Source organism: Alosa pseudoharengus, unplaced genomic scaffold (assembly GCF_046254945.1).
Source record: "Alosa pseudoharengus isolate Yale_2024_CS ecotype anadromous, Long Island Sound unplaced genomic scaffold, YU_APseudo_1.1 YU_APseudo_1.1_scf_5, whole genome shotgun sequence".
Lineage (NCBI taxonomy): Eukaryota > Metazoa > Chordata > Actinopteri > Clupeiformes > Clupeidae > Alosa > Alosa pseudoharengus.
The window spans coordinates 15,353,728-15,497,906 of NW_027468837.1; the positions used below are offsets into that span (position 1 = coordinate 15,353,728).

Genomic DNA, 144,179 nt, shown 5'->3' on the forward strand with positions numbered 1-144,179 from the left:
TGTACCATTCAGTAACTCCTGCCGTTTATATTTGGTAATTAAATGACTGGACAGGCTTTTACTTGGCATGCCCTCTAAATAAGCTATTAGCAATGAGGTAACTTTTGAAGATTTTTGGGGGGACTTTTTTTGACCCCCAAGATGGTACCTTTGTCTGTAACTCTCCAACAGTGGTTCTTATGGAATTTTTTGCCTATCTTACCATCCTCCATACTGTACGTGTGGACAAGATAACCATGGGTCTTTGTCCATTTTAAACAAAGTACCTAGTTTTCATAGACATTCTCTGACTTACAAATGTCAACACACTTTCATTTTATTTAAGTTTAGTGTATTATCTTGTCTTTCCGATGTTGAGAAATGACTAGAGGATTTAGCCTCAGTGTGACTTTTTTTTCATACCATAGTGAAAAAGAAAGTCATGAACTGCTTCAGAAAGTTCACAGACACTCTGATTAACTTAAATAAATTAAAATTAGATAGGAAAATGCAAATTTTTTTAGGGATGCCAATAATTGTGAGCAACGTGTTTTTGTTAAAAATATGTATTTCTTGATGAGATTTTCCTTTTTCTCAAAATAAATTTGTTTACCTTCAAGGTTGGATTTTTCCTATTTGTTTTCAATGTGAGATTACAATAAATCACCAACAGATAGATTAGCAGAGATGCCAATAATTCTGGAGGGTAGGCTACTGTAGATGCAAAAAAAAAAAACAATTCCAGAATGCAATTAACAAACAATACATTTGGAGAAATCAATCAAATTCTTACTTGTAACTTAAGTAGCCTAAATCTTTCAATCTTGGTTACAAAGTTGTAAATCTTGAATTTCCCCTTGGGGATCAATAAAGTATCTATCTATCTATCTATCTATCTATCTATCTATATCTAAACACAATGCATATAACTCACATTGCATAAGATAAAAACATGATTGTGTCACCAAGTGAAATTGTAAGTAAATGCTTAATTATTAACCACACTGATAAACTGTATGTATGTACATTTCCCAATTTTTATGAGCGAGACTAAGGTGAAGTAAGAAAAGAAAAATAAATTACATATCAAACTCAAATCTGGTGTTTCTGTCATTTACATTACCCGTTTTTGTGTTAAGTTTTCTGAATTGTGTTGTTAAAATATGTAAAATATGTAGTGGGCTCAAAATAGCACGGTTTTGCATAGGCTATTATTCAATGCAGAAATGTAAACAGTATTGTTATTTTTTTCACATAATAGGCCAAGGTAAATTGAAATGTCCTTGTATGTATCCATTGTCCATTCATTGTAAAATTGTAAATTGGTTTACTTCTGGTTTGCCAGACCAGTTGAGACCAGTTACTGAACCAATTGCGACCCATAACCATTGAAATTGCAGACACCAGTTACATTCAACTGGATTGAACTGGTGAGCATGCCCAGTCCAAAAGTTCGATTGGTTCTATTGGTATTTAAATGGTTTCAACTGGTGTTACTAACTGGGTAAACCAGTAGAAAATCAAAAACCCAGTTGGAACCAGTTGCAACCAGTACAGACCATTTCAGACCAGTTCAGACCAATAGGCTTCCTATTGGATTTTCTACTGGAATTTCCACTAGGGTTGCAACGCTTTTTGGACACTCATCGGGCATCCTATTCGGCAGAAATGCGCGTGCGCAAGGCTTCACGACACCAACCTTGCTCCAGCGGCGAGTTCACAACACATGATTGGCACGATGTCTTCACAACACACCATATGATTGGCTCAATATATTCACATCACACCACATTGGCTCAATGTATTCACATGTCGACGTTTTGCCAAGGAAGGGGTGGGATATGTGTAGACAACGGCCACTAACCCCATGCATTTCTATGGAGGATTTTTTGAAGGGGTCATCCCTATGTTCCCCAGGTCCTAGGGTCATCCCTATGTTCCCCGCAGTGTTGCCAACTTAGCGACTTTGTCGCCATATTTAGCGAGATTTCAGACCCCCCAAGCAAACTTTTTTGTAAAAAGCGATTAGCGATAAATCTAGCTACTTTTATTGGCGTTCTTGGAGACTTTTTGAGACTCTGATGTGATGGCATGTAACGTCCCTTTTTACTCTTCTGAGTGAGCAGTGAGTTCTGCTGTGCTGTGTAAGAGTCTCATGCCTGTTTCGTTTGTGAATTAGCCTACATCGAGTTTGCCCAAAGCGTTGCCCCATGATTATAAAAGTAATGACTAGCCCAGAGGTGGGCAAACTGCGGCCCGCGGGCTGGATACGCCACGTACTTCAATCCGGCCCGCCAGGCAGTCGCAGCGGCTCGCATTTTTCCCCTGCCCGACGTTGTGTTAGTACCACTAGATGGCGCAATGCACGTACAGCCCTCTAACGACAGTCAATCGTTTCTCTCGTCGCCACTGTTTTGTCTCCAGCATGAGAAATATAGGCCTACTGACAAAATGAGCAGTCGGAAAAAACGTAAAGTCGACACCGAGTGCCGGACTTTCAACAAAGACTGGACAACAAAATATTTCTTTACTGAAGTTCGGTCAAAGGCCGTGTGTTTGATTTGTAAAGAAAGTATTGCAGTTTTCAAAGAGTACAATATCAGCCGCCACTTTTCCACCAGGCATGTTAACTATGCTAGCAACTTGTCAGTTCAAGACAGGGCCACTACTGCCTCAAGGTTAGCTGCGAGTTTACAGGCTCAGCAGAGCATTTTCACACGACAGTCGACTATTCAGGAGTCATGCACAAAGGCAAGTTATGTGCTGGCATACAAGTTAGCCAAAGCAAGTAAGCCCCTCTCTGAAGGCGAGTTTCTGAAAGAATGGATGGTAGAGACTGCTGGTATTCTATGTCCGGAGATTACAAGCAAATTCGAAAATCTCAGTCTGTCACGCAGAACAGTGACTCGCCGTGTAGAGCTAATTGACGGTGACCTGGCCAGTGGGTTGAACAAGAAAGCGGAGTCTTTTAATTTCTATTCGTTAGCTCTGGATGAGAGTAATGATGTAAAAGACACTGCTCAGCTCTTAATCTTTATCAGAGGTATTAATAGCAATTTTGCAAAATCACGGAAGAATTTCTGGCCATGGAGTCCATCAAGGGCACAACGCGAGGAGTGGACTTATATGACCGGGTGTCTGGGGTCATCGAGAGGCTGAAGCTACCTTGGAGTAAACTGGTGAATGTCACCACTGATGGATCACCCAATTTAACGGGAAAAAATGTCGGACTTCTGAAAAGAATTCAGGACAAAGTGATAGAAGAAAGGCCTGAGTTGGGGTTAATTTTCCTGCACTGTATCATCCACCAGGAATCCCTGTGCAAGACTGTTTTGCGCTTTGATCATGTAGTGAAGGTAGTGGTGAAACTTGTGAACACCATACGAGCGAGGGGGCTTACTCATCGTCAATTCATTAAATTCATAGAAGAAACCGATGCTGACCACCAGGACTTACTTTACCACTCCAATGTCCGTTGGCTAAGTTTGGGGAAAGTGTGCTGGCGAGTGGGAGCTCAGAGATGAGATTGGGTCATTTTTGGAGTTGATTGGGAAAGCCGATGATTTCCCTGAGCTGCGCAACGCAATCTGGCTATGTGACTTTGCGTTCGCTGTGGATGTGTTGGCTCACATGAATGAGCTGAACGTAAAGCTACAAGGAAAGGATCAATTGGTGCATGACATGTACTCCAACGTGAAAGCTTTTAAAGCCAGATTGACTTTATTTTCAAGACAAATCACACAGAAAGTATTCGCTCATTTCCCCACATCGGCGACGCTCAAAGAGGCCCCACTGCATGCAAGTAAATACTGCAAATCACTGGATGGCCTGCACACAGAATTTTGCCGTCGATTCTCTGATTTTGAGAAAATTGAGAAGCTAATTCAGCTGGTGTCATGTCTCCTGTCACTGGACTATGAAACAGCACCGGAGGAGTTGCAATTGGAGCTGATCGACCTGCAGTGCGACTCTGTCATAAAGGAGAAGTTCAACGCCGTTAAACTGGGTGAGTTTTATGCATCGCTGAACGAGACAAAGTTTCCAAACATCCTGCAGGTGGCCCAGAGGACACTGGTGTTATTTGGCTCGACCTATGTGTGTGAGCAAACTTTCAGTGTGATGAACCTCAACAAATCACGGCACAGAGCGCAGCTCACTGATCAACACTTGGGGGCTATACTGCGAATCGCCACAAGTAAAATGACCCCAGACTTTGATGCTCTCACAAAAAATGGTGACCAACAGCACTGTTCCCATTGAAATTGAATGAATGAATGAACAACTAGGTGGAGTTGTTTTTTTACTTTTTAGGAAATATGTTGTTGCAGGTCTGAGTTTATCAATGTTATGGGCAGGTTAATGTGTGCAGCCTACTGTTCTGTGATAAGCTGTGTTACCTAGGCCAATATTGGGGTGCCACCCCTTTTTCATGCCTGTTGTGTTGGAGGTTGTGAGGCGTGGTTGTGGCCAACAACCGCAATAAAAATATAATAATAATAATAAACAGATAATTACAGAGTAGTTTCTTTGCACGTGTTTCAATAGCAGTGAATGGTACAGTATGTATTACACGTTATTGATGTCATTACATGTAATTTTTCCTCATTTATTGGTGGTCCGGCCCGCGGCCAATTTTCAAAACCCAATGTGGCCCTTGAGCCAAAAAGTTTGCCCACCCCTGGACTAGCCTATGTAGTATCAGCCCATGTTATCCACGGAAGTCGATGTTCTATAGATCTAACAACTCAGACAACGTTATTGGAAGGTGCAGCAACTTGAGGGTGAGATTACAACCAGAGTCAACGAGACAAGAGCAATGACATGATGACAGGGAAACAGGGACGCTTTCGAGCACCGTTCAACAAAGGAAATAGGCTACAACTTCATTCACAAGCAGATAGTTCAAAATTGAGCATACAAGTTAGAAAAACCTAAAGCATTCGTTTAGGCTATGTAGCCTCAATGTTGTCAATGCAGGACAGACTGTCGGCTGAGGGGGAAAAAATTCTGTCGGTCTGTCCGAGTGACATTAACTAAATAAATCCAAAATATAGCCATTGTTGTAAGGTTAAATTGTGTGTAGCCTATGGTGAAGTTATAATCAGACTTCAAGCTGTGCAAAGCAAATGCAGCAGTTGGGAATAGGTTGGAAATTACTGATTTTCAGCCACTTAATGCTCATTCTGGTGTATACTATGACAAGATGTACTGTACAGAAGTGTAAAGTGTATCAATTACCCTAATATACAAGTATATTAAATTAAATATATTTAAAGTAGGCTCTTAAAGTTGCCCATATTTTAGTAGGCCTAGGAGAAAAGCAAACAGGTGTAAAGGGGAATTAAAGGGCCATCTCTGGGGGGGGGGGGGGTCACGACCTGGTGACGTAATTGATATGCAAATTAGTATGCAACGTCATCTAGCGACATTTAGCGACTTTTGGAGCTGGCTTTAGCTACTTTCCATTTTAAATAGTTGGCAACACTGGTTCCCCGCTCGGGGTTAGGAAATTAGAATTAAAATTTATTTTGGTGGGTAGTTGTTTTGAGTATCATGCACTGGCCAGTTGTTCTCGCCCCACTATTCCCATCTAAAAGTCAAAAAAGATAAATAAAAGTTAAAAAGAGATTAAAGAGAGGAGCTATAAAAAAGACAGAGAGTGGTTTAAAACTTTAGTTTAATTTTTCATTTAAGTGGAGGTGAAACTTCTTTTTGATCAGGGTTTTCAACCTAGACAAAAGGAAGAAAATAATACTTTGGTCCCTTTCATTTCCAAATTTAGTTTCCCTAGCATTAAATCGAAAAGTAAAAAAGAAAATAGGCACAGGACCAGGTGGAATCTCTTTCTCAATTTAAAAATCTTGCAGCATTTCGTAGAAATAAAAATTTGAGGGATATTCTGGTACATGCTTCTTTGAGTAGGGGTTCTAATAAGAAAAAAAACATTTTGAATGAATTTTTTTTAAACGATTAAATTTATCGAGAATCGATTTTCTTTGGGTGCTCCGGTTTGGGAGGTGACGAGTCCAAACTCCAAGAATCTGGTATACTGTATTAAGTGCAAGATCTGTGGAAGACTTTACATCGGACAAACAAAAAACAGTTTAAAGGAATTATCCAGAGTAAAATGCACTTTAAATCAATTTACGGATGATTAGTAGTACATACATTGAGTTCAAAATCATGTCATTCGGATGTGTTTTGAGAAAGTTTGATTTTACTGTTTTTAGTCAAAACTCGTTAGCCTGGAAGTGATCAGGGCATGTCATTTCGCCGCTACAAAACGCTATTTTTATACCTCTTCTACAGTTCCAAACAACATTACACTTACGTGGTAGTGAGTAGAGGGTCCCTAAAGCCACACTGAAGTATCCCGAGGTCTTTTTGTGGTCGGATAGAGAGTCCAGAATGAATTTCATCAAGCCAGTACCTTCCCGGAAATGTTGCTGCTGCAGCTAGCATCTTTAGGGTAAAGTTCCGGAAAGGTACTGGCTTGATGAAATTCATTCTGGACTTCAAACACTACATCCAAAAGGTTTTAATCCAGTGGTTCTCAACCTTATTTGAACAAACGCCCCCTGACTTCATCATGAATCTCCTGATGCCCCCCACCCAACACACGCACTTGCACTCACACACACACAAAGATATAGACCACTGATATGCTCATAATTGCCTAATGATGGTGATAATTATTATTATTATTATTATTTTTATTAGCCTACTACTACTACTAATAATAATAATAATAATAATAACAAATGGTTGTATAAGTGTTGGAATCAAAGTGGTCTATGAGTAGTCAAATTAAGGTTTTGTTTGAGATAAGACCTCGAGTGAGTAGCCAAGGCTTTGTGCTTGAATGCTGTTTGGCCAGATCTGTGGAACATGATCAAATTCTTGATAATACTTCATTTATGTTTTGTGTGTGGTCTACTTGTTTCATTTCATTAGTAATAAGGGAAAAACATTGCACAAGAATTGGGGAAGTTTGAAAGTATGTATTTGCGCATTCAAAACGCAACACCAGAGATTGATGCAGGTCTCTGGTAACAGACATTTTAACATCAATCAATCACGTGAACAGCATGCCTCTTTTGACCAATGACAATAGCGTTCGGTCACGCACTCAATAAGCTGATTAGCAGCCCTATAAAATAAAATTTGAAATTGCCGTTATTTAACTGAAGGTGGGGGAAGACGACGGCAACAGCCTGTCGCCAATTTTAAACAAGAAAAATAGAAATTTGAGGCAAAGGACACACAGACGTCAGCTTCAGCCTGAGTGCACCGGAGTCTACCAAATTCAGACGGTTGCGGTACTTTGTCCGCAAGTGGAGAGCTTGGCTGAATCCCTGCTCGACGAGGTAGGACGTGGGGAAAGCAAGAAGAAGAACACAAATCTTCTCCCACAGCAGCGGAAAACGCAGACCATGTGTGGCCCACATCGCACGCCAGCCAGCCAGAGGTGCGGAACGTGGCCTTGGCCTCTTCATCATTTTGGAGGTCAATGAGGCTTTCCTGAAATGCGGCATCAATGCTGGACGCATCCACTTGGAATGGCTCCGTCACCCATTCAGGGATGTCTAATTCATTGAGATCCCTGAAACGGAACTCCAGGTCCGCTTTCACCGTTTTCAAGTGGTCGGTGTAACGGAGTAGAGCAGATGGTTGTCTGTGAGATCATCCAGCACCTGAATGTAAGTATAAAAGTTATCTTATTCCCAAAGAAAGTTCAGCCTTCATTGCTTGTCTATTATTATTATTATTATTAGCCTAATAACGTACCTTGGTCAGTTGATTAAAATTATTTCGGTACAGGTCCAGCTTGGCAAGGAAACTGCGTACTGTGGCCTTTGAATGGACAAGCGTCACGGCCTCTCCTTGGAGCTTCAGGGAGACCTCATTCATTTTCCCAAAGAAGTCCGTGAGGTAATGGATGTCAGCGCGACAAGACAGCAGCTTCTCCGTTAGATCGGCATCGACACCTTGTAGGAACTCCAGGACTGTCTGAAACAGCTCGCACAGCCTCGCCAGGCAGTTGCCTTTGGAGAGCCAGCGCACCTCGGTGTGGAGCAACAGACGCTCGAAGGCCTCATCATTCTCGCCACACAGCTGCCTGAAGAGCCTATCATTAAGAGCATGGGCTTTGATTTTATTTATTGCTTTTACTGCTGTGTTGAGTGACTGGTGGAGAGATGGGCTGATGGCTTTGGACACGAGGTTGTGACAGTGCACTGTGTCCTCCACCGTCAACACCTGCGGCACACGCTCCTTAAGGAAAGTGGCGAATCCGCGGTACCTCCCAACCATAGCGGGAGCTCCATCTGTGGCACAGGCAAGGATGTTCCCCAGTGGAATGGACTTCTCCTGGAGTTACTCCTTTAGCGCGTTGAATATAGTTTCTCCTTTTGTGTCCGCAGATAGATATTTAATAAACAGCATGTCCTCGGCCACATCCCTCCCAGACACAAAACGCGCATAGGCCATTAGGAGAACATTGTTGTCTGCTGTTGTTGTTTCATCCAGCTGGATACTGAAACAATTTTCTCGCAGTGTGGCACACAGCTGCTCCTCAGTGTCCAGCGCCATCTCTCTAACCCTCCGTGCCACACTGTCATTGCTGAGCGGGATGGCCCTTAACACTGGCGCTGGGTCTCGCTCCATCACAGTGGAGATGACCTCTTTAATCGCTGGGAGAACCAGCTTTTCTCCTACAGTAAATGGTGTGTCAGACTTAGCTGTCAGTAAAGAAATATTGTAGGACGCCACTAACCCGTTCTCTGTCTGGTTTGTCTTCCGAGCGAACAGATTCGAAATGGTCCGTTTTGAATGTTTCTCTTTGAGGGCATTGAAATAAGCCGCATCATGAGATGCCTTGTCAGGATGCATTTTGTTCAGGTGATCCTTTAAACGTGAGGGTTTCATCGCCTCATTAGAAAAAACCTGCTTGCAAAGCAGGCACATCGGGAGCTGAACATTTGTAGGTGAGGGAATAAAGCCAAAGTTTATGTAATCGACACTGTACTGTCTGCATTTCTTCTTGTTTGCCGCCATGTTTTTTAAGTTTTGATATTAAAAAAATATGTATACGTAATTGTGCTTGTGTACATTTTGATTGGATATGTAATTTTAACCCGGGAAGCAGGGTTCGACTGTTGCAGCCGTCAGGAGCCATCAACCCGCTCTGCGGCGGTCAGTCTGCTGAATTTGTTTATAGATGTTGCCATGGAAATGACATGCCAGTAGCCTAGAGCGCTCCGCTGTAGAATCTTCGGCCGGCAAAGACGGTAGGTTAGTAACAAAGATTCTAGAGCGGAGCGCTCTAAGGAGGAAACTAGACGGAGCCACCAGGCACAAATCATTCCATTTCGTGTCAAAACAAACAAATGTAATGCTTAAACATTATAATAAATATCAGTGATCAACGCCCCCCATTTGTGCCTGATCGCCCCCCTCTCAGCTATCTCATTCACAACGCCCCCCGACGGTGTTCAAACGCCCCCAGGGGGGCGGTACCGCCCCTGTTGAGAAACGCTATTTTAATCCCTCGCAGGAAGCTTCGGCTATAACCCCGATTTCTGAGGGCTTTGAAAAGAGTTCTCGTGGCTGTCTCCACATCTTCTGCTTCCGAACAAATTCTATAATACCGGATCAATTGGGATTTTACAATGCCCCTGAAGGTGTGTCTAGGATGGAAACTAGACTTATATAGGAGTGCATGTGTGTCTGTAGCTTTACAAAAAACTCTCATCCTCAGGTTCCCCCATCCATTCGTCTCCCTAACAATAAAAACTTCAGTGTCTAAGAATTCAATCTTTTCAGATTGAAGATTCTGTTTCACTTTGATCGAGGCATGATGACCATTTAAAATCTCAATAAACTCCAAAAAGTGACCCCAAATGCCAAAAATATCATCAAGAAATCTCACATATAAACTAGGGATTTTTTTACATTTGGGGAAGACAGTTCGCTCCCACTCCGCCATATAAATATTGGCGTAAGCCGGAGCGAACTTCTTCCCCATTGCGGTACCATGGATCTGCAACTAGTACTCATTATTAAATTCAAAATCATTCCTCGTAAGGCCTAGCTTTAAGAGCCTCAAGAGAGCATCATCCGGTCTTACCGGATCCGGATATTTCCGAAAGATCTCTTTTACTGCTCCCAAGCCCAATTGAGTCTGGATATTTGTATACAGGGATTCTATGTCAATAGTGAATAGCTTTCCACCTGGTGGGGTTGGGGTTAGGGTTAGGAAAAGGGTTGGGGTTAGAGTCAGGGTTAAGGTTAGGAAAAGGGTTGGGATTAGGATCTGGGTTGGGGTCCGGGTTGGGGTTAAGAGGAAGGTCTGGTGTGGGAGTGGGTGATGGGCAAGTGTTTGGGGTGTATGAGTGAGTGGGAGCAAGGCCGGCCAGAGTCAAGTGTTTGATGTGGCGGAGGAAGCGTTTAGAGTAGTGCCTCTTACGGAGGGCTTGAAAGAGTTGTTGTATGGCATGGTGAAGGTCTGTGGGGAAGGAGCAGATGTGATGAAAGCAGATGATTTGTGATTTAACTATGGATCTAAACGTGTGTTTGGGATGATTACTGTGCTTGTGCAAAAGTGAGTGAGTGAGTGTCTGTGGGTTTAAAATAAACTTTGGAACTGAAAGTTTTATGTGTAGGTGAAATGGGGGTGAAAAAGATGGTGGTGTCTAGAATTGGGTGGTTAGGATTAGGGTTAGGGTTTTAAAAAAGGGTCCTATGTTCCCCGGTCCCATACAAAGCGGGGAACATAGGTACGTTCCCTTTTTGAGTGCTGTGTCCCCTCATTAGAAAGTCTCTGGCATCGGCTAATTAGCGCCAGATTTCGGAGTGCATGGGACAAGCCGAGATGAACTATGAGACATACGTTCCCACTCGGTATCATGTTTCAACACACTTTAGGTCAATATCACACCGGAGTTCTTTAAGATCCAATGGATGCAGGTCCTCCTGGTTTTGAACCCCACTCCTGGTAAACATCTTGACAGTAGATTCTGAGAGTGATTTTGATAAGAGTCTGATAATAGGAAAAAGCTACTGTGAGGTCCTCTACTGAATAGAAATTAGGAGTAAAGGCACTTATGCACTGATGGTTTATCACTGACTCAAAACCTGTTTTTTAAGGTGGCTATAACATTTACATAACAATGGTCTCATCACTTGCTTTTTGTCATGTAAGTATCAGGATGGCCAAGTGGTTAAGATCCAATGGACACATGTCCTCGTGGGTTTGAACCCCACTCCTGGTAATCATCTTAATGGAAAAGAGTAGCTCAGCTGACAGAATCATAACTTATTATCCTTCGTTATCAACAGCACATCCCCTGTAAGTGGATATCATATATGTATGCATTGTGGTAATGTCAATGGAAAAACACCATACAAAAACAAAATGGGAATCATATAGATTAATGGTGCTTTCGAGATGTCATGGAAATCCGCCGCCCGAGTTGCTCTGACGCGCAAACGTGACGTAATTGCCTGGCTCGTACCACTTATAGTGTTCCAAATGCGTCTTTGGGCATTTGCTACAGGACGAGTTGGAAAGAACATGGACGCCACCAGTGCAGCAGCTGCCATGCTATTGTATTGCATGCCATTGTATTTTGGGACATACTATAGAAGTACTATAAAACTACTATAGTGGCTTTGGGATATTATAGAGGTATTACAGAACATAACAAACGTCTGAGCTGTACTGTAATCACAGAAGTAGTCATATAGTACTTCTATAGTATGCCTGTCCATTGTCTACTAAACCACTAGCAGCAACACACATTATAATGTTTTTCTACAGAAACACTAACATTTCAAGTAATTCCATTGTTGCAAGTCTTACATTTCAGTACTATTTTGCCATTTTCGCCTATTTCATTTTTCAACAAGTGCAGTCGCGTTTTTCTCGAGCCACCAGGGGCAGTGGCAGGCTAGTTGTTGTTATTGTTAGCAACGTAGCCTTTTAGCAAACCAGTTCGAAAACAAAACGTTACATTGTATTGCACGCACAGCAAAACCGTGTAATGCATACATTGGTGACCGGACTGAAGCAGCAATGTAAATAGGTGTGTACGAGCATTTAAAATCGACATTAAAACGACCAACGTAGTACAAATACAAAGACAATACATATCAACTTACCATGAAATGTGGGCGCAGCCATCTTTGTTTATCTTTGTTGTGCGAGTCGTACGTTCTTCCTGGTTCAGCTCGGAGTACTCTGAGGAGCCCGAGTCGGACGGCTGATATTACGACCTAAAGGGGGCGTGTCTTCCCAAAATGCCCCAAGAAAGCTGGGTAATTTACACTTTCCAACTCGGGCGACGGATTTACAAGTCTAATGGAAAGGGCCATAACTTTCCCCCCAAAATATAAGATGTGAGGTCAAGGAATGGTCATTCACAAATCTATTAGTAGCTAAGGGTGAGGCAATAACAGCTGTGTGTGTGTGTGTGTGTGAATGAGTGTGTGTGTATGTGTGTGTTACTAACCCTGAAGTTCTCAAATTTGCTTTTGGGGTAATTTTTGGCACACCCTGCTAGTTATGTGCTATTAGTGCTGTGGTTTTTGCTTTGTTCTTTGAATCTACCTTACCCAGGTGCCTGGCCAATCAGCCCGTGATAAGGTACACCTGACCTGCTTCTAAAAGACCCATGCCTTTGCTATTCTGAGACGAGCACATGCAGGTGAGCATTCTCAGTCTGAGAACCACAACACTTTTTGACTGATGCTTTTTAACTTTTTTGATTATCTAATAAACCCCTATTTCGAGCCTTCCCTCTGGTGTGTCGCTACATTAACGTTATGATTTTATTTCAAGATCTGTAACAGTGTGTGGTTGTTAATATCTGTTTGTGATATTTGTCCCAGCCTACAGAGCAGAGGCAGCTCCTACTGCCATCTCATGTTTAATTCAAGAGAGTTGTCGTTGGTATTGATATGCTCGTTTGTTGCTCGAGCCCCCTCTGATTGATTGCGGTGACATTTGGCGTCCTCCAACAAATGCCATCACCCGTGCTGAGAGTTGTTCTAAAGGATGCTATCCACACCTGCCTGCCCCTCAAAGCAACCAAATTTCCCCAGTGGCAAAGGTGACCCTCTCCTACTCAAGAGGAACCACCTGAGACAAATCAGCTTGATCCCTGTTAATCTGGGACAAAAGGTGAGACCTAAAAGGCTTTCTTATTGAAGTGCAGTATTAATCTGCATGGTGTTGAAAAGATTTTGTGTTCTCCCATGCCCCCTGTTATTTGGCCCTTCTGAGCACGGGTTGGTCATTTTGTATGTGAAGATTTTGCCACCCCCCTCCAAACATACTATACTGTACAGGTAGCAGGCACATTGTAGTCAGAATCACTATAATTATGACCGCCGCGCAGCGAAGCGGCGGTCATATAGGTTTAGTCAGGTTTTTTTTTTTTTTTTTTTTCTTTTTTTTTTTTTTTCGCATGTCCAAATTTCTGTCAATGATTCCCGGGACACTGAAAGACCGGGGTAGACGAAACTTGGTGGGCATGTAACCCCATATGGATAGCATGGAACCATCGTTTTTCGTTTTGATCTGTAGCCCCCCCGCTGGACTGCACCCCCCGAAAGGAGGGTAGGGCAGACACAGTTTTCTGTGAATATCTCGAGAACCGTAAGGTTTAGGAGGACCATTTTTTTTTTTGTATGTTGATCTCAAGGGGCCATGTCAACCCATTCCATAACCACTCATTTCATGTATAGCGCCACCTAGTTAAACACAAAAAAGTAAAAATGAGGTGTTGTAATCGCAGGTATCTGTGACCTAACATAGTCAAAACTGCACGAAATTGGAAGTGTAGGATCATTATGACACCCTCTGAATGCACGCCAAGTTTCGTGGAATTCCGTTCATGGGGGGCCACACAATAAATTCATTTATGTTACTATACACCAACTGGCCTGTAGGTGGCCGGAGACAGTTTTCTGTGAATATCTCGAGAACCGTAGGGCCTAGGAGGTCCACCTTTTTTTTGTATGTTGATCTCAAGGGGCCATGTCAACCCATCCCATTACCACTTATTTCATGTATAGCGCCACCTAGTTAAAAATTAAAAAGCAAAAAATTAGGTGTTTTCATCACAATATCTCTGGCTGACATGGTCAAAACTGCACGAAATTGAAAGTGTAGGATCATTATGACACCCTCCGAATGCATGCCAAGTTTTGTGTACTTTCGTTCATGGGGGGCCTTACAATAAAACAATTTATGTGTACATTTAGTGACGTACACCAACAAGGATTCCCGGGACACTGAAAGACCGGGGTACACAAAACTTGGTGGGCATGTACCCCCACATGGATAGCATGGAACTGTCATTTTTCGTTTTGATCTGTAGCCCCCCCGCTGGACTGGACCCCCCGAAAGGAGGGTAGGCCAGACACAGTTCTCTGTGAATATCTTGAGAACTGTAGGGCCTAGGATGACCATTTTTTCCGTATATTTGCCTCCAGGGGTCATGTTAGCCCAGTTCATGTGCACACATGTGCACAAACAGATACACACACACACACACATTCACAGTAATCATGACACATACTCACACAGTAGACATATGTACGCTTCCATGCACAGGCACATACGCAGGCACGCACACACACACACACACACACACACACACACACACACTCACACACACACACACACCCACACACATAACATAAACATAACACAAACAATCAAGAATTTCTCATAATTATGAACAGGCAAGATGGAGGTGGGGTTGTATAAAATGAATTTTACATGTGAAATCTATGAACTAATCATGTTTTGGTACTTGTTGTCTAGCAGATACCAGTGAGAATTGAGTGTGGATAATGCAATTTAGTGAGACAGTTAGAATCATATAGGCCTTTCAGCGTGATTTCTTTTTGTGGAAAAAATGTGCTGGACTGGGCGGCGGTCATATTTTGTACCGCTCTGCGGTACATCTAGTTTAAATAATATTTTGTTTCTGTTTCCCATGCATCTGACTTTCCCATTTCCCGGAGTCCTTCGGCTGGCTTTGGGCAGAAGTTGGTGTAGCATACTGTAGCTAGTCATCCGTGAGTCCTCTGACTGGTTGTGGATCGTGCGCCCAGACCATCCATTTCTAATCACGTCGGTCTGACTCAACTCAGACAATTAAGGGCCGCGGGGATTGCCAGGCATTTTTAATGGGACTGTCTCCGGCATGACATTTTCATCACGCGGAGAAAACATGCCAGCTGTCTTCCGCTCGATTCCCTCTGACCTCTGGAGAGTTTGCCGCTCCGCTCCCCATGCAGTGAGCAATATCCAAACACTAGAGAGAGGGGAAAGGGTAACATATTACATGTGCTGGCACACCACAATGCACATCCTCTACAGCTGAAGTGATTTGCCTAAGTGATGAGATTAGTTTCCTCGAGACATTTACACATACTGTTGGTTAAAGATGCAACATACATAGACCTTCAAGAAGTAAAGAGGCCCTTGTGTGAATAACATTGATCACAAGAAATCACAATGAATAATAATACGCTTTACTTCTATTGCACATTTTATACTGGGAGTGGACCTTGAAGTGCTTTGGTATCAAATTACACGTTTAATAAGATAAAGAAAGACATTTTAGTTTATACCTATTGACTACTCTTCAGATTAACAAGAACCTTAGTGAAAGGCGAGTGAAATGACAGATCCAGACCTTGTGCCTGAGACCTGGAATTTTAGGACTTGTCTATTGTCTATTCCATTTTATGTACTACTCACAACTACCAAATACATTTTGTAGCATTCAATATGGTGATGGACTTATGCACTTTTATTATAGCATTTATTACAGGAAGCCCATTGTGGACCAGTATGACTTAATTCTTACATTCCATTTGCATGAACCCTTCAACTCTTCAATTAAATCACAACATATTCCAGTTTGGTGTGCGAAATTACATCGGCTGCTTTGATGTCCCAGTCAAAATGGCATTAAACGCCAGCGCATTACATTATGCAAATGATTCCAAAAGCGTACAGGATGAGCAAGGAGAATGTCATCTGCCTCCTCACCGTCATATTCTACCATTCCTCCCAGCTCGGGGAGGAACTGGGAATGGTAACAGCAATCTATTTGGTTGATATCTTTCAGCAGTCAAGCGGGACACTTAATTAAGAAGAGAGATGTCACCTCCTGGTCTGAACAGGTTCGTTCCTTAATAGCTTTCTGTGCCAAAGCTGCCATCAGCTCTTTCTGCCCTCAGCTTTTCTGCTGGAGTTGCAGGTCTTTCCGTTTCACAGAAACGTTGTGCCAAGCGATGAATTTATGCAATTCATTATTTACTGCTGGCAGACATTGCAACATTCATTTAGTTATTCATTTTGAGTTTATTTATTTATTTTTGAATTGATTTTCACCTTGGTGTAGGACATATTTCTTATTTCAGTGACATTATGTTACCCCATGTACCCAAAACGCCTTTCCCTCAATGGAAAAAAGGGTTTCTGTGCAACTGCTGTTATGAATCCTTGAGCAATTCATTTTGAAATAAATAAATGCACAAAATGAATGCATATTGCATTCAAAGACCTTAGAAATAGGATAGTGAACTCTTGATTAGTTTTCATTGCTACCATTGTCGCATTTCATCGGAACACAGAGGTGAAGGTCTGGCAGTAACATTGATGAAATATTTTGGTCAGGTAATGAGAATGACTAGACTTCCATTTTATCCTTTTGACAGCATTAATACGCGTTAGTGGGGCAGCCATGGCCTACTGGGTAGGGCTTCGGGCTTGTAACTAAAGGGTTGCCGGTTCGATCCCCAGTAGGAAAAATGTGGGCGGGGGAAGTGGTTGAGCACTGCTTTCCTATGCCCACATCCACGGCTGAAGTGCCCTTGAGCAGGGCACCTAACCCCTCACTGCTCCCCAAGTGCCACTGTAGCAGGTAGCTCACTACTCCGGGTTAGTGTGTGCTTCACCTCACTGTGTGCTGTGTGTGTTTCACTAATTCACGGATTGGGGTAAATGCAGAGACCAAATTTCCCTCACGGGATCAAAAGAGTATATATACTTATACTTAATTTGTACCAATGGAGAAAAAAAAAACCCTGCATGACCTGACTGAAATGGACGGCTGCCTGCTGCCATCCAACTAGAAAGGCCAGTGGTGCCAGTAAACACAAACAGCACCCCTCCATTGTCTGACCGCCTATCATTTCTGAGTTTGGAAGAAAAAACTCAAATTGTCTCCCATCTGACTTCCTCAGTTCTCTTTCAAAAAGACGTCTCTTTCCACCGCTCTCTCACATACTCTTCCTCTCTCTCTTTCTCTCTGTCTCTATACATGCTCTCACCCTCTTTCTTACTCTCTCTGATTCGCTGTCTCTCAATCCCTATCTGATACTCTCTCTCTCTCTCTCTCTATCCATCTCCTTTATTCTCTCTCGCTCACACATAAGGTAAAAAGCTGGTTAGGGTGCGGAGGAAGAGCCCTGCTCCGACTCCGAGGGTCGCCTGCGGTCCCGCTTGCGTGCGGGGGCCCCGGCCCCTGTCTGTGTGCTCCAGCGGGTCTGGAAGGAGAAGAGAGGTCCGCTGGCGGCGGGGGACAAACAAACTCATTCATTATTGAAGGTGGCAAACAGGGCTGGCTGCTCATCTACATAGCCTTTAAAAGGCGCCGTGATTTATTATTCAGCTCTTTTCTCCCCGGTGCCTGTGGGAGCACTGCTCGCCTGATTGTCCACGGCGGCCATTGTCTGTGGGCCCGCGAGGGCCCGGCCACTTAAAAACCTTTCACCAGGAGACTTTTAAACTCTGGCTATTGCTCTCTCCGCATGGGGTGGGGTGGGGCTGGGGATAGGGTTGGGAAAGTGTTTTTTGTTTGTATGTTTGTTGTGTTGTGGGGCGTGTATGTGAATGAGTGGCTCTAGGCTGTGAGTGTATGTTTGTGTGTGTGAGTGTGTACACGTTTGAAAGAGTGATGGGAGAGAGAGAGCAAGAGAAAGACAGAGGGAGAGGAAGGAGGGTGGAGGATTAAGAGAGGGATAGGGAGAGGCAAGAATGGAGAGACAGAAAATAGTGAGGGAGAGAAAGAAAGAGAGAGAGACAGAGAGGGTTAGGAAGAGAGAGGGAGAGTGGTGGAAGGTGCTTAAGTACCCCTAATGGAACGTATCTTTCACCAGGATGCGGGATTAGCTGTGAATGGCTATAAATGGTAACTCCTCTCAGAAGGCGATGTCACAGTCGCTTTCTCTAGATGCCAACTTTGCCGCTTGTTGTTGAACTATGTGTCCTGAAAGACAAGTTGGAGTGGGGTTGTATGGGGCCAGGGGCGTTGCCAGACAATTTTGCCGGGGCTTCAGCCCCGAATGTTTTGAGTGTAGCCCCGAATGTATTTTGCCAAGTTGACTAACGAATATGAAACCATTATTGGTTTGTGCATTGAAACTGTGAGATGAGATGGACCTATTTATCAAATATAGACCAGTTCGTGTTTGCTCTCGTTCTCTCATCCGACTCGCCTTGACTAGTCGCAACGTCCTTTCTTCCCAGATCCAAAGCTCGCAACTCCTCTTCAGTGAACTCAGGTTCGAAAAGGTAGGGTCTTGGATCTTGGTAGTCGAAGTCATGATCTTCGTCTATCGTGTAATCTTCCATATTCATCGCCATTAGAACTCTTAGAGAAAGCCCACCTGTCAGTGTCAGCCTAGTAGCAGAGAACTTGGTAGTCACGCTGGTGTATTGCCAGAAGTTGAGGGTTTACAGATGCTGCGTGATGTCTTTGCGCCTGGCAGCGATGCTTTGCCGGTGCTATGCCCGAAAATAGTTCCAAATCTAAATTGGTCTAGTAAATCCCTTCGTGTTAATTTGCATTGCTATTTGTACTCGATGTGAATGTACAGGTTACGAGAAATAATTATAAAAAAATCTTGAGTTATTTGATTCACTTTTGCAACGACATGCTAGCTGATATCGCCGGATTACAGCGACTACGCTAAGCTAAAGATAACCGGGCCGTTTCTAGATTAGGACAATGGCTGGGTCGGCTATAAAACGCTTCGGCTCACTCATCCAACTCTAGGGACTGCGGGGAGTGACCCAATTTCACCTAGGGGTGGCGTATTCCTTTAAGATAAGCATAACATGAACCTGATGCATCTTGCTATTTAAAACGCCACTTTGCTAGGTGACTATGGGGTATATATTCTGTTTTTTTTATAGCAAACAGAAATGTCAAGATAGCAACAAGTCATTATATCCTTTAATTGTCAAAATATTAGTGTCCATAACATGCAATCAAGGTGGCACAAATGAGGCAACAGTCGGTGGATTCATATAGTAAAAGTGAGCAGGAAGGGCAGGCAAAATGGGAGTTATGAGAACCGTTTAGACTCTATGGGCTAAGCCCCGAATGTTTTCAACTTCTGGAGACGCCCCTGTATGGGGCCCTGGGCCCTAAAAGAGGTTACTAGGTGGAACCTTCTTAACTAAACAATTTAGCCTATATACTAGATTACTTGGCTGGAAAGACACAGTTTCAATAATTCTTTTAACAATTGTCACTATATCTCTGTGTCCTTCTGTGCAAAGTCAGAAACTGAGCCAGTCAATGCTACAGTGTTTATGTCAGGCGTTCATTTAGATCCAAACATTTGCACCCAACACCATCAAGTACACAGGATACATTCACATGCATGACTTAACCCAAATGGACCCAAGATAACTGGGACCTGAGATGAATTGATCGATCTAAACACCTGCAGTTTATAACTGAAACAGTTTGAGTTTAAAGCTAATTTTGCCGGTACTCTCACATACCATCATTCACATTGCTGCGAGATCTAATTACCCAGCATGCTTCTCTCCCAATGTAAATGTTACCACTTCTTTTTCAGAGAGCTAATCAGTCTGATGGATAGCCTTGAGAGCTGATTTTACACTGACACTAATTGAGTGCCCTTTGGGGTGATGTAGTAAAGGAAGGAGAGGGGTGTGTGTGAAGTTTGCTTCAGCGTTGGTAATTTATGACTGAGGTCCAGAGACCTGAAGTCTGCTGTAAATCTCATGAACTACAAACATTGTAAGGCTTCCGATTAGCTGTAAAACAAACACACGGCCAATTACCACTGACTTTATTTCCTGTAATTTTGATTGACAGTGCTAACAACTTATCCTAATCCAAATCCTGCCTTTGTCTCTGCTTCAGTGCTGGAATCTTAACATCATAATGATACAAACAGATAGAAATTAGCTTGAAGAAATTGTGTTTCACAAAAAGTGAAGAGCATTTGCTATGCTGCAAGTTTTACACCAAATTAAATGAAGGCTAAGTCCTGTAAACATGATTAAGATGTAGCTAATGCTATTATTACAATGTGACTAGCCAACTGGAATGGGGTACTGAACAGAGGTACTGAATATGTTATGTCTATACTAACCAACAAATAACTTGTTACTGCATCTGGCCATAATCTATTAAATGTGTCAAGCACAGTTTGGCTTTCATGTTTAGAAATAGACAGGCCCAGGGTGTTTCTTATGGATATGCCCTTCAATGGCAATGTTGCCTATCAAGTTTGTATGTTGTACTTAGTGTATCCCTACAAGAAGTTCATTTAAAATGTCCAATTACAAAGTGTCACTAAGGGTACAGCAGACATTTAGTCCAAGTGACACAGACATGATTATTCTCTCTGTTTGATCTGAACAGAAATGCTCTGTTGGGTACCTTCTCTTCAGCAAACAGCTGGAATCATGAATGAACTCTAACAGCTCACCAACCTACAGTGCCAGAACCTGCCCTGTCCAAATGTGAGGCTCATCATGTCACGCTCCCTTGTTCTTTTTACATTTCTCTCTCTCTCTCACTCTCTCTCCTTCTCTTTCTCTCTGTCCCCCTCTCTTTCTTTCTCTCTCCCTCTCTCTAACTTTCAACCAATCTTTCTGTCCTTCTGTCCACATCCCTCTGCCTATCCCCCCGTTTACAACTCAAATTAAGGCTCGTTTGCCGTGAGGTTTGTAGATTTGTGTGTTCATAAATGAATCATGGTGACATCTCCTGGGGTGGGTGGGACCAATTGCTTGAAATAAACGGCTTGTTCATGAATGCGCGATTAAGAATTCATAAGCATAATCAGAGATGCCAGAGCGAGTGGTTACGAGGGGAACAAATAAATATGGCGGAGTACATTAGAGGAGACAGCATGATGTATCACCCACATCATTACCCTGGGCCATAATGACTGCTGGATGTTTGGAAGAAACACCAACCTGCATTTCAAACAGTCAGATAGGTATCTCTCTCTTTCTCTCTCTCTCTCACACACACACACACACAAAGAGAGTCTCTCTCTCACATACACACACACACACAAAGAGAGAGAGAGAAAGAAACATAGTTTTAAATGTTTATTTACCTCTTACAGGATATTTTATATCAGTCACTCAAACGTACTATTCAGTGAAGGCAGTGTATTGGTATGTGCTTGTTTGTGTGACTGTGGATGTGTTATGGTCTGAGTATTCTGTATATTGCTGTCATATGATCTGACGAGTACCTGTACTATTTCATCTATATGCCCCTCATCACTTCTATAAGTTGTTTACCAAGGCCAAGTAGAGAGATTCTTAACTGTGTTACAGCGAAGCTACACCAGACGCGTACCTGAAGCGTTCCGTTCGCGACGTGTAAAATCCATTTTAGATGAATGGTCTATTTTTTTCGAACGTACGCGCCGCTATCACGTCTGGTGTAGCTACTTCCATTATAGTGCAAGCTAATTGTTGCAGCAGACACAACGCGAACGGAACGCTTCAGTTACGCGCCTGGTGTAGCTCAGCCCTTATACTCAATGAGCCATTGAGTATAATGCAGCCCCTGCAATTCAACTGCACTCCCTGATATATGGCAACTTCAATTAACATTACTGCTGCACATACCCCTGTGTGTGTGTGACGTGACTATATTCATATGCAAACCCCAGTGTCAACTGTGTCAGGGCCAAACGGATACCAAAACCTGCAATCCTGGGGATTTAAAAACTCTTTTATTTCTCGACACACAGTTTCTTTTTTTTGCCATTTCTATCAAGGAAAGTATTTCTTTACATTCAACATGGCGCCTGTGGACTAACCATACGGTCCCAGCAGGCATTGTGGTCGTCCTCTTGCCACTCAAGGTCCTTTCTCACTGGCTCCGTAGACAGAATACTTCCTTTCAGATGCCTTTTGTGATGGGCAGCTACTTTTCCCCCGCTGTAGCCATGGTGACCTGAGGGGGGGGGGGGCGTGCCTGTGCCAAGGCCGAGTGATGGGCTGAGCCGCCCCTCTTTCAGAGACTCCGAAAAAAGAGAGGGATTTTTTTTTTAAGAGAGAAGGAGGAGTGCTAGAGCAAGGATTCAGCTCCACGAAAACGAAAGGAACTTCCAGGGAAGAAAAGGCGGCACTTTCACAAGAGTGAGAGGGTCAGGCTAATTTGCACAAAGTCCTCTTTCTATCACTCTCTCTCTCTTCTTTCATTCTTTCTCTCTTTCTGTCTCTCTTGTCTCTGGCCAGCAAGGCTGACAGTGGATGTTTCTATCAGCGGGTCATCATCCTAAAAAAGGAAAGCATTCATTTAAAACTTAGGGTGCAAGACAGGGACAGCACCATAGCAAAATGCAACACTGATGTCAGTAAGGAATGTCAAAGTAAACTGTCTTTGTGTGTGTGTGTTTTGGATGAAAACAGCAATACTCATAGGACCACAACACAGCTTTGCATACACAATGTCCACTGATGCTCAAAAGACAAGCAAAACAAAAAATAACCTTCATCCCCCTCTCTCTCTTTCTCTTTTTCTCTCTATTTCTCTCTTCAAGGCATCTTGGGCTTTCCACAATTTCTCATTCCATTTGTTTCTGAAGTATTGTTCAATAAACTTAGCAATAATTTGTTATTTTTTCATTATTTATTTGAGGCAAACACATATATCTTAATGATTTGGTACAGCTGACAGCAGGCACTAATTTATTTTCATCAAGTGATAATATCAACTGCATCAAGCATCTATCCTTGAATTTTCGCTTTCGGGGTGGACAATGATAAATATTTAATTGATCTTGATATGTACCATTAAATGACTCAAAATAATAATATTCCATAGAAACACTGCATTGCTATATTGTTAGTTTGTTCTGATGTCTACTATAGGAAGTTGAACCACAGGGAAATGGTTGTATTATATAGATATAACATTCATCCAGGTGTAACCACATGCTCACAATGATCTTTAATTTCATTCAAGTTACTGTAAATGTAATGAAATCTTACCTGATCAAATCTTTGTTATCAACAGGAAATTGTGTGTGAAAAATGCATCAAATCCCTCAATTTATAATGACATGGTATGAAATAATGCTGCATTTATATAACAATTCCAATACAAAATGTTAATACACTCTGAATTATGATTCTGAATCATGTAATTGGTAAAACTTTAGTTTAGGGAACACATGTTAAAGGGACACCAGGCAACGTTTTCATGTTAATTAATCATCTTCGTAAGTCGGTATATGGTTAAATGACTCATTACGGGATGAATGAAGGCTCTCTCGCCCGCCCCTACTGCCTGTAGGAAGAATATCCCACTTGCAAGTTCGGTGTATCCTACCCACCGACCGAAGCAGGATCAGTTTACAGCACAGAGGCAGGCTAACGAAACGCTAGAGATTGTTGCAAACGTGTGTATAATTACAGAGCCGGCGAAGAAGCAGCGAAAACCCTTGACGGAAGACGCAAAGAAAAGGAAAAGAGCTTCAGACCGATCGAGGGGGAGTTTCGTAGGAAAAAGCATCAGGCTTGCCTGGTGTCCCTTTAAAGTGTAACTCCAGCGAAAATTGACCCCAGGGTCTTTTTCTGCATTTCTGCACATACCAACTGTCCCCCTACCAGCTCCTCCAACCCAATATCGCAAGGATTCGTTGTACTGCCACGTTTGGTTAATCTATTCTCTGAGCTAGGGTTGGAGGAGCCTGGGCTTTTAGCTCAATTGTCAGCACGCTCAACTCCCAATCCGAGGTACTGCTGTTTTGCATGGTTCAAGTCCGGGCATGTGCAGGGCTGAACCGTGCAGGTTCAACACAACGCAGGAGTGGAGTGAGGTTTAGGGGGGTGAGTGTAACCAGAGACTTTCTAATGAGGAGACACAGCACTCAAAAAATCATCCATTGAAATGCATGGGGTTAGTTTGTCTACACATATCCCACCCCTTCCTTGCCAAAACGTCAACATGTGTATACATTGAGCCAATTATGTGCTGTGTTGTGCAGTCATCGTGCCAATCATGTGTTGTGAACTCGCCGCTGAAGCACGGTTGGTGTTGTGAAGCCTTGCGCACGTGCATTTCTGCCAAATAGGATGCCCAATGAGTATCCAAAAAGCGTTGCAATATGGCCGCTGAGTGGAGGGACTTGCCTAAAAGGACTTTGGTGTAATGGATACCAGCTAACTTAGCTGTGCGTGTGGAACGTTGGTAAACCTCACTCCCCGACGCCTCAAGAGTGCTGCTGGCATGCGAGCTAGTAGCCTGGGCTTTTAGCTCAATTGTCAGCACACTTGACTCCCGATCCGAGGTGCTGCTGTTTCGCGGGTTCATGTCCGGGCGTGTGCAGGGCTGAACTGCGAAGATCTGTATAAAGCATCATTGCACACCGTTTTCTTATTTGATGGTTGACTCACCCTTGATGGTAATTTTGATACCATAGATTTAATAGAGACCCAGTCAGACCAATAGTATGAAAAATCAGGAACAGAGTTTATTTACAATGATGCGCATCAATAGCCTGGCGGGCCATCCTGTATCATTGACATGTATAGTCTGGCATCGAATCATTCACCTCGCTTAATCCAAGGGGCGGGCAGAGAATTGTCTTTCAAACTGCCTAGGCATGCAATAGGCCAGCGCTACGACCATATCCGTATCCGGTCGGCAAAACGGCAAATACATCCTTCTTCGAAAGGAATGACTTAAGTGCATTGTGTTGATCTACTTTCAAAGAAAAGCACAAGTCCAACTCCTCCAAAGTTGACGCCAACGCCGATTCAAACAACCGCTCTTCGTTTGCCATAGCCACCTTCCTTGTTGTTCACCGTCGCAGGATGTCGTTATCCTGTTAAGCCCGCCTTAAGACTCTCTAACGAAATAGAGCGCTGTGATTGGCCGTCATCCACGGTGTTAAGCCAATAGAAATTCCTATGGTTCGATACTAGACGTACAAGCTGAGCAAATTAATTTGCCGCCGCTAGGGTGCGTCTAGATTTCTAGGCTAGCGCATCAAGGGAGAGACAGCATGACTTCACCTAAAGATCCATCAGCTGCTTTAACTAGACAAGGAAATAGTTAGAGTTTAAGTATCCTTCCAGGCTGACGGGAGATAGCGTTGGTCATCCCATCTCACGTGGACTACACTGAATCAGACCCTGATTAGTGGCAGCCTGGCAATCCGGAGCAGATAGCTACTGACGCAGCCATGCAGAACAGTGAAACACTGCAAAGTCATAATATTCCTGCTTATCTCTAAACACAGTCACACACAGATATACACAGGGACAGTACAGATATCATACAGTCATTACATAGAATCATACTTTTAGTATAAAAGTGACCCACTAATGAGAAATGCAGAACATTAAACCACATATTGGAATATTGGACATAATGTTCTATTCCACTTTCTCTCACCCTTCATCAGCTGTCTCTTGATTGTTGAATGGTGCTCAATCAAGACTTTTGTCCCATTTCATCCCATCATTAAGTCTCATGTTAGGCTGTTTACCAGTAATGGTCCCCTGACTGCAATTAGACAGGGAACTGTCACTTCAGTCGCTTTTGATCTGGGTGATGATGCAGCTGTGTAAAAAACACTTATCTGTCACATTATTATTAAGATGTGCATTTCTGCAGTTAGACAGCAATGTGCTGGCACACCGCCACTCTATGTCATCTCTCTGGAGAGAGAGAGGAAGAGAGAGAGAGAGGAAGAGAGAGAGAGAGGAAGAGAGAGAGAGAGGAAGAGAGAGAGAGAGGAGAGAAAAAAAGAGATAACGGAGTGGAGGAACAGATATAAATAAATCATATATCTCCTGGTGCTACGATGAGCTCATGTTCACACTCCAGTTCTCAGTAAAACATGCCTTTACTTCTGGATAGGAGCTTAATCTGGGGCAGGTATGGGACAGATCTGGGCCTCTTCTGGTGCAGATCCGACAGAAGAGGTCCAGCATCAGCTGTGATCAGGGAGTTAATTTTACTCCGTTACAGCAATGGTGCTGTCCTTAGCTTTGGCACCAATGCACTAAATCTACTTAGTTATGCCCACAGACAAAGCTGTTTACGCCCACGGGGACCTGGGTTCGAGTCCAACCTCAATCATTTCCCGATCCCACCCCATCTCTCTCTTCCACTTGCTTCCTGTCACTCTTCACTATATGTCAAGAAAAAGCACAAAAAATATACTTACAAATCTTTATTTACATAACACTGTCCAGTACAGGTTATTGTTTACTGCTTAATCTCCATGGTCAGTAAATGTGGAGCCAGACACACCAGCAGCATCATTGATAATACATCATCAGTTATTGAAGGTACTTGTTAACCTCCATGTTAACATTTGACACGTAGTGTCCTATACAGCACACACATCCTTCCCTGTCTCCATCACCTTCAGAAGGGCACATTTAAAAGCACTTAATCCTCCTCTCTCCTCACCTCTCCTCTCCTCTCTCTTCGTCTCTCCTTTCCTCACCTCTCCTCTCTTCACTTCCCCTACCTATGCTCTCCTCTCCTGTGGGAAAGCTCTCCTTCCTGTCAGCCGCACACAGGCTTTTGCGCCATGCCACACTTAACTAATCCTGTTATGTGAAGGAGGAAGGCGTGGGAGACAGAGAGAGAGAGAGAGAGCTCTATGCCAGCCAGCCAGGGGAGACCCAGATACGAGCAGGGGGCGTCTGAGGAGACGGCAGACGTGTCTGAAACTCGGGGGACCAAGCAGCCCCAGATAGTCTGATAAGGGGCGACGCAGAGGCAGCCACCGAGGAGCAGGATTGTTTACGAGTCCTCCTTGTGACAAGTGATAAATGACCTCAGAGTTGACAAAAACACAACTTTGTTTAAGCTCCCATGTCTAGAATACGCAATCTGTTCACAGAGAAGGTTATCAGTCAAGTTGGACCTGTGAGTCTTATAACATGTTAATAACATATTTGTCCTGGTAGTTTTTGCGTCAATAAACTTTTCAAGAAACTTAACTACTGAGACATGGCTCTAGGGCTTGGAAAGGTCACCATGGGTATCACTGTCAGGAAGCGCCAATGGAAACGTTGCCTTCAAATTACTTCAAGGACCTGCTCTGCTAAAATAACCTTAAAACAATGGCAACACTTTATAGTAAGTGCTGTTTAAGTGGTCTTTGTGGACAGTTGAAATAGTGACTAGAAACCATGGAGAGCAGAAGAGAGAGAGAGAGGAAAAAGGAATTATTCCGAGAGAGAGAGAAAGAGAGAGAGGATGCGAGCAAGGGTGGTCTCAGTTCTCAGTCCCTCAGGCTTTTGCTGCAAATGAATAACCTGCAAAAGAGAATAAACAACAGCATCAATCACGGGCAAGTTGCAGTGACGTTGATTGATGCCCTCTCTCTCTGTACCTCCAGCAGGGGAGAGGTGGCAGCAGCACGCCGGTAATGAGAAATGCCTGCTGGCACCAGGCAAATACATGAGTCGCCTACATGGTAATTGCAATATTAAGGAATGTTGAGGTGGAAGAGCTTTTTTTAATGTGACATTTGCACGTGCGCGTGTGTGTGTGTGTGCATATGTGTGTTTGGGTGTGAGTATGTGTGTAAGTGTGAGAGTGATAGAGAGAGAGAGAGGTTGCATATGAAGTTTCATTTTGCAATGTTATTTCCGTTCCCATTATGTTTTCTCCATCTTTTAAAATTCAATATTTTTCCTTCATACGTTGTTGAGAGCAGTACTCTGGGAGACTTAAAATGTTATTGATTGAGCACATCCATCTGCCTTATGCCCTCAGCAAAAGGAGGTATGGACTTTAATACAAACAGATTCAATAAATATAGTTTTAAATTGCATTATCGTTTAGATAAGTTAGAAAACAACTCCTGCAATCTGTGGACAAAAAGTTTTTGAAATTGGGCCCACTGACTAAACTGGGTGCGTGTCTCTGAGTATTTACTGTAAGAATATATTTGTATCTGCTTCATGTTATTAACCACTTTTGTTCCTAATATTATGTATGTGCCTTGGCAAGGTGTTTATATATGTGTGTGCTTGTGTGTGTTTGTGTGTGTGTATCCGTGTGTGTGTGTGTGTGTGTATGTCTGTGTGTTTGTGTGTGTGTATCCGTGTGTGTGTGTGTGCGTCTGTGTGTGTGTGTGTATGTCTGTGTGTTTGTGCATGTGTGTTGTGTGTTATCTCTCCGTGCACTCCCCTCTGTGAGGCTAGTCTGTGGCCTCTGTGAACAGGCTTGTGGCAGTCCAAAGAGGGAGAGAGCTGTCCGTGCCGACCCGATAAATGCCCTCTGTGTGCCAGCCTCTCTTCCTCTGCAGCGCTCTGCCCCAAGACCGATCCCTCGTTCCCACCCCTTCCCTTATCATTCTCTATCATTCTCATCCCTCTCTCTTTCTGTTCTCTTTTCTCAATTTCTCTCTTTCTATTGCTTTCTGTCTGTCTCACAGTGAAAAGGGAATGTTCACAGGCTCCAGCAGATGGCTGCCATTGGCCCGATTCACTCCCACTGCAGCTGGATGAATGAGTGCTCAAAGAGCAGTGAAAGAGAGGGAAAGAGGGAGAAAGAAAGAGAGAAGAGAGAGAGAAAGGGAAAGTGGAGGAGAGAAAGTGAGGGAAGGAGATAGTAGAAAGAGAGAGGGTGAGGGACGGTGTGAGAGAGAGGGAGAGAGGAAGGAAAGAGAGAAAGCAACAGAGAGAGTGTATGAGTATTGCATAAGCATGACAGATACTGACTGCAATTGAAAAAATCTCTCTGTCTACAAGTGTGGCTGAAGAGGAAAGTGGAGAATGAGAAATAGTCAGTACGAGAGAGAGAGAGAGTTTGGGTGGGGTGGGTGTGGTGTGGTGGGGTTGGACAGTGTGGTGGCCGCTGAGAGTAAAACTGAGTCGGTGCACCAGAGCGCAAAGGGAGAAGGAAGAAATTGAATTGTATATAGAGGGACCACTCCTCCTCCTCCTTTCTCTCTCTCTCTCCCTCCCTCCTTTCTTTATGGCCGGTGGAACCACGCCTCCCTCCTTTCACGCTCCCGTGTGTCTATATCAGCCGGCTGTCTGTCTCCTCTCCCACTCGCACTCTCGCACAGAAACAGGACAGAAGGGGGGGACGTGCAGACGGACAGGGCAGCAAGCCGGGACAGACAGCTGGACTGGAACCGAGAGGACGACCGTGCGCGCGCGTGTGTGTGTGTGGAGGGGTGTGTGTGTGTGTAGGAGGCGGGGTGTGTGTGGGGGGGGGGACAGGTGTTGCTGTCCTCACTACGTGGACATTCATCCTGCAGGGAGCAGCGAGGGACCCACCACAGCTGAAGTGAGGAGAGGAGGTAAGCTGCCTGGAGCCTCTATGTGCTGCTGCTTCTGCTTCTGCCCTACTTTACGCCCGAGCACTTTGTTTTTATTACTGCCGCGCTCTTCCCATCCATCGGTCTGCTTCTGTGTGTGTGTGTGTGTGAGAGAGAGAGAGAGAGAAAGAGAGAGAGAGAGAGAGAGAGAGAGTAAGTCTATGAGTCCACATGTGCTCACCACGCTTGTGATAAAGTCTGCTTTGTGGACGCGTAAAAGAGTTTTAATAACTGACTTACTGTTCAGAGTTCATGTACAGTGCTACTGTGTCTGTGTCTTTTGGCTGTTGTGTGGGTTCAGGTCGGTTAGAATGGACAGTGAAGTTTTTGCCTTGTTTCTGAGGAAAATGTGGTCGTTTTATGGTGTGGCCATAACACTGCGCTGCTTGGGTTGGTAAAATGGTGGAGCAGTGGTGGAGAACGTCTGGCTTCCCAGACAAGTCCGGGGTCCTCAGCCACGAGGTTCGCCTCATAATCCCTTTCGCTTTTTCGCTCAGTTGGTTTTAGGTTCTCATGCCATGGACCATACTGGATGTTACATGAATAAAGGCTTACATATCTGATTTTTGGCTTTTGAGTGAAAGAACATTGAGCCTCGGTTTTTCGACATTTTGAATCTTCCTGACATGGAGTGCGGTTTTGCCATTGTCTCGGCGCAATGACTCTAGTCCACTGAGGGCACTTTCCTGACATCTGACTTGTAGGTGGCTTATGTAATCTGGAGAAAACGGAGGTCTGGGAGTTAAAAACATCGAAATTAATTTTCTGAAGTGAGCAGTGAATTTCTGTTCTCTTTCCTTGGTCTCTGTGCATATCATCCGCCATTTTTAATATTGATATTAAATTCAACACATTCGGCTTAGCACACATAGCACAACATTCCAAACTTCATCAATGAAAGTCAATTTAAATCAGGACATATTTGGTTTTCAATTTATGCATCGGCCGTCACTGGGCAGTTTGGTGTAGGTTTGGTGGTGAATATGTGAAGTACGCTGAGAGTAATTGAGTTCACTTCTGGCTCTCAGCCCCCTAAAAGGTTCTCCTAGCTGGGGCCTCTGTCAGGTCAAGTAGGTCATGGGGGTGGTGTGATCTCTGATTGTGGATGACTTATGCAGACGCTGCCTAGTCAAAGGGTAAAATATTGATGCTGTTGCTGGGTGTTCAAGAATGGTCAAGAAATGATTGCAGTGTTTTGGGTGTATAACAGAGAGTTGTGTGTGAAATATTGTGTGGACATTCTGTGGTACCCATGCATAGATAACGTTATGGTGTAACTGGAGCATCTACACAGTGTGTGCTTTTGTGTTTATTACTTAGCATGACAGAATTAGGTTTAAGTCTAGATAAATGTGGTGTGAGGTGCATGTGTATGAGTAGAGGGTGTGTGTGTGTGTGTGTGTGTGTGTGTTAGCATGGGTGACGTAGCGTTTCTGTGGCAGAGGTGGTTGAGCTAAAGAGATCCCTGGTTCACTCATCCATTATTTAGCGGGCTCTCGCTAGCGCTGAGCTAACCCCCACATCAACTGGCCTCCTTTCTGCCTAGGAGGAAGATCTATACACACACACACACACCCTTAGGTCCTGCTGCTGTCAGAGGCCACCTCACCTGCTCACCCTGAGGGATAGCCAGCCAACAGCTACAAACACACACACACACACACACACTCTCTCTCTCTTTCTCTCTCATACTTTGTGGGAATTAATACTTTTATTTACATCCACACACATCCTCAGACTAACTCGAAGCAAACTTCAAATACTCCTAAGCAAAGCTGAGTTCACTCATCCTCCTATGTTGTATGATGTGTATGATTTCCGATTTCTGATTGAATTTAAGTGGTTCACTGGGGATGGGGAATACGAGGGGAGAAAAGGCTTTCTGTGGCGGTGGTGGTGGCGGCCTCAGATATTATGCTCCTTTATAAATATTCATGCTTTTGCTCAGGTGTCTGCTGCATATGGGTTCATCTCCTCCTTAAAATAACACCATGGCTACATAGCTACAGTATCTCAGATTACACAACCATTCAAAAACGCATACATGAAGTGCATGAACTATCAGCAGCAAAATACACAGTGAATGACGTATGCAGGGTCACATCACCTGCTTTCCCCTGAATAATTATGAATTCACTTTTCTTGTTTATATTATAACAATGCCTGTTATATACAAAAGGTCTAACATCACTTAAATAAGCCATTAAAAACAGTAAACTCTTTGTTGACATGTTTTTTTAAATTGAGGAATACAAGTAGCCTATTCTGATGTTTGGGTTGAGGTCAGTGTATAGTCAGGGTAAGCAGACAGACATGCTAATAATTGATGGTTAATAACAAGCCATAACTGGATAGTTGATAGATAGGGCTAGAATTACATTAAATGTTGTTAAATAGTGACTTTGTTGATTTGTTTATTAGTGACTGATACTAATTAATCAGCACAACAGACAACCATTATTCCGTATGGGATTTTGTGGGCTTTCTGTACCAGACCTTGTAGATGGTACAAACTAATTCAAACTAAAGGTATTGACATTTGTGTATAATTATTTTAATTATATTTTGATGCAACAAACTGGATTTGAAATACATGCTGACATTCTGGTATTCTTTGGACATCTGCATTAGTCTGACAGCATATGATTAAATATGATTATATATGTCAAATCCCATCCCATTTCTATTTGACAAACTGGCCAAATCAGCAACAGAAGGTGTTTGATCTTTCAAAACTATGACAGCTTTCATACATTGGTCTAGTTTCTTACACTCTTTTAAGTTTCTAGTTTTTGCTTTTCAACATGCCTCAGGAGGGTGAATGTGTTGTTTAGGTTGCACAACAATGAAAGAGCATATGGAACACTCTCTGCCTTCAGGATAACCGGATCTGCTGAGGGAATGGAAAAGTTTTTTCTTTTTCACAAAAAAGGAACTGCTCTGCAAGTTATATGCTTGCCTTCATTAAAACACCTTCAATGCTGCAATTACTTTTTTGTTTTACTTATTTTTTCATCACCATGTCACAGACATGCTTTGCCTAATGCTTTGTTGAATACATGTCTCTCAATATATGTCTGTTGAGAAGTCGAAACAGAGAGAGCTTTCATGTCGGCTGTCAGTGTGTGTGGGAGAAGAATCTGGTCCAATGTATGTGAGAATTTAAAATTAGGACAATTCTGACAGTGTTCCTTTCCTTTCATAAAAAAATAAGTTTAGCTGAAGCGCTGAATAAATCATTCTGTCCTCTTATCAATATTTGATCAGACAGCATGCAGAGAATAGCGCTGAACTGTGTGCTGTGCTTGACTCTGTTGTTTTGTATGCATTACGTGGCATTATACCACAAGTTCTGCCTTTCAAAGTGCCTCAGTGTTAGTTAGCAGTCTGATCTTTCTTTCACCTTTTCCATCTGTCTCTGACTTGCTGCCAGATTGCATTTCAAGAACATAGTTCACGAGCCTCAGAGGGGCTAGTTTGATTGTTTTACTTGGAACCTCACCGTTAGTGACCACTTAAGATTGCAGAGCAATAAAGGAATTGTGTCCACTCTATACGCTAGTGAATAGAGGCCTCTACAGCCCTGTAAACCTGCGCCCCACCACTCTGCCATGGAACGCACAGATCATTCCTAATTTTATTCCATATCGTATAATATTGCACATGGCAATTGCCACAAGATATAACAAAGAAGATACTGCTTGTGGAAGTAACAGGAAGTGGATTCACTGTTTTAATGTACGCCAAATGCACCAAGTCATGAGCTTATGCCCACTTTGATTACAGATGGTTTGGCGTTGAGGTTTTCTCTATAGCCATTAGAGGCAACCCCATTCCTCCATTCCTCATGCTGTCGTGTTAATAGGGTAGGCTTGCCGAGTGAGTGAGTGCTGAAGGTCAGCATCTCCACTGGCACGAGGATGCCAATCATCACTGAGGGAACTAACGACGCCACAGCCGCTATCCGCTGCATCCGCGTCCCCCTTCCTCCCATTGAACCAGAGTGCAAACAAGCCATCCCCACATGATGGGGAGGCATCGATCGCCAGCGCGCCAAATAGCATTAGTGGCCCTCCGCTGGGTGAGAAGTGGCCATGGGTGGAATGGAATGGGTGATTAAAAGCTAGCAGGATGTAGCCGTAAAATGGAGGTTTGCTCTAAAGGCGCCCAAGTGACTACGGGTGGAGACGTGGATCCAAGAGGGCCATAAAGAGACACTGTCATTAGTGTAATTACTCGCCCAGGGCTCGGGCCCTTTAAACTAGGCAGGACGTGAGCATGCTAATGGACATGGTGGGTCAAATCATGGTGGATCAGGTTGATCTGCAACAAAAGTAGTATTAATTTGTGTAGATGCAGTCATCCAGACAAGCTACCACCAATCATCTATTCCTCATTAATAATCATGTGCTGTTTTTGGAAACTCACAACACATTTGCTCTGAAATTCCTAAGACCTCGAAATTGGAACTTTATAAGAAACAAAGCATTCCGTCTGTCCCTCTTAAACTTTTTACCTGTGAGATCTTTCTTTTTTTCGTTCTCCTTTATCTATCCCTCTCTCTATCTGATTTCCTCTCTACACTTCACCTCACAGTTCACTCCAGTGGCGTGCCTTTCTGATAATGCTTATGGAGTGATAGATCTCTGAAACTGGATTTGCTCTCAACTACAAAGCGGGAGGATTAGAGGTTAGGACTGCTGTGCACGCTGTCTTAACAAACTTGATACTCTTGATTCCCGAGCTTTCTGTGTTAAAGCACTTAAGTTCACTTAAGTTACTGCATATTCTAGAAAGGATAGAATGATTGACATGTCCTATCTCCTTTTTGTCAGAAGTCTGTTAACTTAAAAAAAAAAAAAAAATGTCCTGTAAACTTCCTAAAAAGTAAGTGAAAGTAAGTAATGTACGTCTCTTCCTTAGCATGATGAGTTCAGGATGCTCTGGGCCTTTTGTGCGAGAGACGGGGATCAACACAGAGAGAGAGAGGAATCCCAGCATGCCTTGAGACCCACACACAGCAGGGGTACGCGTGAGACCCTAATTGGTTGTGAGAAAGGGTTCTAAGATCGATGGGAGGAGATCTGAACACGCCCAACAAAAGCAGCGTAGCCCGAGGGCTGCTGGATTAGCTGATGCAGGAGTCACTTCCTAGACAGACAGACAGACAGAAATTGTTTGGCGAAATTTTGTCCAGAAGACGTCCACTCAAATGTCTGAGGCCTGAAGTAATACATATTTGTTGTGTCCTCGAAACAACCTTTAAATATCAACACCGGTATGATATCTCAGATGATTACCTGCTCTTGCTGCAGGGTGTACCAGAGCTGTCAGTGTGGATGGTCTATAGCTGAAATTCAAACCCTAACACGCAGCGCTAGGTACAGCTGCAATTGTTTATGCTGTATCTGTTTCTTGCTGACATTTCTCCTTAAACACCCTTCTGTGTGTTGCATAATTCTCTCGTGTCTGAAAAGTGCCAATTGTAGCTTCACTTCCAATCTAATTTTTATTCTTGTCATTCCTGAAGAAAAAAAAACATAATTCTCTCACCTCTCTCTCCCTTTCACTCCCTCTCTCTTGGAGAGAGTTCTCCTGTATTCAGCTGGGTTATTGGGAACAACACATCCTCTCTATTCCCCTGACGTGAATCACTTTCGAGCATTACTGGCTGGATCCGACAGTGCTTCTGGGCTCTCGTCCTGCCAGTTGGTGAGCTGGCATGACTCACCAGGGCCTCCAAAGCTGAGTGATGCTGTCACAGCTGACAGAAATATGAGCCTTCACAAGTCAGCTGCGTTTCAACTCTGATTTGCCTGACAAAGAGTCGCATGGAAAATTGGATTTGAAACACGTCACATAAACTCATTAAACTTTCCTGAGCTGTTTCCAGGTTGACACATTTCTATTGAATTGTTTTTCTTTTAATTCAGTGTCAGAACACAGGTAATATATTCTCCAATTAAAGCAGTAAAGGCAAGTTTTTGTAACAATTGCATTAGAGATAGATTGCAGAGAAATCACCTTATTCTGACATTTGTAATATCCCTTTGGATGTGGTGAATCTATTAAACAAATATTGTTGTCATGAAAGAGTGACAGGAATGATATAAGGATACTGCACAAGTCCATTATAGTGTGTGTGTGTGTTGCCTTTAGCTGGCTAGATGATCTCTCAGCAGGCTTAAGAAGGCAGTGTGAATGACTTAAGAACAGGAAGGAGTTTTTTTGTCCATAGCTGAATTGGTGATTCTATTTTCCAGCTGATATGACTCACCTCAGGGCTCGGAGAAAGGCCTGGCCGCATAGTGCTCAGTGATTAGCCCCCGCTCCTACTTTATTCATTTGATGGGTATAATTACTTTATGCTAATGACAGTAACATTTAATGGCTCTTTGGGCTGGCATCCTCCATGAATATCAGGCCAGGCCGAGGACCAAGCAAGGATTTGAATTTGAATGGAATCTCCGGAAAACAGCTCCCGTGCGACAACCATAGAGGTGACAACATGGTAAAAAGACGAGGATTAAACTTGTGAATAAAGCTATTACGCATGCCAGCGAATGACTGTAACTAGGTAACCGTTCTGTCCTATGTCTCATGAATTCAGTGGCAATGAGAGTTTTAAGAGTTGACATGGACATCGGCTTTACCAGGACAGACGCTTCAGCTGTCGCCATGGCGGCATCTGTGTGGGAGGAGTCTAGGCGATGAGACACAGGGTGGACCCACCAAACCGTTTAGCATCTGTCAGTGGGAGGCAGACAATCAAACATGGCATCTGCTGGGGAAGAGCCGAAATGGAGAATGGCGTAAGAGCACAAAACAGAGCCACAATGGAGGATGGACTGATTTTTATCTGGGACACACATCCCACGTCCTCATTCAGGGGCAGCTGCAGACCTGATACTATCTTCCTGATTTACTGTAATGTCTCGCTGGCAACACGTTTTCCAATTCTCCCTGACAACAGGTACATATAAAGATTCAATAGATTTGGTTGTATGACAGACAATGAACATGTTTTGTGTAACTTGCTTTTTTATATCACAGTGGCTGTATGATAACAGAATAGAAAATGCATTTGAATTCTAGTAAAGGCAATAATTGGCCATATGTTATCAGACCAGATAACAATGTGTTTGTGTGTGTGTGTGTGTCAGGATGAACAATGAATGAGGACAGCCTCTTTTCTCATCTCTCTGATGTGAGTGAAGTGTTGGTGGGTGGTGGCTGAGTAGAATCTGACGCTGCCCTGGACTGAAGCCTATAGCAGCACACAGGCAGAAATAGTAACAACTCTCATGTGACCACACAAAGTGAACAGAACATTCAGCAGTAACTAACTAATGCAATAGTCAAACCACATTAATAGCTGGTAGAGTTTGTAGCTGCTTTGGTCATGGTGGTTATGTTTACAGACTTTGTAGTTTGTAGTTTATATCTTTAACAAACCTAAATCCTTCCCACTCTCATATGTAGTTTGGCACAAACTAGTCCTTAAAATTCCCCATTTTGAAGAGAGTCCCTATTTACAGAGTTTCAGTGTGCACTGATCGATATTTCACTACTGACAGATACATCAAAGACAAGGGGACACACTCTAAGTTTAATGCTCAATGTCTTCCGTCTTTAAGCAAAGTGGAAGGATGTCCTCTGATAGCAGATTTTTACTACCATATTTCTCTTAAGACTCAGTCAGGACGATGGAATATCAGGATCCAGGCTTTTATTATTTTCAATGAGGGGCAGTCCATTAAGGGAGAGATGCATGTTTGTGTCACCCCATCGTGGGTTTCACCAGTATTCTCTAACTATACAGAGGTTGATACTAACTTATGTTACAAACAAAAGAAGGAGTGACCTCTAGGTCCAACCCAGTTGGAATATGCAATAGAAAGGGAAGATGAGGATGTGGCCTTCATCAGGTCAGATCACCCTTTGTTATGGGATGTATCTCAGAGGCCTGGTCCCATACCGTTATACAAACATTAATGTTTTCACACCTGGAGATAGGCTCCTATTGAATTCAAGGATACTCTGACTACAAACCACAGACACAAGGCATACACAACAAAATTACAAATGACCATAAGAAACACAGTATGTACATTTACAGAAAATATTCTGATTCACAACACTTTCAAGACAAGTCTAAATCGTATGCAAGTTACAGCATCAAAAGGGGGCGCGATTACTATAACTCAGAGAGTTCTTATTCAGAGAGCCCTTCCTCCAAAGATGGTCGTTAATTAGGAGCACCCCAATCTACACCTAGCCAAATGGTAACGGCCATGGGCGGTGTGCTCCCCCAGTAGAAAGGTCCCTACACAGACCCTATTGAACTAAAAATCATTCAAGGATAAAGGATGCTTGCATAGGACAAAGACACATACGAGATCCACCTGGGTAAATGACCATAGCTGATTTACAATACTTTCACCTCTCTCTCACTGCCTAGGAGTGGTTGGAGAAGGAAGTAAAATCCTGCCTTCAAACAAAAGATGAATAATTACCCATGTTTTTGCACCTGAGATGTAAATGCTGCACATGCACGAGGTCTTCATTTAAGCCTTTGTGTGCACGGAGGCTGGAGGGGCTCGGCAGGTGAGTGACAGCTCTGTGTTCTCGGATTCTGTTTGAGTCACAATCTGCACTTCAAAGTGGCGTGAGCATCACCCCTCACCTGGCTCCCTTTTCATCCACTGCTCTGCGGTGGCTGCCTCTGGCGAAAAAAAAACCCAGAATGATTTTCTGTCTCTCTCTCTCTCTCTCTCTCTCTGTCTGTCTGTCTCTCTCTCTCTCTCCCTATCTTTCGTTGTTTTTCTTCAAAGTAGAAATTGTTGAACTGCAGTTGTTTCAGAACTCTGTGGGGAAAAAAACAGTCTTTTCCCCCATGTGGGTAACTGCACCGCACGGAACATTACTGTTGGACGAACAAGAAACCGAACAAGTCTTGCAAGTTATTGCATGAGGTGCTTTGATATTTCTTCATAAATGTTTTCTTTTTTTGCTCCGTACATGGCCAACACTTTCTCCGGCAGTTTCAGTGAGAAAGAGATTGCCCTCTGAGTGGAGCCGGCTCAAACACACAGCATCTCTCATTCACAGGAGTCTCATGTTTCAACGTTTGTCCACTTCCCATTTTCCAGATCACAAACATGCAAAATCGCAGCTCTGCCCTGCATCCCTCCCTCCCCTCCCTTACCGTGCATCTGCAGGGTACCCGGAAAAAAATAATTAGGAGTCAAATATTAAAATGGTCTGTTGTACGCCGGCATAATTGATTCTTTCCACTGAGTGCACACAAAATGGCCAGACAGCAGGAGATAGCAGGCTTTGTCAACAGTGGGCTTCGTGCCCGCTTTTCAACCAGGCACCCCAGCAGGGTCTGGGTGCCACTGGCAACACGCGGGGCCACACACAGACAGGCACGCTGGGTGCCAGAACGGCATTCTGGGAAGGCGGTGTGTGTAACGCTACTTATTCTCCAGTATGCTTTTGTCCTGCTGGGGACAATCTAATAACGGGTCATAGGAAGTGAAAAAGGACAGCATGAGGTCGCACGAAGTGACACAAGTGCCAATGGGCCAATAAGAATTTAGCTGCAAAAAAATTCCCAAAGACCTTGCCCATAAACCATTAATCATCCATCCATGTTGGAAGGATGATTAATGTTATGACAGATAGATTATCTTTTTAATATGTTAAGCATGATCCCAATATATATTTAGACATTTAAAAGGTCATAGGTAATTTTAAAAACAAAATCAACACAAGAGACAGGAGAGAAAAACAGTCAGATGAAGAGAGAGAGAAGGAGGAGAAAGGGAGATTACAGGGGACAGACCTTCCAAAGTGATAGTCAAGGAGTGACTCATCCCAACACACACACACAAAATGGAAATGACCTCCAGCCACCACCAGCCAAATGCTGTTAAAACATGAAAGTGGCTGGTGGATTTTGGAGAATATGAGTGGCTGGAGAACTGGACCATTTATTTTGAAAAAAAGATAATTTCCATCCCTGACACACACACACACACAAAGTCAAAGGTGTGTAGTATGAGTACCTATACTTAGGTATTTTTGACCTCGATAATTGAAAAATCCTGGCTACATCCCTAGAGACACCTAATCACAGACAGACAGACATCTTACTTATTCATCAATCCTTAAGAGCTGATAGGAGCATAATTTCAAACATAAGACTAGGAAAAATATATACTTTTGAAAGTAATTAAGTAGATACAGATGTAGACATGTGTATGAAGGCCATCAGGATGGTTTATAAAAGGGCTAATGGGTACATTAACCCATTCGTGCTGGATGCTGCATGACGCAACATTGACCCTCCCGCTGGATGCTGCGTAGCGCAACATTGACCCTCCCGCTGGATGCTGCGTAGCGCAGCATGCTTTTTATTTTATGTTTCTAGGTGCTACAGAGGCTTAGATATTACATTTTGGTAGACGTTGACAATTTTTAGTATGTTTTCAGAAAACTCTCAGGAAATAAGGTTATTTAGTCTAGAATGCCATAGGATTCTATAGGCGTTTTTAGCAGGCATTTTAGGAGTAAATGGGTTAAACAGCAAGCCTGTGATGGGTTGAGGGTCCATCTGTCAGCAGCTGCATGCTCAGGCTAGCGGTGGCTTCCGACTCCCCAAAGGACCTGTCGGCTGGTGACAGCAAAGGGTTATTTATGGGGGGAGGGCAAGGACCTGCTGCTCACAGAGATGTATTACTTTAGCAGCACCCCAATACACACAGACACACACACACACACACACACATGGACACACGCACACATACACAATACGTCTACCTGCATTCATTAATGCATTCATCCATTTAGACACATTATCAAACACACCAATTTCCAGCACACAAAAGAATTCAATTTGTTGTATCCCATTTGCGTCTCACTGTGACTTATCGTCTCTCTGAATCGATAAGACCAGATCGCTGGGTCTCTGATGTAAATGAATTCAGCATGAGGTGTGCAGGTCACCGCAGGTTTAATCACCAACACAGGAGACATTACCCTGAACCCTGTTTAGACAGAGAGGGTCAGGCACACGCCGTTCGCTCTGTCTCAGTCTGCGACGCACACACATACACACACACAGGCACACACACGCATGCACAAAATGCATGCAAGCACACACACACACACACACACTTATGGTGAACTGATGAGAATGAAGAATGCCTGCGGGAGCCTCTTCCTCTCTCTTCTCTGTGTGCGCTGTGCTGACGACCCAGGGCTTGTTTGTGGAGCGGCTCCTCCATCACGGCTCATTTATCTCCCCAAGTGAACCCATCACGCCGGCCCGGCCCGCTCTCTGCAATCACAGGTGCACAGGGCTCCCGAGCCTGCCTCTCCCCTCTCTACTCATTTGGAAATGAAATTAGGAGCGCCCGGCGCTCAGTAAGCATGACCCTGAACTGAGCCTCTGCCAACAGGAGAGGCCCCATCGCTCAATCAGCTTAAGCCAATTTGGCTTGTATACCTGAAAAGGGGCTTGTGTGATTTTAGAACTGTACGTCATGTGACCTTGTCGGTCTTAAGTGTTTTTGTACAGGATATTGTCCCACCATGTGCATAAATCCACCTGTCTCACATTCTCCGACTACCCTGAATCACTTCCACATCCCAATCTGTTTCTCTTTTACATTCCTTCCATTCTCTTTCTTTCATTCTTTTTCCCCTTCTCTCCATGGTCAGCGCCAGAGAGAAACGGGTGGGGGGGGGGGGCATGAGCACTGACAGGGGGGGCACCTCACCTCACTTTTATTAGTTATTTTTTTTTAAATTGAGGAGTGGTGGTAAATGTATCGGTGGCACTCGGTGCAACGGTGTCCGAGTGTGGAGAATCCCTCTTCATCGCGCAGTTTGCGCACACAATCAACAGTAGCATAGTTGACACGTGTCAGTCCGTGTCATGTTTCATTTTGAGTAGGCTAAGTATTCAACATCAGAGATCAATATGGATTTAATTTCAATTATAGCCATAAATTTAGATGTTTTTTTTATGTCAGGGAGAGGACTCAGCTGGGGGGGGGGGGGCACACTGGCCTGTTTGGGGGGGCACACTGGCCTGTTTGGGGGCACACTGGCCTGTTTGGGGGGGCACACTGGCCTGTTTGGGGGGGGGGCACACTGGCCTGTTTGGGGGGGGCACACTGGCCTGAGCACACTGGCCTGTTTGGGGGCACACTGGCCTGTTTGGGGGGGGGGGCACACTGGCCTGTTTGGGGGGGGGGGCACACTGGCCTGTTTGGGGGGGCCTGGCCCCCTAAGGCTCGCCTTTGTCACTGCTTCTCTCTCTTCCTGCCTCATTGTTCTTCTATCTCTCTCGCTTGTTTCTCTCTCTCTTTCTATCTTCCTCTGCATTTCTCTTCTATGCCTTCTCTCCTGTTATCTCTTCCCTTTGCTCTCTCTCTCTCCCTCTCTCTGATTTGTGATCCTCCTCCATTAATGAGGTAGAGCTCAGAGGACTGTGTGGGGTTAGGTAGGATCAAAGTCCCCGCGCTCCGCTCCACAGCTCTCGGCCCGGCTGGAGTTTTGACAGGGCCTAACGTGAGCTTTATTGTCTCTGATCACAGCTGACCCAGCCATCGATTGCGGGATTGTGGCCGTCCTTGCGGCCGGGGAGGAGAGCCGAGAGGAGACGGCGACTGATGAGGCTCATTAATGATTCTCACACGTTTAGATGCGCCAGTCGCCCCCAGTCACGAGTTCTCGTCTGGCAGCCCCATGATGCTCCTATCTGCTTCATGAACTAGAGGTCACACAAACTCATGGTATTTGAAGTACAGGTCTCATTTCGAATTTATTTGAGGACACATTTTAAAGTCTGAACACCATAAATAACTAATTACTAACAGTAGTAACAGTACTAACATGGCATGGTTAGTAACAGTACTAACATGGCTGCAGATTTGAAATGATAATGGCTTTTCTAATCAGCGGTCTGTCTTGTCATCTGGCATCGGATGTTCAGAATTTATCCTCCAGTTCAGATTGACTTGGCACTCATGAGTGTTGAAACACGTAATAACATGTAATCATGCAAATATTATGCATCTCCATCTGTTGGATATGAACCAAAAGGAAATTGTTTTCTGCAATAACCCTTTTTCCAAATGCAAGCAACACTTGTCAGCTGAATGGTGGAATATGTGTGTAATGATCTTCTCAGTTGACAGTAACATGGTTCCATGTGCAAAATTACCGGAATAGCACAAATGATTATATTGAAGACATTTATCCAGTTGTAGATTACTACACCTGGAGTAGTCACTGTGTGTGTGTGTGTGTGTACCTATGCATTAGGGTAGTGTTGAAAAAAACTGTTTAATCTTACAATAGAAACATCAGCACTTTTACCAATATGAGTGTGGCGTTGGCTGGGTGCATAGGGCCTTGACTTTACCCTTGAACTTAACTTTGATCTGCAGTGTCATGAAAAACTAAAATTTACTAGTGGTGTGTGTGTGTGTGTGTGTATTTGTGTGTGTATGTGTGTGGGAGTGTGTATATTTGTGCATGCATGTGTGTCTACATGGTGGGAGTGTGCATGTGGGAGTGTGTATATGTGGGTGTGTGTGTCTGCACACGCCTGCATGTGTCTGCACATGAGTGTGTGTGAGCAAATGTGTGCTTGCATGTAATCACACACGTGTGCACCCTGTGTGTGTGTGTGTGTGTGTGTGTGTGTGTATGCCTTGACACATCTGCCAGCATGTGTGAACTCACCGGTATAGATTACACATTAGGCTCGGGCCTATGGGAAGGAGCACATGGCCGCCGTGATCCAGAGTAGCCTCTCGCTGCTGCATTATTAATCCAATGCTTCATTAAAAGCCTGCTGGGCCATCAGCAACACTATACAATATCAATAGGGCAGCGCCAGCACCAGGAGGGGAAGGGCAGATCGGTGTGTGTGTGTGTGTGTGTGCTCACGCTCCGTGTGTGTCTGAGCATGCTTGGTGTGTCTGTGTGTGTGTGTGTGTGTGTGTATGAGCATGCTTGGTGTGTGTGTGTGTGTGTGTGCAACGCTTGGGGTGTGTGTGTGTACAGTATGTGTGTGCTCACGCACTCTGTGTGTGTGTGTGTGTGTGAGTGAGAGAGGCAGCACTGGCAGCCAGGCTGCTACTAACAGGACAGGCAATTAGCCAGCGGTCTCTAAAGCTGAACCCTGCCACTGATAGGGGTTAAGGGGAGTTCAGGGCTTTGTACTTCAGAGAGAGAGAAAAGCTGTTGTAAACTGACAGTTAGTGAAGGCTGGGCTGTGTGAATGGAATCTTTGAACAAGGTGAAAGTTATGGATTCACTTTCGAGGAAGACAGAATTGTAAATGTACAGTAGTAGTTTTGAAAGCTTGCGAGACCATGGGTTGATATCTGTAATGTGAATCGACTTGCAATTGCACTACCTGGAAACACCTGTCATGACAAATCATTTGGAGTTCTGTTTGTGCCCGTGTTGCAGGTGTTCAGTTGCTTGAGGAACATGAAAGACTATGTTTCAAAATGTCAGCCAAAATGATTATACAACATGTTCAGAATCATGTGGTGTTCATATTTCGACCCCTAAAAGCATTGCAACAGTAAAGAACATTACATAATAGAGCCTGTCTTTTGAATATGAGAGGGGAAATAAAATAGAAATGAGGACATCACTCCCTGCTTGCCTGCATGCAGTGTGTAACTACGCAGTGGGTGGATGTCCAAATTCTCCCTGCTCTTCTCTGGCATATTATACTCATGTCTCATATTGTGGTTCTACTGCTTTGTGGTTCTGACATGGAGGGGTGTTAAATATCTCTCCCTAGTGATCTATTGACAGTGGTTGTTTGAATGTCTTCACAGAACGAGAGTACAAGAAAGTTGGACAGGAAATTATCGGTATCTGAATGTGAGATCTGAATGAAGCATAATTACTCCCGTGTGTGTCTGAAATGAGATAAGAGACATTTTGGAACACAAACACACACACACATGCGCGCGCGCGCCCTGAGATGCCCTGTGTGATACCCCTGCTGGTTCCTCCTCTGTATGGCTCTGTGTGTAGCCCACAGCTCAATACCTATAATCCCACCAGCAGCCCTGTAGTACAAGCGCTCCCCTGAGGCCCAACATGCTGCACGTCCTCAGGGCACGGCACTCTCAGCTGCTGGGCCGCCCAATCCCCATCCAGACCACCGTTTCAACACTACAGGCCTGGCTGATGGTCTCTTGTGAATGTATGGTGTGTATGTGTGTGTGTGTGTGTGTATGTGCGAGTGTATGTGTGTCTGAGTGTGTGTGTATGTGTGAGTGTGTGTGTGTGTGTATGTCTGAGTGTGTGTGTATGTCTGAGTGTGTGTGTGTATGTGCGTTGTGTATTCTCTGTGTTGTTTGTGCTGTAATTTGCTGCATTAGCACATTGATTTATTTCGGCGGCTCCTGCCATAATGCGCCCACTGCAGTTGCTGTTTACCGAAACGAGAAACCAATATTGTTTGTAATCATCATTAAGTCAGGACCATTAGCGGTCTGCACCCCCACCAGTTGTTTAGCCCCGGCAAGAGCCAAGGCCATTGCCTGTAATTAAAAACAGATAAATGACTGTATGAATGGAGTTACCCGCAGTGGCGACCACTGGCCTGAGGTGTGGAGAGGAATCCAACAGGGCTGGGTTCCAGACACAAGAAGGATGATTTTAATAAACAACGGTACTTAAGGACAGGTCGGGAGGGACACCAGAACCATCATTCTGGCAGTAAGTTATGAGATGTGTTGTCTCTTTATGATCAGATGCTGCCGTTAAGATACCATAATCCACTTATTGCACTTAATTTCATCACAAAACCATGCCTGGCCTTTATGGAACGCCTTGAGTTTGTGTCAGAGAGTAGTTCAAAAGCAGGCTCTTCCACGAGGCCAAGAGCTGGCTGTTCTTTTTCAGAGGCGGCATTTGACAGCTCTTTTATGCAGAGGCCAGGCCTGCATCGCTGTCAATCATTCTGACAACATCCATACCTCATTTCCTGTTTTGATGGTCATGGCCTTTAGTCTGGGAGAAAGGAATCTCATCTCTGCCTCAGGGGAACTTAAGACACAACCTTAGTAGTTACTAAAGTATCATCCTTTACAGGGGAACCGAGTGGAAGAGTAGGTGTCCTTCCTCAGAAAGCATTGAAAGAAGAGGATAGAGAGAGATGAGAGAGGACAGGAGAGAGAGACTAAGAGAGAGAGAGAGAGAGAGTGGAAAGAGAAATCAGGGACAGAAAGGACTAGAGGAGGATTAACTTGGATTTCACTCTCCAGCAGAAGGAAGCCATTCAGATCCACACAGATAACCATTAAGCAGGCACAATTAGTGTTTTCTCTTCCCCTCCATGCTTTCCTGAAGAGCCTGGGCCACTTTGAAGCCCTGTGAGGGGGACAATCACAGCTTTGTTTGTCTGGCTCTGCTCTGCGCACGTCTCCCTCTCTCGGTTCGGAAGAACCCCCAGCCCAGAATGGGTGATGGGCTGGCTGGTTGGGTGCTGCCGCGGCTGGTGGTGTTGGGGGTGGGTTTGGTGGTGGTGGTGGTGGATGAGCGGTTGTAGGCTCTAGACCACCGCGCTTGCCATGCATGCCAGCCAGTTGCCGAGGACACCCAGGCGAGAACAGAGCCAGAGCCCAGGGGGCTTCAATGAGATTCCTGGAGACCCTGTGGAGGTTGGCGTGTGTGTGACATGGGCTCTGTTGAGATTTTGTTCTGTTTGTGTGTGTGTGTGTGTGTGTGTGTGTGTGTGTGTGTGTGTGTTGGTTTCCTTTGAAAGACTTAATTCAAAGAACAGTTTGGAAGTGTTAATTAAAAAAAAGAGAAAGGGCAATGAAAATGTGGCGTATGAAAGAGAGTTTGTTTTGTCAGTCATGAGAAGTTGATGCACGGCGATAATCAAGCAGGGTCACAGGGTTTCACAGTTGGTGGGAAAACAAGCTCGTGGATAGCCTGAGGTTGTCAACAACTTCACACTGCAAAATCCATTTGTGTTTAACAAACTATTAATTTCAAGCGGAAAACTAATTAATCCAACTCAATTCAACAGAACCTGCTCACTCAAAAAAACAAATTACACATTACTATGATGTGAAGCTTGACCTATCTGACATCAACTGCCAGCTGGATGTTTGAATCTGATACATCACGCCTTCTCTGACTTCATCATCCCATTACTAAATCATATCATCTTTTCACCTCGCACTTTAAGGTCTTGGTGTTGTTCACGGAGGAGATTAAAAGCTTTCTGGTGTTCCCACATCCATCAGTTTCTGTAGTTTGTGCTACTTTGATGTGTTCAGCCATTGGAAAGGCTTTTTTTATGATGTATTCATCAGCAACTTGCCCTTAAGAATCTGAGCCCTTTTGATCATCTCTGCAATTACAGAGACAATAATTTGAAGATAAAATTATGGATTTGCTATCTCTTTTTTAAAATCTCTCTCTCTCCTTCGGTGGTGGCATGTGCATAAATATCCTGGGCTGAAGCTCATTATAAAGATGCATCACAACTTAGTTCACCAGCTATGAACTTCATGACAGTTTTATCTCCTCCTGAAGTCTCTATTGCCCTCATAATGCTGATTGCAAAAATGTCCTTGACAACAGCTCTCCGGATGAGAGAAAATATTCTCAAAAACAACAAAAGAGCAACATGAAAAATGAAATGTTAGTTGCAAAAAACCCAGCATCTTGTTTTTTTTATCTCTTTGACTAGGGCTGGGGTTGAATTTGGCTTTTATCCCTGCAGACACATTACACCTTATTAGTTCCAATCCAGTACAGCCAAAGAGTTTCAAGTGATTTTCTGGTGCTGTTGTCACATTATCTTCTTAGAAGATAGTTTGTATTCTGCACAGAATCCCAAGCAAAGGAATCTATTTTTTCTTGCATGCATCGATGTAATACACAGATCTAATATGTTGTGACAGCAAAGTAATCTGTCATAATAACAAAATATAATAATGAGATCTGTGGAGTATACACAGTGCACGCAAGGATGCTTATTAAAGAATGCACTCACTTGTTAGAGAGTGTTGGAAAGTGAGCTCTGAGTGTGAGTTTCAGCACTTTTTGTTCCAGCTTCAGTAAGCTCTACTAGTAATCTCTGCTGCTGGCTGCAGAAGGAAGCTAGCTCCTGTTTGTTAGCTAGAATTATAAATTCGATATTTCACCCCCCACCGGCCCCCTGAGAATAATGTGTTTCTGTCTCGGTCCGACACCGCTATTATGAGCAGGCTTGATTCAATTGTTGTAAGTGCCAGGGCACATACGTTCCAGCTCGTAATGTCAGAGCCGGCGAGGACGAGAGGTTGACCGAACTGGACGCCACTCTTTGGGGGCCACAAAAGAGGCAAATGTACAGTGTTCGACACACACAGGGTATCTACATCGCCCCACCAATACCCCGCCCCCCACCACCCCGACCCACCCCTTCTTCACATCAAACTGGCTTCCCAAATGAAAGGCTCCGCACGTTGAAAGCAGCTTGTCATGGCACCATTTACATCTGAATGGCCCGACTTTTGTTGGTAAATTCAAGGGCCCTTTAGTGAGTTTGCATACTCTGTCCGAGCCACAATGCCACAGGGGGGGTGGGGTTGGGCACTTTCCCCCCGTAGCCTTGCCAAGCGCCGTTAGGAGTGAAGGAACAGGGCCGTGGCTGCCGACGGGAACAATGAGGGGGAATGAAGTCGACAAATCGCCGGCCTGTGTGAATCTGAAGTAGCTCACTCTCTCTTGCCTCTCTGTTTTTATTCTCTCTCTGGAATGGCAAAACATGCCACATACTGAACCGTCCTGGCGCTCGCTATGTGTGCCACATTCTCTCAATCCTTTTCTGCGGCTCTCTGTCTCTTGGCCTCCCCTTCCCTTTCTCTCTCTCTCTCATGCATTCTTTCATAAACTACTCTTCCTGCCCCTCTCTCTCTCTCTCTCTCTCTCTCTCTTTTCTCCTTTACCCCGGTGGACCTATCTCTTGCCCATGGGTGACTGTAGCTCGGAGAGTGCACACCCGGACATGTTGTTTCATCACATCATCAGGGTTGGCTGTGCTTTCGCTCGCAGGCTCATCCATATTTCATACGCGTTATGACTCGGCAGCCTGATTAAACAGTAAGGACGGCGCTGGACCAGGTCCCTCTCTTCAATATGTAATAAGAGGCTCCATTCAGCCAGACAGATCCTCCTATTCATATTCTCAATTCCATCTCCCCAGTGGTGTTATCCGAATAGAAGCTCAGAACTTCAAGGAGTCCATTGATACTTAGCCCTTGTATGCTGTTTTTTTTTTTTAAATCCAGAAACAAGATCTGAATGCTCAATACTTCGTAGATAATTCTGAGAGTGCTATCTGACCATGTGTCGTATCAATTGGTCATTAATGGTCCAGGTAAATGAGAAGATAATGGTGGCCTATTTCTTTGCACCCTGTCTTACGAGATGTTTCAGCGGGTAGAGCTCCATCATCTCCGCTTCAGGCTCTTACTGCTTCTTGTGTCTAGTCGAGACGTGTGCTTTCGCGTGACACGTCTCTTTCCATGCGGCATCCATAATTCATTCTTATTCATAAAATATAGGCAGCCATAAAGATTTCATTCTGTCATTTGTTCTGCTGTGCCCTTGTATCCCCCCTTGCAAAGGGGAGTTCACTTGTTATGTATTGGGTCTAAGATATACATCTCACACACACGGTCAGTCTGGTGACCCGGACGCATGGCACGCCGGCATAAAACACGTACCCGTGCTCACACGGCAGCACACTCCGCCTGGCCTTCAACACGCACCGGCAGTGGAGTATAAAACTGACAAAAAAAGCAGCCATCTCAGGATTATTTCTCCTCACTTGAGAGGGAACGTCATAAATCCTCATCAGTCTAGTGTGAGGTGCTGAGTTGAGGATTCAGCCTTGAGTGATTGAAAAACAGCTCACTCTTGGCTATTGATGTATGGATGTACTTGAAGTCTCTGTCACCTCATCCTGAGATGCTGTCATGCAGGTGACTTTTCCTTTCATACTTGATTCACCTGTGACTTATCCTTTGATACTCTGATGTACAGGTGTATGTTTCTGTGATGGCTGATTGGTCATTAGGGATGGGTGTATATTGGTGTCTCTTTCTTAAGTACTGTATACCTCTCTTGACCATTGATGATCACAATACAAAACTGGTCAAGGCTGTATGTGTTCATGTTCATATTGTATAGTCCTGATAGGTTCTTATTCTCCCCAGTTGATTTTGATCATCAGCAGTGCACAATCACATTAATGGACATTAAGGAAATGCTGAATGGATTTAGACATACAATGTCATGTCATGGCTCTGTTAAAAAAAGAGAAAAAAAATAGTTTTAAGTACAAGCCAATTACTTTGCAGCACAGATGTAGCCTACATAGAAGTGCATAACAAACAGCAGAAGTGTTCGAGACATACTATGATGTCCTTGTGTAAGCCTCAGTAAAGCAAACGTACGTTCTCAGCACCAGCAAAAACAAAAAACAAGCAAATAAAAAACAAGCAGCAGCACGGATAGATGTAGCTAGTGTTATTGCCTGAATACACTCTCAGATATACTGCATGGCACAACAGGGGAGGCACATTTCTTGTAAAAACACCTCATGAAAATGGTCTGAATTCCAGGTTGCATCGTTTTTTGGGAACATCAGGGATTATTTTCAGTATGACCGGAACTTCGGAAGAAGTGAATTATATTTAGCGCAGAAGTCTCTTTGCACAGAAATATAATGGGCATGTTGCAATAAGAAGCTTTCATTCATGAAAGAATCCTATAGCAAGGATTAAGTTTCTTCTCCAACCATGCTGGCAAGTCTTCCGTTCTTCTGTGGTCTTTTATCTCACGTAAGGCCCATCCCTTGCTCTTGATGCAAAACTGCATGTGTGTGCATATGAGAGAGAGCGAGAGAAAGAGAGAGAGAGAGAGAGAGAGAGAGAAAGAGAGACTGTTTGACATTGAGCGAAATGATTCTGGTAAAATCTACAGATGATCAATAGGCTTGTCCCTCAATCCATTAATGCGCAGCTCAGCTTTACATATAGGGGGATTAGAGGGTTAAGGAAAATGTCTTCGCTCCACAGGTCACTGCCTCCTATTCTGCAGACTATTTCCCCTGGCCCTCCTATATTCAATGAAATGGCTTTGTGAAGGAAGGGCTTAGGATGAGTGGAGTGAATGTGTAGAACTGTTTAAGTTCTCCCTCAGGCTTGTTTGGTGGAGTCGTTTTCATCCTGTGCCAGCGCTATGGGACAGGGTGGGGTGGGGGGGCTGGAGAGGGCTTTGGTTTGGGTGGTGGCAGGGGGGTGGGGTAGAGGGCTTCAAGCAGCCGGGAGAATTTAAAACAGCACAACACAACCCCAAGGTCAGATCTCATCCATTCCACAGGGGGGGGAAACAATGCCCGTGGAGAAGGGAGAGAGCCACAGGAATAAAAATGTGAGCGACTGCAGCTGCCTATATGCCTGTGTGTGTGTATGTGTGCGAGCATGTGTGTGTGTGTGTGTGTGTGTGTGTTTGTGCGTGCATCTGTGTGAAAGTTTTTGTGTGTGTGTGTGTTTGTGCGTGCATCTGTGTGAGAGTTTTTGTGTGTGTGTGTGTGTGTTTGTGTATGTGTGTGTTTGTGTGTGTGTGTATTTGTGCATGTGTGTGAGAGTGTTTGTGTGTGTGAGTGAGTGTTTGTGTGTCTGTGTGTGTGTTTGTGTACGTGCTGTGTGAGTGTGTGAGACTGGGAAAGGGAGCGAGAGATGAAAAATAGGGACAGGGTGTCGCGGAAGCAGGTGCTTGAGTGAGCGAGGGAAGGGAAGAGCAAAAGAGGGAAAAGAAGATGAGGGTGAGAGAGAGCAAGACTGAAGGAGAAAGAGTGAGGCGGGGAGGGGAGGAGGAGGAGAGAAAAATAAGAGACAGACAGAAGCAAGAGGCTGCTAGCGACAGAAACAGAGAGAGAGAAAGAAAGAGACTTGCTGTGAGAGAAAGACAGACAAGCAAAACAGTTGTTGTGGGAGAGACAGAGAGAGGGAACTAGGTCTATGTGTGTGAGAGGGACAGAGAGAGAGAGGGAGAGGTAGAGAGAGCATGAGAGAGAGAGGAGACAGAGAGAGAGCGTGAGACAGAGAAAAGTAGGGGAACAGAGAGAGAGAGAGGGACAGACAAGAGCCCCTGGCAGTGAGTGTCGTCTCCCACATGGCCAGTGGCTGTGATTATTTGTGAGGTGAGCTCACTGACCCGTCTCCCTTCCTGTGGGATGCTAAGAACCGGCCACAGCTGAAGACAACCACAACACCACTGCTATGAGGTAGGATCCTACAGAGACCGACAACACATATGCTCAATTACTCGTGAGAATAGACGAGTCTAGTTGGTTAAGATATGAGCCTTATGTGAGTGTAAATAGTTTTATTCAGATAAGTCTTCTGAAACCCTCTAGTCTTCCAATACTACTATGTTAGAACTATCAAGCCTCGTGGTTTGTAATAAAGAAACAAGAGATAGGATAGCAACTATTTACAATGGGTGAATCTTTATCCTAATTTATTTTTGTTTTCTCGCACAGATAATTAAAACAGATGTCAGCCTTTTACTTTTCTGTGTAATGTTCCTCTTCAGCTTGAGGCGTCAGATTTGGGGTAGATGGTACTGTTGCAGAGGGGTGAGAGAGGTGAAGGCGCATTTAGCGGACACAAAAGCTCCCCACGGCTGTGTGTGTGTGTGTGTGTGTGTGTGTGTGTGTGTGTTGGTCTCTGCTGCTGAGAGAGGCTGTTGTTGCTCGGCGGCCGAGGTGAGCCTGCTGAGGAGTGAGCGAAGCTCCCTGCGGCTGAACACTCCACACACAGCTTGCGTGTGCTCCGCCAAGCACCCCGACCGCCGGGGCTCCTTTGTGCTAATTGTTGATTTTGCGCTTAAAAGCGTTTTGTGTGGCCGTTGGTACTGTGATCGTAACAAAAATGTCAGGACATTGTGTTGTTTGCCTTTTGTTTCTAACCCCGTGGCCAGCCGAGTCTCTTTATATGTGTCACTAATCACGGTTTGATTTGCATGTGTGACACATGGAGCCCTAATGCGCTTAGCGCTTAGAGAAAGTCTGTTCCTTAACGTCAGCTTTGACAGTGTAATTACATTGATAAATGAGACTTTATTGCCACTCATTAAAACAGGGATATAAACCTAAATCTTATCATAGTGGATCGTACTGACATAACAAGCTTCATTTTCAGGATTTTATTGCTGTTGTTACTCAGTTTTGGAATGACACATAGATATGGCCAATCTCATTATGAAGTCAACTGTATGAGCTTATAACTTCAGCTAAAGTGAAATGCCAACATCATCACATCTAAGGTTTGCATTTTGCAGTGAAATTATCCAAATTATATCATGACTACAAAGGTGAAGAAATCACTTTGCTAGATGAGGTCATTATAGAAGGTTGTAGTTCATTAGATGGAGGTAATGTCTGAACCATGATGGAGGATAAATAGTTTTTCATTCAGAGTTCATGTCTGACCATCATAATCATGCTCTCTGAATGGCATGTTCCCTAGGAACATATTTGTGTTTGTTTACATTGCACACGTATGATATAATAATGATGTAATGTTAATTACTGTGGGCAGCCTCAAATGGCCAACAGTTTCCAATGAAATGTGTGGAGGGCATGATAATAAATCATGTTGGACGATTTTCTCTCCAACCATCAAGGACCTGCTAAGAAGCTCATCATTCCTGTCAAGACTAGAGTGACTTGCTGAAATTAACTGGGAAATTAGACATCATGTGGGCAGCTAATGTTTTACTGTCACCACAGCCCTCAGTTAGTAGACAGTCAGGGACAGAAGGTGCAAACAGACTCCAGTTTGCATGTACAAGAGCATTAATGATTTGACTCATTTTAGATCTTGGCCTTTTCATACAGGGTTTACAATCTGTCAGACTCTTAGTTTTGAGTCTGTTAGTGCTGTTATCGCTGTTATCCTTAGGCCCCTACCTGACCAAATAAAGCAGAGTGTGTGTGTGTCTCTGTGTATGTGCACTCTAGAGCACTCTCACTTAGCCTTCAATTAGTGGCTGATTGAGAGGTTCTCCTATAAACTGCACATGCAGCTCTTGTCCACACATTCTCATTCCACTTCCTCTTTGTCAGTGGATGCTGTGAGCTCTCACCACTCCTCCCCAATCCTCTTCTCTCATCCTTCATTTCTCCCTCTCCTCTTCATCTTCATTAAATCCATTTCACCCCGGTGTCATCCCTCTCTCTCTTCCTCTACCCTTCCTTCTTCTCTTCCCCACCCCACCACTCCATCTCTTCTCTGTTTTTCTCTCACCCCTCTCTTCTCTCCTCCTCTGCCCTCTCATCCTCTTCTCATCCTCCGCTTTTGCCCTCCATCCATCAGCATCTGTGGCTGATACCCCCATCCATCCCTCCCCTCCTCTGGCCCCTGGCCGCCTTGCCTTGCCCCCTCCCCTCGACCCCTCTTGCCCTGGCGCTGAGGGGGCTGCCTTGGCCCGGCTCCCAGCCCCATTAGCCACCAGACTGGCTGCCATGTGTCCATCTGCAGCCGCCCGGGCACGAGGGGAATGACAACGCACTCACGCATCATTAATGATTCATTAACGAGTGCAGCCTAAGCGAGACCATTAATGCTCAGGGATCTCATTTAGTCTGCTGCTGTCTCTCAGTGTGTGTGTGTGTGTGTGTGTGTGTGTGAGTGATGAGACCCAAAGAGCAGTCTGACAGAACCTCTGCTTGTGTGTATGGGGCGTAATCATTTGTATGTGTGTGAGAGAGAGAAGGGGAGAGAGAGGATGAGAGTGCGTGAGCCTTTGTGGGAATCCATATCTGTGTGTGTGTGTGTGTGTGTGTGTGCAAAGGGGGGTCACAGTGTGTGAGTCTTTGTGTGAATCCATTTGTGTGTGTGTGTGTGTGTGTGTGTGTGTGTATATTGGGGGATGAGAGTGTTGTGAGCCTTTGTGGGAATCCATATGTGTGTGTGTGGTGGGGGGGGGGGAGTTTTTGTGGGAATCCATATATATATATATATATATATATATATATATGTGTGTGTGTGTGTGTGTGTGTGTGTGACAGCAGGTGTACAAAACAGTATCATAAAATATGACTCATAAAACAGATGCTGACATCACTCTGCATTCTCCTTTCCCCCAGAGACTGCAGTGTAAGCCACTGTAGGTCTGTGTTCTGTCAAATCTCTTGGTTCTAATGCTCAGTCTGCTGGATCATTTGTGGATTTGTGGCATCTGTTCAATTTCAATTTATTGTCAATAATGACAAAGCATCTCTTGGATGATTCTAAATCTCAGAATGTTCTGGTAACTAAAATATATAGTAGAACGGACTAGATCCAACAAACTGTTGATTATGATGTGTACTTGTATTTTAGTACTATAACAGAGGATGTTGATATGGGTCTCCATTATGATAAACCATACAGTTGTGCTCCTGTGATGTCCCAGCATATTGGGTTGGGATTGCTGAAGATGGACTGTCCAGGGGTTGCATCTTTGCCTCAGATACTTGAGCAAGCAGTTAAGTGTAGCCTCTGATCACGTGTGTACTGTTGTGTGTTGACCCAGGTGCAGTGACATCAAGTCAGTCAGCAGACCAGACCACAGCTGATTGGAGGAGGGACCACACTGCACCGCAGGCCTGAGCCATGGCAGGGTGTCGCCTGTCCACCAGCCCCCTCTTCCTCCTCATTGGCCTCCTCTTTATTGCCGAGGGGTCGTCGTACCTCAGCACGCAGAGGTGGAAGTCACGACCACAGCGGGATCGGCGAAATGTCCGACCCAACATCATCCTCATTCTCACTGATGATCAGGACATTGAGCTGGGTAAGCCAACAGTGTCTAATAACGTCTGGTTGGTCGATAGGCATCCATAGCTCCAATCACGGCAGTGTGCGCAGCAGGCTACAGTGCCCGTACCATGTACGGGTCCGAGTGCCCACGGGGACCAAGGTTCGAATCCGACCTGCGGTCATTTCCCGATTCTCACCCCATCTCTCTCTCCCACTTACTTCCTGTCACTTTTTACTGTCCTGTCCAAATAAAGGCAAAAAAGCCCACAAAATATACTTAAAAAAACAAACAAACACTGATGGACCTCCGTCGACTAGTTTAGGGCCGCATCAACACTTTGAACAGATTGAACCGGCCATCGGGAAAAGGGTTGCACTAATTAGCTGTTTAGCCAGCTTATTATTGCTAAGAAGCACAGTGTAATTATAAGATATTCCCATCACAAGGAGATACAATCCTGGTATTTAGCGATTTCCCTCTGGATGCCTGGATTTTATAACAGTTTCATCTTTTTTCTCCTCAACCCCTCCTCAACCAAAACACCCAGGACTGACAATGCCAATGTCATTTGTAATATTGTTGATTAGAAGTAGATATATTATGCACTGTCAAAGAGTAAGGGCAGTGTGGAAATTGGTGGTAAGTGGTGGTAAGTGGTAAGTCAGCACTGCTTTGTTTACATTTTGTTTATCTGCACCCTGATAGGCCTATTGCACTAGTAGCGGAATATAGAAGATGTGCTGGTTGACGGTGGGCAGTTGTTGCTGTATGCATAGTAAACTTTTTCCTGCTCACACAGGCAACACAAAGTGACCCAACAAGATTTAACAGTCTGCACTGCATGCTTTTCCTTTACCTACAGCTAGGTGTGCATTCACCTTTAGATAAAAAGATGACTTTAAAACAATCCCATTTGGCTACATTTGAGCTCTATTACGTTGAACAACACTGACTGCGTACTGAACAATTTTTTGTGTCTTTTCTGTTTTTAAACATTTAAAAACGGGAAACAGCCACTTGGGATTCACTGCTTGAACTAGAAAAAGGGGAATGTCAGTGTCATGTTTCAATTCAAACTTTAGTTAATTCTTTAGAAAAAAGGTCAATGAAAGCTCAACAATAAATAAAACTTTGAATCACACATTTCAAAGCTCACATCATAGCATGTGTCTGCATGTGTAAATGTGCACTCTACATTAAGGACCATTGCCCGCCCCATTATTTGACGGACCATTTGATTTCAAGCCCTTGAGACCTTATTGCCCTGAAGTGGCCCCACAAAAGCCCCACAGATGGTCTTTATGCTGGTCTGACCAGCAGAGAGGAGTGCCTCTTCTTCACCCTCGTGAATTTATGGTCAAGCATTTGTTACAGCGAACAATCGGTAGCTGAATAGGCCAGTGGACAGGGGCTGAATGGGACCACACTGGAGAGAGAGGTCTCGCTTCCTCTCTCTTTCTCTCTCTCTCTACTCCTTCCTTTTTCCAAGGCTTTTTCTTCCAATCCTCCCTCATTCTCTTTTTCAGTGTAGAATGCAAAATGCATCAAAAATTCAGAACACACAGAATACAAAATGCATACATAAAATTGGAAAAGGACTGTGAATTGAATAACTAATCAAATTTCTCACTGCTGAACACTAAGGGCCAGATGTATGTACATTTGTGAACATAGCGTTATCAGCGTCATGGACAAACCTCAGATTTCAAAAGTTGTCAGACCCAAGTTTCCGTCGTATTTATCAATCGTTCAATCCTTAGTGTAAACTGCGCCTTTCTCTGCCTTTCGCCGCCCATAAACGCAATTTACGAACATCCACAACTGAATGCCAGCGCCTACATACAAGCGCAATTGAATGAAGTTAACTGATAAAAACATTAAAAAGAATCAAACGTTTACCGATCATGAAATAATACCATACATGATAAGATGTCAACAAACAGGGAGATAATGAAGATCAGTAGTTCTACTCAAACTACTTGTGCACGTAGGCTATGGAAGATTGGTCAAATCTAGCAAGTAGGAAAGTTTAAGTGTATGACGTGAAAGTGAAAGTAAGACATTCGAAAGGCCAACGAAAGTTAATGTTGCTTTTGATAGTACAAAGACTTACAAAACTGGTGCTCTAAATAGCGATTCTGTTGTCTTTGAAAGGTTCTCTTATTGACGCATTGAACTGCAATTTGGATTAACACCTGCTTTTACAAGGCGGAAGTATTTAGGCATAGAATAGACGTGCGCTTTCAGGAGCAGTCTTTGTACATACCGCGGAATACATAATTAGGCACTATTTACTCTTCCCCTCCCATCTTTTTACACTAAACTCCCACTTTCCCCTGGATCCTCCCATGAATGCATATGTATGACATGAAAAACGCAATCTGCCACTTTCAGCTCCCGCGTCAGGCAGTTTGCGCTTTTACATCATTGCGGCCTGTTTGTACATACCGCGCAATGATTTTACACGCACGTTGCGAAACAAATACGCCTGAAGTGGGTGCAAAATCGTTAGTACATCTGGCCCTAAGTATTCTTTCCGCTCTTTCTCTCTCTCTCTCTCTTTCTCTCTGTCCCAGGCTCCATGCAGGCCATGAATAAGACTCGTAAGATCATGGTGCAGGGCGGGACCCACTTCTCCAACGCGTTTTCCACCACACCCATGTGCTGCCCATCGCGGTCGTCCATCCTTACGGGAAAGTACGTGCACAACCACCACACCTACACCAACAACGAGAACTGTTCCTCCCCCTCCTGGCAGGCTCACCATGAACCACACACCTTTGCTGTGCACCTGAACAACTCCGGCTACAGGACAGGTACACTTGACTGAGATACACGAATGACCGGGAATGCCATTCATTTAAGTGATTACATTTCAATGTAGTTGTTAGAAAAGTTATTTGAGTGAACCACGGAGCAGTAGCATAATTATAGAATTCAATATTAAAGTGAGTAGGTAAGCTCTACCATCAAACTGCCATCGCCTAGTCAAGACGTATTACTTAAAAAAAATGACAATGCCCAGAATCTTACTTTTACACTTTTGATCCATCAGCCTTCTTTGGGAAATATCTGAATGAGTATAATGGCTCCTATGTGCCCCCCGGATGGAGAGAGTGGTTGGCACTGGTGAAGAACTCCCGTTTCTACAACTACACTCTCTGCAGAAATGGCATTCGTGAAAAGCACGGCACAGAGTACCCCAAGGTACAATACTAAACCCCTTCTCTTTACTGGTTCTTTCTAAGTTATTTCATTTAAGACATTACCTTTTTAGACATATGACTACAGTCCACAAGTTTAAATATATTTTTTCTCTAAAATTGTTTGCTGGGTGCGATAGTGGTTCCTCTACCTCCTTTAAACATCAATATTTTGGCCGTAACATTTTTGCAATGCATTCATATCACAAATACTCGTTGACTCTCCTCTGATGCAGTTTTTTAAAGGAGAGTTGGGCTGAGGTATCCCTACCAACCTAAACCTGCATTTCATCCTGTTCCGCCTGTCAGACTCCTGTCCACTGAGAGGGAGTTAGAACACAGCTTTCAAAACACAGAGCTATTTTAACACCAGCTATATCGACAAATTCTCCATTTCCCTGCCTTCGCTTGACTCATCATGCTTTCTTGCACTTTTTGGAAAGGCACTGTTTACTCATCTGTGCAAAGACAAAAACAGCATGAGCTGAGGAAAATGCTGAAGACCCAGTTACAAAAGAGGTGCAACTGAAATCAGTTAAAAAGAGGGCCACTGGCATACACAGGGGAACACATTTTACTTTTAAGCATAACTGCTTTTTGGTATGTGGAAGGACTTAATAAAGTGTTTGGCAAGTGGTTGTTGCATAGACTATTTTCTTAACCATCTTATTAAGACTGTAAAGATTATTTGTGCAATCAAGGCCAGGGTTTTCTATCTATCTATGTCCGGACAGCAATCAGCTCACACAACACAACACAGCTATGTCAATTTCTGTACAGGTACAATCAACTGAGATGTAACACTTAGTTTATGATGTTTGCTGTAGGATTATCTCACAGACATCATCACCAATGAGAGCGTCAACTACTTCCGCACGTCCAAGAGGATTTTCCCCAACCGGCCCGTCATGATGGTGCTAAGCCACGTAGCTCCACACGGTCCAGAGGACGCGGCCCCGCAGTACAGCAGCGCATTCCCCAACGCCTCCCAGCACATGTGAGACACACACACACACACACACACACACACACACACACACACACACACACACACACACACAGTATATAAACACATGCACTGCACACATAGCCACAAAAACATATTTTTCTCTCTCTAACACACACACACACACAAACACACACACAGCTGGCACCAGTCGTGTTTGTCATCAATACAATGGCATAACAGTGAGACTCGCTCTGAGACACTCAATAAAAGCGTCAGTCTTTTATGTCTCGTAGCAGTTGGGAACGAGGATTGAACTAGTTTGCTTGCCAGTATATTATGGCAAATATGCACTTTGGCCCCCAGAGAGATTCAACAGGGCTTTCACAATTAACTCTTACTCCCTTCATCTCTCTCTGCCTATCTCCCCCACAAAACAATCCAGCACAATCACAATCACAAAAGCTTATTAGCAACACATGTTGCCAGTGCATTGTCTCCCATAATTGCATTTTGTTTCCTTTTGCCTTATTAACTTTAATGATTTAGCATTGTGGCGCAAATTTGCCAATCTTACAATGAGGCGCAGTAAGCTTAGCTTATCCACCAGCTGCCTGTGCAGATTGTGGCGTTAGCATCTTAGCCGTCCCTACAGGCACAGCCATGGGCTAATTACTGCAAGGTCCTCGTTAACATCTGCCAGAAACCCAGAAGCCCAAGCTTGCTAATGCAGCAGCTTCCATCATTATTGATTCAAGCTTTCCTGCACACGCAATCGATGACTTTCAAATGTTTAATATGGTTTGTCCTTCGAGATGTCGGGCGATATTAAGCGATGGTGATATGAAATGACTAAGTTCTTATTGGGCAATTTTTAATTATTGATTAAACTGTCCCATAGTGCACGCCGGGAATTAATCAAGGCTGTTGGTACGGCAGGATAATATGAATAGGCCTTTGAATCTAAATGTATTACATGAAACAATCTAGCTGAACCAGTAATTGGAAAAGAGGGTGGCCAATTATAATGTAAAATGATATGTAATTACAGACAACAGTAATCTCTTCTTACAGTGGATTGTTCCTTATTTCATTTCATTATATTTATCAGGGGCCAATGCAATACAATAAAGTACAATGCAAAGCAATCTGTATTCACCAAAAATAGCTTACTTTTTTAAATTTGTGGGTAATTATGCAGTGAACACCATCTTCAAAAGCTGAAACCTTAACACCGCTCTTTGTGTTGGGGCGTGTATAATTAATGGTGAGAACATCATGCTAATTTTCACAGGGTGATGGAGGTTGCACCTTTCCTAAGGCTGGATAATGTGCATGGTAATGTAATGGAAGAGCACATTCTCTAGCAGCATTTTGGTCAGAAATAATTCAAAGAGACATACTTTTTAAATACTAAAATATTCTAAAATATGGAGGTCGGCACAGGGGTTAGCCTTCTTTGCATCCTTATTCTCGATGTGGGAGCCAGTCAGCATCTACAATGTGGATATTATTACACGGACAGATTCTGTGTTCTTGCAAACATTTTTCACTCTGTTGAAAACCAATATGCTGAGCCACTTCAGCCAACATATGGTTCTGCCCAAAAGACAAGCATTGACCTTTTGGGGTGAGACATTTTGTCAGTACTGTATCTTTGGGATCTGCTCTCTTCAATTTTTGTTGTTGTTGTAAAAGTGTGCCCCTTCCTCCTCAGAACCCCCAGCTATAACTATGCGCCTAACCCAGATAAGCACTGGATCCTGCGCTACACCGGCCCCATGAAGCCGGTGCACATGCAGTTCACCAACATGCTGCAGAGGAGGCGTCTGCAAACCCTGCTGTCTGTGGATGACTGTGTGGAAAAAGTGAGGATGCATGCTCCAACACAAACAACACAAACAACACACACACACACACACACGCACACACGCCAATGCTTATCTTTTACAAAAGCAGAGGAAAGCAAAGTAATTGAGCCTACAGTACATTCATAATGTGCTGTGAAGAGAGACAAAATCCCTGCTTGTGTTTCCAAGGTGTACAACATGCTGGTGGAGACCGGAGAGCTGGACAACACCTACCTGATCTACATGTCGGACCATGGCTATCACATTGGCCAGTTTGGGCTGGTCAAGGGGAAGTCCATGCCCTATGAGTTTGACATCCGTGTGCCCTTCTACATCAGAGGTCCTCACGTGGAGGCAGGTGCCATGTAAGTTACTCAACCAAGCTAAGGACGGTCACTTGCCATTGTCGCCTATAATACCATATAACGATGAGTGCATTATAAAATACACACTGGAAGAGTCGTCTGTCATCTGTTATGTGTCTGTCTCTATATCATTACCTATTGGGGTGTTTTTTACCTCTTGCATTCACAGAAACCCACACATTGTTCTGAACATTGACTTGGCGCCAACTCTGCTGGACATGGCTGGGGTAGATATTCCAGCTGACATGGACGGCAAGTCCATCCTGAAGCTTCTTGATACGGAGAGACCTGTTAACAGGTAAGAGGCATGCATACAAACACATAAGGACACATACGTGCAAAAAAACCTTTACACAGCCACATACACACACAAAATACACACACGTTCTTTTCTGGCACAACATAAATACTACGAACTGCATCATTTTGGGAACACACTGAATCCTCCCTTATCTGTCCAGGTTCCAGTTCAACAAGAACAGAAAAATATGGAGAGACTCCTTCTTGCTGGAGAGAGGGTAATCATATTGCATCTGCCTTAGGTGTAGCCCGCATCATGCCTTTTCAGTGCAATTGCCAAAATGCTGAAATGGATATAATCATTGTCTAGTCTTGTAATAAATTGGCAGTGGGTTAATTCTGTCCAGTAATTTTGTCATGATTGATTGTGTGTGAGAGTAGGGTTTTGGAAGGTGGCAGCAGCGTTTCACGGCTTTCACATCTGTTCAAGCAGCATGTATTCTCCTTGCCTTTTATAATTAACGGCATGTTTATCCTCGGCTTACCTCTGATGGCTGACAGGAAGCCACTGCACAAGCTGGCTGATGGGAAGGAGGTGGCCCAGGAGGAGAACTTCCTGCCCAAGTACCAGCGCGTGAGAGACCTGTGCCAGCGAGCAGAGTACCAAACGGCATGTGAACAACCAGGGCAGGTGGGTACAACTGCAAAGTATACACTTAAGGGGTACACGGGCACACACGCGCGCGCGCGCACACACACACACACACACACACAGAGTTGTACAATACTGTATACCATCCTGTACACAAGTATAAGCTATAGTCAACATGGACATGAATAGCCTACATGGCTGCTACATGCTTATGGTAGGCCTACACCAAGGCCGTAGTCATGATGTCAACATTGGGGGGGACCAAATCTGTGGTGTGGTCTGAGGGACCCCCAAACAGAATTTCAATACATTTCCTACCATGCAAAAATGTTATTAAAAATCACAAGCAAGTGTCTTTAGTTAGGTCAGTCAATTAGGTTATTCCAAACTTTTGACGGACACAGATGCCCGCGTGAGTTTTGTGAAAAGAGAAGGGTGGAGAAGAAGCAACTTCACTGGTCCACCGTGACTCTATATTACACAGAATGTGGTTCTTTGACGTATTACTTACACCTGAAGATTTTTTTAAACTAAGGCTTAGACTCATAGGTTTGGAGGCTAATAAGATTTTGTCTTTTAATTTAGATTTTATTATGCTGGCGGCTAATCACACAATTTTAACATAGTTTGAAAGGGACAGGATTCAGGAATAGGCTACTAAGACAGGCCCCTCTTCTGTCTGACTCATCTCATGTTACCCCTGTATGCATTATAGACTGGCTTCTGACAGAAATGACGTTTTGTGCCAACATGTAGAAACACTAGGCCTACTACAGGCTTTAATTGGTGAATGGAGGTGCAAATTCCTTTCTTTGGTTATTGTCCGCGATTCACATTAACTGTAGGCTATCACGTATTGTAAACGTCGCCACATTTGATCACGTTTTGCCTGCATGGATGCACGATTGAGTGTGCATCTAAATAATATGCAAGATGCAACAATCATTTCTAAGAGGCCTATACACGGTAATTTCTGGCATTACTACTAGCATATGAATGCATTATTTATGTTGAAACACGTGAAAGAAATGACACAGGCTTGCACAACTTCATCATTTAAAATAAAACGTTTCACTTTCGCTATCATTGCGAGAATAGGCTACAATATGGAAAATGTTCCCTTTCAGTCTGATCGGCTCCAAACATGTATGGGATTTCTTTAGCCTGTGCTACACCTTTCCAAGAAGTTTTGTGAAAATTGTACCGGTAGCTTTTGCGATATTGTTGACAGCCCTACCTCACCGCAGTAGGGTGCAGTAGGCTAAATTGAAGATTTTTATAGCGCACGCCACTAACGAAAAACGGAAAATCACCAGGACAAACCACTCAGGGTGTAGGCTACTCTGGAACCATAGGTCACTAATTTGTGCGTTATTTACGTTTGATTACATTTCAGATATGTGTTGGTTTCCTGTAGGCCTAGTATAGCGCTTTATTCTTTCTTTATTTTTCTATGTCCGAATATTGGGGGGGACATTTTGGTCATATTTGAATATTGGGGGGGACACGTCCCCCTCAATGTCTATGGTGACTACGGCCCTGGCCTACACAGAATGTAAAAATGCCAACTCTGTTGGATGTTCAGTATACCTTATTACAGGCTGCAGCAAGATGACTCTCATATGCAACGATGGTTTCTCCTCTACATTCTTCTCTTTTATTTTCATTCTCTCTCTCACCCTTTCTCCGTCTTTCTGTTCACCCCCACAGAAGTGGCAGTGTTTAGAGGACAGCGCCGGCATGATGAGACTGTTTAAGTGTAAGGGGATTGTTGGTATGTACTCGCCCCGTGCTCAGGGTCTGCTGGCTAGCCGCACCGCTAATATCTACAGTCCCTCCATCCCTTCTGATGGCTGCGACTGTGACCCCTCACCAACAGTCAAGAAGAAGAAGCTGCTCACCAAACGAAGTGAGTGCTGGTCCTGAGTTTAAAATGCCATGAGAGCAATGTTGATTAGTTTATCTTAGCAGCAGAGTGTTCCTCTCTAGGATGCTAACTTCGAAGCAAATAAGAATTTATTGTTTACCAAAGAGCTAAGTAACGAGCACGCACGCACCTGCTGTCAAAATAATTGTAAAGTGCTGCCACCAAGTGGGAATGAGTAGACGCTACATTTTGTTATAAGTTCTAAGTCATTTTCTGAGACTTACTCAGAAGAACTAAGGAGGAACAAAACACAAAACTGGCTGTTAATAGCAGCAATAATGCCTTAAACAAATTTGCTTGGAATGTACTAAACACTGTGAATTCATTCAAAACTGAAGTCAGGTTTGCATGGAAATCAGCAGATGTGTCTGTAATCACACTGACGAAAAGTGATTTACTGGCATCTAGTGGTGTATTATGCTTAAAGCATGCTTTGTATGTTCAAATCAAGTCTTTTATTTTAAATATTTGCTTTGCTTTGTTTTTGCTTTGTTGTGATGCTCTTGACTACATGTACAAATGGCAAATCCAAGGGGATCATAAAATATCCACTGATTCAAATTGCTTAGGCCGGTGGGAGACTAAGCCGAGTAAGTGGAGTGGGAGAAATGACACAGCAAACTTAACCTCATTGCTTCTCAGGAAAAACATAGTGTAGGCATATATGGAGAAGTTACTTTTTTAAGGATCAGATCAAACAATTTTAGAATTGCTCAAATAGAACATTGTGTTTCCTGTTTAGAAATGGGTGCAGTTCATGCTAACATACCACATAGTCTACTGCTTTGACTTCACCTTAGTTTTTTCTCTGAGACAGAGATCAAGGCCCGGAAGAGTCTGGCTCGGAACCGCTGGGCCCGCTCGGTTCCGCTCCAGTGGGACACCAACCAGTACACTCTGGACCTGGAGGAGGGCTACCGGCCCGTGGGCCTGAAGAACACCAGCAGGAGGGCCGTGTTAGCCCAGCAGGAGGAGGAAGAGGGCTTCAGTGGGATGGGTGACAGCACTGCCTCACCCTCGACTGGGAACAGCCTCTCCCCAGCTGCAGCCCTCAAAGTCACCTACAGGTACTGTAGCAGCAGCAGCAGGCTACAGTTGTACTTTGGATGTACAAATATGTAGAGCTAATTGGAACGCTTTCCCACCAGGCGTTGTACAGAAATAGGCTAATGATTTACTAGCACTAGCTAAAAATGGGACAATAATGTGTATTCTGGAATGCTCATTTGAGGCATCAAAATATGACTGAAATATGGAGCTTGGAACAAAGTCTTAACACAAAATAATTAGGTTGAATATGGGGTTGTGTTTTGATTTTCCTGTCTCAGTCCACCAAAATGTGAATGTGAATATTCATCAAGTATGGCTACTTGGACTACATTTGTTGGTTTTTAGGGTCATCACAGCTAACAGCCAGTAGTCATAATGATCTACAATACAAAGATGCATGCTTAAGTAGGGGTTGTATTTTTTTTTTTATCCAGGTGCTCCATATTAATGAATGACACAGTGAGTTGTGATGGCGGCTTGTACAAATCACTGCAGGCCTGGAAAGACCATAAACTCCACATTGAACACGAGGTACGGATGACTACAGTTACCACTGAAAGATCATCAAAAACTAGGTCAACTAGGTTAGCTGGGTGAATATTTGTCCTCCTAATGACTGCACACTATGTGTACATGTTTAGATTGAGACTCTGCAGACTAAGATAAAGAACCTGCGGGAGGTGAAAGGCCACCTGAAGAAAGCCCGGCCGAAGGAGTGCAACTGCGACAAGGACATGTAAGTGTGCTGGAGGATGAGAGGAGTGTGATGGTAGTCTGGTTTATAGTTATGTCACTGCCTGTGTGTGTGTCTGTTTGTGTGTGTGTTAGGTATCAGGCTCAATACAAGGGAATGTTCCGCCTAAAATCAGGACGTCTGCAGTCTCTGAGGTAAGTGTGTGTGTCTGTGTATTTGTGTGTGTGTCTATTATTATTATTATTTCCAGAAAAAATACCAAATCATAACACTAGCAAGCAACCCATTCAAAGCCACCCAAGTTCCTGGATGATTTCATTTCCTCCTCCTCTTCCTCTTCTTCCTCCCATCCCAGAGCGGCCTCTAAGGATAAGAAGCAGTGGATCCTGAAGGACCAGAAGCGCCGGAAGAAATTGCGGAAGCTGCTGAAGCGCCTGCGTAACCATGACACCTGCAGCATGCCCGGCCTCACCTGCTTTACCCACGACAACCAACACTGGCAGACAGCCCCCTTCTGGACAAGTGAGATACTGCATCTACATGTCAGCCTCTGTTAATCCAATTACTACTGTATTACTGCTACCCAGGGACCTCTCTGGCAGTACTGTGTGGATATAACTTTTTTTCATGTGTGCTCAAGAGTTCAGGCTAAGTCCTTACTGAGTTATATAACACCATGAAAAAGACATGACAATGAATATGTTTATGACTTGAAATGTTTAAAACCCAACTCTGCATTGCTTTGGAAAGTTTTCAAATTGTATGTGAATATGAGTACAGGAATGGATAATTTCCCATGAGGCATTAACATAGTATTAAAGTGTGAACATTCTTCCTCTCTCTCCTAAATCTGCAGTGGGTCCATTTTGTGCCTGCACCAGTGCCAACAACAACACATACTCCTGTCTGAGGACCATAAATGACACTCATAACTTCATTTTCTGTGAATATGCCACGGGATTCCTGGAGTACTTTGATCTTAACACAGACCCATATCAGGTACCCATATGTAGAATGTATTTATATATGGAATATATATTAACAGTCCTGCCACTCCAAGGAGGGTGAAAAACACATTTACTTATTTCCTAAAAATAGACAATGGCCAATGTATCTAACCTGAATGAGTGTATCTGTGTGCTTGTCTGTGCAGTTGATTAATGCAGTGAGCATGCTGGATAGGCAGGCACTCAACCAAATGCATCTCCAGCTCGCCAAGCTACGCGGCTGCAGAGGCCACAAACAGTGCAACCAGGAGACAGGTACTGCATCCCCGTCTCTCGTATCCATGCACACATCAGCCAAATCAAGTATATCACACCCTTCTGCGTGTATGCTCACCCCAGACACACTACTTCAGCCACATTCAACTACTGACATGCACCCCATGACCACCCAACCTCAAACACACACACACACACACACACACACACACACAAGCATTTTACTTTACAACAAGGTTTTCATATTACCTCTCTTACAGGTGTGAAAGAACGCAGCTATGTCAAAGAATACAGGTACAGTACCGTTGTTTTCATCTTACACTACAGATCAAATAGCTTTCTCAGCTCAAGTCTATGAAAGATTGATTTGATCATTTTTGTAACTGTAGGTGTTAATACAATTTTGTCTTGTCTGTAAAATGTACTTGCCTAATTTAGTAATACATTTATTTGCATGGGCAGTATTGTTTCTGCAAATGAAAATGAAATAAAGCTATCTTTTGTGAGAAGCTCTTATTTCCAATGCTTTAAAGAGGGATTGGCCTTAACTGCTTGTTACTGCTGTGTGTGTATTTGTGTGTGTGTGTGTGTATGTTTATCTGTATGTGTTTGTTTGTTTGTCTATTTGTATATCTCTGTGTGTTTGTGTGTGTGCATGTGGTCGTGGGTGTGCCCCTTGCATGCTTCAGGCCGCTTCACCGTCGAAAGAGGCCAAAATTGAAGAAACAGACGTCCAAATCCATGTGAGTTTGTGGCGTGTCCATCTGCTGTCCTCGCATTCCCTCCAGATCCCCGCCAATCACCCTGTGTGTCCATCATCCCATCCCTCCATCAGATGGCTTCCCTGCATGCTGCTCCCAAAGCCTCCATACCCCCTGCCTCTCTCCCTGGGAAGGGGCTGATTTGAGAAGGGCACTTCCATGACACGTTCAAGCAGGAACATCATGTAGAAAGGCTCACTGAATGCAGCTCACTGAGAACCTCTCTTGAAGGATTACCAACAATGGGCCAGTTTCCTATACATGACTTAAGCTTAGTCCAAGACTAAAATAAATCTCCACTGAAAAAAGCTTTTAGTCTAGGACTAGACATGATCCATGTTCAGGAAACTAGAAGAATATATGTTTATAGATACCTCTAATTTTGATTAGCAAAACTTATTTCAACAAAAGTTAGTGCCCAAGTTAGACACAAACACAATATAATTTTGTCTGTGAGGTGTCTTGCCCTATTTCAGCCTGTAGCGTTGCAGTCATATGATTTAGCCACATTTAGGAGTTTTGTGCAAAAGTGTGAAAGGAAGCTGTTGAGTTTCCCATGGCCTGGCAGGGTGGGGCTGTGTGTATCTGATCTCTTCTCTGGGAAAGATTAAACTCCGAGGCTTCGGGGCTCCAAGAATAGAAAATGTGGTGAGAGAATACAATGGGGACTGTGTGTGTCGTTCCTCTCCTCCTCTCCCTCATTCAATGGTCACTTCTTCCTTCCGCTCCTCTTGTCTCTCTCTGTAGCTTCTCGTTTCCTTTCCATCATCTGCCACATCTAATTAGAATCATCTTTCACTATCGTTCATAAATTTACTGTTTGTGATCGTTTATCATGTCAACAAATGTAGGCTTTCTTTCACATAGTCCAGCAAAATACGCCAACCGTGGAGCAGAAATTAAACCCTCTGTTGTATAAACAGAAAGAGAGTGAGAAAAGATGTACTGCTTGTTCACACCAAAACTCTGCGGCCTGGGCTACACTGGGTCCACAACTGAAGCCCTCTGGTCACAGAATGTAAAAATAGTTTTAGAAGACTGCTTCGTGCCCACTGTAGCTTCCCTGTAAGGATAATTTCTGAAACAAGTATGCACACTGAATCTTAGAGATGATGGTGGCATTTCTCATCATGGCTTATCACTGTCGCCACTGACTGAATGAAACATGTCTCTATCCTGTGTGCACAATCCCAATTTACTTGTTGTCCCTTTTCTTCTCCTTAATCCAGGGGTCAAATTTGGGAAGGATGGGTGGGTTAACCACACCCCCGTCTCTTCGCTCATAACAAGTCAGTGGTGAAGAATAAGGACGGATGGGTGAACAGATGAGGACCCCGCCCAAACACATACATAACCCCCCCTCCCACCCCCCCACCACCACCACCACCGCCACCACTACGCCATACCGCATCGGAGCTGATTGCCAGGAGCCTCATAGTTTGGGCGAAGCTGTTGCTCTTCCAACTGCACTGCCACTAGACAGCACTGGGGCCCCACACAACATGGACAGGAACAGCTTCTCTATTCTCTGATGTTTTTTTCATACAACGACAAAAACACATGCAGACACACATGCAAGCGCATATGCACACAAACACACACACATACACGCACACACACACAGAGACAGACAGACAGAAAGACAGACACACACACACAGTCTTCTTTTAATTGTATTATTCTGTCATCAGTCATAAACATTTCAGGATATACTTTTATTCTCTCTGTGAAGCAACAATTATTTTGCTTTCCTAAATGACTGTCTCTTTATTATCTCCACTCTATGACCTCCTCAGCAAGCCATTTCCATCTGAAGAGCACTTTTGTGGTTACGGTTCAGAACACTGGCTATTTTCATTGACATTAAGACACCGATGAGGTGCCAAAATTCCACTCTGAAGTTGACCATGTGTCATTTTGTGTATTTTTTACTGTAGATACTCTAGCATGGACTTAAAACTGAACTACTGTGAATGGTATGGAGAGAGACTCTTTATTCACCTCTGTACAGGAATGTAAAAACAGGTCTCATTTCGGTCTTTAACACTGTGTTGGTGTTTTTAGCTTCTCCACTATAAATGATCAGACATCAGTGTATCATTTACAACCTTTTTGTCCTCTGTGGTTTGGCTAGAATCTCCCCACTATCAAAATATCTTTGAGCATACCACTGTGAAGAATACAACGTGTTCCCCTCTTTGAGTGCATCAACACATCTGGAAACTTATTCAGAAGACTGTTTGGAGGCCCACGGAAGGAAGAGCTGCCTCTAAGCAGCCATCCAACATCTCCCCATGAGCAGGGCTTGCGCAAGGACTTTTGTCGGACATTCAGTCTCACTGCGTTGCAGATGATGAATGGATGGAGGAGCGTGACGCTGTTTCGAAGCATCCGGGGAAGATGGTCTCACACTGGTAGCTCTGCATCCGTTCACAGGTTGCATGGCCAATTCTTAACCTTGTGCCCATGCTGTGGGGCCTGTTTTGTGTTTTCATCTGAGACATCCAGCCATCTTTCCTTGAAAGACCTGTGTACAGTGGCCACGTCGATTTAACCTTTCTGTCAATGCTGACATGATTTCACATGTTAGATGATAGCATCAACGTCACCAAACATGGGTGGTGCTATAGGGTGGTAAAGGCCTAGACTGCTGCTGACTTTGGGACAGATCTGCATCTGATTCCACGTCAGATTAGGGCCAGCACTGGGGCAGATCTCTTCCAAGGTAAGCTGCTCTCTGGGAAGATCTTTTCAAAACAAATAAATGAACAACATGATGTACAGTATATGTCTTTGAATTGATGTTGAATTGTGCAATCCATGTAAATGTTTTGGTATTTTTTACACAATATAAATGTAGGTCTTGACCTCTCAAGGTCAATAATGTATGTATATCTAACGTGAATCAGTGAGTGTGTTCATTTAGATTACCCAAAATAATTGATGCTCTGTCTGAATGTCTTTTTTTTCAAGAGCATTTGAATAACATACTAGATTTGTCTTTGAACAATACATGAAAAAATAGCATGACAATGTGTGATGAGTGAGTCATACAAAACTATGTTGCCATGTGTGTACAGTATTAGATGCTCCATTTGTTGTAACAGGGAATGCTGATAGTAAATAAAGTAAGTAATTCCATTATGCCTATTTTCTAATCTGAGTCTCCCATGTGTTTATTGCTATTTTCCTTTAATATTATTACCATAATGTTCACCGATGGAGTAGGTAATATATTTGCTTCATGATGCACCTAAATTTAACACATCCACAGTATTTAGTGTTGTAAACGTACAAGAGTGTGGCTACCAGCAGGTGTCTCTGTTTTTCAAAATTCCGCAATATTGCGGTAAAGCACGCACATTCGCACTAGGCATCAAACGCTCTGATACACTGCACAGTATGCGGGGGGATGCCGTTCATCATTGAGTTAGATATAATGGAAAATTGTGTTGTCGCATAGATAGTGTTAATGAATGAAAATGTACGACCAAGGACACTGGCTTGTTATACAGACAGATTCCAGTGAGAAGGTAGCCTAAGTACTCAGAGGGGGCGGGGGATGCGGGCGATGGACACCCGACAGTCCCTAGTCTCACGTGCTAAGGCGGAGACTGGATCCCCAACACACATCGCTGCCGACTCGCGTGCTCACACAGGACGTCCGACACGGAGAAAAACTTTCCTTACTTCAAATTTTCTACTGGAGTTTTTTGCGTACGATGTAAGGGAGATGGCCGGGACAAGGTAATTATTTTTTATTGAAATGTTTCAGATACATGATGTGGGAACTTTACGTAGGCTACATGCCCACTCTACAGGTCTCATGTTTGGCGGTTTAGATTCATATGGTTATCAACGGCGAGCCCCTGCAACCATAGCATTCCTGGTCAGGAGTTAGCGTATGCAACGTTACCCACTAACGTTAATTTCGGAATTGGGGAAAACAACACTGTAAAACAAAGTACAGCGAATGCGATTTTTTAAAAGTGTTTTGAATTTGTCCACGACTAGGTAAACGTTAGCTACCTTTCCAGTTTTCCTTCATTTTAGCGCGCTCCTCCGTCATTCATTCATTGAAATGAGAGGTTAAGTTGGATGCCAGTGCATGTCAGTTAAAGAAACATGGTTAACTTAACCTCAACTGAATTACGTTAAGACGTTTTACGGTACCAACTTTGAGGTCTAACATTACGTTGGCTGGGAATTAGCATATTCTATTTGAAACCTTCTTGATACAGTCTATTTTTTGGAACCTTGTCAAAAAAGTTGTTAGCAAAGAATCTTTGGAGTTAGTAAACAGTTCGAATGTTGAACCTTGGCTTGGGTTAACTGTAACGTAGGCCTACTATTAGCTGCTACTAGATCTAACTAGTATTTCTTGGTAGAGTTAATAACCTGATTTTGGTTTGATTGTTTGAATGCTTTACTTTAACTTACAGTCCCCTGCGACATCAAATTGCCAGTTGTCCAGGAGTTAAGGTTTGGTTGAATTCTGTGCGGTATAGGGATGATAAACTTAGCTTAACGTTACAGTATCACCAGCGCCTTTGCAGTGGGCCATAGACTACTGCGTATTTCGAACGAACCACCAGAGCTTCCGAGCTTCAAACACAACAGAGGCCATTATTTGCATCCTGGGAAATATTAGTTAGGTTGTGGGGTTGCGTTTAATTACTAGCTTCCTCTCAGGCTCCCTTGAACTGATTCGCGAATTGTCTTTGTTGTGGTTCACAGAGTTGTAACATGAGTGAGAAACAAATGTTCCATTTGTTGAGCCCACTATACGAAGAGCCTTGACCAGAGCCCTATTAAGTCAACTTATTGGGTTCCTCTGGAAATTCTACAGTCAAATGTCATCAAGGTTTAGAGCAAAGTTTTGTCCTATCTTGCTGTAGTGGTATCTGGTATCTGTCGGCACAGTACAGTCCAAATCCTTAGTCTGCATATTAATATGTGGTCACTTTAACAAATCCTTCTCTCCAGTGTGGTTCTGTTTGACCTCAGATTGAATACCTGTACTAATGCTGTGATATCTATGACCAGTGGGTGCTATGAAGTGACAGGATTTGACAGCGTAGTGGACTCTGAGTGGAACTGAGATGAAATTTGAAGGAGCTCCATTCAGAGGCTCATTAAATTAGAGGAGCTAAATAAACCACAGATACAATGATGGGTGGGAAGTGAATTAGTGCTTTTTACCCAAAGTGTACCCTGCTGGCTAAGAATAGTTGTGAACAACAAGTTCCTTTTAGTAAAGTGTGTTCACATGAGGCACTCTAAGTTAGGGGACTTAATAAGCTCACTTGCACTTTGTTTTATCAGACATTGCACATTGCAGCATGGTTGGGACAGGAGCCTTTGCTCAGAACTTGACATAGGATGTTTTCCCCCTTGTTTACATGGTTGCTTGTTGTACAATAGCTCGCTCACAAAAGGGCTACTCTGTTGATTTTGCTACCTTGGTTCTAGTGTGTGTGTGTTTGTGTGTGTGTGTGTGTGTGTGTGTGAACAACTGAGTGAGAGAGAGAGGGCCCTTTGAGGGCAAATGTGACAAAGGCTAGAAGTCAGACAAATGCTTTGAGGATGGCTGTGTTTGATGGGCCTTTAGTGATGTCCTTTCATGTCTCGTTGGGTTTGTGGTGCAAAAAGTTCTCTGTTGTGTCGAGGGCAGGAGGGGGAGCGGGTGGCCTCCAGTGAATGGTGCATCTGAGCGAGCAGAGCAGTACCAGTGGTCTTTTCACACGACTTAAAGACTTGGATTCCGGATTCACACATTTATTGCTTGCCGCTCGGCGCTTCCTTTCTGTGTCTCATATTTGTTCTGTCTTTGTCTCTACCATTTCCTCTGCGTTGTACCAGATGTGCGGAGTTAGGCTGAGCTCTTACGCCTTCAGGTGGTGTGTGTGTGTGTGTGTGTCTGTGTCCAACCTGCTTTGATGATTTTGTTTTGCATGCAACTGAGTCACTCTGACTCTCTCTGGCGTCCGTTTCTCTTTCTGCCACCTCCCTTCACTACCCTCCCCAACAACCCCACAAAGTTACCACTCTTATCACAACCCCCCACTCAGGTCTGTGTGTTTCAGTAACACGCTAAAGGATCATATCAACTTGAAATGCAAGGAGGATATAGATTATTCGTATCCATGCTTAGCGCGTAGCGAGCTTAGTTGTCGTTCCACCTCCCCCAACTCAACCCGGCCTTCCCATCCTCCAGTGCAGGACGTTGGGGTTAATGCCTAAATCTGCCCCCACACCCTTGGCCCCCCTGATAGAAGCCATTATCTCTATGCCGTCTCGCGCTTAGACCTCCCCTAAGCTTCTTGTGAACACCAACAACATCCGTCACTCCGCGGGCAGTTTGCCCCCGTCGCCATGGCGAACGCTCAGACATCCTGGGTCTCCGAGGGTCGTGTGGGTGACCTCTGACCTCCCAGGTCTTCACCCTGAAATGCAAACCAGCGATCTGTAGCCTCGGGGTGATTTTAGTCACACCACTACTGCCACACAGGATATCTGCCAGGTAGATGAAGTGAGAATCCTGTCTGCCTGGGCTGGGAGAAGCTGTGAAGCAGGCAAGGGCCAGAGCTTGGTACTTAGGTACTGCTTTAACCTTTTTGCAACTTGCCTTGGAACAGATGGTGGGGGATCACATTCTTTCCATGTCCTTGACCCACATGATGATGATGAATAACGTATTGCAAATCTAGCCTAAACGTTTGGTTAATCTGCACTTGTTTGATCCAGTCAGTCAAATTGCACAAGGCCAGGAGTGTCAGCGGTAATCACTTTATGATGGTTGTGTTTGTATTATTGACGTTCATCCATGAAAGAGGCTCATTGTTGCAAACACTGACAGCTGGTGTACCGGATGAAGGCTCTTGAGCTCTGTATGGATGAAATGTGAGGAGGATCCCGCGTTCACTCTTCCCGCCCTTCTGTCCCCTCAATCTTCCCTCCAACTCCCTCTCTATCTCTCCATACTGTCTGTCATTCTTTCTGTCTTGCACACATGTTCCCTCATGTCCACTAACCCTGACCCTACAACGTGCCGTTTGTCCCAGTTTTGGGGGTGGCAGTAGGGAGGGGTGTGTTTTATGTGCCGCGAGCGGGGACGGCGGTGTGGCTGTTGCTCAACAGAAAGGACGATTTATTGTTGTTTTTTAGAACAGTTGTTGTCCTGAGTTTTCAGCTGCACACGCACGCACACAAACACACACACACACACACAAACACACACGCATGCACTTTGCACTCTGCAACCACAGTGGGGGCTGTGTGTGGAAGTTTCCAGAAAGGCCGATTAGCCGCCACTGCAGTCGGGACGGACAGAGGAAGAGCACCCGCGTTGGGGCAGCAGAGACAATGGCCTCCATACAGTAGCTGAGACAGCAATCCCCAATGAGGTCAACTGGTTTTATATAGAGAGAGTTGGTGGCTCACAGAGGGAAATGGGGTGGGGTCGAGGGTGTGTGTGTGTGGAGGGAGGGAGGGGGGGTTCGCAGCATGGGGGTTGGGGGGTAGTCTGAGTCCTGTTTTCTCTTTATGTCTCACTCGCTCATCTCTCTCTCATTTTCTCTGTCCCTTGTACAGCCACTCCTGAAACACACTCACGCTCCCCAACCCTAGTGGACGCCATGCCACTGTCCTACCACAGACACCCCTCATCTGGTCGCAGGTCCTGTGGGGTGCTGTGATTGGTTGGCTGGGCCCTGAGAGAGTGAGAACTGTGTTGAGGGGGTTTGTTCCGGATGAATGGAGTCTGATGGTAGAGCTGACAATGGGCCCTATTGTTCAGATCCACCACCCATTAGCACAGGGGGCTATGAGCACACATTGTAATGCATATGATCACAAAGTTCTCATAGTTCTTCTTTTTTTGTGTGTTGGCGGGGGCGGGGGGGTCGGTCTTCATCAGAGCAGAACTCAATGAAGTTATGTAAGATGATTCCCCAAGGAAGGAACTGAAGGATCATATAGTGTCATCTCTGTTGTGTGATGCATTATTCACACAGTTGTGGTGGACTTTTAGCGAGGGGTATTTTATGGATTTGTGTTCCGGACCAAATAATTTTTTGGCATTGGAGGATAGCATCCTCTGGGAAACCATCAATCAAGTTATTAGGTTTCCGTCTGGATATTTGCAGGCACTATCCAGACATTATGCACCTTCATCCATCTATACAATCAGGTTCTCGTTAAAACTGGATTACAGCAGGCTACAGGCTGCTGCTGCTGTAGCCTACTGCTTGGCAGCACTTCACTGTTGGATGCTCTTCAGGGCTTTGCTGCCATATACAGTAGTCGGAGTGTTTCTGTTTCACTCTAGTCTGGGATGTCACCTGTCTGTGTCTGTTGGGGAGCTGAAGCAGGGTGGAGGATTCTGAGCCTTTTCGAACACGGATGGGGGCCTTGGTGTTGCTGTCAATCACTTCTCCCTGGTGCCCTGGTGCTCTTTCGTACGGCCTCTTTCCTCTCCCTGCTCTCTCTTATTCTCTTTCAACTCCTCCGCCCCTCATGCCCTTTGCTCGCTTTCGTCTCTCTTGAACGCATTTCCGCTCTTTCAGGGCTGCCTTGTACACAACAGCACTCTCTCGTCTTGCATTGTTTCTCTCTTTCTCCTCTCCTCTCTCTCTCTCTCTCTCTCTCTCTCTCTCTCTCTCTCTCTCTCTCTCTCGGTTCCTCTCTGTAGTCCCTCATGTTGGTGCGTTTCCTTTTTCCTGGCGCTCGGCCACTTCCCAGCGTCGTCCCCGTGCCTGATCTGTGAAGACAAGGCCAGCACCATCATTCCTGGCATGTTCTCCCCTCCTGAAAAAAGGAGAACAGAATACAGTGTTGGCTCGCACTTCTGCTGGAGAAAGCGGGACATGTCCAACAGGCACCAGCAGCTGCAAGTGTCTCCAATAAACCCCCCCCCCCCCCCCCATTTTACACACACACACACACACACACACACATACATACACACTCACACCACCCTGGCCCACCCCCACACACCACCACTCTGCCTTCCCTCGCTGACCCAAAGGAAGGTGGGAATCCCTTGTGAATGTCCGAGCACTTCTGTGCCAGTTCCTGTGACTTACAAAGCATGTGCCCTCCTCCCCAATGAGGCTAACCTTGCTTACATCCACTAACCTTTCCCTAATGCCCAAATGCCTCTGTCAGAGACACCAACGTTCCATGGGTATTTAGAACAGCCCCTAGGGTCAGGGACGGTGTTTATCTGGGCTTGCGTGTTCCCTACCAGCCCGAACACTGCAGCGTTCCCAAGGTTACAATCTATTTGGGAAAGCAGGTGAGCAGCTGCCCATTCAAACGGAACAATTGAGACTTCCAGCAGCTCCTGGCTGGGCCGTGAGTTAGATTGGATTAGGCCTCGCTGTTGTCCAGTTGTTGTCTTGTCCTTGTTGTAGTTTGGCCATGTGTTTTTGGCATTTGGCTTAGTCATATCCTGCTGTAGAAAAAAACATGGCTCTTGTATTCATATTGCAAATATGGCTCATATTTTTTGCATGCATATTGATATTGTATCTTGCATGAACACATGAAAAAGACAAAGTTGCATGTTGCATGCGGCAACTGCCATTAGTATTGAAAGAGTTGAAAGCAATGACCTCAGCTTTACTTATATCTTATTACACTGGTTTAGGCACTGGAGGCACAGCCTTTCACATTGGCCTTGCCTTCCTGTTGTCACCACCTAAGCCCAGGATCTCAGGCAGGCTGATTGTTGGACATACTTTAGCTAATTGGCCATCTATCTCTGTACCCGCTGACGTGCGACAGGTGTTGCCTGATTTGCTCAAGCCGGTGCTGGACTGAACACAAAGAATCCCAAACCGAGGTTCACCCATCCTGATAGCCACCCCAGCCCAGGGTGAGTGTGTCGAGCTAAATTAAACCGGCTGTATTTACAGACCCCTCCTCCAGCTTCTCCTTGCCTCGCGTGGGCTAGCTGGACAGATAATTGAACCCTACAAACAAACAGGGGAACCTGTGTGGTATTATCTTGATGGTCTGTTTGGCAAAGAACGGTAGATCCTATTCTGCTGGTGGACAGTCTGGATAAGCAGGCTCATGCAGGGTCTCAGGTGTTTATGCAAAGCCTCTCACACACACAAGTACAAAGTATGCACACATACACACACACACAAGCACACACACAAACAAATGCAGTATAAGTTACCGTATGTCACAGATGGCTGTGTGTGTGTGAGTGTGTGTGTGTGTGTGTGTGTGTGTGTGTGTGTGTGTGTGTGTGTGTGTGTGTGTGTGTGTGTGTGTGTGTGTGTGTGTAACCTCCTCTCCCTGGTATTGTAAGAATGACAGGAGAGGCTGTGCACAATAGAGCTATAGAATTCCTGTGACAGGTGCAGCCGGCAGTTTGTTTTCTGTCCAAACGAGCTGCCACTGTGCTCTCCTCTGGCCCCCAACCCCAATTTCATTTGGTCACAATGTGTGTTTGTGTGTGTGTGTGTGTGTGTGTGTGTGTGTGTGTGTGTGTTTGTGTGTGCGCGCGCATGCACGTATGCACACTTGTTTGTGTTTCTGTGTTAGATGGCATTTTCTTATTTTGACTTGATTTGTTTGGTTGGTTGATGTGTCGGGACCTGTTGCTACTGCCAGAGTGCTTTTCCTTTTTTAGAAAGCCCATTCACACTAGCAGTAGCTCGAGAGGCACAGCGGTTGCTTGTGAGGGGGTAGAGTTGCAGGGGCTGGACGTGTTAAAGTCAACAGACGCAGCTATTTTCAGGTAGGCATTTCCTGGGGCCCACACCTATGGACGGTTGCTCGGTCGCACGCCTCTAACCCTCCTCTGGCTAGGTGCTCACAGGAAGGATATCACTCCTTTGAATTACATTTTTATTTTTGACGTCTAATTCCAGAATTTCGTGGAGAATGGGTTTTTTGTCTCTCAGGGCCCGGGCAGGAAATAGCAGGTCTGTAAATATGGTAGCTGTGTTTGGCAGCGTGTAGCCGCAGCGTTTGGCCTGCAGACTGCGCACACACTAGGTTAGCTGGATGAATGGCCGCCCCTGTTTTTTGAAACACTGCCTTGCCGTCGTTCTCAAGGGATGTGGGGTCAAGCGCCTGTCTCAGAATAGCTCCTCGGCGGGCCAGTTTCCAGCCATACCCGTATGGCCCGCACAGGAGAGCCGTGGAGGAACGAAGCATAGGAGTTGGCTCGGGGCAACATGAGCCACTGCTTTCCAGTTTGGTGCACTTTGTGTGGACTCACCATTGTCCTGTTCAAGTGTTTAGCATTGCGGCTGTCATAAGATGAAGTTGGAATGTTCTCACACTGCTTTCTCTAGTTACCAGGTGTCAGTCCAAGTATCACTTCCTGCTACTTTGTTCTTTTTTTGGGGGGGGTTTAAGATCAGAATAAAAACAAAAATAGTCTCATATCAGGCCTGACAGATGGAATATTCTGAAACTGATTTGGCTGTTAGTCAAAGTTCTGTCCAAGCAGGCACATCTAAATGAATATGAATGAAGTCAGGCTTTGACCTCATTTTCAAAGAAAGCCATCCAGCACTGTTGCCTTTCTACTGGGAAGCATGCCACTAGGGGTTATTTTTGAGACAATAGTGCATCACAACACCCGAGTTGTTTTTGCTGCTGTGAAGGTCTGAATTGAATAGGAGGTTATTATTAGACGCCTGTTTGAGTTTGCTGTGGACATAATGAAGGATTTCTTCATCAGTGTGACCCACAAAGCTCAAGGAAGCAGCGCTGTGTGAGGGTGTTTTGTATATTTATTGTGTGTTTGTCTTCATATGCACGTTGTCTACATGCGTGTTTGTGGTCTCTTGGGACTCAATTTAGCCTGCCCCTCTGTCGTGTGCTATCCATTTTCAGAGGTGTTATTCCAGTTAATATAATGTATTTTCTTCTTCGCCGCTGGAATAATTTTCAGGTTGAGAAAATATCTTGCCTGCCCCCGAGACGTTCCACAAAAGCCCCTTTGTGCCCATGAAAGAGAAGCAAAGCTTTTGTCAGATTTTGAGAATAAACACACAATACCATCATTTTCACCATTTTTGTTTTATTGCCGTAATTTCTACCAGATGGCATGCCGCTCTCGTAGGGCAGAAGAATCCGACACTTTGAGCCCTCATGTGAGCCCAGAGAAGTGAGCGAGTGCCTTTATAAGGGCAGCGGCGGTTGCGGATTTGAACCCTGGCCCACCACTTCGCAGCCTTGCGCTTGCCTTGCGCGCACATTTGCCCGAGACGTTTGGATGAGAAGATTCTGACGGGCTGAAGTGTGCGTTGGTGAGCGCAGCACTATCGCCTCCCACGGCGAACCACTCAGTCGTTTATTTATTAAAAAAACGACCACGGGGAACTCGTTATCTCCCTAGCCCGTGTTGCGTAACATGCCAAAGCTCTCATCTCGCCAGACACGCTAAGCCCCGTGATTGACACACTTAAGAGGAGCACCAAAGAGGATTTAAGCTGCGCTGTTAAGGAGACAAATGGGAGCATAGTAGTGAGATAAGGGGCCTATCGTCCTAACCAGCACTTAGAAGAAAATCCCCAGCCTTCCTGCCTGTCAGTTTCCATCAATGCGATGCTGGCCCAGTCGCTAGCAGTCGTAATTGCTGTATATTTACCCCGGACGAAGCCCTAAACACTGGGTTTCTCGGATGTTTAGGTACCTGTTGAAGTAAGACGAGCCCTGGCCAGCCAGCTGACCTTTACCCTTCTCGGTTATTTATGATTGTGTTCACATACCAGGAGACATTCTACACGTGTGTTGAGCGAGTTGAGTGTGTCGAGGTGGGGGGTGGGTGGCGAAGAAACAGGGAAAAAAAGTGGAGGAAATTTGTTTTTATGATGGTGTAATGCCAAACATATGACCCTGGCAGACTGGAATCCACCGTGAAGCATGCCGTGGCTGAAACCGTAGCCTCCCTCGGGATTTCACAAGTACTGAGAAAAGAGTGGGTGGGGCTGGGGGATGGGTGCCTGGAGATGGGGTTGGGGGGGGTCACTGTGACACAAATGCCTTTAGTTACTGATGCTCTTAAATTTTGCCCCTTGGTCAGCGACCCCTCTGTAAAACACTTGATCGATTGCCACGTAGTCTGGCTCCCCTTTAGCGTGCTGCAGCACCCATGGAGCACACAGCTGGGGAGCTTCTTTTGTGAGTTGGAGGGAGTCATCATAAAACCTGACCCCCGCCACCCCCTCAAAACTATTATCTTTCCTTTCCACACACACACACACACACACACACACACACACACACACACAGAGGCTTCTTTATCCACGCAGAAGACTTCATCATCAACACCACACAGCAGCAAAGTGTGGGCCTGTCTGGCCAGATAAGGCCGAAAGTGGTTAGCGGTGTTAAATATGGTGAAGTGGACTGTTTGTTGGTGTCGAGTCCAGATGGTGCGGCCCGCCCCGAGCTGCCGAGGGCCGCTGAGAGAGCGACCGCAAGAAGCCCAGTTTAACACTGCCAGATCCACTTGGCACGGTGAACCCAGACTACCTGCCAACCCTCTTTCTCTCCTTCTCGCGCAGAATGTCTCCATCTCGCCCAGCCAGCCAGCCAGCAGCAGCAGGTAGCCAGCAGTAGGAGGATTCTGTTTGTCAAAGATGGCAGTATTGAATGGCCCTGTAGTTTATGTAAAACATTGACGCTTGGATGTGTCCTATTAATACTGAAATGGCAACAAAATGGTGGCTTTATTGCACAACAAGGCAGTTCAGCAGTAACAGAATTTGGAGCTGGCCAGCAGTGTTTGCTGGCTCGGTCCAGGCTGGGGGCAACACAGGGGGCACCGTGGGCAGGGACTGGCCGACAGTGGGGGTACCTTTGGCAGAGCGTCCTCCTGCAAGCAGGCTAGTCGCTCTACCTCCGCCTTCTGCTTCTGCTGCTGAAGTGCATATGGAGAGAGCCACCCTGTCGTGGCCTACAAGTTACAACAGTGATGTCATTATTGAAAGGTTTCCTGAGTTACCCTCCGGTTCTCCACTAAAGCTGAAAACGCGTGGCGGTGGGATCATGGAGCACTGCTCCTAAGAGCCTTAGTGGCAGTGGTACTCAGTGGTCGGATCTGTGCTAAGCGACTGAGTTGGCATGCCAGCCAGGAGTGGGCTCATCCTGGACACCCTTTTCTCACTCCCCCCCCCCCCCCCCTCTCTCTTTCTCTCTATCGCTCCACTCGTCCCACCATGGGCATGCCAGGCACATGGCCACCCCTCAAGGTCAGCTGCTGGTTCCTGGGATCGGGACCAGGCTGGTCACGTTTCACACCCGTGCCCTCGCAGGCAGCTTGGCGGTGGACGCAGCTTGGGTGGGGAGTGCTGGTGGTGGTGGTGGTGGTGGTGGTGGTGGTGGGTGCTAGCAGGTGTGGTGGTTTTGTCTATCTGTCTAGTCAGCTTGCTCATGATATGGTATGACTCTGATGGGAGGTTTTTGGCATTGTGCGTTGTATCTGAGGGTGTTCGTATCTTGAGTATCGTGAGTGACTCTCCGGTGACTAAGAGTGTTGAATTATGCTGATGCGGGCCCTGCAGCCTGGAGGATCGGGCGGTGTGCGTGTGGATCTGTGTGTCCTCTCCATCTGAGCTGGTGACCAGGTTGTTGGCTACTGCGCTCCTCCCTCATGGCCTGAAATGAGCTCATTTGAAGCAGTGCTGTACTTTGCACTACGAAAACTAGATCATGAAGAAGTGTAGTTTCCTTCTTTGAGGGTACGGTGACCCAAATTAGCCTAGCTCTCATTCTGCACTCCCGCAGTTTGACACAGCTGGGATCTCTCTCTGGTTGAGGAAGACGGTGGTTTCTAAAAACATTTTTTCGTCCCAGGCAAGCAACTACAAACAAACTTTCGATGCACTACTGGCAAGCTGGATTGACACATTAAGCAGTTGTAGTTGTCATGTTTTGGTTGGGGAGAGTTGTTCAGAGAGTCCTTCAGGAGTGGCAGCAAAGGAGACTTCAATGAATCTTTTTAGTTTACTTTTGCATCCTCAGCTTGAGGAGGAAGTATAAAGGATCTTCGTATAAAGGACAGCCATAATTTTAGGCCGGTGCCCATGGGTGTACCGTATTTGAGCCCTTTTCATTCTCCTTGTGAGGCTGAGTGCATGAAAAACATTTTTATCTCATCTCTGCGCGGTGTGAGAGCGTGATCGCTGCGGTCCCGGTTTGTGCTCTAGGGGGATGATGAGTACAGAATAACAGGCCCTGTGGATTTGTTTCCTGTTATTGTATCAAATATTTGATTTACGAACATTGGACTCCACCCTGCATTCTGACGGAACACACACACACATACATGATGTACACATACACAAACACACACACATACACACAATCAAGCAAGCCAAATTCTCAGCCTACACTGTCACTGTCAAGTACTGTAAACATACTGTGTTTGTGTATTTGTGTGTTTGTGTGTGTGTGTGTGTGTGTGTGTGTGTGTGTGTGTGTGTGTGTGTGTGTGTGTGTTGAGCATTCTATGCTCTCTCTGTGACATTTCCATGGCCTGTGCTAGTGGGGTCAGGAGTTTTTGCCCTTCCCTCTCTTCATGTCTGTCTCTGTTTCTCTCCAACTTTCTCTCTCTGGCTCTGGTGCTCACGCACACGCCGTCTCTCTCACATGCTCAACCTCGCTCTCTCACGCTCTCACTCGCTTGCTCTCTCTCTCTCTCTCTCTCTCACACACACACGTACACACACACCAATTCATAACAACAGAATTAATTTTTTTCTGTCTCTCTCTCCCTCTCTTTTGCTGACACACTCTGTGCTTGTTTCACTGATGCTCTCTCTCTCTCTCTCTCTCTCTCTCTCTCTCTCACTCTCTCTTATCCTCTCCATCTGTTCCCTTGTACCTCTATACTTGTTGTGCTGAGGCAGCAGTTAGTCCTTCTCAGCCTCCGGATGGAGCTTCTGTCAGCGGATAGTGATCCTTGAGACTACCGGCTTTAGTGTGTGTGTGTGTGTGTGTGTGTGTGTGTGTGTGTGTGTGTGTGTGTGTGTGTGTGTGTGTGTGTGTGTGTGTGTGTGTGTGTGTGTGTGTGTGTGTGTGTGTGTGTGTGTGTGTGTGTGTGTGTGTGTGTGTGTGTGTGTGTGTGTGTGTGTGTGTGTGTGTGTGTGTGTGTGTTTACATGTGTGTGTTTACTGGCCTGCATGTGAGGATTTGTAGGCCATGTGTTTGCCTAGACACATGCAGAGATGTCCCTGCTCTTGCTGCTCCTCGTCCTGTGCTAGTAACTGGCACTAAGTTTAAGCAAATGCTGACAAAGACACACACACAGACAGAAAGAGAGAGAGAGTAGCATTACTATGGTACAGAGATAATGCCCATAACAAGATATAGGTTGGATCAGAGGCTCAAGGACAACATAATCAAATGTTTAGCATAGTGCACTGAGTTGAGAGCATCACTCCTAATTCAGTTTATTTTCATGTTCAAGTGTTTCATCTAATTCACCCTGATGCAGTTACAGTGCACCAAATCTGATCACATTTCAACATTTGTGTTCGGCTTCAGAAAAAGCAATCAGTATTTCATAGAAATCACCAATTTTATCCTTAAACGGCTGTGACCTTACCCTATCGGTCCTCTCTCGCCAGTGTTCACCAGTTTGACCTATCGATGAACCACTGAGTCAATGTGGCTGTGTGTCTAATTAATGGCTGTGTAATTAATGCAGTGCTTGTGTTGGGGATCGAACATTGAGTCCTCATTTCGATGTGCTATTTATGCAGCAGAAGAGATGCCACCACGTGCTTCTTAGGTTTCTTAGAGATGATGAAGTTTCTTTCTGGAAGGCTCCCTCTGTCCTTATCCAAGAAAGAGAAGGCTAATCAGGGGATCAGCACAGTCAGGAGAGGGTTAATGAGATACACTAATATAACCATAGCACTCATAAGATTATTCTGCGGTTTCATGCTAACATGCTTGAGTGCATAGCATGCTATTTTCTTCTGCTGTTGCAGATAGATGCTGATGTTCACATGACTCCTCATTCCAATGTAAACAAACACACGTGAAGAATGTAAATGCAATTACTGCTATCAGACACATGAAAACTCTAACTGTCTTTCTTTGTTGTCCTCTCTCTCTCCCTCTCCATCTCTCTCTCTCTCTCTCTTCCTCCCTCTCCCTCTCCATCTCTCCCTCTCTCTCTCCCTCTCTCCCCATCTCTCCCTCTCCATCTATCCCTCTCTCTCTCTCCCTCTCTCTCTCTCTCTCCCTCTCCCTCTCTCCCTCTGTTTGTGTCCTCAGCTCTGACTGGGTGGAAATCCTGGAGCCCCGCTCTCGAGAGCACATGTACGTGAACCTGGCCACGGGCGAGTGCGGCTGGGAGCCGCCGACTGGCGCCCCGGTTCGGCAGTCTGACGGCAACCAGTGGTGGGAGCTGTTCGACACGCAGAGCAGCCGCTTCTACTACTACAACGCCTCCGACCGCCTGACCGTCTGGCACCGGCCGCAGGGTGCCGACATCGTGCCTCTGTCCCAGCTGCAGGCCATCAAGCGCTGCAGCGAGGTGCAGAGAGGGGGGCCGGTGGGTGCCCCCACGGCCGCCAACGGAGCGGGCGCCACCAACGGAGGGGGTACGGGGACCAGGGAGAGACTTCAGGCCCAAGGAGGAGGCACCCTGGGCAGCCAGGGGAGACACACCCCGCTGCCTCCTCCGGAGCCCTACCCGAAAGAGGGAGGTGGAGGAGGAGAGGAGGGAGAGAGGGAGAGCATGAGGAGCAACGAGGGTACAAGTGAAAGGCAGCAGGGGGATGGCAGCACGGAGAGTGATGGCAAAGACAGTTTGAGGTAATTCCACTTTTCCTGTTTCTTTCTCTCTCTCTCTCTCTCTCTCTCTCTCTCTCGCTTTCTCTCTGTCTCACACACTCTCTCTCACTTTCACCATGTTCTGATTGGCAATTTGGACACTTGAGAATCACTCTCAGACTCAGTCCCCATAACCTCTGCCTCTTCATGTCAACCGAAGGTGGTTGCATGTGATGTGGGCCTTTTAAGAGAGTTTTCCACTAATTGACCCATAGGAGTGAGACCAATTAGGAGCTATTTAACACCCCTTGTTCCCCCTCATTCAAAAACAGCTGTGCCACTGGCCTCTCCTCTCCCCTCCTCACCTCTCCTCTCCCTTCCTCTCCCCTCCCCTCCTCACCTCTACTCTCCTTTCCTATCCAACAGCAGCAGCACACACGGTAGATGGTTGTTGTAGAATGGCTGCCAAGTGTGGAGGCCCTGTGTTTTTACATCAATCTGTAATAAAAATACCTGACATCCATGCTTCCCTCTCCTCTGCCACTGGGAAAGAAGCTCTCCACACATAGCCCCCGAGCCCAGAGCCCCTTTCAAAGGACCTGGAGCGTGCACCCCCAAAGTGTGGTGTGGGGATTCCAGACGCGCCTGCTCCTCTCCACTTTACCCCCCCCCCCACCCCACACACACACACACACACACACACACACACCTTCTCTGCTAGCCCCAGCCTAGCCTGGTCCTCAAACTGTGCTGGGTTGTTATTACATTGGCTGGTCTATCCCACAAAACCATGCAGTCTCTCTCTCTCTCTCTTTCACTCTCTCTCTCTTTCTCCCCCTCTCTCCCTGTCTCTCTCTCACTCTCCGTTAAAACAAACTGCTGGCTCCCAGCCGCAGATTAAGGGAGGCCCGGGGGTCACTGTTGGGCAATAGCCAGACCATCGTGGTCTAAACGTGACTTTCTCCTGTGTGTGTGTGTGTGTGTGTGTGTGTGTGTGTGTGTGTGTGTGTGTGTGTGTGTGTGTGTGTGTGTGTGTGTGTGTGTGTGTGTGTGTGTGTGTGTGTGTGTGTGTGTGTGTGTGTGTGTGTGTGTGTGTGTGTGTGTGTGTGTGTGTGTGTGTGTGTGTGTGTGTGTGTGTGTGTGTGCGTACGTGTGTGAGTATGTGTGCTTTCTCTCGCTGCCTGTCCACCCGAGTTAGGAAGGAGTGTTATATGTTTTTCTCTCGCTCTGTGTCTGTTGGATAGGAGTGTTTTTGAGTTTGAAAAACACATTTGTCCATTTAATCTCCTTAGACTCTCTGTTGATTACCAGCCAGGAGTTAAACAGTTTATATCAAAGTTTGTGTGTATTTTTGTCCTTTTTAAATACAAGCGTGTAAGAGTGTGTGCATGTTTGTGTTTGTGCGTTTGCACGTGTGCCGTGCCGCTGAGTGGCAGACATTGAGAGAGAGGCCTGTAGCCGCGGTGTGAGGGTAATGACAGGCAGGAGCCTCCTCTCTGCTCAGCTCCAAACCCCCCCACATGTACAATGAGCAGTGGTGGCTTTCTCAACACCCCCCCCCCCCCCTTCTTCCTCTGAGCTGTGCCTGAGGCTGTGTAGTCCTCTGGGCCCCTCTCCCCTCAACCCCCCCTTAATGGCTCTGGTCCTCCAGGCACCCCTCCCCCCCCCCCCTCCACAAAGCTCTCTCAACCAGAAGAGTGTCTATACATTTATCCTGGGGGCCCTAGACTGGAATATCCTAGAAACACACACTCATAACAGTGTAACAGGAGGGTTGCTATGCTTTCTCTCTTTCATTCTCTCTCTTTCTCCCTCTCTCTCTCTCTCCCTCTCCCACTCTCGGCCCTCTAACCTTTTCTCCCGATTACGTAAAACAGACGAGCAGTAGAAACAGTGGCCTCCACCAGGCCTACTCTTCCCTCCTCTCTCTCTCTCTCTCTCTCTCTCTCTCTCTGTGTGGGGATTCCAGCACTCCTTCCTGAAGTCGCTACAGATGACTCACGTGTTCTGAGGAGGGTCAGCCCGCCGCACTAAACAATGGCCAGCTGTGTGTCCGAGGTCATGGCAGAGGAGGCCCTTGTCCATGCAGAGAGAGTAGGCTACACTGTAGCCTAACATTACCCATGATGCCTCAGCCGCCTCACCCCCCACCAACCCAGTCTGGACTGGTCGTGTTTGACCTTTGCCGAAGATTATATGAATCAGAGGAGGACAAAGAACAAAAAAAATGGGGACAATAGTATGAGTTAAGTGAAGTCAATGAGAAGTTGTTAAGGAGAATAATGGTTTTCTCTGCCGGGATGAAAGTGGAAGCCTTCATGGGTAGCCTAGCCTATACATTTTTGGGGTCTTATGATCTCCAGTTAAGATGGAGCCTCTACCACAATAAGTCTTTTTATAGACTCGCCCTTGTTATCTCACGGTCTTCCCCTATTTACCATGGGGTTGGGTTGCGTGTTTCTCTGAGGAATGTTGGCACGCTCGGACATTATTCAATATGGCCGCTTGTTCCTGTTTGAGATGGGTACATTCATCTCTAGATGACCACTTCTGGCTCTTATTTTTCTGACTTCACTAAAAACTGTCCACCCACCTGATGGTAATTTGCTTAAAATACCCCACTACAACGGCTCATCAGTTATGACATTTTTTCGAGACGTTGTCTCATACCTTTGTGTGTGTGTGGGGAGAGAAAAACAGTAGGTCCCATCCCTGGTTTCCTGCGTTTGTTTGTCTAAAAATAACTGCAAGCAGGCGTGGCCAGAAAATATCAGTGCATCCCCGCGCTCCAAACAGCCACCATCTGTGTTATCATATGGCCTGGGAGTGAGATCAGTTTCCTGTCCGCTGCTGGACCTGCGAGTGCTGCTATATCTGCCTCCTCGTCCCAAAGCCCCGGAGACCAGGGGAATCCGAACCTGTTGGGTACCAGTGGGACAGACAGAAAACATATTTTACTATTCTACGGTAAACAGTTTTGCCAGTGAGGGGAAATGAGGAAAAGAGGTGCGTGTGTGTTTGTGTGCTTGTGTGCGTATGTGTGTGCTAGTGTGTGTATGAGGGAGATACTGGGAAGGATCTGAGTGATGAGGTCAAATGGTGTCACTGACCACCGACTGCTTTATAAAGGGATTGTCTTGTTTTCCTCTCCAAATCCTTTAACATCTGCTGTAGAAGATGAGCCCTGAGGGAGGTGGCTTTCCCATGTGTCTATGTGTGTGTGTCTGTCTGTCTGTGTGGTTTGGGGGTATTATATCTGATGTTTGAATGAGATAACTGTAATCCCATGCATTTGTAAGTGTGTTTAAGTTTATAGGAAGAGTGTTTGTTTTTATGTTTCTGTGCGTATGCGGTCCATGACAGCATGTGTCTCTGCGCGTAGGTGTGAATGACACTCCGTGTGTGTGTGTGTGTGAGAAAATATCACTCCCTGTGTGTGTGTGTGTGTTATCTAGCTTTCCGGATTTGCTTTAACCATCCGGTGGCGAAGATGGATTAGTCTGTCCTGCAGTCTCTTTTTCCCTTTCTCTCAGGCGCTAAGGCCGCGTGACACTGACTACACCAGTGAAACGTGACCTCTACGTGACCTTAGGCATGACCCAAGGTCTTTTCTCCGGGGTCAGCCCCCTCCTCTATCCTGTAGGGTCTCCTGACCCCCTCCTGAAGGCACGGAAGAGAAAGGAGGCTCAGTCCCTCGGCCTGGCCAACGCATCAGTGCTCGGACTAGAGCCGGCAGAGTAGAACGGAGAGCACGAGAATATGACTCCACATCATCAGTCACAGGAGAACAACAGAACTGAGATCAGTGACCGTCTCTTATCTGTGACCGTCTTGTTATCTGTGACGGATGATGGTCTTCAATTGGGAATGAGGATTTGCATTGTCATTGTGAGAATCTATACATTTATGTCTTTCGTTTTGGAATAATTTAGGAATGGATGTAGTATTTGTTCAGGGGAATTTTCCATAACGTGATTTTTATTGCATGATCAACACAAAAATCACCCTTACATGTCACGCTCAAAGATATTTGGGGGATTTTTGGACAGGAATTTCTTACTGGCTTGGGGTTACATGACCAAAAAAATCTTACTTTCAGAATCAACCCCCAAAAAGCTAAAAGCAGAAAGCAGAAGCACGTGTAGAACTTCCCTTTCCTTCTCCCCTCTCGGGCTCATGAGGCTGTGTGTGGTGCCTTAGCCACTCAAGGAAATGAACCATCCGTGTGGTAAATATTTAAGTCTTAACGAGTTACGTGTTAAAGCAGACAATTTCCCCTCACTGTCTCCTGCCTCAATCTGGAGTGAAAAAGGTTGAGTGTGTTGGACAGTTCAGACAAACACACTGTTTCTTTTCTTTTCTTTTCTTCTTCTTTTTTTACGTGCGGCTTAAATCTTGGAGAGATCGGTGTGTTATAATGAGTCAGTGCCGCATAGCGGGAGGTCGGCGAGTTTTTACCGCTGTCTGCGCTTGACTTTAAAAGGTAATCCTCCCAGACCTAAAGAGAGATGGGCCTCCCTCTCCACCCACCCGGCTCACCATGAATCTGTGCTTTGCGGGGCCCGTTGACGAGCCACTCTGATGTATGGTCGTGTATGTCCTGTTCCTCCCCCCTGCTCTTCTCGTCTTCGACGCGCTCTGTCGCTCTGTGACGTCCTGTCTATTCCGGAGAGCTATATTTTCACTGGACCCTGGTGCCGTCTCTTTTGGAGTCCACAGAAAACTGGATTAGTGGCCTAGTAGAGGTTTTTTTTATATGTGAAAGTGGAGCAGTAAAACTGCCCTCTTTTGTTTTATTTTAGCCTCGCCGTTAGTGTTGCCGAAAATACCCAGAGAATAGATGCTGCGGTCTCTCTTTATCACTCTCTCTCTCTCTCTCTCCTTTCTCTCTTTCTTTCTCTCTTTCTTTCTCTTTCACTCTCTCTCTCTCTCTTACATTCTGCCTTTGTCTCACGCTCATCTCTCTCTCTCTCTCTGTCCCTTCAAAGACACCCTGTAGATTTGAAAGGCTCTCTGGAGAGTCAGGCCACATGAGGAAGTGCTGCCAATGTGCTCTGGTCCTGACCAGCCCTGCGTATGACCTCTGAGTCCACATCTCTCTGAAGCCGCGCTGGCATCCAGAGGTAGCAGTGTGTGTGTGTGTGTGTGTGTGTGTGTGTGTGTCAATGTAATCCTGCGACCTTCGAGATCTTTGCGAAAATTGACGGACTGCTTCATCCAGGTGTGAGGATATATAGCAAATGGCAAATCGTCTGACCTTGTCTGCAGACGTGGAAAATAAAGGGAAAGATCTGTAACTTAAAGTGGCTCTCTGTACCCATTTTCTTACATGGAAAATCTTGGGTGCCACATGTTCTCAACTCAACGTCTTTGCGTGTGTGTGTGTGTGTGTGCGCATGCATATGTGTGTGCTCGGGTGCTTGGAAAGGATGTGGTTTTTACGACGGTAAGGCGAGCCATACATTCTCCCTGCATCTCATTTCACATGAAATGAACAGATGTAGCGCTCAGATTCCAGAGGCGTCTCCGCCGCCATCTGCCCCCTCGCTCCACTCCCTTTTCTCACCCTGCTCTCCTCCGCCGTCCTGCTGCGATCCCACGCGGACAGAGAAGGGGGACAGGGGCGCAGCCGCCAGCCCCAACCCAGACCCCTGAGCTCTCGGCTGGGGTGTGGAGACGGGGAGTGTGGCCTCTTGCATGCGTGGTATGCGCAGCAGCCAGACTCGGTGGCTCACAGGAGAAGTGCTATCAGCTGTTGCCGTGGGACAGCTGCCTCTGTGCTACTCAGGACTACCACCTTCACGGCTATTTATTACCAGTGGGCTCTAGAGGGAGAGCAGCTCTCTGGCTGTAATGGATATTTTCACTGTACGTTTGAGGGCAGACTCAGGCTGCTGTGCATCAAAGGAACTACCTTCTGACTACCTTAACATAATACAAGCTAGGTGTGGCGTGGTGGCACATCTGATGTCTTGCCATTCTCTCTCTTCTTTCTTTCTTTCTTTCTTTCTTCCTTTTTTCCTTCTCCTCTTCACAACCGCTGGCGTGTTTGTTTTGCCCTTACACAGATTGTTAATTATCGGGATTCACAGCACAACGTCCGCTCTATAGAATCCTCTCTTCCTGTTTCCTGTCCTGGGGGGTAATAATAGTGCGTTCTCTGGAGTCGCTTCCTCTCCTCTGCTGCGCCGCGGGCCCATCCCGTCACGGTGACTCAGCCTTTTGCCTTCTCTGTTTTTTTTTCCCTCTTTTTTTTCTTTCTAACGGTCATCTCAGAAAGTGAGGGGAACTGTGAGAAGGCGACGAAAGCGTCTCCCCGAACTCCGCCGCTAATCTATCACAATAACAGCAGCAGCTGGGTGGAGAGGGCTCGGCTCTCGGCTCGGTTGAGCCCCAGCCGATCGTCTTCTCTTGCACCAGCGCGGGCCATGCGAGGAGACATGGCTGAGACCATAAAGAGAGAGAAACCGCCCAACCAAACACCCAACCATCTACACACACACCCACCCACCCTGCCTGGCTGGCCCTCCCCCGAGACAAATTGGAACTCCCTGACAGCTAACTTGATTTTCTCCCAAGCCCAATCAAATTAACTAGAAAGGCTCCAGAGGGTCCTAACTTTGTTTTAAAGCATTCCATCTCCCAATGCATGGCCGAGAGGAACTTGAGGAATGTGTGTCCGTGTTTGTGGATATGGGAATATGTGCTGTGTGTGTGTGAGAGTGTGAGTTTAAACACACCCGCTGATAGCTTTGTTTGTATGGGTTAGCTGCTAGTGTACTTGAAGAGACTTGTGCGTGGTTAATCTTCCATAAGAATCTACAATCTTACAATTAGATATCTGTGTTGAGATCCCAGCCCAGTGTGGGATGGAAGACAAGGCAAAATCATGTCTCCATCTCACACCACAATCCCAGCCTGTACCTGATATTGGTCTTAACAAAACTCTGCCTCACTGCAACTGAGGAGCCTCAGAAGAGCCACACACACACACACACACACACACACACACACACACACACACACACACACACACACACACACACACACACACACACACACACACACACACACACACATTACATGCAAACACACCCTCCTCAGGCCCCTTGAATGATCTAAGTGAGGAATGCTGCTGCTGGTGCTGCTGCCTCTAATACCCTGAGCCACTCTCCCATGACTAATCCTCCTACACCTCCCCTCTCTTCTGTCTTTCTTTCTTTCTTTCTCTCCTCAATCCCAACATCTCTTCTCCCGCTTCTTTCAGTCTGTCTGCTTGCTAGCATCTCTTTCTTTCACCCCCCCCCCCCCCCCCCCCCCCCCACACACACACACAACAAGCACTCTGTTTTTCTCCCTCCCTCGCTCCCTCCCTTCCTCTAGTCTCTTTACACTCTTCATCTGAATCTCTTGTGGCAGCACCTCTCCCACATTAGAGTGTTGTGTTTGACTGGTGGCCTGTACAGAAGCAAGCACAGAGTCTGAGAGAGAGAAAGAGAGAGAGAGAAAGAGAGAGAGGGAGCGAGTGATTCTGAAGTTTCGTAACCTTGTTCAGCCAGTTTCCCAGAAGCGTCCATTGGACAGATCCAGTTGCACGGGTTCAGAGTCCTGTGCGCTTCACGCAGATCTGTTGTGTGTGTAGCACAAACAGGGTGTTGGAGCCAGGGTTGACTGGCCACAGACATGGTAGATTTGTAGCTGTCTGGAGGGGAGACCATGTAACTGAAGGTGTGTGTGTGTGTGGTGTGTGTGTGTGTGTGTGTGTGTGTGTGTGTGTGTGTGTGTGTGTGTGTGTGTGTGTGTGTGTGTGTGTGTGTGTGTGTGTGTGTGTGTGTGTGTGTGTGTGTGTGTGTGCGCGTGTGTGCTTTGTTTACAGTAGAGTGGTAATGTATAGGGCAGAAAGCGTTTGTCTCTTCACACGCGAGACCCCCCAAGGTTGAAGGTGCTGATTGGTAGCTCTGTATTGGTATTTCCTGTTGTTGCCACACAGAGATGCCCTTTGAACTCTATGCATGGGGGGGCCACCCCCCCTACACACAGACACCAGGAAGTGGTTAATGGCCCCGCCGTCGTAAAGCCATGGCGTTGGTTGTTTAATTAGATTGGTTTGTCTTCTGTAGCCAGTATTATGCACTGTTGTTCCCTTTAGGAATATGTGTTTCTGTGTGTTTGTGTCTGCTTGAAAGTGTGTCCACATGTATGCTTTGTATAGTGTGGGTGTGTGCGTGCGCTGTAGTATGTGTTCTCTGTGCGTGTGTGTGCTTTGTGGTATTCATGGTTTGTTTGCCTCTATCTCTGTTTGTTAATCATCTCTCCCAGGGGGTTTTAAACATGGCCTTCAGATAGACCTTGGATTGTTTAGTCTTGGTGAATCTATATTAAGATCCCAACTCACCCATGAACATGTATTGTGGTGCATCGTGTGATTGAGTCTGAAGAAGTGCTTTGGCGTCCCAGATTGACTCTCTCACCCAGCGCTGCTCCATTGATCAGACACACACACACATCACACACACACACATCACACACACACATACACACACACACAAAAGCATTGAACACACTCACACACACACACACACACACACACACACACCATTGATCACATACGCTCACACACACACACACACACACACACACACACACACACACACACACACACACGTGTACATATCTAGAAAGAGTTTCTCTGTCTTTAGTATCTGTTGCCGCAGCAACATAAGCACACAAGCAAACGAGGGCCTCTATTTCACTTTTCCATGAGAACTCTGTAGAACAGAACACTCGTCCTCCTGCCTTCCCGCCTCCCCGTCCTCTCAGCACGGCCTCTCAGCACGGCCTCTCAGCACGGCTGTCCCCATCACTCCTGACGGAGTACATAGACCCTTTCTGTCCCATCACTCACATCTCGTCCTGCTCTCTTCCTTACAGCTGTGTCTTGTCCTCCACTCTTGAAGAACAACTCTCTCTCTCTCTCTCTCTCTGCCTACCTCCATTCTTCATTCACAGCTGTGACTTCACTCCTGAGGAAGACGTTCATCTGGTGTTTGACTTCACACAAGAGTGGCAGCAGTTGTACTTGCACTCATGCACTCACACATACACTCACTCAATCACTCACTCACACACACACACACACACACTCACACACTTACACACACACACAGATTTTATGTATGCCTTTCTTACTCTTTCTTGGCCCTGAATTACAAGTGCGTAAAGACTTCTGAACACTGCCAGTGCTACCAAGTCAAGCCAAACACCTTATGCCAGAGGTGGGCAAACTACGGCCCACGGGCCGGATCCGGCCCACCGCACACTTTAATCTGGCCTGCCAAGCATTTCATTAGGTTATCATAGGCTGCTCACTGAAAACTCAATGGGGCCCTTGAGCCAAAAAGTTTGCCCACAACTGCCTTATGCTCTTTCCTCTCCTTTCCTCTCCTCTCCTTTAGTGGGCAGCCGTGACCCACTGGTTAGCACTCTGGACTTGTAACCGGAGGGTTGCCGGTTCGAGCCCCGACCAGTGGGCCGTGGCTGAAGTGCCCTTGAGCAAGGCACCTAACCCCTCACTGCTCCCAGAGCGCCGCTGTTGAAGCAGGCAGCTCACTGCACCGGGATTAGTGTGTGCTTCACCTCACTGTGTGTTCACTGTGTGCTGTTTGTGTTTCACTAATTCACTAATTGGGATAAATGCAGAGACCAAATTTCCCTCACGGGATCAAAAAAGTATTTATACTTATATATACTTATACCTTCCTACCCCTCTCCTTTCCTCTCTCCTCTGAACCTCTCTCCTGTCCTCTCACCTCCTCTTCTCTCCTCCCCACCCCACCTCTCACCTCTCCCCTCTCCTCACTCCACCCCACCCCACCTCTCTCCTCTCCTCTCCCCACCCCACCTCTCTCCTCTCCTCTGGCTGTCCGTATGGGCCAGTGTGACGAGAGGCTCGCCAGCATGAGAGAGCGGAGCGGAGCAAAGTGGCACGGCACAGCGGTCACTTGGGCCGGTGCCATGTGGCCAGATGCCAGAGACTCACTGCTGTTGCTGCGCTGTTCCGCAGCAGTGTTTGAAGGCGCGCTCTTGTGTGTCTGCACAAGTGCTTAACACGCTTGTTTACTTTCAAATCAGCGAGGTAGAGAGAGAGAGAGAGAGAGAGAGAGAGAGAGAGAGCGAGAGAGAGCGAGAGAGTGGAGATGGAGAGAGCGATAGAGGAGCGATAGAGAATGTGCTCCTGGCACGGAGGAGAGGAAGCACACACACTGTAGATGTTTATGGAGGTGTTATTGTTCTAGGCTACAATTTGTTTGTGTAGGAAAGGCGAGTGTTGAGAAACTCTTTGTTGTTATACTGTTTTTTTTTCCATACTTCATTCACAACTTCTGTCTGCTTGGCCTAAAGATCTCAACTGTGTTGCCATGGTGTGTGGATGTCCTGTCTGAGTGAGTAACTACATCAGTGTGTGTTTTTGTGCCCTTGTGTATGTGTGTGTGTGTGTGTTTGTTTGTGAGATGGTCATTTGGGTGTAATGGAAAGGACACCCATCAGTGAGACGATGACTCATAGATGAAATCCCCCCTCACACACATACACACACCGCAGTCTTGTGCACATGACACCAGAGCTGCATTGTTTCTGTTTCTAAAGGCAGAAGTGTGATTTGGAACTGCTGGGGGCTTTTCTGCTCTTAATGACTTTATGGGCTGTGCTCAGAGGGAACGGCCTAAAGGGAGAGGTTTTTGAAGTTTGCACTTACTTATTGCCTCAGTTTATCAGAAGTGAAGAGTGCTCAACGTTCAACCTTTTCACGGTAATTATCAAGACTATTTACTTATACCTGTTGGGCAACTTTTATGACTTGCTTGTCACATTTAGACAAGGAATAAATGTCATTTTTTATATTCTCTACCGTTCGATTTTATATATTTTATTCTCTATTGGTTTTGTTAAATTGATTTTAACCAGAGCACAGTATTGGAAAGAGTCATTGAAGTGTTGGAACGTTGGGATTGAAAGTGACAGAGGCTGAGGTTGGAGGAATGTGGTCCGTTGGGAGAATTTAAATAAGAATGGGGGATTATGGGGTGGGAACGGTGTGTGAAGAGATTGCAGCCAGATTCATTTACAATGTCAGGATTAATGTTTAACCTCACTTAAATTTAGCCTCTCCACTTCACTGACTCAACAAGGAAAAGGTTTCAGTGTTATTGCAAGTGCTTTTTTTATACCTCACATTGTTGATGGCGTCTCATCTATCTAATTGTTAAATAATCTCACACAATTGAATTGAAGGATTGGACCAAGGGCTTGTATGACCATCTTGACTTGTCTGTTTTGGCCTCTTTCATTGTCTCATACTGAGAATATTTCATTTTGGTGTAAATGTAGATAGATAGATAGATAGATAGATATACTTTATTGATCCCTAGGGGAAATTCTTGAATGCTGTAAGAAAAACATGAGGCTTTTGTTCAGCTGGGGGGTGGGTGGGATTGGGGGCGGGGGTTGGGGAGGGGGGGGGCTATCGTTGAGGCGAGCGGGAGACGTGGGTAGGTTTTCTTTTATACGACTCTCCTATACAATCCCCTTCTCAGTCTGTGTCCGGGCAAAGGCCGCCTCTCATTCACACGTCAGTCCTGCAGCGCGCTCAAAAGAAATGCCTTTCCCCAGGACCTAAAAAAGCTCCACACAATCAGAAGCGGCAAAAGAAAGTGTAATTTTAGGAGATTTTTTTGGAATACCACACACTGGTGCCATTGTTCTCAAAGAGTAAGTGCTTTAATAGCATCTTTTTGCTATGAAAACAAATGTCTATGAAAAGGCTTGGCAAAGAATGAGAGGTCTGTTGCTGTCCTTACAGCGTACTACATGGGATATTTCCATGGTCATTTGAAGCGAGAGTTTAACTTTGTTGTTTTCCTTGAGGTACTAAGATCTTGAGACGGGATATTGTATTTAACTATATTTTATTCTTTCTCCTTTTCTTGCTCCCTCTCTCTCTTTCTCTCTCTTTCTTTCTTTCTCGATCTCTCTATCTCTTGTGCTTATCTACTACAGAGAGTCTGCTCAGAGATGGCAGCCCCCGCCTGGTTCTAAGGCAGCCATGTTGGTGAAGGTGAACAGCATGAGCAGAGCCACGTCAGTAGCCGCAGCGGCGGCAGCATCGGCCAGCCAGCACCAGCACGGTGGACCCCACGGCAAGCTCAACGGCCACTCCGCCTGCACCCTCAACCCCTCAAGCAACAACGGCAAGTCCAGCGCCACCTACATCTGCGCGGCGCAGGCCTACAAGACCACGCCGGCGGGCAGCAAGATGGCGGCGGACGCGCGGCAGGCCCACCACCTGCGCAAGGCTAGCAACGGCAGCTTCTGCCTGGTGCCGTCGTCGCCAGGCGAGCTGGCGTCCAGCCCCGGGTCACAGCAGCGGCCGCCACCACAGCAGTGCAGCACGCCACGTCCCGTCTCCCCGCAGTACGCCTCCACGGCGACAGCGTGTCTCTACGACGACCCTAACACCTCCGAGTGCCCCATCTACGACGAGCCGCCCGATATGGCCATGGAGGTGGAGGGAGCGCAGCTGATGAACGGCACCGGTCCTCGGCAACAACAACAACACCACCACCACCACCACCATCACCCCCACCACTCCCACGGCCACCAGCACCAGCACCCCCACTCTCATAGCCTGCAGAAGCCCAAGCTCCTCCAGCCCCCGGCCCCGGGCCACACTGGCTCCCGCCACAGGAGGAGCCCCTCGTCCTCAGACTACAGCCCCGCCGGCCTCGAGTGCATCAAGCACATGGTCAACGTGGACCCCAAGCAGCAGCAGGGCAGCCTACTGTCCTCCCCGTCGCCAGGGCCCTCGTCTCCCTCCCCGTCCCCGATAGCCACGCCTGACGGCCTGCTCCCCCCCCACCACCACCAACACCAACACCACCACCTCCACCACCACGGGGGACCGCGGCCCCAGGCCAAGGACGGCGGCCCCGGCACCGGCGTTCTGAGCGTCAGCCTGGAGAAGAAGCAGCAGTCGTGGCGGGCCCTGGAGGCCAGCGTGCTGCGCGCCATGGAGGCGCACCACAGCCGGCAGAGCAGCCAGGCCTCACAGGACTTCGGCAGCCCCCCGCCGCCTCCTCCTCCGCCCCCCGCGGGCCCCGGAGGCTACCAGGACTCCGGTTACTCCACGGGCCCGTCGCCCAGCCTGCGGAGGAAGAGCCGGCGGCGGGTCACGGGCGTTCCCGGAGGCGGGCGACCGGGCTCGATTGGCAGCAGCGGTGAGCTGAACGCGCTCAACGAGCGGCTGATGGCAGAGATGCGTGAGGTGGTGGGCCGCTCCAACACCATGAGGGAGACGCGGGCCATGGCGGCCGCGGTGGCAGCAGGGCTGGACTCTGAGATGGCTGAGGGATGCCTGACCGGCCCCCCGCACTGCCATTCGCCGCTCGGCTCTCCGCGCAGGTACGGGAGAGGGCCCCGCTGCTCGTCTCGCGAGGACCTCGCCTCCTCCTCATCCTCCGCCGCCACCATTGCCATCGGAGGGAGCCGTTCGCTCGGCCGAGGAGGTCACCATGGCAACCTGGGCAACCTGGCCAGCCTGGACTTCTCCGGGCGACAGAAGCGCACCTATGAGAAAGTGGACACGCTGGAGAAGAGCATCAACAGCCAGATGAGCCTGTCCTCACCTGAGACTGTCGGACCGCCTTCTCAGGTGAGCTGCTCTACCTGTCTGTCTGTCTTCATCTTTGATTTCTTTCCCTAGCAAGAACTATTGGTGGACTGTTATGTCTGTCTGTATGACCTATTCATGTCTAATTTACTTTTCAAGTGCCTGCTTCTGACATAACTTTTAGCGCTGGAGTTTTTTATAGGCTTCTGAGCAGTCTTTATCTCTCTCCTTCATTTGTGTGTGTCTGATTGGTTTGTGGGGTTGTCTTGTCTCTGCCCCTTTTTGCCATCGTGTGTGTGCTTTTTGTCTCCTCTAACACCCGGTTCATCTTCCTATTCTTCCCCATCCTCTTCTCTCTGTCGCTGTGCATAGACTTGCTCCAAACTCCACATTAAATCAGCTCAACTGCAGCTTTATCTTGTCTCTCTGCTGCTGTCACCCCCAAGTCAAAGTACATCCTATATGTGCTCAGAGCGATAAGAAGCAGCTCAGAAAAGTTTTTTTTTTTTCGATTTTTTTTTTCTCTTCCGCTGGCCGTCCTCAGCTATCTCTGCAATTGCACACGCCCGTGGGTAATGAGGAAGTTATAAGGGATGAGCCACTTCACTTTCATTTCTGCTTCTCTCTCTCTCTCTCTCTCTCCTCGTCCTCCTCCTCCTGGGCCGAAGGCTATGTTTAATTAAACGGCCTGATGTCCCATCCAGTATAACTCACCCTCGTCCTCAACTCAACGCCTGCAAGTGGCTCAGAGTGGGTGAGAGCGAGGAGCTGCTCGCTAGCTGCTGCTGTTGAGCACATCCATATTTCCAGGCCGAAGTGCTTTGGCGGTGCCCAACTTAAGCTTATGGCATCATTAACAGCCAGACTTCCACGACTTTGTTTAAATCTCAGCAGGGGGGAAATGTTTAGGGTCTGTTTTGAGTTTTTTTGTTTTGTTTTGTTTGCCTCTTTTTACCCCGCATTCCCCCTCAGCCACAACCCCCCCCCCCACCCACACACACACACACACACACACATACACATATGTCGGTTTGTTTTGTCTGGATGCTCTCAACAAAAATGCCTCTGTGACCGCTGCAGAGCCGCTCGAGCTCAAACAACGCTCGGTGGTTTGCGACTTGATTTAAAATTTGATTTAAATGGGAAGGAGGGCAGAATTACAGAGTTCTTTAGTCGAGCGCGCTGGATGGTACGCTTGAGTCGTGGCAGGCAAACAGGGAGGCATAAATCTGAGACGGCAGTCTGCGCTGCCTTGTCGTAGGGTCACCCGCAGGCAAGCATCCATTACCATCACAAACATTTCGCCATCTCTCCGAGAAATACAATCCCGTAGTAAAGTACAGGTAAATGGTGAACAGATTGCTATAACAGCTTTAAGTGTGGTCGTTCTCTGGAACGACAACATACATCACACACATTCCTCTCTCTCTCACACACACACACACACACACAAAGGGGTGAGACACATGACTCATGTTTGCTGTGGCTCGGCCGTGAGGTATGTTTTTTAACTGGAGCCGAGCCCGCTCCACATGATTTAGGTTTGGTTGAGTGTTGCGCTCCTGGGGGAGCTAAACTCCCCTGCAGCCCTGACCTACGGCTCCAAGGTCCCCGTCTCCAAGCTTCCTTCCCCTCCTAAACAGCACTCTCTCTTTCTCTCTCTCTCTCTCTGCTGGAGGGGAACGTTGCATGGCATGCTGTTCAAACTCCCTCAGTTCATCACTATGCTATGCTAACTGGTTAAGATTAGCGTTGGAACATGACAAAGCACCAGTAAACACAGTGCCCCTTTGGTATGCGTGACTCTGTGCAGTGTGCACTGAGACTAATGGGTAACTCCTTAATGTTGTGAGTGAGTGAGTGAGGCGAGTATGAGAGTGGGCAGACAGCACTTAATGGTGTGAGTCAGTCTAGGCCAACGGTTGTATAATGGTCAGCCCCAGCTGAGATGGCCATCACTGAGATTCACACCCTCTCTCTCTCTCTCTCTCTGTCCTTCCTCTGCCCATCTCTTCTACCCACGGCCCCACGCGTGACTGCCCATACTGTGGCCAGCCTGGCCACTGGGTCTCATGCCAGGCCCTTGTTGTGCTTTAGAACATGCTACCTGCTGCCCAGGATGAAGGCCCACTGTGCGCCCATATGGCACAGACCTGGCACACGCACACAACATTGCCATGGCCTTCTGGGCATCGTCACTATCAAGGAGGATTCTGATACAACAATCGATGTTGTCGCGGCTACTACTCTGCAGCTCCGTATAGACCTCTGAGAGAGACTTAGAGAGAGAGAGAGAGTTCTGGAATGTTCTCTCTTTGAAAGCCTGCTGTTACATCACAGGCACCCATCCCAGTCATTTGTATGGGGCCACCCGCAAGATTGAGTGGCTGCTGACATTCATCTTTTCAGAGCAGTCAAAGAGGCTTTGAGGTTTCTCCTTTGAGAGTTGTAGTATGACTTTGCTCACTGGAATGATTAGTGCCTTCAGTTTGAAGAGAAAACTCCAAATTTTCACCCAAAGACAAGTACATTTCTGGCTCAGATATCTGCCTTAGATGCCAGTAATACTGCCATACCATCAATATTATGATCAAGCAGGATAAAACATTTGAGAACTCCAGTAAAAAGTTTGGCCAAGACTAACACTTCACAACATTTTTATCTGCAGAAATAATTCTGAAATCTTTTCATACTATGCATCTTGTACTGTATAGTCTTGGCACATTTAAAGGAAAACTATCTTTTCTACAAGTTCAAAGGCTTTACTCTTGATAGTTATTGGCGTGTGGAATTGGTTACTGTGTGAGTCTCTAAGGGGGAGAGAAATACCATTGTGGATCAGAAAGAGCTCTTTGGGAGAGGGAGAGGGAGAGAGAGTGTGTGTGTTGAGTGGTTGGGAGAGAACAGCTTATGTCATGCCATGTGTAATCACCTGCTCGGCCAGAGAGAGTCCATGTGGACCTTGGATTGTTGTTTTCGTGTTTCTGTACCCTCTTTTGTTCCTGCATGCAGTTCCGTTACGGCTTGAGGAACATTAATGTGCCGATCCTGCAACAATCCTCCCTCCAGCTCCTTCTCTCTCTCTTTCCCTCTCTCCCTCTCTCTCTCTCCCTCTCTCCGTTTCACTGTGCAGCATAGACCACACAGCCACTGCTGCAGTTTGGGTACAGTCTCACTGTCGCTAGCTAATTTTCTGCTGCTAGCCTCTTCCATCTGCTTAGCCTCTTCTAGCCTCCCTTCTAATCGGTCTCTCTCCCCCTCTTCTCTCTCTCTCTCTTTCTCTCTCTCTCTCTCTCTCTCTCTCTCACTCTTCCTCTGTCTCTCTCTTTCCATTTCTCTTTTACTCACTCACTCTGTGCCCGTCTTCTGTTTCTCCCTCAGGCGGGGACTCTTGACTCGAAGGTCCAGCTTGAGAGCAGGAAGAAGGGGATGGTGGAGGGGCGGACAGGCTCCCTGGGCCCCCACAGGCCTCTCCCCGGGGACGGCAGCTCTCGGTGCCCCCCTGGCGGAGGTGTCGGAGGAGGAGCAGGGGGCATGTCCGGCGGCGCCGTGGGCTACCAGCTGGCCTACGCCACCCTGCGCCAGCCTCCACCCCCGGCCGATGCCGACATGGCCGACTGGGCGAGCAAGCACCTGAACCTGCACACGCAGGGTCTGTTCCGTCGGCGCGTCTCCATCGCCAACATGCTCTCGTGGAACCGCGGCTCCATCAAGAAGCCCATGCTGGTCACCAGCGACCGCGTGGTGCGCAAGGAGGCCTGCGAGATGTTCAAGCTGGTCCAGGCCTACATGGGTGACCGGCCCTCCCGCCTGGACCGCCGGCACGCCGCCCTGCTCGTGGTCACCAAGTGCTGGGCCATGCAAGGGCTGCGCGACGAGCTTTATGTGCAGCTGGTGCGGCAGACCACCGGCAACCTGAGCCCGCGCAGCCTGGCCGCCGGCTGGGAGCTGATGGCCGTCAGTTTGGCCTTCTTCGCGCCCTCGCCCAAGTTCTGCTGCTATCTGGAGGGCTACATCCAGCGACACATGGAGCCGGCCAATGATAAGAAACGTGAGTTTCTCATTGAACAACAGGGTGGGTGCGATTTACTCTTCTTCCTCTCTCTGTCGGTCTGTTTTGTTTGTCTTCCCGTCAGTCTTCCAGTCTGCCTTCCTGTTGGGGGTCTTTGTTTACAGTTACGATTATTTGGGGATTTTTTTTATGGGTTTGTCTTTGTGCCTGTGACACCTGCTGTATTATTACAGTCTGTTTGAGGGGGAGAAGCCGTTGGTGATTGGCCTTGAATTGTGTTTTTGTTTTTTTTTACCCGACGATTAATGTGTGCTTTTTGTTTTCTCTCCTGGATTGCAGTCACCCAGTTCATCCTTGACCAGCAGGACGTCAAAAAGAAGAACTCAAAGTCCAGGAAGAAGAGAAAGCAGAACAATGAGGACGATGAGCAAGAGGGTAGGTCCACCGCCACCGCCGCTGCTTTCATTTTCTGTGGCTGTCGCACGGCAACTCTCAGTGCAGCTACCCTGTTCCAGATTCAAACGCTCCCCTCTCTCCCTCCAAGGAGTTCTCTCCGCTCTTCTATTCTCTTTCCACCCGTGTACTGCGTGTCCTTTGGAGATTAGGTTACAGAGTCCTCCGCGATATAGCAGTCACGACTAAGTGTGTGTGCATAACGCAACAGCCCCCCCCCCCCAGCCCCCCCAAACCTCTTTGAACTAGCACACATATACACACACACCAACACACATACACACACACACACACACAAACATATACACACACACACACACACACAAACATATATACACACACACGCCAAATGAACTCCTGTTTGTAGGACACAGTTCTCTGCGGCGCTTGACCGTTGAAACCTGTGCACAGGCATGTGGCTTTTTTATTAGAGTTAAAGCTGCACTGATCAATAATTGACCAAAGTCAATAGAAGCTCTAATTAATTGTCCCCTCCGGCCACTGACTGCACATGGCCTGTTGTTCTCTCTCGCACGTTACCGGACAATGAAGGAGGACGTCCGTCCGTTCTCTCCGCAGAGTGGAGGGGAGGGGTGACCTCATTAGCTGAGCCACAAAACTGGCTGATGATGGTGATCTCATATGCGAGGGAAGCCTACACGCACGTCCTGTGTTGTCGCTGCGCAACAGAGGGCGACCCCTGTCACACCACGCCATGCTTTGCTCAGGGGCCATTAGGTCCTGGGACTCGGTGACTCAGTGGGTCGGTCAGTCGCAAGCAACCACATTGCTCGCGTGAGGGGCCCCTGTTATACAAAAACATCACTTTTACTCACACACTCTGTCACACACACACACACACACACACACACACACACACACACACACACACACACATGAATGCTGTGGCATCACTGACCACTTCCGGGAAAGGCATGCCTGCTTCCCACTCCCTGTGGATGGAGTACAGTAGGTGTCCAGTCAGAGGCTCATTGGCATGTAGTGAGTAACAGCTGCTTGAGTGATAAATTGGGCAGATGTGGTCAGGGTCATAGTCATCATAGTGGCTACTCATCTCTCTTTCTCTCTCTCTCTCTCTCTCTCTCTTTCTTCCTCTCCCTCCCTCTCTCTCTTTCTTCCTCCCTCTCTCTCTCAACCTCTTCCCCTCTCTCCTTCTCTATCTCCCTGACAGCTGTGTGGGCTGTGGGCTGTGATTCACCACAGGGAATTCTGGGGGCTGGCCCCAGTGCAGAAGGCTTTCCCCTCTTAGCCTGGGTTGGGCTGGGCAGGGCAGGGCTTGACCAGAAATATGTTTTCTGGCTTTAGGCTGGAGGAGGACAAGGACTTGATATAGGCCCCTGTAGATTACATTCATATCACATTCACTACACTGGCTTTGGCAGAGATGCCCCTGGTACATAAACTGATTACAGCTTGTTTACAGATGTTATTGAGAGTTATTTAATAAAACAAATGAACCGTATTTATTTTCCTGCAGAGGCCGGTCTAGACTATAAATTCCAGTACACACACGCTACCCATTGCCACTCTGTTGTGTCTTTTGTACCAGAGCATTGTGTGCTGGACTAGATGTTGCTGCCATTCTCCGCTGGAGATAAGCAGGCTCAGGAGAACAGTGAAGCAGTCCCCCACTCAGGCTGTGCCCACTGGCGCCTCTATTGTGTAACGCAGTATAAAGTTTACTGCTGGGCTGTTGGAACACGGCCTCGAGGGAGAGGCTGGGTCGGGTCGGTGTGTTTTTTTTTTTCTCCCTCTCTCCTCGCTGGCTGGCTCAGGCTGTGATGCATCTTTTCTCACAGAGCTGGTGGGGTGGGGTGGGGTGGGGTGGGGAGGGCCTCACCACCTCTGAAACTAAAGCCGGCTCTCAGCTCGTTTCCACTCTGTAGCTGCTTTCGCTGCTGCTGTCTCGTGTGGTAATAGCCGTGCTTGTTCAGACCACCATTGAAAGAGAAAGCCACCACACACACATATATACACACACATATACACACACACACTGACACAACCCCCACCCAGCCTTGCTTGCTCTGAACTAGTTTGTGTTGAGAGGCCTTTCTCCAAAAATGTTATTTTCCCAGACACCAAAGGCCTTGATGTATGGAACAATTTCTTTAATTAGACATAATTACAGTCGGGGCTCGGAAAAAGATTAAGGCGGCCTGTGTCAACGGGCTCGGCATGTCACCTGTTTGCCATAAATCTGAAGGGGGAACTGGTTGGAAAAGAGGAGGGGTACAGTTTCACAAAACATTCCCCAAAGGATGCTTTTCATCCCAGCACGAGGCTTGTGCCATCTGGCTCTCGGATGGGATGCTGGGAAGTTGCGGTGGCGGCGGGAGAACGGCACCCCCATGGCTTTTACTGAGTAGGCCTGCTCCCTATTCCACTCCCCAAAGACTGTGTGTGTGTGGGGGGGGGGGGGGGCACATGTATGTGTCTTTGTATGTAGGGTACAGGATCAGATGGACCAGCCACATCCTAAACCCATAACTCTCTACTTCAGATGACTCCACACTAAAAAAAGCTGCAGCTTATAACCGATTGTGTACAGAGGCCTTTGCTACAACCACACATCAGATTTATCCGTTAGGTGTTGTTATGACGGTGACTTATCAGCTGAGTAAGTAGTGGAGTGTGGGAGTGTATTTGAGTCATGAGAGTCTTCAACACTCCGTCTTATCATCCAGCCAGGGCTGCATCCCTCTTCCTGTGGCACCTCAGACGGAAGGGGGTGCTGATTCAGACGCGTCCCTCCCCAGACTGCGTCCTCACCTTACCTACCCCGAGACGACCGGGCGCAGACCAGGTCTGGGACGTGTAACGTGAGAGATTGCTTATGTTTAGCGAGCTAAGTGCCATGACTCACACTCTAAAGAGAGCTGATGAATCAGAGGAACTTTGGGGGTGCATGCATGTCTAACTTAAGACCCCCACCCCAATCAGACAGACCCTTACACACCCACACACACCGACTGAAACCAGAAGCCGGCTGGGGTGTCTGCCGTCAGCAGCCAAGTGCCCACTCCTCGCACATGTCTGGTAAATGAGTCAGCGGGAGCAGGAAGTGTGTGCTGGGGCTTCCTCTGCAGGCCGCTGAGCTGCTCTGGAGTAAATCACTTGGGACCTTTCGACAGCTCCAGCTCCAACCTCAGCGCTGCCTGTTACTGTGCTGTGCTGTGCTGCACCTCAAAAGCAGTCCAACTTGCTCGAGAAAGTGCCGCCTCCGTAATTATAGAGCCAATTATGCAGCATTTAGAATGGCCAAATTAAAGGAAGGCCGTGAGTAGCTGATTGATAGACAGGGAGAGGTTTGGTGCTGGTTCACATGCTCCGGGAGTTTTTTTTTTTTTTCTCTTTTAATGAAAAAGGAACAGGTTTGCTCGCCTCGCTCAAAGACCACACGCAGCTGTCACAGCTCTGACGGAGTACAGACCCATGTAGTTGTTGTTACATTGCCTTGAGGAATGCGTCTGTTCTCTCTCTCTCACTCTTTCTCTCTCCCCCATGACTCACCCTCTCTCCCTCTCTCTTTCTTTCTTTGTCTCTCATGCCATCTTGTAACGTAGCCATCTCTCACTACTTTCCTCCTGTTTTTTTTTTTCTTTCTCTGCAGGCCTTCCCATCAGCACTTATGCCAAGTACTGCTACCGCAAGCTGCAGAAGGTGGCCGTCACCGGGGGCAAGAAGGTGAGTGACACACCTGCAGGATGAGGGGGAATGAGGGAGGAGGGAGAGAAGGGGGGAGGACAGAGAGAGAGAGAGAGAGAGACTAGGTTATAGAGAGTGCTGGTTTTGGAAGGACAGCTGCCAGCATTAAACAGAGCTATGTATGATGTCATAGCAGATTTATGGCGCTCCATATGTCATGATTCCTGAAGTGTCTCTACGCCCCCCACATTTAACTGAGCTGGTGTGTCATGGGTAGTCTGTGATTTTGGGTTTAGTCATTGTATCGGTTTCGTGTCTAGCAAACATAGACACAACTTTTGACAAAATGAGACAAGCGTGAAGGTCAAAAACAACGAGAGTCATTCAATAATTTAGGTGGAAAGGGACAGACAGAGGGAAGTGAAGAGAAAGATGGACAGAACTACCGAGGAGGGATGGAGTGAGAGGAGTAGAGAAAGAATAAAAAAACACAAAATGGAGTCCGGTAAGAAACAGACTGTGGGAGAAGTGAAGGGAGAGATGGGACAAACTGTGAAGAAAAACTAAACAAGGTGAGACAGAGAGATAGAGTGTGAGGGGTTCGAGAAAACAGTGAGAAAGTCACATAATGTTGACAAATGGAGAACACAAAAGAGATGGCATGACCCCCCCTCTGGTCTCAGGGCCTGCGGAAGCCGACCCTTGAGGAGGTGGACCACAGCCGGCGGGCCATCATCACGCCCTCACTGTTCGGCAGCTCACTGGAGGAGGTCATGGAGCGGCAGAGCGAGCTCTTCCCTGACCGCAAACTGCCCTGGGTGCAAGTGCAGCTCTCCCAGTACGTGCTGGCCCTCGGAGGGGCTCAGACCGAGGGCATCTTCAGGTGAGCTGGCACAAAGTGTTAAACGCACACACGCACACGCACACACACACACACATAGGTCAGCCCCCTCCGGCACAGACAAAGCCCCAGAGATTAACAGACACACATACATACACTCTGGTTTAAGGTGAGGTTGAGAGGCACAAGGTACACAGTATTTTAGATACCATAGTTGAAAATATCATAATATCCAGCAACTTTTGTGATTATGTAATATTGTAGTGGGGCAGGTTTTAGATGGCATACAGACCTTGTGGGAAAATTTTGGAGAACTGTGTGTGACTGAATTACCAAGTAGGCTCAGAAGATTTATTCATCTTTGTGAGGATGTGTCTGAAAGGTGCATAGCATTACAATGACTTGTGGTCACTGCAGAAGACGAGGGATAGCGACTTACAGGCTAGACCAGACACATTTGAGACTAGACTCTATGGCCTGTGGACTAGACCGTCTGTACACTGAACTGCACTTTGTATGGAGAACCTTCGCTGACTATTCAGTTTACTTCAGGAGTGGTCCCAGGTCATGTCTGGACATGTTTGGGTCTTGAGAGTTTGGCCACTTCTCCTCGCCGCTATCAGGGAAATGCACCCTGACAGGGTCTTTTAATTCCCCTTTTGTTGAGAGTTATTTTTCCAGACACTAGTCCCTATCCAGTTTCCACTGCTCTCTCCAGAGTGTAATGTACTTTGAAAGGACCGTAACAGTACAGCGAGTCCTCATAACAGCCGATAAAAAAACACCGCATCAGGACGCAGGGTACTGCAGCACCGCTGGCTGGTGGTGGTGGCGGCCTGGTGCTCTCTAGTGGCAGTGAGTGGTAGCGCAGGTGGTGTAACGCAGTGCCTCGTGTTCTGCAGGGTGCCTGGGGACATTGATGAGGTGAACGCACTCAAGCTGCAGGTGGACCAGTGGAGAATTCCAGAGAACCTCTCGGATCCCAATGTCCCTGGTGAGTGTGTTTGAGTGGCTGTGTCTGTGTGTGTAGTATATATATTATATAGTATGTATAATAGTAAGCCATCCATCAAAAATACTCTTAATTCTTATCTGACACCAACATGGAATTAGAGTAACTGTGGGTGCAGTTTTAATTTTCTGATTAAATCATGGGAGAAGTTATACAGTCAAGAACTCCCTTAATGTGTTAACTGTGAGACGAAGTACAAAGTAATGCTTGTGTGTGTGTGTGTGTGTGTGTGTGTGTGTGTGTGTGAGAACAGCCTCTCTGATGAAGCTGTGGTATCGTGAACTGGAGGAGCCCCTCATCCCCATGGACTTCTATAAGCAGTGTGTGAGTCACTGTGACGACCCCGTAGCAGCCATTGGTGTGGTGCACTCGCTGCCTGACCTCAACAGGCTCGTGCTTTGCTACTTCATCCACTTCCTGCAGGTGAGAACGCAAAGATATACCGTACTCACTTACATACATTTCATATATAATACGCACACATACCAACATACATACAAATATACATACACAGATACAAAGGTAGACACACACATACCTCCACATACCACAAATACCATAATACACTCTATGTTCACACACTATCCCAGTGTACACACACGCTCGCTCACACGCACACACACACACACACACCGCATACACACATGTACCTTTACACACACTAGATTGTATTCATGCAGTAGCACACACATTTTAATGCTCTCTCTCTCCCCACAGGTGTTCGCGCAGCCTTCTAATGTGTCTGTGACAAAGATGGACGTGAATAACCTGGCCATGGTCATGGCACCTAACTGCCTGCGTTGCCAGTCCGACGACCCCCGCATCATCTTCGAGAACACGCGCAAGGAGATGTCTTTCCTGCGCATGCTCATTGTTCACCTGGACACCACCTTCATTGAGGGCATCGTGTGAACGATGCACATGCTCTCATACTGATACACACACAGACACACACACACACACTGAAGTTGATGGACCAGTGTACAGAGAGCTTTTAGACAAACATGAGTACTTTGTTAGCTCATGCTCTTGTCTCTGAAATATAGTGCCAAGTCCTCACTGCTTTACGGTCACCAGATCCCCATACCAAAGAGTGGGACTTGCTCTGTAAATATATACATATAGATATATATATATATATTTGTGCATGAAGAACACAGCATCAACTCTCTTCACTGTTGATTTAATAAGTGTGTTTGGACATCAAAGAAGAAACATCAGAATTGTAAAGAAAGAACAGTGATACAGAATAATTTATTTCAAAGAATACAAGATCATCTTGAAAGGCCTAAAAAAGTCTGTCATAAGGTCTGAGTTTAGATGTGATTTCAGGAGGAGGAGGAGGGGGGAGAGGTTTTTTAATGTACACTAGCAATAGGATCGTTAGTGTTATTGTCAGCAATTGAACGCTGCGTTTTTCCTACCGTTCATACATTTGTTGGTTGTCATGTACTTATCTTTTAATGGTTATTGTGTTCTGTTGTATAGAGCAGATTTTAATGTTAGCAGAGCAACAGCTGCTTTTATGATGAAACAGGCCCTGGGCCCTAATGACCAAGTCAAATACTGAAAGCAATACGACTTTGTAATAAACTACTGCTTGGGAAATCTGTAAAGAAGAAACTTGTGAGATATTTTACAGTCCTTGGTGGTTCTACTTATTCATTAATCATTGGGGTTGGCAATGTTCTTGTTTGTTATGGTAATTGTTTTAGCAGTCCTCCACAGATTTCAGTCATAATTTTGAACAAACCAAACTGTAATATTTGATTGCATTTTTTTTGTGTGGATATGAGTGAAACTGCGTGCATCAATGTTCACAGTATTGCTTTGTGTTAGTGTTTTTCACAACAGTTAAGCTCATTGCAAACTGTTCTTTATTTCTGAAAGGTTGACTGAGTGCATTGCTTTAGGGGGAAAAGAATGTAGAGTAGGCCTACTGGAGTTGCTATAGTACCTTTTGTAAAATAAAAACAATCCCTTGTAAATAGTACACACTTTTTTTTAATAACCCAACAGGTGACTATTGTCTTTTGTGAAAGAAAAAAATGAAACATGACCAGTCTTTCTTTTTGTGATGTAAATGTTTCCGTGAGATATCTTATGAACTGCTTGTTTGAAACCAGAACTGATCCACCTTGCCAATGTGTGTGTTTGCATTATTTGTTGGAATGGTTGTTCGAAAATAATAAAATAACACAAACCTTACACTGTCGGAGTGTTAATGGGCTTTGACTGCCCTCTCGTGGAGAAAACACATACTGACTTCTTGAAAGTTAACCTTTGCCTCTATCACCGGCAATGATCAACCGTGTTGATCACATTCGGCCATGTAAGAAACTGCGTCTATGGTGCCTTATGCTTGCCTCTAAAGCAAACATTCAGAAGAGTTTAATTAAATTAATTTAAAAAAATGTTCATAATTCAGGGTTCCTACGGAGTATGGAAAACCTGGAAAAGTATGGAATTTGATTTTAGTATTTTCCAGGTCTGGATAAGTATGGAAAAAAGAAACAAGGGTATGGAGAAATATTTGTGTGTCCAGACTATTGCATTTACAGTTCTAATCACTTCACTTAGGTCATAATGAACCATTCATACTGTTGTGTAGCTGAAGTTGTCAGTCCACATCAAGATACAATTGAATGGGGGTCCTCAGAAAAAAAATATCTCCCACAAGGGGACCCTGGTACCAAAAACAAATCGAGAACCCCTGTTCTATGCACATGCTCTACACCATTGTGCACTGGTTTGTTTGCGTAGCTCTGCTATTTTCGGCTAAAAAACTAGTAGACTTTTTTTGATTTTGTAAAAGTTACCAAGACATGAATACTGCATTATCTGATAAACTGTTATTGCAAACAAATAATACTGTTTACGGTGATTTCTGAGGCCTCTGCCAGCAGTGCACTAGTCTCCAACATATGTAGGCTATGCTGTATCAAATGTGAGTGCACCTTCCATTTCAGCACTTCCCCAACGAAAAGTATCCAACAATGGGCAAGTGTTTTCTGTGGGCTAACAAGTTAATAATATACATTATTATACAGCTATTCACAATGCTAGTAGAACACTCCATTGACAATGTCTAGAATATGGTCAGAAAAATCTACCAAGAAGTTTGAACATTTGAGTATGGAAAAAGTATGGAATTTTGAAATGGAAAATGTGTAGGAACCCTGATAATTAATTGGCCAATTCAACTGTATACTGAATGCCTAACGCAACAGCACTAATGTTTAGACTGTATTGCCTCTAAATGATATATAGATTTATTCATGTATATATGAATATACAGGGGTGTAGTGGTAAAATAAGAGGTGGGTAGAATGCTGTCATCACAGTAAGATGGACTGCGCCATGCGGTATCGGATTTTTTAAAAAGGCATTCAGAACATTTTTGACGATGGTGGAGGTATTGTCCAATTTTTATAACGATACCAGTGGTATTAAATGGTTCCTAGAGTGTTGATGAGTGTACATATTGTGAATGTGGATAACAGTGTTTTACAGATTTTTAAATGTTAAAAGTTGCAATTGATGAATAAACTCTTTTGAGAGGTGAATAAACTCTATAAGAGGTGGATAAACTATTTCAGAGATGGGTAAACTGTTTACTTGCGGTTAGCCTCCACTACATCCCTATATATATAAAAATTATGAGATATGTATATGATATATATTATTATTATATCATATCCATATCTCATAATTTATAATTTCACCCAGTGACTTCAGGTTATCAAAGGCAATTCCCTACCCATTACTTTGGACACAATTGGCTAATCATGAAGTCATCTGGTTTGTGTTGCTTTCTTGACGCGGGGGTGTCACAGTGCACTTCTGATGTCAGCAAATTGACACTAGACACAAAAACCCTATCCTTTATGCAAGCAACATGTCTGAAAAATAAAGAAAGTGCTTGGGACCATATAGAATGTAATTTCCTTTTTGATTCGACAAATTTACTACACTTATTTTATCGTTTCTGATTCCACACATTACACTTTGGAGCGGAATATCTGAAAATACCAGGTAAAGATGCAAATTATTATTTTGTGCACATGCGCAAAGAGCCCAGCTCTGTACACCACCACACCGGTAGTGTGGCTCGAATTCAGTGCGAAATTGAACTGCGTGTGTGAGAGCTCAAGGAAACGTGTTTCTGTTCCGCATATGAAGAACAATCAGTATCATCAACCTCAGATTTGTATGGGGATAAAACAGCAAGGTAATTGATTTCTCAGTGTCTACAATTTATCCAACATTATAAAAAAAATTAAACGGTAGGCTATGCATGGTTGGGTTAACGGTTCCTCCCCCTAACATAGCCTAACTATCAGTTCTTTAGCCTAAATGCCAAATTGTTTTTTTTAATTATTATTAACGTGTGTATTTCGAAAGAAAGGCCTAGCATGTTTCTCTTCTGAGGTATTTCCTGTCTTAGCATGCTTTTTGCGATCACCCATGTCATGGTTCCTGTCAACACAGTGCAGGCAGAATCCAGGTCAGTTCGGACAAGTTGGTTGCTCTGCATTCTCCTGTATTAACTGACTGAGTGACTGCAGACCTGGGAAGGGAAAAGAAAGGCCTTGCTTGCAATTTTGAGTGACAACCAACAGAAGATGTCTAGTGAATCTGTAACCCCAGCTAGATCAAAAACAACAAAGAGTGGACAATGTACACACATCATGAGCTGAATGATTTAGCATACTTTCCACCGAATACACCTTAATTATCAATGTTCAACATCATAATATATTTAGTGATTATAGCTAGCAGTGAAATTGAAGTGTTCTGAGTTGTTTTCGTGCAGCTAGCATTACGCCGGATGCAAAACAATTCTGTTTGTTTTATATCCTGTGGAATAAACCAAATTATTTAAAATGAGAGCTATTTGTATCATGATTAGTATATTGACGTGGTCTGTTGTGCTCCATAAACGGCAAGTCAAATACCTTAGGTCAGACGTATCACACCCATACGCATACAGGCGAACTCGTCTCGCCCTCCTTTCAGTTCATAAACAAAAGTGATCTCAGTTGCGCGCCATTTGCGTCACTAGCTATCACGCCGTCGTTGTAACAAGCTCACGGAAGCACGGTGATACATTTATTGCATTATCATGTATATCGGGTACTTGTATCAATCTATTTATTATATTTTCGTGTCATGGACGCTTGTTTTATGATCGGTTGCATAATAGACACTGTAGCGTTCAGGCAATTCCTTCCTTTCGCCATTGTTTCCTACTAGGGGTGGGCCAAGTGGAGTTACCCCTTGCGATAAAACACGTGGTTGTCCGGCGTTTTTTTCCTTTCAAGGACCAGCGAACTGTACAAAAAAATCAACCGAAGGTGAGTTTTTGTTGTGGCAGCAACGTGAATTAGATAATGACGTCGTTAGCTATTGTAGGTCTGTTTGTTTCCTCGTTGCCTTAATATTTTCAATCGTTTTGCAGACTTCTGTTTCTCCTTTGTTCTTCCTGATTTCATCCATCCCCTTGTCCGTGTCAGACTAGAACCACCTTGCACATACTTATTAAATAAAATACTAGCTTGCAAAGAAGGCTAATCATAGTTGCTTAATGTAGGCGATATGGACTTTATTTCTTGCCAATTGTTTTGATACGCTGTTTTGAGGTTTGTAAGTAAGTGGTCTGCATCTTTGTGCACCGTGAATGTTGTGGATTCGATTGTTCATCCCTAGAATGCCTTACTCAAGGAAACTCAATACCTTACACAGCATATCTAGTGTTGTTATACATTAACAGCCTGTCAGTTAGCCGGCCACCACCCACGCATTCTGTGTGAAGAGACCGCAATGGTGGCCTCGTTTTTGTTGAGCTGTAGTAGGCTAATTGGTGTAATCGCCTTACCATAGAAATTATCACGTAAGATGTCATGCACCTCAGCTGGCTTCAGAATTGGTGATCCGAATCTTACAGTGTTATCAGATACAGTAGCCTACGTGCAGTTCATTGAAACTAACTCAAGAGTCAAAATGAAATTAGCCTTTTTTTAATAACGCAAAAATGCTGGTAGCCTATACTTTACATGTTTTAAGGTAATGTCAAAACTGAAGGTTTACATCTTATTTAATGCAGTGTTGTTCAAACTTTTTCAGACCATAGACCACTTATCCAATAAAAAAAAAAAACAAATCACGGACCACCTAGCTAAAAAAAAACACCTACTTCAACAGTATATTACACAATAAGCTTACTCACTGAACCACCTTGCTTATTGTGTCAGAGGGTTCATGTTTTAAACTGGCATAGCTTACATAGCAGGCGTTGCAAAACTGGATTTACATACAACTTGGTTCAATATTGCAAACAACTCATGTAAATTATATTTTACCTACTTGCGGACCACTTGGGATAGCTTGTGGACCACCAGTGGTCACCGGTCCACACTTTGAGAAACACTGTTGTACTCATTACATACATAGTTGAATGGATGGCACCAATTATGGATGATGATGATGATTTTTCCCTTAACTGACATCTGTGTTTACTGGTGCTGTGTTGCCTGGGTAACTGTCTCCATGACTCCACCGCATATAGGTGGAGGGAAGCAGCATGAACAAAACGCCCCCCAACAGACGCGGCATCACCTTTGAGGTGGGAGCGCAACTGGAGGCTAGAGACAGCCTAAAGAACTGGTGAGTCTTGCAGTAGCTTAACCTACCTCTCTTCCTTGAGTTGTTCAGCATTTATTGTTTGAAATACTGCACTGACAGTGGTCAGAGGCTGGGAAAAAAACATGTGGAGCCTGATGTCCATCAGGCACGTACAGTAGATGTGCGACAGTTCTGATATACAAGACAACCTTCAAATAAGATAATGCATTAATAACTATATATATTTCACATATTAAATATGTAGCTAATATTAGATGTTCACTGATCATTCCACTTATTTGGCTGGAGTTTGTACCATTGTGCAGATTGACCTAGAAACATTGCATGAATGAGATACCTACCTACCTAGCTAAATAGCTGCCGAGTCAGGATGTGATCTGGCCTTCATCTACCTCCGATTAGCTAAATTCTAACCAGATCCTATTCGGAACAAGTTGCCATTTAGGTTTGACCACATGTGGTTATTCTTTCACCAGAAAAAAAAAAATCTCTCTCCTTGCGTCCTCTCTTTGTCAGGTACGCCGCCAGCATCGAGAAGATTGACTACGATGACGAGAAGGTCTTGATTCACTACCGGCAGTGGAGCCACCGCTACGACGAGTGGTTCGACTGGGCCAGTCCATACCTGCGGCCGGTGGAGCGCATCCAGCTGAGGCGGGAGGGACTGCAGGACGAAGGCCCCACCCCTGTGAGAGCCAAACCCAATCAGCTTCCCTCTACTCATTCCGTAGGTCTAGAGGCAAGGTTTTTTTTCTCCATATTCTATTGGTTCCCCACGTAAATGGAGAAGAGCACCCTGCCTCTCTGGAATCCTGTATTCTCTGTGAAAGCAAGGTTAAAAAATATTTATATTATTGATAATGAAAATAATAACGATAATAATAAGAGTGATGGCAACAATAATAATAATAATGAACCTCTGTCATTGTGATCGGACAGATGTGAAAGTATGATTATGATGATGATGTGAACTTTTTGAATTGTATTCTCTCGATCAACTTCACTCATGTAAGCAATTTTGTTTGAAAACAGGATTCACCCCCGGGAATGACTCATACGTATAACATCCACTGTCATGAGATCCTTTCTAGCGCCATTGTGGTTGTGGTTTAGTGGTGACCAGAAGCAGGATACACTGCAGCTTCCCAGACTAGGACTAGTTCTGCGATCCTAATACTGGATTATTCTGATTGTTTCAGGGCTTTCGTGTGAACGACAAAGTGTTGGCCAGCTGGTCAGATTGTCGCTTCTACCCTGCAACTGTCATGGCTGTCAACAAAGATGGTGTGTGATTTTTTTTTTAAAACAGAAATCAGCAGTGTATTGCCAGATGAACTATAGTTCCCTGTTTTCTTTCTGAATTTCAAATGAAATGCAAATGCAGATCCATAATCATTCCTTCTATCTATCTCATCTATTTTCCCTAGCATCCTATACCGTAAAATTTTACGACAATGTTGTACAGACAGTGAAAGGAATCCATGTCAAACCCTACACAAGATCAGTAAGTTTATTTTAAATATTTATGTTTTTATTTTTTAGCATATTTGTATCTATTCAGCAGCCTTTTTTAGTGTACTGTGAATTGTCAAGCCAGAGTTCATAGTCTTATTTCTTTTTTCTCCCGATTAAGGGTAGATACAAGGGCAAGCCGCGGGTGATGGACAGAACCCGAGAGCGGTCATCGGACAGGAAGAACCATAGCGGGAGGGAGAGGAAGCCACCGGAGAACAGAGCCCTGAAGGGGAAGAGGAGCAGGCCCAGCTCATCTGACCAGGACGGAGAGAGCAACACGGACGAGGAGGAAGACGAGGATGAAGGTCACTGGCACCAGGAGGAGCGGGAGGGACAGGAGTGCGCTGGAGTAGAACTCCTGTCCGTTAGCCTGAGGGATGAGGAGAGGAAGCCCGAGATGGAGGAAGAGGAAGAGGAGGGGAGTAATACTCGCTTAGCTATCGAGAATGAAGGTATGAAGACTAATGGAGAGACTGACCAGAAGGGGTCAGCGGAGAGCAATGGCGTAGCTGAGGCGTCCAGTCATCATGGAGGAGGCGGTGGAGATGGAGGGCCGGAGTCGAAGGAAGAGGGTCACGCAGAGGAGACGAGAGAACCAGGGGCAGCAGGTGGGTGCATCTGTACAGCACACTCGCAGGAAGAGACACGTCCATAGAAAGACACCCAGAGGAGATGATGCTACTGTTACTGTATCTTAAGGCCTATGCAAAGTACATGGCATTTTAGAAACAGTAGTGAGAGATATGCTGTCAGTGCACGATATCATGATCAGTGCATGTAGGTACAAGTACATGGTTCCCCATCATATCTGAAGCCGAGTCTGTGCTTTTCAGATTCTGCCTCAGGAAAGGAGGATGGGAATGGATCAGGTCTCGGGAAGAGGCGAGTGTCCGTGGAGCAAGCTTGCCCCTCGAAAAAGAGCAAAGCTGACAACCACTCGGGTATGTCCTCCGTTGTTTTTAGTCAGTACCCCTTGCCCAGCCAATGAGAATCATTTCTCAGCTTTGAAGGTCACCAGCTCTGATGATGGCGTGTCATTGTAATATGAGTTCTATCTACATTGTGTTTATTTATTTTTCTAGAACATGGTCTGCACAATGGAACTACTCCCCACACTGAGACATCCAATCAAAACCTGCCAACCGCACCAGTGTCTGCTCCGACCGAAACGACTCCAGCTCAGCCGTCCAATAACACAGAGGTCCAGAAGGCTGAGGGCCAATGTGAGGTGCCCACACCGCCTGTTAAACGTAAGTAAAAGCGATACTGGTTTCATGTTGAGCTGTTGTGTGAATCAGCTATTTAGTAAACAAGGTCATATGTGCCACTTATTCATTGGAGGCGGAAAAATTTGCAGGGTTTTGTATAAGTGGACACCATACTCAAGAGCTGGTCTAGTGTCCATTGTTAGCCTGTTCATTTAAGTGGTTAAAGTGAGTGAGAAGTGAGAAGTGTATCTAAAATGGCTGTCCCTACAGCTGTGGTTCTTCAACTTTTTGTCCTGCACAAAACAATATTGGCCAAGTCTCATGACCTCCTTCTCTCCCAACCCACAGAGTTGACAGTGCCAAACTCCCTCAACTGTTAATTACGGCATAAAATGGAAAGTAGAAGCTAATACCTAACGATATGGGGGTGGGTGATATCTTATTTATTATTGGCAACAAGAAGCAAATTAAGCAGCAAATACATTCAATTCAGAGAGGAAATCATTTTGTGACCCGTCCCATGTTCAGGGGTTGCGCCCCACAGTTCAAAAACCACTGACCTATGGTACATGTATGTGTTTGCTCCATACCAGATAGACAGAACATGGGGGTTTGATTCCGTAAGCTGGCTTGTTAGTGTCATTGCCTTATCTCTGCCCTCTGCTGGTTGAAGAATGTAACAACAATTGTTTTTGCCTCCCACCTACTTTGTGATTATGCAATAGCTCTTTTTAGGTTAAATGTATCTGTGTAGTTCCGTGCAGTGTGCACTGCCCAGTACCCTATGCACGGAATGCTGTCAACATCAAAATGTTATATCAGTATTTTGAAATCTTAAAGGGCTGTACAATCTGGTAGCCTAAAGTTCCTAAAGCAGTTTTAAAATCCATGTGAAGTGATGATATTATATAGCCTAGTACTAGTGCAGTGCCTGTTCAAACATGCCATTCCTGTGGGGGGGGGGGGGGCATCATTCCAGCTAAGCATTCAATAATGAATACTGAATATTATATTATAATATATTAGCCTATAATTAATGTGCAGTAAGCATAATGTAGGCATAGCTGCATGTGACATTTTTACAGATTAAAATGACATAAGCGTCAAAGCTGTTTTGAGTTTAAGCTGTATGTTTATTGATAAGCTTATTGAATAACTTCCTGATAGAAAAGCAAACCATTTTGTGGAATGATGCATCATCGTGTCCGTAGCAAGACACCTGCCAAGTTTGAAATCAGTCGTACAAACTATTCGAGAGATATGCGAATGACGTTCCTGTAATTTATAGATAGATACTTCAATATATAGCATAGGTATAGATTGATTATAATATTTTTAGTATTTTTTGTTTGTTATTATTTCTGTTGTGTGATGAATGCCTGATCTTTAATGGTTTTGTGATGTTTTTCTTTCTCTCAGCTGTAAGGAAGCAGGGCTTCCACAACCCCAACAGATTCAGCAGAGAGCCATGTGAGTAAATCCCTGTTGAAAGGCCCCCTCTGTGCTGTGAAAGAGAAAGAAACAGTTTATTTCTCTCTCTCTCACTCTCTCTCTCTCTCTCTCTCTCTCTCTCACTCTCTCTCTCTCACACTCTCTCTCTCTCTCTCTCTCACACTCTCTCTCTCTCTCTCACACTCTCTCTCTCTCTCTCACACTCTCTCTCTCTCACACTCTCTCTCTCTCTCTCTCACACTCTCTCTCTCTCTCTCACACTCTCTCTCTCTCTCACACTCTCTCTCTCTCTCTCTCATTCTCATTCTTAACCCGTCTGCATGTCCCATCTGTCCCCTCAGTGTACAGGGTGGTGAAGAACCAGCCGCCCCCTGTCCTGTCCATCAACCTGGACCACAACGCCTTCAAGTGCAGCGTGCCGGGCTGCACCAAGTCCTTCCGCAAGGCCAAGCTGCTGCACTACCACATGAAGTACTACCACGGCGAAGAGAAGCCCCTGGAGGGCGAGCTCAGCCCCAACACGGGTGGCCCCAAGCAGGCCGGGGAGAAGCAGGCGGCCCCCTTTCCGAGGGACAGCCCCAAGCGGAGGCGCACCATCTCTGCTTCAATGCGTGAGTGCCAGTCGGACAAGAGCCATCTTAGCCGGCACATGAATGCATGCAAAATGTTGCATACAGTCATATGCACATACACACACCCACATATGGATGTTAATTGTATACCATCAAGTGTTGCTTTCATTAATGATGCTTAATGAGTTGTATTGATCTAATGCACATACACCCAATGAAATGTAAAATGAAAGGTGTGAACGGTGAAGGTGTTTGTTACATGAATGTGTGTGTGTGTGTGTATGTGTGTGTACATTTAGACTCTTCTCAGCATAGTCCTAGCCGGACCCCCACCTCTCCCAGATCAGATGCCAAGGCTGGGGTGCTGTTTGGGGAGAAAAGGCGCACATCAGCGCCCCCTATAGTCGACATTCAGCTTCAGCTACAGCAGCAGCATCAATATCATCAACAGAGGCCCTCACTGAAGGAGAAGAGCAAGGAGAACCTGCTGGAGAGGAATATCCACACAAACACAGATCGAGACAGGGACAGGAGCCCTATAGACATAGGTAAGTGTGTGTGTGTGTGTGTGTGTGTGTGTGTGTGTGGTGATGCTTCTGAGCACTTCAGAGCACTTAATAGAATATTCTTCCTCATATTTACATACATCAACTATCAATATATCTACCATATACTATGTGAACATGAAATTGCACTCTTTTTGAACAGTGCAGGTTCTGTAAACATGGTGAAAAAAAAGATAGTTTGACAGTAGATAACCATTACAGTCATGATAAGCAGATTCTTGTTGGTAACCTTTTTATCAGTCATGTTTCTTATGCAAAGCGCTTATGGGCATGCATTTGGATGGTGGGACTTTTGAGGGTTTGCTAAAGGGAAGGTATGCAGCCCTGTTTGTTTGGAGTATTGAGATACAAAATGGCTACTTTTGTTGACAATCACTGGATGGTCCTTTAGAGACAGAGGTAAAGCTATATAACACATAGAAAAATGTGTTATTGCAAGTAAAAATGGCTATTTAGACTTCCATGGAAGAAATGGAAACTGGCATGTTTGTCTTTTGTTGTAGGATGGTTGTAGAATGTTCTACTCTTCTGAGTTCTGCTAGATTCTATCCATTTGACAGACTCATCACCAGACCAGAGAACAGTAATATAGTCTTGTGGAGATTTAAAAACCTCTAATTCCTGAAAAAAACATTCCTCTGAGCAGTATGCCTCAAAGAACGAGAGAAGCCGAAAGACAAGAAACCAAAGGATTTCCTCCGCATTAAACTGAAGAAGAAGAAAAAGAAGAAGAGGTCTAAGTCTGGTAAGAAAAAAAACACTGCCTGGTTAAGAAAAAAAAAACCGCCTCAGGCCATATCCACAGTCTGCACTGCAGCTTGTTTCTGCTTTGAGTCTCGGAGCCAAACCAGCCTTCGGTTAGTCTGATGCTCACTCTGACTATAGGGAATTCTGCAGTCGAGGGACTCACTCAGCAGATTTAAAGCTTAAAACCAAACAGCAATTTTCCCACAAAGTGTGTTATTTTGTTTTGTTTTGTAAAAAGCACGGGTAGTGGTAGGGAGAGAGGAGGATGAAAGGATGATGCTCAAGTGGGTTTCCAAAGTCTGAGCCAAAACAACATTGCTCAGGGACTGCGCTAAACACTATGCCTCGCACATACAAACAGAATTTAAGTTGGAGATCGCAGATATAGATAGTTCATGTTTTTCTCTAATCGGGGAAACTCTTTCCTTTTAAAGGAGAAATCCGGCAATTTTTCACATAGCCCCCATGTTCATGCCTCCAGAGTGTAACTCTCTAGCTGCCTGGCTACTTTAGCTGTTGGCTGCAGCAACTCGAGCAAGGAAAAAACGATTGTTTTCGGGGGGTTTTCTACAGTATTCGTGTCCTCGAGAAACTGAGATCTATGTGAAAAATCGCCTTTCTCCTTTAAGACAATGCAAATATACAGCTATCATAATATACAGCAAATATACAGCAAATAGTATAGCAAATATACAGCTGTCTTAATCCATATGCTGTCACAGGCTTAATCCATATGCATAACATATGCATCTTGATGCGACACTCTGAAATAATGGACCACGTATAGAGATGGTCGGTATAGGAAGCTATGTTTTCAAGGGAGTGTTTTACCCATACCATGACTTTAGCTTAGTAAGGCCTATGTTCTGGAAACAAGATGTCTTGACATGATCTGTGAGAATTGCTGTTTGAAGTTGGTCGGCCATGACTCCCTGATTGACAGGACTGCATTTCTCTTCTCTTCTGGGCGTCTCGGAACCTCTGCCCTGAAGCCTCCTTAGCCTCACTGAGCTGCTTTGTCGTCGCCCCACCCCCCACCCCTGTTTGTTTGCCTGAATGTCATGGATGCAAAAATGTCAACTGATTTCTGATTTACGTTTTAGTATTTTTTGTTTTGTTTTGTTTTTACAAGTAATCTGTTGCTTTGCGTCTGCTTTCTCCCCTCCCCCCCTCTCCCCTCCACTCGTTTCCACTGTTGTGGCCAGATTTCAAAGGTAGTGAGGAGAACATTGACATCTCAGTATTCCAGCAGCACTCCTCCTCCAAATTGGGCTTGTCCCACAAATTCCCCCCCGCACTCAGTCACAAGCCCGAGGCGTACGCCAGCAGGCCCGGACACTTCCACACACAGCCAAGTCGTGTAGATGGTGGGTACCTGTGTGCGTTTGTGTGGGTGTGCGTTTGTGTGGGTGTTTGTGTCTTTGTATTACTGACATGTTTCTCTTTCCAGGCTTGGCATCATTCAGATACAGACCTGCTCTCAAACATTATTGTCTCAAAGTTTTATTATTATTATTATTATTATTATTCAGTTTTGAGGAAATCTCTGGCGAAGGACTGTAATGGTTCCTCAGTAAGCTGAAGCTGATGATATATGGGCCAGATTTTTTTAGCTGTGTTGCTGGGCAACCGTATAACAGGTCCCATGTGTTCTGATTGGATGATGATAAATTTGCCTACTGATGACTTTCCAGAAAAACAGTTGCTGTCCAATATTAATGGGAGCATGCCAGAACAACAATACTCAGGAACATTGCCTAGCAACACTGCTCATAAAGTTACGTTGTGTATCATCAGTTTAAGAATAACATGGCATGGAATGCATGAGAACAGGTCTTGTTTCCATGGTGTCAGGTCTTAGCTTCCTTGCAGCTTCCTGTGCTTTCCCTTATTGAGCTGTGCATTGTGTGATTTGTCACGAATGTGAGGCTGAGCTAGAATAGAACGTAGACTCAAGGTCCCATTTCAGTGATCTCAGATTCCAATCCTTGGTTTTAGATAAATCGTCAGTTGTGATTGGTCAAAGTGATTTCCCGGTCTCCGCCTATCTCTGCCCTCTGTAGACGAGGACTACGCGACGGATTGGTCCACAGACAGCTGTGGGTGGAGCGAGGAAGAGGCGGAGTGCGGCGTCACAGACCCTTTCCTGAGCGACGACTCCGCGGCCACGGGAACGCGAGGCTCGGAGATTGTACGCTGTGTGTGCGAGGCGGAGGAGGACAACGACTTCATGATCCAGGTGAATGAGAAGACCCTGCTTGATGACTACTGTGGGGTCACCACAGTCCACACACCACTTTACCTGGGGAGAACCACCACCTCTGTCCTGGAACACCAGAGTTTCTGTGTCCACTTGTGTCTCAGTATAAGAATATACTGTTTCCAACTTTGCCAAGTATCACCATTGTTGTCCTAACTTTAATGACCGTTGTTTAGGAAGACTTGGGCCCACAGCACCACAGTAGTCCGTCTATAGATGGACTGAGTAGTGGCTGATTTGTTATTGAATGATTATTAAGTGGGCATGTTTTCATGTCCAAAAAACGAAGCTGTGTGTGTGTTTGAGAGACTTATGATGTCTTCAGGGCTTACAGTGCCATAATTCAGCCACGGACCATTAACCCTTTATCCGCCAGGGTTTAAAAAAAATAAATTGGATTTTTACATCAAAATTTCAAAAGGCCAATGCTTGCAAAAGTTTATGAAGGGGGTAAATTTACTCATCTAATTCGCATTTTATGACGTCACTGGATGGTAACCACCGTGAATTATGCACATTTCAGTAAATACTAGATGTTGAACATATTTGAGCAGTTTTACTTTCTTTTTTTGTCATTTCACCCACATAACAAATAAACAGGAAAACAGTCACATGTAAACCAACAATAGTAAACTATTACTATAATCACAAACCCTATGCTACTATACAATAAAGTAGCCTGGTAAAAATCAAATCGCGGGTGACTTTGTAGTTCTTCAGAGCCCTATTTTTACAACCCCTGCTGTCTATACTACGTCCATTACGGACACCATCATCACTATTGCCACTGGCACCTCCAGCTATGTTGGGCAGAGGGTCGAAATAAGCATGGTATGCTTAGTGGTCACTGTCGCAAAGACGCACCTCCATTCACAGACGCACCGTCACTATCAGTCAATAGACGATCGATCATATTCTCCAAAAGGCAGATATTCTCCTTCAGAATCAGAATAGGTGAATAACAGATCCAAGACTTCATCACACGTGAATATTTTTTTCAACATTTGGTGTATTTCTGCTTCAATTTGTGCAAAACTATGGCCCGCATTGCTTCCGCGTTATGGAGGAAATGCACGTCTTCTTCGCGTGCTTCCTGAAAACTTTGAAAAAAGTGTGTATATATATATATATATATATATAAGTATTACAAGGGGTCAGATGCAAACATTTCTGACAGAAAAATGTCCTGGCGCTAACCCCTGTGTCTCCCGCTCTCCAGTGTGAGGAGTGTCTGTGCTGGCAACACGGCACCTGCATGGGCCTCCTGGAAGACAACGTCCCAGACAAGTACACCTGCTACATCTGCAGAGACCCACCAGGTAAGCACCACCCTGCCTGCAATACACAGCTCAGCGTCCCAGACAAATACACCCACCCGGTAAACAACCCACTCAGCACCCACGCCCACCCTCATGAAGTCAAAGTTGACCCGATATTTAGCAGACGCTTTTATCCAAAGCAATGGCGGGTTCAGGAATCTAACCCAGGTCAAACAATTGTCAGTCGGTGGCATTCATTCTGCTCCACCCCAGCCTGCAATACACAGCTCCACATCCCACACAAATACACACAGCTCCACATCACACACAGATACACACAGCTCCACATCACACACAGATACACACAGCTCCACATCACACACAGATACATACAGCTCCACATCCCACACAGATACACACAGCTCCACATCCCACACAGATACACACAGCTCCACATCACACACAAATACACACAGCTCCACATCCCACACAGTTGCACATAGCTCCACACCACACACAAATACACACAGCTCGGCCCCAGCTGTGGCGCAACTGACTAGGGCACCTGCACCGTACGCCGGCGACCCGGGTTCGATTCCCACCCCGTGGTCCTTTCCGGATCCCACCCCTGCTCTCTCTCCCATTCGCTTCCTGTCACTTTCCACTGTCACTATAATTAAAAGGCATAAAAAGGGCAAACAAATATACTTAAAAAAAAAAAATAAAAAAATACACACAGCTCCACATCCCACACAGATACACACAGCTCCACATCCCACACAGATACACACAGCTCCACATCCCACACAGATACACCTGCTACATCTGCCAAGACGCAGCCTGCACCAGTGCCCACCCAGTCCTCCCCACTCTGAGGTCCTCCCGGGCTGGGTTCAGCACCAAACAGCAGGCCTTTCTGCTCTCGCACGGAGACTGATGGAGAAATTCAGGCTCTGCCGGGCCTTAATCTGCAGCATAACTAAGCCGGTCTCGTATTAATCGGCCTTGAGTTGCATATTAGAGGGAATTACACTTTCCTGTGTCTCACAGTGGATAGTATTAACAAATATTGTATTCCTGCTGTGTTTGTGGCCTTCAAGAGGTTCTTGCATCACTAATTGGGATTATATTGTACTTATTATTATTGTAGTACATGTTTTTTTTTATTTTATTTCAGCGTTTGCCTTTAGTTCAGCTGGTGGGTTTTTATTTCTCTCTTGCGTGTTCACTCGCGCGTGCGTTCTCCCCCTCCTTCTCTGTGTTTACATTTGTGTGTGTGTGTGTGTGTGTGTGTGTGTGTGTGTCTGTGTGTGTGTCTGTGTAGGCCAGAGACAGAGCCTGCGGTACTGGTACGACCGCGAGTGGCTGAGCAGTGGCCACATGTACGGCCTGTCTTTCCTGAAGGAGAACTACTCGCATCAGAACGCCCGCAAGATCACCACCACGCACCAGCTCCTAGGAGACGTGCAGCAGGTCCTGGAGGTGCTCAACGGCCTGCAGCTCAAGATCAGCGTCCTGCAGTGAGTACAGCGCCACCTTCTGGTCAAAAGCATTCTAGGATGCTGGCTTGGAAACAGTCATCAAGCAACGACTCTATACAAGCTTTGTTCTGTGATCTATCCATCCATCCATCCCTGTAGAAACTGCTCGGTGGTCATTGCATGTAGAAGAGATTGCATTTTCTAGTTGCCAGGCAAGAGAGAGAAGAAATGAGTGCCGGAGAGATTTCACATTTCCACAAGAGAAATTGATGGGAAATGTTTTTGGGGTGAAAACTGCATGTAGTACACAGGCCCTAAATACCATATCGGACAGTAAATGGAAGTGAATGAAACATCAGATGTGCGAATCCAGCTCAGTTCTTAAATAGATTGCAGACAGGCTTTTTCATGTCCCGAAAGGATTTCTAAATATAGCGCAAATACAGTGATTAATGCCTCCTCGCTATTTTTAATGCTCTGCAATCTGAAAATGGTGATAACGCTTTCTAAATATACTCCAGAGGCTTCCTGAGACATCATTTTCTGCCTGTTTTTACTCAGGCCTGAGAACCCATTTAAAGCAACCAGGCGTCCTTCTATTGTCATGCCAGGTTATCTAAGTCCTTGAGTTCTTGCATGCGGCATCACAATACTGAAGGAGCCTCTCGGTATTGTGTTCTCCATGGACCAGATGTATTGTTAGGCTAGCTCCCTCAGAGAGAGGAGGGCACTACTGCCTTGAGTTTGAATAGGCGAACAGACACTGAGAGGCTTTGGATGCAGAGTCAATGCCATCTGTCCCTCTCTCACACAGGAGTCAGACCCACCCAGACCTCCGCCTGTGGTGCCAGCCATGGCGGCCGGCAGGCAAGGCCATCAAGAAGGAGGAGGACCTGGACATGACCTACGGCGGGCACGGGGGCGAGGTCCAGCGCCGAGCGCAGTCGACCTCGTCGTCATCCATGTCGTCGTCCGTGTCCTCGTCGTGTTCGTCGCCGCTCAGCTCGCGGTTTCAGGACGCCTTCATCTCGTACATCAGCAGCGAGCACTGCTACCAGAAGCCACGGGCGCTGGTGGTGGAGAAGAGGGGCGGCTCCTACATGGACGCAGATCTGCACGCCTATGACACGCAGAGGCCCCACGCCAGACAGCGGTCAGACCAGGCAAGTACAGGACAGTGATGTTTGCTGGAGAGCTGCTATTTAAAAAAAAAAAACACATTCTGCCCAGTATTTGCGTTTTTTTTTTTTTTGCCCCAATCCTCCTGTGTGGGACCTTCTGTAGGTGCACATCTTTGCACACGTTGTGTGTACATGTGTGATTATTGCCTGATTTGTGTTTATGTTAAGACATGTTTATCTTCTATGTTTACCTTTATTATATGTTATGTGTTTGTGTGTGTATTAGGAGCCTGACTGTGGGCCGTGGGGCCCTGAGGTAAAGGTGAAGCAGGAGGAAGAGGATGAGTATCCCAGCGCCCATAGCACCACCACCACCACCAACAACAACAGCAACAGCGCCCAGCAGCAGCAGTGGCAGGCCAACCTGCTGGACCACATTGAGTCTGTGCAGGACGAGGTGTGCCACCGCATGGACTTCATCGAGAGGGAGCTGGACAGTGAGTCCTCGTAGTCCTATTTATATTTAGACCTTTACCTAGTCGTGATTCTTTTGTGGCAGCTTTACAGACTTCATTTGAAAGTCAGGCGCTAAGTATTAAAGGTGCAGTCAGCGATCGTACGCGATTTCAAGCCCATAAAAATGTTTCCCATTCAACAATCCTCTCCTAACAATCTGCTAGCTGCCTATTCCGTGAGTACACTGTACAAAAATCCAGTCGCTGTAGGCAGCCCAGGCTCCAAAAACTGGAAACAAAGAAAGTGGGGACAGCCTGTCCCCCAAACAAAAACGAAACCATGAGTGGGAGGGGTGAGCGACCTCTCCGGGGTGTTTCGCTTGGTCCTTGGTTAAAATATAGTGTACGTTGTTTTGGACAAATCGTATGCTAATCAATTTTAATATAAACATAAACAAACACAACTTCCTGTGCAAGCGCTGACTGCACCTTTAACCCTTAAAGGTGTAGGTTTTTGAACATTCTAAGTTCCGCAACAATTGAAGGTTCTAAAATTCTATGTTGAATTCAATGAACCCAGATATTCTTTAGAACGTTCATTTCCCAACATTCCCATCACACCGGTGTGACGGTACTCCTTTAAGGGTTAAAAGCCCATGCTAGAGGCTCCAACTAGAGAGCCCAACTAGAAATCTGATGGAAGTAAAATGAGTCAGTATGTGAGCTTGGACCAAGACCAATCAATCAAAACCATCTTAATAGTCAGTTTGAACATATCAGACACTCCCCTAGCGATCCAAGTGTCTTGGCAACCACACTGCAGATTCTTATGGACCTCTAGCTTTAAAGACAGTCTTAACTTGTATGCAAGGTGGATATGCAATCAGCACAAGGCCCTTCACTATAGACAGCCGTTGCCTTGGGCATTGCATTCGCACGGTTTTGGTTAACGCTCCTGTCAGCTTGTAATTAAGGCCAGACAAAATGCTGACAGAAGTCTTGCAAATCTGTTCCCTTTAATTAGTCAGGCTTGAATGCAGTGAACCCTTCTGCTCTGCAATACAAATCTAGGGTTGCTTACCTCTGCCTTTAGTGTTAGAGAGCTCATTTCAGTTATGCATTACAAATCAGTCAATATATTTGTGTTGTTATTTACTGTTTGTGTTAGTTAGAGTCTTGTAATTAGTTTCTGTAAATTAAGATCAGTGCAGGTCAAATGCTCTCATTTGCAGAGCATCTAATCTCTCCTTGTGGCATGTGTGGAATGATTTTGCACACTAGTGTTTTATTGTATGTAATAATTGAAGAATTGAAATGCTTTTGCTTACGTGTGTGTGAATGAATATGTGTGTGTGTGTGTATGTTGATGTAGGTGTGTGTGTGTTTAAGAGTAGGCCTACGTTTGTGTTTCTAAATTGGCCGTTTTCCTCCTGTGCAGTGCTGGAGAGCTGTCTGGACTACACGGGCGAGCTGGAGCCGCCAGAGCCTCTGACGCGCCTTCCCCAGCTCAAGCACCGCATCAAAGAGCTGCTCTCGGAGCTTGGCAAGGTGCAGCAGATCGCCCTCTCCTGCACCACCTGAGGGCGCCAGAGAGCACCATGGCACCTGCCAGCGTGCAGCACCAAAGAATGAAAAACCAGGAACAACTGACATTTGAAAAAGGAAAAAAAGTTTTCATTTAAGACGTATAATGCGCCCATACTCCAATCTCATCTCTACTGTTCCTTTCTTCTATGAAGTGCTGATTCTAAAACAGCATGGACTGGTGAAAGCCATACTAAAGTCTACTCCAGTGTTTGTATAGGAGGGCTCAAGGAGGTGGTGATTGTTGGGTATCTCTGATGTGCTGTAACAATGAGAATCTACCTGAATGTTTGCTCCACCAACTACAACATTTACATTCTCCTCTGTCCTTTTTCTCAAAGACTGTCCAGAACTGCATCTGCATTGTGATGGACGATTAATTTGGCAGTGCTGGCTGTCATGCTTCTTTTGAAATCTCCTCTCCCCCAAAAATATTTCAGCGCTTTGCCTCTGATCAATTGCACACTGTTTGCAGATGATTGACCTGAGCCTAGTCTGAATGTTGGAGTTGTTCTGATTGAGCATGGGACATCTTCAAATACGTTATACTGAAAAGGCATGGCAGAACTTCAATCCCACTTGCCTCAATAATTTATTGTAATCAATCACTTTTTTGTGTGATCATATCTCCAACTCTTCATGTTTATGTAGAAGCATTTGGAGTGGTGAAATCTGCCCTTTTGAGACTGTGAAGGTATTCTCTGTAGAGTTGAGTTTCCTTGATGGATCTTCCATTTCCGTTTCCATTTTCATCTCCATCTCGTATATCAAAAACAGTGTTTGGAAGCACTCAACAGATCTGTCTGTTGCTTGTCATTTTTTGTTTGTTTGTTTCTTGTCTCTGTTGTCCATTTCCAGTCTGTTTTCCGTAATAATTTAGAGAAAAATTGTGTTTGTTCACTTTATTTATTGCTCTAGCAATGCAAAATGGATCGAATCATTGATGTGCAGAAAACCTTAATACTTGTTCACAACACAGGTGAAGATGAAGATGTGAAGATGAGCCTACGCTATGGTCCACAGCTATGAAATCAACTGCTTTGTCACAGAAAACTGAAAGTAGATTTCTAATTCTGTCAGTACCTCCTAAAAGGGCATTTCAGGTGATTTTTGTTGACTTGTTTAGTACCTTTGTTTCCTGTAAGGAATCCATCTTAAACAGACTTAATTCCCTTCTATTCCTAGGTGTGAAACTGAAAGTGAATTTCAATCTGTGATTCTGCAGATCTTCTGTCTGTATTGTCTCTTACCAGTAAAGAGAATGCAGGTTCCATGTCATACAATTGGGTTGGATGAATTTGTTTTATTTTGCAGTTCTTCTTGGGCAAACTACAGTGGCACTTGTCAATAAATTCAAACCTCTGATCGGGATTTGTCCCTGTCTCCTTACATTTCTGTTTGCAAGTCTTGAAAGAGTAATATTTTAACATGGGTTTAAGCTTTAGTGGTGTATATAGATAGGTAGATGGATCCACTGTATAACATTTAAATCTCAGTTTTTAATAATTGTTATTGAAACAATATGTGTATTGGTCAGAGGCGAGACACTGCAGATGAATAGGGTAAAATTGTTTACTTATAGATATCACCATGAAACTTTCCCAGTTTGTTACTTACATAAACACAAGTAATTTTTGTATTGCAAGTTTTCTGAAATATTATGCAAATGAGGCATTATCTATGTAAATATGCACTATTTTGCATACATTTCTAAAAACTGAAAACTGAACATTGGATGAAGACAAGTTCAAAATGAATGTTTCGTTCTGTTGACAGATACTACAAAGGTTTTTACTGAGGCCATTTTAGATATCTCTATCATTCAATAAATCATAAATTGCAGTCAGTGGTCTTTAAATATCGGTTTTCGCCATGTTTTAGGGATAAAATGTTATATTACCGGTAATCAAGCTATGAATGATATATTTATATACAATTTATATATTTGTTTATAAACAAATCTCTGTAAAGCCTTCAGAATATAGATTCAAATATAGATTTTACTTACTGTACATCTAAAGCATTTGATGCTCTGATGTGCTACTGAAGTGTTTCAGAATGTGAGGGAAAAACATTCTAAGGAAATTTACTTTTACAATGGCGACAGTTACTCATGGCGTCCACTCTCGCAAAAAAAAAACCCTCTCTTAGCCCCAGTGTAGTAGCTCTGTCTACCCCAGTTTTCCTTTAGTTGACCCCACATGCAGCTCACATAGCCCATTTTGACCAATTGCTGCCTTTGCCTGACGCTCTGGCAAGCACACACCTTTGCACATCCCTACACCTCGCTACTCACCTCAAGACTTGATGAACATTAACAACTCCACATAGGTTCTTCAAATGATTGTGAAAGGCTACGCACAACACCCTCCCCTTCCTTTTACAAGAATTCTACCCACGATAGTATAAGTATATAAGTATATATACTCTTTTGATCCCGTGAGGGAAATTTGGTCTCTGCATTTATCCCAATCCGTGAATTAGTGAAACACACTCAGCACACAGTGAACACACAGTGAGGTGAAGCACACACTAATCCCGGCGCAGTGAGCTGCCTGCAACAACAGCGGCGCTCGGGGAGCAGTGAGGGGTTAGGTGCCTTGCTCAAGGGCACTTCAGCCGTGCCTACTGGTCGGGGTACGAACTGGCAACCCTCCGGTTACAAGTCCGAAGCGCTAACCAATAGGCCACGGCTGCCCCACAATGCCTATAGTGCCTCCTCAATTGTGCTTTGAGACAGAAAATAATTAAACACACCATCCACTGGTCGGGGTTCGAACCGACAACCCTCCGGTTACAAGTCCGCAGAGGTGGGCACAAATACATCAAAAACTATTTTGTTACAAATTACAAATACTGGCTCATGAAATGTAACAAAATAAAATACAAAATACTGATGTGAAAATGTATTTAATTAAAATACAAGTAATTAGTAATTTGGAATTACAAAAATACCCACACATTAATCATGGCATACTAACAAGGCATATTATTGAAAATGTATCCAAAAGAGACAAGAAATACTATTTTTGATTGGCTGGCAGGGGGCTATTAATTCTGTACATTGGGGCACCTATGAAGTAGATCTGGTAAAAAATGTAATCACCATCCCATATCAATGTAAACAATGATTGAACTGACAAGCAGGCTTTGCAACAGTGGAATCAAAGCAAACTACCCACCATCATTTTCAGTAACCAATGAAAGTAGTACAACAAATTGAACAGGTCGGCCTCTTTTTAAACTGAACTACATTTCCCTTGTTGTGCTATAAATGCATGCCTACTGGCAACATGGGTGATAAACAGAATAACCACCTATAAAGTGTCCCAATATACAGAATGAATTAACTTGGGAGAGAATTCCACTCTGGGAGGTCTTTTCTGCATATCAGGACACCTCAGCGGATGTTACTCCTTACATAAATCCTCATGTCAAATCCAAGTTTTAATACTGTCCTATAGTAAGAATGAACATCAGCTATTAGGTACTCAAGGTCATGGGGTCAAAGGCCGTGGTCCTAATATTCTCCCTCAGATGTACTAACGATTTTGCGCCCACTTCAGGCGTATTTGTTTCGCAATGTGCTGTAAAATCATTGCGAGGTATGTACAAACAGGCCGCAATGATGTAAAATTAAAAACGTTTTTGGACAGCTATTTTCTTTATTAATAATTATGACTAAACCAGGGTTGTGCACAATTCGAATTGCAATTCTGCTTCCTGTTTGCTACCTCAATTGAAATGGAAGTGAAATTCAAGAATTTAATTGGAATTTAAGAGCCAGTTTCAATTCAATTCTGGAATTTTGCACAAGCCTGGACTAAACACTGACTGTTATAGCTTATTATACGCCTGTACTGTACGCCTTTGCCAACTAATGCTAGGACGAGGATGCAGATTAGTAGCCTAGTTCATTTTTGATCAGATAACCTCACGGGGGCGTTCCGTCTATGGGGCGTACACATGCATTTGTGCAGCTGCTTCGCTTGTCCTCCTTGATGTCTTGGCTGCAATGTGTGGATAGTTCCGCCCAGCGAGAGTGACATCGACAGAGAGCGGCGAGAGTAGCGTACAGCCGAACCGAAACGTGCAGCCGAACATCTACATTGTTTCAGTTAAAGCGACCCTGTTGGAAATTTCTTTGAAGTCGGGAGGCGTTTTATAATTTGTTCCAGGCGGTAAGTAGGCTACAGCGCATCGCAATCGAGCTATGATCCATTTTTCCTCTCTAAAATGTCAAATGCAGATGTGGATATCGCAGTGATGAACATAATATGGAGCTTAAGTGACATTGCCGGTTGAGAAACGTATTCAAATGGCTTCGATTTCAATGTAGGCCAATACAACATGTTTTTGTCAGTTAATTCTTACAATTAGGCTACCGCGACTACAATAAAATCTGGTTTACGAGCAGTAGCCCACATTTAGCTTAACCGCTTATGCCTTTCAAGATTATTCACAGAAGTTATATAAGAGCAAAGGAGGAATATTATAGAGAATGAATTGCTGTTAATATTGGAACCTTTTTTGGTCTTTATTTAGGCGTTAGAAGGCTCCACATTCATCCAATTAATCTAAAGTTTTGTTTTCCCATAAGAAATGTACGCATATCAAAATGTCACTGTGATATTAAGGGTCCGTTTCTGTTCTGTAGTTTACATTGATAATGAAATATAGCCTCAGTTATGCAGCCCATATGCTGGTGAACAATTCAACAGATATAATCGAGCATGCCTTGTGCGCAGGGAGGATGGAGTAGGCTAGCCTTCACTGGAAAGAGTAGCCTAAGATTGTGAGAGGAGATTATTTTACCCTAGATTATTTTACCCTTATAATGTAACAATCAGTTGTTACCTGTTGTGGTTGATTCCGATCTTTTTAACCAGCTGTTTCAAAGCACGATGTTTGGTTACTGTTACAAACATTGGCCTAATGCTGTTACAAAACATGATTATCGTCTGCGGACATTGAAACATTTTCATTGCAGCCGGTAGTGAACACTGTACCTCGTTGGCTGTTTTTTAAGGTTATTTTTTAGCATGATAAAAAACTGCAAGAGTTGGCGAATGCGTATAGATACGTGTTCTGATGGAGTTGGGAGCAGATCAGTGGGAGTACATTACACAACTTCCGGCACCACCGACATGACATTGTCCTCGGTCACTTGTTTAAGCGAAGGTCAACTTAGTGGAGGTCTTTTAGCACCATGTGGTATGTGTCTGCAGGTGTGCGTGCGCGAGTCACGACGATTTCCAGATGGCTCAAATCAGCAGTGGATGACTTACTGTTTACACACCAAATAGTGAGCCGTTGGTTCATGTTGTTATAGAAAACATCAGTTCTTACGCACACACCATTCTGGGGCCAATCAGAAAAGCGTCCCATTATCATGTCAGACTAATACCCGTGGTCCCTAACAGTACCAAAAATACCATTGAGATTAGGCATATTTGTATGGTAATACATTGTTACTTTTTGTGTACACAGTAGGGGGATAAGGCCTATTCCAAATGTTTAGTGTCAAACAAGGCTGGTCCTGTTAACTCTGAATGAGTGGTAAACCTCCAGAAGAGCTTTGACCTATAGGCCTAGCTTTGGTTTGCTAGGTGAATGAACTCATGAGGCTCTTCCATTAGGAGTCAACCATTTGCTCTGAGTAAACTTATCCAGGTTTGTAACTCAATTATGTGCTTGGACCACCCATATCTCATCTAGGGTAGAAATAAGCAGATGAGGTAGGGTATTCACTGCACATGCCCACAGCTTAATTAAGGACAGTCAGAGGAATCCCATGTGGTGTATGACGCACTGAGCAAGTATCCCCTGAAGACCTGTGGTGTTTGTTTACTTGTGCTCCAAGGTATCTATTCTGAATGGCATGCTTGCTTGGTGCAGAAAGTAAAGCACCACATCATCATGACTGGTATGATATGATGGTAACTGTGTAGTAGATGGTTTGAGACTCATTATGGTATGGGCAGGCACTGGCTTCCCTTGTTCACCTCAACATGCACGTACATCTTGGCGCGAGCATACACACACACACACACACACACACACACACACACACACACACATTAGAGACAGATAGGTGAGGATAAACAGCAGTCCAAAATCAGGTATCACTTCTAGGCTATTGGGCTGAGAGTTGCTGAGCCGATTGGCAGCTCAGTCTGCTTGAACACATGGGAGATGAGAGATTTAATTAAGCGTTTGCTCTCAGTCAAGCTCTCAGCTCTCTCTCTCTCTTTCTCTGTCTCTCTCTCTCTCTGACTCTCTCTTTCTCTCTTTCTCAGCTCTCTCTCTGACTCTCTTTCTCTCTCTTTCTGACTCTGTGTGTCTGTGAAGAAAACGAACACAAGGGAGAGAAAGTGTGTGTGTGCGTGTGTGTGTGTGTGTGTGTGTGCATCAGTCGGCCTCTCACCACCCCTCTATTACTGAATAAAGCTGTCTGTCAGGGTTGGCTGAGAGAACAATCCAGCTGATTGAGACCGCAGAGAGAAGAGACACCTTAAAGTGGCGCCTAAGTCCTAAAAACATCTGCCAGACTGCCACATTGTTTTTGTGTGTGAGTACATCTCTATGATGTGCACATGTGTGTGTGTGTGTTTGTGTGTGTGTGTGTGTGTGTGTCTGTCTGTCTGTCTCTGTACATACGTGTGTGTGCGTGCGTGCGTGCGTGCACGTACATTCGTTTTACACCTGGCTGCAGTGTGAGTGAATGAGGATTGGTCATTTACCTCTCCGCAGCGCTCTCCCTGGCTGTCACTGAGAGACAGCATGGAGGTCCTCTCCCCTGGCCGGCCCGCTCCGGCAGAACCGCTCAGCAGCAGGTGTCCCGGGCAGCAGCGGCACAGGTGTCAGCCTTGTTGATCCGGCAAAGTGGAACCCGTCCAAACCCACTCTCTGGGCGTCCTGCGGTGTCCTCTAGTGGGGAGGATTTTTTTATTTTTTATTAATAAGGGCACCGCAGCCTTCCTGTCTCCACTCTCTCCTGTCTTGGACTGACGTCTGCTTCACCAGAGGAGAGGAGAGAGGCAGTGACAATATCATTAAATACCTGGCGAAGGCCGAGCAGCTCTGCGTCCTCTGCCGAGCCTATTCCCCCTGGGATATGAAAGAAATTATCAATATGGCTTCTTGTTTACTGTGTTTACAGTGGGCTCCCGTCACAGTTATTATTTCAGGCTCTGTTGTTTCACCCTTACCTGGAGGAAGGACAGGGATGTGCTGTGGTCTGCTGTGCTGTGCTGTGCTAGGCTTGGCTGATTTCCAGATTTATTACCGAGACCACAGGCCCTCCTTTGAAGAGATGCCCTTTCCCCCACACCTGGCACACTCTCCAATGCAGACTTGAGAAAGAGATTGAAGAACTCGGGCACTCCTCTCCACAGCTGCGGCCTTCTCCTCGTTTTGGAGATCGTTAGCAGCCCACAGAGCTGGCACTGACATCAGAGGCCTGCTCCGCTCGCTGCCCGAGCAGAGCTTGCAGCGCCGGAGAAAAAGTCTCGCAGTGCGGAACACCCCCGCTACATTTTAATTACATCTAACAAATGGTGGATGGTAAAGCCCCCCCCCCCCCCCCCTTCCCTGGACTTGGTAAGTGTGCTGAAATGAAGCGTGAGGAGGAGATGAACTAGCGACAGCACCAGCAGCAGCAGTAGTGGTGGTGGGGGCAGCCTCTGATTCACCATGAATGAGAGGTGCTTGTAGAGGTCTCGGTAAGTGCCGGAGAGGGCGTTTTCACTCTGGCCCTGTTCTCTGTGACTCTGTGTTTTCAGACTGAGCGAATAAGCATGACGCTCCACTCAAGCATGGTTGGTTAAGTCTGTCTTTTTTTTTTTTTTTGGTCCGATTTCCTGGAATGAAGGCCACAGAGGGTCTAGGAACTCCACCTGGGATGGAGGACATTGTGTGGTGACGTTAATGCTATCTCGCAGCCGCACAATAGAGAGCTGTGTTGTGCTGTCCCTCCTGGGTCGGACAGGCTCTGTGGACTGGCCGGCATTATGAAGCCTGGTGAGAGGAAGTGACCGTGAGGTGCAGTCATTGGTAAAGGTCAAGCTGTTGAGGTGGATGTCATGTGGGTGTGTATCAGCACAAAGTACACACACACTCTCTCTCCCTTTCCTACATGCTCACAGACACACACATACATACATACATGCACACACACACACTCTTTGTCTTTCCTACATGCTCACATGTACAGAGACACATTCTTGAGGAAATTGGCAGAAACACACACACACACACACACACACACACACACACACACACTAGAGGTTGAGGTGCATTGTGAGGCTGTTGACAACACGCCAGGCTGTCAATCCTCCAGTGAAATGCCCACATTGACAGGGTATCTCTCTCTCTCTCTCTCTCTCTCTCTCTCTCTCTCTCTCTCTCACTCCCTCCTTCTCTTTCTCTCTCCCTCACTCACTCCCTCTCTCTTTGTCAAGCCCTCTGGGCTTCATCACTCCATATCATCATCTTGTCATGCTGCTGCTTGACTAAAGAAAGATGCATCTTATTTATTCTTGGGCTTTGCTGTGTTTCATCTGATCCCTGCTTGAAGCTTAGTTTTAAAAATACCCATTGTTGTGGAAAGTGTCTCTGTCTACCAAGAATTACACTCTTATCTTAGGCTACATTTTCTCTCACTCAAGCAACGATATTAACATTAATGCTGTAATACTGGCTTGCTTTTGTATTTGTATATCTGGGCCTCGTGTTTGTGTGTATATGTGTGTGTATGTGTGAATTTGGTTCTGTGTTTGTGTGTCTGCACGTGTGTATGTGTGTGTTCATTTAACACAAGGCCATTTCAAATTCTCATAGATCATTGAGCACAAAGATAATTAGCTTGCAGATCGGCTTTATCTTTATCAAGGCTGTGCCTCCCTCTGCTAGCAACATTCCCTTTGCTCTCAAGTCATATTAATTCACCAGATTGATGGCGCTTTGCTCTTCTCACTTTTAGCTTTATCATTCTTACCTTCGACACACGATGTTTTGGTACTTGGCAGAATTATTTGATCTAAAACGTCTTCTATTATCTAACCACAGGAAGCTGGTGAGTGGGTTGAAAAATGACATACACAAGGTAGCAGTTAGCAACCATGCGTTTAGCTCCTCCCCGTTCTGGGAACTCCCGGGGGGCTGTGCCCCTGAAGTCAGGTGCTCTATTAAAAGCACTGAAGGTTCCCTCAACATCTCACACGTTTAGCCTTATTTATAGGCTCGCGGAGCGCAAGAGAGGTGGCCAGGCCAGGGAGGCGCGTAGCCAAGCTCACGTCACATCCGTGAGGGCTCGTCCATGAGCTATGTCTCCCATCCAGTTAGTAGCTGTGGATTTACCGGGACTGTCTGGTTGTGTGTTCCTCCTCTTGCATCCTGATTTCTCCCCAGGCTGTCCAAAATAGGGATTCTGATTGAACATAATTGTTTTATTCATTGATTAATTGATTGAGGCGGTTGATAAATCGACTCAGCTTCCAAAAATCACCCTCACGGCCGCTGAATTACAATGGGCGTGTGCCCGTCCTATAAAACGAATGGATTTCTTCAGAGACTTCAATGACTGAGCGTTCAGTGTCGGAAATGCTGGTCCTTATTGCGTTTTGGCTGCATTAAGGGATGGGTTAGCCAGACGAGTCTGGCCTCATCAGTGAGGGAGAGTGACTCGTGTTTGAGGTGTTGCTGAGGTTTGGGTAATTTGGTCCACTGCAGCCCAGCACAAGCCAATCCTTTTGTCTCTCTGGGTCAGCAGAGAAAGCAGCTTCCAAGAATCAAATCACTAAATCGCAGACCGCCTCCCCACTAACAAGCTTCACTGCACCAGGCGGACCGAGGCATCACTTATACATGAACACAGAAATATCTCTGGCCCGAAACCATAGAGCAACTCATTACGAAGGGGCTTGTTGTCAGAATTGTTTTACTCTCAAGATATTGAGAGGAGTGTTCGTCTCACACACTTTTCTTTAGAGGCTGGTTATCTGAGCCCTCTGTGTGTTGTCAACACTACAAGCATCAGGTGTGTTTGCTGGCTCCCAGGTGGACACTGAACTAAAACGGCTAGCAAGTGTTTTTCGGTGTGTGTATCTCTTTTCATCCAAGTTTTAAAACACACAAGCAGCACAAGTGATAAAAAAGATTCGTGTACTGTGTGTAAAGAAGTAATATGTCTACAGAACGGATTTATAGCGTGCGTTCATATAGCTATAATCAAAATCCATTTGTCTGAACGACACACTGCATTATATTTTGAGCGGACCTATTGTAAGTGTTACATATTTCATTATTATCTTACAACACACTATAGTGGCAGCATTTAAGAATCAATATCCACACAGCATGCCAGAGGCATGCAACGTTTATGCTTAAGTGCAGAGAAAAAGCACCAGGAGAGTATTAAATCAAAGCACATATTACAAGTAGGCTACATATTAGAGCCAGAACACTCATCTTTTGTGTGAAAGATTGAATGTTTTCACAGGGTGTGGGGAAGGGGGTAGTTACATTTTTGAAACAGACTCAGCAACGATGCCAACAAATATTAAAGCCTGAATCAATATGTTGGAGGGCTTTTTTTTTATCTCATAAGGCCATTAGGCGATAAAGTGGCCCAGTAGAGAAATAATGCAATCCTTTAAAAGCCCTGGGAGAATGAGGGGAGAGAGAGAGGGGGCTGCCCAGGGGCCAGGAACACCCTCCTCCAGCCACATCAATCCACCTGGACTTGCCCACTGAGAGCTGAGTGGACAACCGAGTTGCTTGGTGTGTGTGTGTGTGTATGCCTGCGTGAATGCGTGTGTGCCTCTTTGTTCCTGTTGATTGATTCCAGTGGCCTAGGGCAGTGTCTGGCACATTTCTAGACTGTGACTGTGTGTGTGTGTGTGTGTATGTATGTGTGTGTGCGTGTGCATGTTTGTGTTTATGACAGTGTAGTGTAGAGTGTTTGTGTGTAAGAGGGGAACTCCCCCTTTTGGCACTCTCAGTGGTGCAGAGCTGCATTGTGGCAGCACAGGGATTTACTAATGAAGTGAGCCCCTGTGTGAGTCACTCTACCTCACAACACAGGGATCCCACCATCACGCTACAACAGACAGAGAGAGAGAGAGCGAGAGAGAAAGAGAGAGAGAGAGGTAAGAGTACAGCAAGAAGAGAAAGAGGCACCGGGATAATCACAAAATGAAATGAAATGGATGAAAGAGATAGAGTGAGAGAGACAAAGACAACAAGGTCACCGTCTCCGTCTGCTGTGCCGTCTCTTCCCTCCGAGAGACAATAATAAAGGGAGAAGAGAAGGGTTAGAGAAGGAGGAGAGGAAAAGATGGGGTGATGGAAGAGCCCACTCCTCTGCACAGGCACTTCCTGTTTAAGATTCATCAGGTGCGTCTGCCCGAGCGGCAGATTAATCTGGCCTCGTGCCGCGTGGAGTGCCTCAGAAATGAAAGGTCAGGAGGGCTAGAGGAACAGGAACATGGGTCCTCTACACAACCATATGCTTTTATTCTGAAAAACAACAGAGAGGGAGAGATAGAGAGAGGAAGAAAGGTCATTTGGTGGGAGAGGCAAAATATACTGATGGGGGCGGGAGGGTTTGCAAGGTTGTGTCAGTCTATTTGCATTTACATATACTGTACATTTACATGTAATCATCTGGCAGATGCTCTGCGTCTACATTTGTGTATGCACAAGATGGCAGAGATAAGGGGGAGATGAGGGGCAAAGAGAGACAGACAGAGAGAGAGAGAGAGAGACACGTTTGACGTGTGAGAGCCCTTTATTGAACCATCACTTGTCAATTGATGATAATGGTAGTCTGTTTGCCTGGTGATATGTTCCTGGTGTTAGCTGTAGCCTTTTTTGTGAGAAAGACAGATATATAGCATTATGGAAAGGTGGAAAATGTTTGAAGAAATTAATTAAATTTTCTAACAGTTGGCGTTTGTGAGGGATAGAAAGGGACAGACTTGATGAGAGACATAAAAGGGTGCATTACAAGATGGTCAGTTAATCAGTGTGTTTGATGTATTCGTAAGAATGTGTGTGTGTGTGTGTGTACGTGTTTAAGCAAGATAATAGAAAGAACCATATTGTTTTCACATTGTGTTTGTGTAAACAAATCTCTGCCAACCTCTGTGTCTCTACCTGTGACCCTGCATTCTCTGGACAGTGGGGGAGGGGAGGGGATTGTGTCACAGTATTACCACAAACATTGAATTTTGTTTTTGGTCCGCTTGGGGAAAAATGTCAAATGAAGAGATTTTCTCCCTTAATTCCCTTACCCAACGGCCGCTGGTTGGAGGGACGCTGGTTGGACATAATCTGGAGCTGAGCCTGTCACAGTCTTTTAAAACAGAATTACGCCGAGAACAGATTAGAAGCATGCTTCCAGCATGGAGAATGGTGTGTGTGTGTGTGTGTGCGCGTGTGTGTGTGTGCGCGAGTGTAATTGAGTACAAATTTCCAGTCAGACTCTGGCTGTTTGCCTTGATGGAGCTAACAGCTCAATCTGTCACAGCTGGAGAACTGAACGGCGAGGTAGCGTGGTTATTTAGCGTTGTTGGTAAACTTTGAGTTACGTCATTAGCCACTTTTTGTGTCTCTAAAGGCCACCCAGCTGAAACCTCATAACCACATCATCAACACACACACACACACACACACACACACACACAAACACACACACACACACACACACAGGAGATATCACCTCACCACTCCAAACAATCAACAGATAGACATTCTTTCAAAGACACAACACCCCCTCAGCCAACATTACGTATCAGGAACAAAGCTCTGGTCTAGTGGGTGGCAATAGGTTGCATTTGCATACTGAAGGCCTGGACCTTGAGAATTCTAATACATCCCAAGGTTAATACAATCTGCCGCCAGACGACATGTCCACTTCCCCGTTTGTTAGGGTTCAATGAATGTGGAAAATGGGGCGGATAAAGCTTTTAATAAGCAGCCAGCGCGGTAGATTTGAGTTGCGTGGACCCTTTTTCTCTCTCTCTCTGTTTCAGTGATCCCATGGGTCGCCCGATAGTGCTTTACAGGGGCTGACAACAGTCCGAACTCCTCTATTCTCAGCTCAATGTAGGTGGTGGAGTTGGCAGAGGTTCACTGCTGAGCCACCCCACATACCCCCCCCCCCCTCCAACCCGTCCCCCCTCCCTTTTTTATGCGTTCTTTCATGCTCCACCGCTAATCCAAAAAAACACTTTTCCAATGCCAGTAATTGGGGAATGTCATTAAAGTAATTTGCGCTAAGTGAGAAAGACAGCGCTGGGGCACAGTGTGTGTGTGTGTGTGTGTGTGTGTGTGTGTGTGTGTGTGTGTGTGTGTGTGTGTGTGTGTGTGTGTGTGTGTTTTGTGTGTGTGTGTGTGTGTGTGTTTTGTGTTTTTGTGTCTATATGTGTAGCCTGTACAACTATAATGTGTGTTCAAACTTTTTGCTTCCGCGCATGGGGATATTCTAGTTTGTTTGTCTACCAGTTTAG

General features: G+C 45.4%; 4 protein-coding genes, 1 long non-coding RNA gene and 1 pseudogene across 11 annotated transcripts in view; all 6 read left to right on the forward strand.

The window, feature by feature from the left end:
* LOC143104314 (uncharacterized) overlaps positions 1–1,600 on the forward strand; it is a 4,657-nt gene extending 3,057 nt beyond the window's left edge. The window contains exon 3 of the long non-coding RNA XR_012983054.1: positions 1–1,600. This exon is cut by the window's left edge and continues 1,859 nt beyond it. This is a non-coding gene — a long non-coding RNA (uncharacterized LOC143104314).
* A 1,465-nt stretch (positions 1,601–3,065) lies between these two features.
* On the forward strand, positions 3,066–4,239 carry LOC143104575 (general transcription factor II-I repeat domain-containing protein 2A-like; annotated as a pseudogene).
* Positions 4,240–55,328: 51,089 nt separating this feature from the next.
* sulf2a (sulfatase 2a) lies at positions 55,329–69,644 on the forward strand. The gene is made up of 20 exons (XM_076267745.1): positions 55,329–55,506; positions 58,050–58,289; positions 58,529–58,680; positions 59,504–59,673; positions 61,340–61,490; positions 61,662–61,837; positions 62,007–62,135; positions 62,299–62,355; positions 62,639–62,768; positions 64,440–64,638; positions 65,474–65,723; positions 66,141–66,237; positions 66,348–66,442; positions 66,535–66,594; positions 66,756–66,922; positions 67,257–67,399; positions 67,554–67,662; positions 67,884–67,917; positions 68,313–68,366; positions 69,614–69,644. The coding sequence occupies exons 1-20, from the start codon at positions 55,329–55,331 to the stop codon at positions 69,642–69,644; spliced, it is 2,622 nt and encodes an 873-aa protein (XP_076123860.1).
* Positions 69,645–72,010: 2,366 nt separating this feature from the next.
* On the forward strand, positions 72,011–111,280 carry arhgap46a (Rho GTPase activating protein 46a). Of its 3 annotated transcripts, none has more exons than XM_076268519.1 (10): positions 72,011–72,131; positions 85,647–86,189; positions 98,205–99,855; positions 103,195–103,888; positions 104,165–104,260; positions 107,913–107,986; positions 108,631–108,830; positions 109,691–109,782; positions 110,054–110,223; positions 110,518–111,280. In XM_076268519.1, exons 1-10 carry the CDS (start codon positions 72,118–72,120, stop codon positions 110,710–110,712), a joined length of 3,729 nt encoding a protein of 1,242 aa, XP_076124634.1. In that variant the 5' UTR covers positions 72,011–72,117; the 3' UTR covers positions 110,713–111,280. The 3 variants fall into 3 exon arrangements, with proteins under 3 accessions (XP_076124634.1, XP_076124635.1, XP_076124636.1); XM_076268520.1 differs by having other exon boundaries at positions 103,195–103,864; XM_076268521.1 differs by lacking the exons at positions 72,011–72,131; positions 85,647–86,189 and adding an exon at positions 96,851–96,957.
* Positions 111,281–113,824: 2,544 nt separating this feature from the next.
* phf20a (PHD finger protein 20, a) lies at positions 113,825–132,036 on the forward strand. 4 transcript variants are annotated; one of them, XM_076268522.1, is made up of 19 exons: positions 113,825–114,031; positions 116,369–116,466; positions 116,962–117,184; positions 117,645–117,729; positions 117,873–117,949; positions 118,079–118,568; positions 118,794–118,901; positions 119,043–119,210; positions 120,588–120,638; positions 120,962–121,231; positions 121,492–121,740; positions 122,405–122,503; positions 123,711–123,872; positions 124,569–124,744; positions 125,985–126,084; positions 127,349–127,544; positions 128,320–128,668; positions 128,913–129,123; positions 130,520–132,036. In XM_076268522.1, exons 2-19 carry the CDS (start codon positions 116,384–116,386, stop codon positions 130,660–130,662), a joined length of 3,240 nt encoding a protein of 1,079 aa, XP_076124637.1. In that variant the 5' UTR covers positions 113,825–114,031; positions 116,369–116,383; the 3' UTR covers positions 130,663–132,036. The 4 variants fall into 4 exon arrangements, with proteins under 4 accessions (XP_076124637.1, XP_076124639.1, XP_076124640.1 ...); XM_076268524.1 differs by having other exon boundaries at positions 113,826–114,031; positions 116,962–117,172; XM_076268523.1 differs by lacking the exon at positions 113,825–114,031 and adding an exon at positions 114,338–115,157.
* A 2,640-nt stretch (positions 132,037–134,676) lies between these two features.
* ndrg3a (ndrg family member 3a) overlaps positions 134,677–144,179 on the forward strand; it is a 48,589-nt gene continuing 39,086 nt past the window's right edge. For both annotated transcript variants that reach the window (XM_076267376.1, XM_076267377.1), the window contains exon 1: positions 134,677–134,846. The gene's annotated coding sequence lies outside the window, so the exon portion shown is untranslated. The remainder of the gene's footprint in view (positions 134,847–144,179) is intronic.

Excerpts from the sequence above, each read along its gene's own strand:
- sulf2a (XM_076267745.1), top strand. The coding sequence starts at position 55,329 with ATGGCAGGGTGTCGCCTGTCCACCAGCCCCCTCTTCCTCCTCATTGGC. Across the intron at positions 61,838-62,006 it reads CACGTGGAGGCAGGTGCCAT|AAACCCACACATTGTTCTGA; the intron begins GTAAGTTACTCA and ends TTGCATTCACAG. Across the intron at positions 65,724-66,140 it reads GCCCTCAAAGTCACCTACAG|GTGCTCCATATTAATGAATG; the intron begins GTACTGTAGCAG and ends TTTTTTATCCAG.
- arhgap46a (XM_076268519.1), top strand. Across the intron at positions 108,831-109,690 it reads CAGACCGAGGGCATCTTCAG|GGTGCCTGGGGACATTGATG; the intron begins GTGAGCTGGCAC and ends CGTGTTCTGCAG. Across the intron at positions 109,783-110,053 it reads CTCGGATCCCAATGTCCCTG|CCTCTCTGATGAAGCTGTGG; the intron begins GTGAGTGTGTTT and ends GTGTGAGAACAG.
- phf20a (XM_076268522.1), top strand. The coding sequence starts at position 116,384 with ATGAACAAAACGCCCCCCAACAGACGCGGCATCACCTTTGAGGTGGGA. Across the intron at positions 121,741-122,404 it reads CAGGAGCCCTATAGACATAG|TATGCCTCAAAGAACGAGAG; the intron begins GTAAGTGTGTGT and ends TCCTCTGAGCAG. Across the intron at positions 128,669-128,912 it reads CCAGACAGCGGTCAGACCAG|GAGCCTGACTGTGGGCCGTG; the intron begins GCAAGTACAGGA and ends TGTGTGTATTAG.